General features: G+C 46.7%; 4 protein-coding genes, 2 long non-coding RNA genes and 1 other non-coding gene across 10 annotated transcripts; 5 read left to right on the top strand and 2 right to left on the bottom strand.

The window, feature by feature from the left end:
• Positions 1-39835: 39835 nt before the first annotated feature.
• Positions 39836-39985, bottom strand: LOC140905674 (U12 minor spliceosomal RNA). Its single transcript, XR_012156916.1, has one exon. It is a non-coding gene; the product is annotated as a U12 minor spliceosomal RNA (small nuclear RNA).
• Positions 39986-40258: 273 nt separating this feature from the next.
• On the top strand, positions 40259-59792 carry POLDIP3 (DNA polymerase delta interacting protein 3). 2 transcript variants are annotated; one of them, XM_073327281.2, is made up of 9 exons: positions 40259-40445; positions 43689-44082; positions 48723-48797; positions 52308-52403; positions 53605-53787; positions 54476-54553; positions 55657-55786; positions 57149-57215; positions 57694-59792. In XM_073327281.2, the coding sequence occupies exons 1-9, from the start codon at positions 40339-40341 to the stop codon at positions 57866-57868; spliced, it is 1305 nt and encodes a 434-aa protein (XP_073183382.1). In that variant the 5' UTR covers positions 40259-40338; the 3' UTR covers positions 57869-59792. The 2 variants fall into 2 exon arrangements, with proteins under 2 accessions (XP_073183382.1, XP_073183381.1); XM_073327280.2 differs by having other exon boundaries at positions 40260-40445; positions 48720-48797.
• Positions 59793-64815: 5023 nt separating this feature from the next.
• RRP7A (ribosomal RNA processing 7 homolog A) lies at positions 64816-72841 on the top strand. Its single transcript, XM_073327282.2, has 7 exons — positions 64816-64934; positions 66161-66303; positions 68855-68980; positions 69237-69360; positions 70409-70506; positions 71283-71481; positions 72298-72841. Exons 1-7 carry the CDS (start codon positions 64871-64873, stop codon positions 72381-72383), a joined length of 840 nt encoding a protein of 279 aa, XP_073183383.1. The 5' UTR covers positions 64816-64870; the 3' UTR covers positions 72384-72841.
• A 1580-nt stretch (positions 72842-74421) lies between these two features.
• Positions 74422-95720, bottom strand: SERHL2 (serine hydrolase like 2). Of its 3 annotated transcripts, XM_073327273.1 has the most exons (13): positions 95026-95717; positions 92411-92474; positions 91324-91473; positions 91128-91241; positions 87051-87092; positions 85597-85616; positions 85290-85364; positions 83395-83507; positions 82724-82803; positions 82290-82324; positions 81365-81441; positions 77499-77589; positions 74422-74707 (listed from the first exon to the last, which is right to left on the bottom strand). In XM_073327273.1, exons 1-13 carry the CDS (start codon positions 95608-95610, stop codon positions 74588-74590), a joined length of 1566 nt encoding a protein of 521 aa, XP_073183374.1. In that variant the 5' UTR covers positions 95611-95717; the 3' UTR covers positions 74422-74587. The 3 variants fall into 3 exon arrangements, with proteins under 3 accessions (XP_073183374.1, XP_078707226.1, XP_073183377.1); XM_078851100.1 differs by lacking the exon at positions 91324-91473 and having other exon boundaries at positions 95026-95720; XM_073327276.2 differs by lacking the exon at positions 85290-85364 and having other exon boundaries at positions 95026-95718.
• On the top strand, positions 94989-96234 carry LOC140904915 (uncharacterized). The gene is made up of 2 exons (XR_012156679.1): positions 94989-95644; positions 95807-96234. It is a non-coding gene; the product is annotated as an uncharacterized LOC140904915 (long non-coding RNA).
• Positions 96235-100037: 3803 nt separating this feature from the next.
• On the top strand, positions 100038-103667 carry LOC140906483 (uncharacterized). The gene is made up of 2 exons (XR_012157128.1): positions 100038-100127; positions 102256-103667. It is a non-coding gene; the product is annotated as an uncharacterized LOC140906483 (long non-coding RNA).
• A 7272-nt stretch (positions 103668-110939) lies between these two features.
• On the top strand, positions 110940-139907 carry LOC140904910 (suppressor of cytokine signaling 1). Its single transcript, XM_073327269.2, has 2 exons — positions 110940-111433; positions 135491-139907. The coding sequence occupies exon 2, from the start codon at positions 135557-135559 to the stop codon at positions 136067-136069; it is 513 nt and encodes a 170-aa protein (XP_073183370.1). The 5' UTR covers positions 110940-111433; positions 135491-135556; the 3' UTR covers positions 136070-139907.
• The last annotated feature ends 1846 nt before the right edge of the window (positions 139908-141753 follow it).

Below are 141753 nucleotides of genomic sequence, written 5' to 3'. Positions count from 1 at the left end.
AATGCAACCCTGGGGAGATTTGGTAAAATCAGAGCATTCACAGAGGAATCAGCACAAGCATTTATGTAACAGCCTATATGGCCCTACCTGGTAACCTTACCCCAAACCCATTGTAGACAAAGGAAAGACTCACATAGAATAAATGGCCATGCTGGGGTATTACCATTCCCCCAGAAAATAGAGTTGGGGGAAAATGGGAACATTTTAAGTGTAATTTAAACAATATTTGTGATGTGACAGCACATTTTTGTTTCTTGACAGCAGGGAAAGATCTCAGATGGTCATTCTCCAGCACTGCTCCTGCAGCCTGAAACTTCCAAAGCTGGTGTCTGTCTGTCTGTGGGGATAGTTATTTCCTGAATGTGCCTGGGACAGCAGCCCCCTCCCCCTCCTGAGCAGCCCTGTCCTGAGTAGCCATGTGTCTACTAGTGTCGCACAAGGGGCTTGCTCCTGCGATGGTAACATGTAACCATGTGAAGGTGAATAGCAGATCATGATGAAATCTTCAGCAAGCATCTTCTAGCCTAAGCCCAGGGCTTCCTTACCCCCATAAGTCCCCCTGAGCCTGTTTGTTTCAGGAAAATGAATTTGAAAAAAGTGCTGCAGAAGCTCCCAGACCTGCTATTGGCTCTGCCAGATACACCTTGTTAGGATATAGATATTCAGGCCTGTCTATGAAGGCCTATACTCTAAGAATTTTGGTGTATCCTTATCACTTGGCTAGTTACAGAGGTATAAAAGAGAGAAACAAAATCACTGTCTGCCGGTGTAAGGGCCTTCTCTTACTGTGACAGTCTGAGGCCCTGTTCTGAGGCTAAGGCCTTTGGCTAGGCAGCAGAGGCAGCCATAAACTGGGAAGCGACCGGTCACATCCTCACATTCCAACCTAGTCACATGGAAATAAGGTGCTATTGGGCTGTTAGGAATACAGTCCTGTCCTGATAATGCCTGTCATCTCCAGAGAAAGGGAAGTGCCTAGAAAATGTAAAAGGAAACTTAGTTTGATAGCATTCTGTCTGGCAAGAACTCACTTATCAATAGCTGGGATGTGAAATCCTCACTTCTGTATTGTTTTGTCATTATAGTTCCCACTTTGCTATTGTTTGTCTGTATAATCTCTGTCTGGTTCTGTGATTGTTCCTGTCTGCTGTATAATTAATTTTGCTGGGTGTAAACTAATTAAGGTGGTGGGATATAATTGGTTAAATAATCATGTTACAATATGTTAGGACTGGTTAGTTAACCAATCATTTTACTGAAATTTAAGGTATAGCTAAGCAGAACTCAAGTTTTACTATATAGTCTGCAGTCAGTGAGGAAGTGGGGGGAAATGGAAACAGGGAATGGGGGTGGGGAAATTGGAATCATGTTTTGCTAAGGGGTGGAACAGGAACAGGGACACAGGTAAGGCTCTGTGGTATCAGAGCTGGGAAGGGGGACACTAAGGAAGGAAACTGGAATCATGCTTGCTGGAAGTTCACCCCAATAAACATCGAATTGTTTGCACCTTTGGACTTCGGGTATTGTTGCTCTCTGTTCATGCGAGAAGGACCAGGGAAGTAAGTGGGTGAAGGAATAAGCCCCCTAACACACCTCTGCATTCCTATTGGCTGAGCAAGGAATAGCCAGTCCAGGGAGGGTAGCGGGGAGAAGAGTGAGCCACATTGCTCCTGGCTGGTGATGGAAGGGTGGGGGAGAGGAGTAAGTGACGCAAGCTGCTTGCGTCTCACTCCCGGCTGGGGGGGAGAGAAGTAAGCAGTGTTGCTCCCAGATAGGGTACGAAACGCGAGGGGGGGCTGAAGCCCCTCCTCTGCCCTCCCTAAATGGCGCCCTTGGCATTAACCCTCCAAGTCCTGTGTCTATTGTATTTGCTTGCACAGAAAGCTGGCATTCCTAGGGCTAGAGTACGTTGATGTATCTGAGCTATTTTATTACTTTTTTTATTACAGTGGGACGTGACTACGAACATCCCCTGGTGCCCTAGACATCAGTGTTATCCACTGGTTAAAACAGAAATTCTTTAGGTGTTCAGATACTACAGTGATAAGGGCAGTATACGGGCTTGTCTACACAGGGGTTTAGTTTGCATTGAATTGATGCACTGTATAAGCTGGCTAATAGTGTACCCATGGGACAGCTGTGTCCTTTTTCAGTTCGCATCATTGTGTACACATGGTGGGGGCTTGGTACTCATTAAGGATGTGGCATTTCAGGTGTGTATCCTGTGATGGGTTGGACCCCCTTTCCAGGGTGCCACCTGATGTACTGGGGTCCCACTGAGCCCGTCCGTTCAACCAGCGTTGGCTCCCTCACCCAGTCCTGCTGTGCCAGGCCCTCAAGCTTCCTCTAACGCGTGCACACAGGTAGGGACACACCAAGCTGCAAAGGCACACAGACACTGAGATCAACTCTGTGTGGGAAGACTCAGCTCGGGGATTGCCTAGCACTCAAGTACACACCTCCTTTGGAGTGCAAACCCAAAATTATATTGTCTTGCGCTGCCCAGAAAACTGTACAGTGTATGCTCATGAAATTCGCTCCCTCCCTCAATGTGGAGGAAGATTTGCACAGCTTTTCCCCCTCCCCGTTATGAATTGCACAAACTGAGTTTTAGAAAACAAAACAAGTTTATTAACTACGAAGGATAAATGTTAAGTGATTATAAGGGATAGCAAACAGATCAAAGCAGATTACTGAGTAAATAAAACAAAACACAAAAACTAAGCTTAATACACTAAAGTAACTGGTTAATAGTAGCAAATTCTCACCATAAGTGTTGTTTTAGGCAGATTGCAAAGTTTCTTGAAGGTAAACTGCACTGCTTGCAGCTTCGATCTCCAGGAATTCCTTTCACAGGCTAGATCTTTCTTGCCTGGACTCAGCCCCTGCCCCCCTCCCCCTTTGTTTGTTGAGGTGTTTTCAGAAGTCTTTCTTCTTGGGCGGGGAGAGAATAGAAAAAAACCAAGATTAACTCATTCCCCAGCCTTAAATACGATTTACATATGGTGGGAATCCTTTGTTTTGATTTCTCCCCACCTCCTCCCAGTGAAAAAATACCAGAAGTCCAAGATGGAATTCAGTACCAGGTGACATGATCACATGACCCTGCAGTGTCAAAGCAGCATCCCAGGAAGCTTCTCAGGAAGGAGGGAGATTAACATCTTCAAAGTCCTATTGTTCTCCCTAATGACCCATTCCAGGCTGATTGGATTCTGTCTGGTAGGCAATCCCCAGATGCAAACACAGTTGTAATGGTTATATAGTCAATATTCCTAACTTCAGATACAGAAATGATACAGGCATACAAATAGGATCATCGTATCCAGTAAATCGTAACTTTTCCAATGATACCTCACGTGACCCATCTTGCATAAAACACATCTTAGTTATGCCATGTTCATATCATAACAATATTTCTGTGAAGAGTATGGGGAGTAGTGTTACATATCCCATGGTCCTCACTTGGTTGCTGAGCTGTGCACGTGCTGGGATTTTTCTTGCAGTGCATTGTGGGATACATAGTGGAAGCGAGTGGTATTCTGGGACTGGAGTTAAATTCCACAAATCCCATAAATCTGCTCCCTCCTTCCCATGCTTCCTCTCTTTCTGGGCAAGTTAGTGCCATTTTCGAATTGCTGTCGGCCAGCATGGATGCAACAGTATGTTGTGCTGCTCTACCACCAATACGCAGAGGCTGAGTGGACTTTATATGAGCTCTTGGCAGTGAGTGGCTTTGGTTTTGGATTTCAGCTAAAGCAGCAGCTGCGGGAGGAGGAGGAGGAAGAGGACGACATTGAGCTGTGCCTGGAGCAGCTTCACAAAGTGCTGCACTGTTTCTGGGCTTCAGAAACCAGCATTGATTAGTGGGAGAGAATCATTCTCAGACCTGGCATGACGAGCAGTGGCAAAAGTACAACTCCCAGTTACAAGGCATATGTTCCTCAGCCAGGAGCAGTAGCCTTACTGCCTTTATGGGCATGCAGTGTCTGTGCCTACGTCTGCCACGTGTGAACTGTGAATATTAATCAAACTTTTTTTTCCTATAACAACTATCTCAAACTTTTGAATTCCACACAACTATATAGTATCATTATTTGATTCTGCTGCATTATGGGAGGAAAAGGATGCGGCTGTGCTTGTACCATATGGCTACCATTTTGAGCATGTGAATGGGGTTAGGGCAAGGATGGCACTCACCAGGCTGGAGAGATGTGGGAAGGGAGAAGGAAATTGGCAGATGGATATGTGCCCCCTGTGGGATGGGTTTGTAGAGAGCTGATGGCCAAGGATTCAGTATGAGATAGAAGTCCATTGCCCAGCTAGTCCAGCAGCCATTTTGAAAATATTTTCAGGGGTGAAAACTAATGGCATTGGTGAGGGAAGGTGGGACTAGAGTTGCCAGGCATCTGGTTTTTGACTGGAATGCCCAGTCAAAAAGGCACCCTGTCGGCTCCGGTCAGCACTACTGACTACTGCACCCCTTGGCCCTACTCCAGAGCCCACACCCCTAGCCGAAGCCCTCACCCCCTCCTACACCCAAACCCCCTGCCCCAGCCCAGTGAAAATGAGCAAGGATGGGGGAGAGTGAGTGACAGAAGGGGGGGGGGATGGAGTGAGCGTGGGCATGGCCTCTGTGAAGGGGCGTGGCAAGGGTTTCCATTTTCTGCAATCAGAAAGTTGGCATCCCTAAGTGGGGCCTGAAGAATGGAAACGCTTCTAGCTCACATCCACCAAAAATGGCAGCAGTGGAACCAGGCAGGTAAACAGAAAAGCTAGTCATCGATGTCCGCAAAACAGTGTGGTATAGCAGTTGGAGGACTACCAAAGTAATTCATAGCAACAACGTGTACATGAATAGACTGAACTAATGCAATTCACACCAAACTTAGTCCACTTTAAAAGAGGACACCAGAATTCACACCAAATAGAGAGTCGGTGTGCTTTATGGGGTTGCAATGTGTACACACAGGCATTTTTAATCCATACTAATGTGCATTAGCACAGAATAACACCTCCCACCCCCTATGTAGACAAGTCATAAGAATCTGAATAACACTGAGTGCCTTTAAAAGACTTAATCCCAGGCACACGCTTCCAGGGGTGTCAGTGACCTCCATAAGTGACCACTCTCCCTTAGACCTATTAAGGAATGGATTTCATGGGCTGGGACACCTAAAATGTGCGGGTGGGGGGAGGAATGGGGAAAGAGATGCAAAATAATAAGAGCCCTTCTGCCTTGCTGCTCCCACAGCACCAATCAAAATAGAATGAGCCTCAAGCAAAGGGCAGCAGGAATGTGACATTTCAGTGTTTAACAAACTGAATAAGCAGTTGCTTTGTTTCTTCCTAAATTAGAAGTTGACTGACTCTCTCGCCCCAAAACATGGGAGTTTCCAACCCTCTCCTCTGCCAAAGCCCATGTGATAAATGAAAGGCGGGGGGGGGCGGTCAGCCAGCCAGTTAGCTATAAAATCCCTCTTAGTAGCTGTTCATTACTTGCTTTACCTGTAAAGGGTTAAAAAGTCTCCCTGTGATGTATAGGTAAAAGGAAGGGAGTGGGCACCTGACCAAAAGAGCCAATGGGAAGGCTAGAACTTTTTAAAACTGGGGAAAAATCTTCCCGTTTGTCTGTGGTTGTTCTCAGGAGAGGCAGACAGAAAGTAACTATGCTTTAAGAAGCTTGGGGCCAGATATGAAAAATCATTGGTATCATACCTAGAAACTACTCATTTGAAACCCCAGATATGTAAGTAGATCAGGAAATATCTAGGAAGACGTGATTAGGTTTATCTCTTTTTTTATTTCTTTAGGGCTTGTGGACTCCTCTGTGCTAACCCCAAATGTTTTTGTTTTGCTTGTAACCTTTAAGCTGGACCTCAAGAAAGTTATTCTTGATGCTTAATCCTTATAAGTGGTTGTTTTTTTTAAAATCTTGCAATAGCCTGAGTTTCCAGATGTATTTTCTTTCTTTTTGTTTTTAATAAAATTTACCTTTTTTAAGAACGGGATTGGATTTTGTGTCCTAAGAGGTTTGTGCACATGTTGTTTAATTAGCTGGTGGCAACAGCTGATTTCCTTTGTTTTTCTTTCTCCGCTCTTCCCCGGAAGGGAGGGGAAAGGGCTTGAGGTACCCCACAAGTGCGCCTTCCTGGGTTCTCAAAGGGGTTTTGCACTTGGGTCCTGGCAGCACCTACCCATCCAAGGTCAGAGAAAAGCTGTAACCTTGGGAGTTTAATATAAGCCTGGAGTGGCCAATATTAATTTTTAGCATCCTTGCAGGCCCCCACCTTCTGCACTTGAAATGCCAGAGTGGGGAATCAGCCTTGACACCCCAACACTACTTTTGCTTTCCTTTCCCCTGACATTGTGTTTCTGAAGAGAAAGAGAGGAGGAAATGTTAATGTTTGCAGTTTACAGAATTTCCACTTCTGGGGAAATTCATAATTTGGGTTCAGATTAAGTGTAACTGATTAACCTTTTTATGGCTCGGAACTAAGACTCAGATGTTGGCTCCCTGCATTCAGTGATACCTTGGATGAATGCTGGGGGAAGGGGATGATGAAGCCACTTAAACAAGGTAGCAAATCCAGAAAAATGTCAACGCAGGGGCTTTGGCACCTTCCATACGTCTGTGCCCACTTCACTATTGCACTCTTCATCCTGCTTCCATTGGGGGACCTCTGGGAATTGTTGGGCCCCTGAGATCCCATGGTCCATAGGTAGTTTTGGAGGCCAATCCTGCACAAAGGCATAGCAACTGTGAGCGCCAATCTAAGGCCAGAGTGTCAGAAACAGGGCAGACACCCCAAACTGGTGGTATATTCTATAATCAGATTTCACCAATCCAGTAACAAACATGAACTCCTGGATCACTACATTAGTCTTACCATGGAGTCACAGCCAGTCCCCTTAGACTCTCTAGCCTATCTTGCCACAAAGATAAACCGGACTTTGTCATAATGGTCTCTATACTAAATATCACATCACATTAGGTTACTCCCAATCCCAAAGACCAGTTGCTTACCTCAGACCAGTTGCTACTCTAGATGTTACCAAAAACAATGCTGGCAGCCAATTCTCTAGTAAACTAACTAAAGATCTGTCAACTAAGAAAAAGAAATGAGAAGGTAAAGCAGGTAAAATACATTAATAAATGAGTCAAAGTTTGTAAGTCCAAAACGACAGCAGAGCTGTAGCAATCTGCTAGTTTTCCAAAAGTTCCTCAAGGTCGCTACCGGGTTTACAATGGCTCTGGTGGCACCATGGCACCAGGCCCACACTTGGAAGGGGCCCACAAAGGGTTAATCGAGCCCTGGCCACACCCCAGCAATGTGAAGGGTCAGCAACTTCCCAGCGATGGCTAAAACACTCAGCAGGCCGGCTCAGGGTTACCCAGAAAATCAAAAAACCAAACAGTATTAAACTCTAAACTCTATAAGTATCACTGCTGGCCAAGCCTGTAAGGTCACAATTCAGCTCACACTGATGGCAGTGTGAAGATTTCCAGTGACTTAAATGGGAGTTGGATCAGGTCCTAAATCAGTTATCCCTCTCATGGGTCTATAACTGTTGGTGGCTGAGGTCAGGGCAGATTCTGAGCCCAGATAAGGATTTATTTTGGATTTAATGCTTCTCCAGCCTCCCGCTGCTGGATCATCGGAACTCTTGGCTGCCCATTTCTCTAGCATTACAACTAGATTCTGTCTAGTCCACTACTTAGCTAGCCCCTGTTGCTGTAGTATCTGAGCTTCTCCTGAGTATTTTAAACTAGAAATAGCAATAAAAAACTCTCTCTCGTCCTTTCCTGGCTGTAGGAGAAAAAGCTCGATCAGGCTGTAGGCTTTGTGTTTGTTGGCTTGCTTCTGTTGGTGGGTGTGACTGAGAAGGGGTGTTGTATATAGAGCTGAGCAAATTTTCACAGGAAACTTTTTTGGGGCAATAAACACCAAAAAATTTGGCAACAGCCAAACATTTGCAAATTAATGTCAGTTTTGCCACATTTTTCATTTTGAGTTTTTTATGTCCAGCTGAAAAATGCCAAATGGACTGTTTCAATATTTTTCTGACCAAAGAATTTTGATAGTTTAGCTGGAAACAACTTTGTTTCAAATGTTCATTTAATTTTATTTTTAAATGTAACAGCTCAAATCAAAATAAAACATTTCAATTTTGTGGAAACAAAACATTTCAATCGAGCCAAAATGAGACTTACCTTTTGTTGATTTATTTTTGAATTTTCAATTTGCTGAAAATGTTCAAGATTTACATTTTCATTTTGAACTGTAACGTTTTTTTTTAATTGTGAAATTTCCAACAAGCCAAAAAATCAATTTTTCACTCAGTTCTACTGTGAAGACTTCCATTTACTTCAATAGAAATTGGATTGTGTCCGAAATCAAGCTCCCACTACCAAGGCAGCAAATCTCTTGGCCTTCTACTCTGGTTTTGCAAAGAGATTGTCTGTCCACTGCTCTGGATATCATCAACACATTTAAACACCTCCCACATATTTAAAACTATAAATAGCAATAATAGTCTCTTTTTCAGGCTGCAGAAGAGCTGCATTAAATTGCTTATAGGTCAGGGGAGTGTGAGTGGGCGAAGGGGGACAGCGTACAAATAGACTATCATAAGAAAGAGAAGTCAAAGAAATTAGTTTTGCATTCGGTGTGGAAAGTTTGGAAGAGACATTTTCTATTTTCATAGAAGCATGGAGCAAAGCACTTTGCCTAAGCCAGGCACAGCTCGGCCAGAGGTTTCACAGTGCAAGGAGTTGGATCGCAGAACAGGGGCTTCAGAAGAGACCACCAGGTATGCTGGGCAATGAGAACTCAGTGGGTAATCACAGCATGTGTAATACGAGCTCTGAGTTTCTGTTTAAAAATGGTTGTGAAACTCTCACGCAAAGTTCTTCCTGTTGTCAGTGTTTGCAGGCAGAGACAGCATCATTTATTTTTTTTTAATCTGAGCATTTGCAAATTTCAATCCAGGTTGAAGACCACAGATATTTTCAACCAAAAATGACAAAATTCTGCACGTCCCCTATCCTCCCCCTGAATGAAATCTTAAAGTGCCTTGATTTTCCCCCAGTTAGAAAATTGCCATTTTTGTTGAAAGTAGTTTCACTGCAAAATGATTGTTCCGGCACATACTGCAAGGGGAGAACAGGGTTTGCTTTTTCACTGACCACTGCTGAACTTGACCTTTTCTGCTCATTTGGGTTCACCCACAGGCACCACACACACACACATCCTGAATCATCCCATGGTCAGCTGCAAAAGCTTGGCCAGTATGTGTTTGTGCAGTAAGTCTTAACTATAGATGCAGTGGAGCTGCACAATTCAGCTCCAAAGCTGGACTTCCCCTAAAATTTGGGGTTATTTGAATCTGGAGTTTTGGGTCCGATCATTGTACAGATGGAGCAAGCTCAAGCTGCACAGTTTGGAACCTGTTTCAGTTTCAAAAGAGAGGTTTTCAACCGCAGTGACACCCAGTGAAGAACCAGAGAACTGCTCCTTCCGTTAATATTAGACAGCAGTTCATGAGCCAGCCTTAGAAGAGAATTATAGACTTGCAGTTACCAATGGTCCCTCATCCTTTATCTGACACTGGGGTTCAGTGGCAGGGGGTCAGATCCTTACTCAGTCATTAACTGAATTGCAGGAATATCTTGAACCTGCAAAACTGAGCTGGAAATCTCTCCAGAACAATATTGGCATTTCTGGTCCTTGGAAGAACCAGGAAACAGAGAAGCATCCATGAAACTGAAAAATATCTTTAGAATGCTACAACCTATTTCCATCTTTCTCTTTTTCTAACTGACGCTCTCTAAAATAAAGGTATCTTTAAAATACTGAAGACTGGGTTTAAGCAAAATAGCAAGCCAGATTTTTTTCCCAACCTCTGAAATGGTTTTAGATTCAGTTTAAGTTTTGTGTGGTGAGTTCTTATTTTATCTTGCCCAGTTCATCCTGCCCTAGTGATTTTTGCTAATCTGTCTATTTTAGGGTTTTATACGGTCTCCCATCCCTTCCACATAAAATCAGTAGTAATGGTGAAGTCTTGAGTGGATTTCACGGAGACCCTGGCACTTCACTCTTTTTGGGGTAAAACATCTGCTTGGGGTAGGGTTTTTTGTTTTGACATTTTTAGATTGTATTAGTTTCCTCTTTTTTCTGTGATGGTACGGGTTTACTGGATAGAAGTGTTGTTAGTGTTGTCACTCTTATGTTGGAAAGACTTCTAATGAGTTATCGGTCATCCTCAGTAGCTCTCTGCCTTCCAGAGGTGAAAGTGAGGCTCCACAGGATGAGCTCACAAATTTGGATGAAACCAAGATGGAACAACGGGTGAAATCTGTGGAAGACAAACTCAGGTAAGTTTGGTGATCTGAAATTATATTCCATTTTAGACGCCTACACCTGGGGCCAAACTAGTGTTCATGTTCCTAATGGATCCCTGAGGTTCACACTGTTCTTGTCATTTGTCCTCCTTGCCTTTTATTGAGACGCTGTTCCCTTCTTTGGCTAGAGAGATAATGTGTGGCCCTTCTTGTCTCCAGAGGCTCAGTGATCTGCCTTGGCACCATTGCTTGGCGCTGACTCCTAGAGAAAGAGGCAGAGAGAGGGTGGCTAAGATCATCACAGGTCTCCCACATGGCAGGTCAGAGCCATGGCCACCCAACTAGGCAGACATGTTTTTAGCCATATAAGTCTTGACTTTTTCAATTTTTTTGCTGACGGGCTAAGAATTTTGGGAGGGGCTTCAGCTTTTGCAGATGTTATTATTTTATGGATATTTTATTAACTCTGATCCCTTTGCATCATTATTTGCCTGACGGAAGGGAAATGAATGCTCGATTTGAAGGCGCAGAGAAACGACTAGAGGTTTTGCAAGAACGGCTCAGGTAAGTGGGGAGGGTCAGGCCTCAATGAGAGTGAAAAATATTGTGATTCTTTCTCAAGAATCTACCATATCAAAGAAGTCTTGTACGTTTCCATGTGGACTTTCTCCTTGCTTGTGGGTGTTGATACTAAAATATCAACATGCCTAGTGATTGGACCAGCTACATTTCTCTGACTTGGCATCGCTGTCCATGGTCAGGTCCTGAGGCTGCTACCAACTTCAGTTTGTCTTGCAATGCAAATCTGACAGTGTGATGTAACACCACGGCCTTATAATGCTGTGTGATTTCCATCTTGAAATCATGTCATGTCGTGAAACACTATCATGAATTTTAGCTCCATTCCAAATCATTTTCTGAATAGGTAATAACCCCTTGTGCATCAGCGGGACACAGGATAAAGCCACCCTTCCTGATATAGAAAGGGCAGGTGGTAAACTTATACTTGGCAGGACTGTGAGTGCAGCTGCCATGACATACTCTGCTCCTAGAGGAAAGGGAGAGTCCTGCATTACTTAGCAGTGACATCTTAACAGCTATTTAAGGGGTGGCTTTGACAAGCTCCTAAAGGAAGGGTGGCAGCTGGGATTCTGGTGAGGGTGGAAAGGGGTGAACTGTGGGGGAGAGAAGAGAGGCAGCACCCTAGAGATGCAATTCACAAGCATAAAATGCCAAAATGAATCCTCCAAAAAGATCAAGAATAGTGATGAGCAAATTTCAAACAGGTTGGTTCCAATTAACACACAAAAGTAAGGATTTTCTTTAGCCTTATCTGAGTCCCATATAACGGGGCTGGAAATTGGATAAGAACAGGCTTTAGTGTGAGATTTCCTGCAACTTCTGTGCCTGGTCAGGATGGCATTACAATGACAACAGCCTCTCTCCATGGCATTTTGGAGTTTCCAATCCCAGCTAGAAAAAGGAAATATAGAGGCAGCCAAGATAAGGGGAAGGGATAGCTCAGTGGTTTGAGCATTGGCATGCTAAACCCACGGTTGTGAGTTCAATCGTTGAGGGGGTCATTTAGGGATTTGGGGCAAAAATTGGGGATTGACCGTGCTTTGAGCGGGGGTTTGGACTAGATGACCTCCTGAGGTCCCTTCCAATCCTGATATTCTATGATAAGGGAAATAGCTAAGCAATCTTTTTCAAACCTGAAATGTTTTTCTTAGAATTTTGTCAAACTCAAGACTTGGTTGATGTAGGACAAAGGTTCAGGTTGTTAACAGAAAGTGATCCATGATACAGAGATTGGAGCTAGATCCAAATTTCCCCTCAGGGGCACCATCAATGGCAGATTAAGCTTTTGTGGGGCGCTGGCCAGAGCAAGTAGGGCCCCTCCACTCCTTCCTCCTACAGTCCCCCCACCCTCCTGCTGGGAAAATAGGGGCAGGAGCGCTGGGTGGGCAGAGCACGTCAGGGTGTGGGGGTGTCCCTTTTTCTGGGGCTCCCCAATTGGCTGGGGTCCCTGGGCACAGGCCCCCTTGCCTTAGTGGCTAATCTGCCAGTGGGCACCATTTAAGGGGAGCAGAGCGGGGGGGCTCTTGCCACACACACACACCCCTGCCCAAGTTTAATACAGGAGGTTTCTTGTTCCCTGGAGAAGCTCTTCACTGCAGCAGAGCATGTGTGTGGAATGTAGGTTCTTCAGAGGAGGGCGGCTGCTCCCAGCTTGTGCCCCTGGGGCAGGGAGTCAGTATTTTGTTTACAAACAGAGGCAGGGGATTAAGATAAGAAAGGGGAGGTGATTTAAATCAAGGATCTGGAAGTCATTAATGAGCCTGTAAAACAGGAATCCCTCTGCAGGGGGTGTTGAAGAGAGAATGCAGAAGAAACTCAGAAGAAAGACAGTGAAGCCCTCTGAGCCAAGGTTACATTCAGAAAAGAGGGAGATGTGAGGGATGTAGGTGAAAAGAAGGGGCCAAACCGCAGGGAAGGGATAGCAGTGTGGTATAGAGAAGTTCCCACTCTACCTGTGGTACTTATGTGGCCCCATCACCATAGTATCTGAGCACCTCACAATGTCTAACCTATTTCTCCTCACAGCCCTGGTGAGGTAGAGCAGTGCTGTTATCCCCATTGTACAGATGGGGGCACTGAGGCCTTGTCTACACTACAAAGTTTGGTCGGCAAAAGTTAAAACTGCTGTTGCATGTCCACACTAGCTCCTTGTATCGGCAGAGTGCATCCACACTAGTAGCTGTTGCATCAATACAGAGAGCAGTGCACTGTGGGTAGCTATCCCACTGTGCAACTGGCCTCAGGGTGCTTTGGGGAGGGTTTGCAATGCCTCATGGGACAGGTACAGTGTTTTTCTTAGAATTTTGTCAAACTCAAGACTTGGTTGATGTAGGACAAAAGTTCAAGTTGTTAACAGAAACTGATCCATGATACAACGATTGGGGCTAGATCCAAATTCCCCCTCAAATTCAGACCAAGTTGGATCCAGAGATTTTGTTCAACCAAGTGCAGTAGGCTAGTTGTAAAGGCCGGATCCGGATCTGGATCTGGATCTGAACTTCTCCAAAGTTCAGTTTTCTGGGTTTATTCCCATCTGCGTTTTTTTTTCTGGGTTTATTCCCATCGGCATTTTTTATTCAACATTGTTTGTCTCATCTGTAGTCAAGAAGCAGCAAGTGAGACTGATTGCTGTGAGTATTGTGTATTTTTGTTGCTATTCTGTGAATTGCCTCTTCACCTGGGGCCAGTGATCCTCCTCCCATCTGTCTAGTACATCTGTCACCTGTGAACTTGTTGGGACTCTACAAATACAACCTTGTGAACAAACTTCATGAAGGTGCATGAAGACATCAGCACACATGTCAGTGCTCAGGGAAAAGGGGATTTTTGGGAGTTAGGGACAAGCAACGTTGCTTGTCCATCAAAAGATGTTTATTACCCAAGGTTTTGACACACTGGACCTGAACCTGCTCTTATCAAAGTCAGTGGGAGTTTTGATATTGACTTCAGTGCGTGCTGGATCAGACCATAGTTTGTAATACACATTAACTTCCTCCTAAGTATAAATATCTGGGCTAGCAAATCCCTGCAGTATCTAAATGAATCCTATTAAGTGCCTTGGTGTATTCAACCTGTGAAACAAGAAATCATGTCATGACATTGTGTCACTGTATGACAACATTACATTCTGCCTCCACAGTGTAACAACACTGCATTTGGCAGTGGCAGCATCACAACATTGCAAGTCCATAAATACATCTGGGACAATAACTGTCCTGTGAGTTGGGCTTTCAGAATAGATGGGTGAGAAGCTGGGACTGTCTCATAACTTCTGGAATGGGTGGCTAACCCTCGTCTTCTCTTGTGCATCGTTGGTTGGTTGGTGATATTTATTTTGTCCATGAATCTGTTTCATGGAGCTTCCCAGAATGGTCAGGGCAGAAAAGTTTCATCAGAAGGAGGAAGAATGTGAAAAGCTGAAGAAAGAAAAAAGAGTCTTCGAGCAAATGTAGAGGATTTGTAAATATTTCCTCCAGAGCTTATCTTTCTACAAAGAGCCTGATCCTTTTCCCAACACTGTAAAGCAGAGGTGGGCAAACAATGGCCTGCGGGTCACATCCGGCCCACGGGACCCTTGTGCCCGGCCCCTGAGCTCCTGGCCTGGGAGGCTCGCTCCCGGCCCCTCTCCTGCTGTTCCCCCTCCCCCACAGCCTCAGCTCACTGCGCTGCCGGCGCAATGCTCTGGGCGGCAGGGCTGCGAGCTCCTGGGGCAGCGCAGCTGCAGAGCCCGGCCTGACCCGGTGCTCGGTGCTGCGCGGTGGCATGGCTGGCTCCAGCCAGGCGGCGCAGCTCTAGCTGCGCCAGTCACCGGTGCTCCAGGCAGCGCGGTAAGGGGGCACGGAGCAGGGGAGTTCGGGGGGGGCGGTGGATAGGGGGCAGGGTGGTCAGAGGGGAGTTGAATGGGAGCAGGGTTCCCGGGGGGGCAGTCAGGAAGGAGAGGGGGTTGGATGGGTCGGTGGGGGTTCCGGGGGCAGTCAGGGGACAGGGAGAAGGGGGTCTGGATGGGGCAGGGGTCCCGGGGGGGTAGTCAGGACAGAGAGGGGGGTTGGATGGGGGGCCAGGGGGCAGTCAGGGGTAGGGGTCCCGGAGGCAGTCAGGGGACAGGAAGAAGGGGGGTTGGATAGGGCAGAGGTCCTGGGGGGGCTGTCAGGAATGAGAGAAGGGGTTGGATGAGACAGCAGGGTCAGTCAGGGGCGGGGTTTCCGGGGGCAGTCAGGGGACAGTGAGTGGGGGGGTGGGTATGGATGGGGCAGAGGTCCTGGGAGGGCTGACAGGGAACACGGGGGGATGGATGGGGCAGGAGTCCCGGGGGGGCATCAGGGGGTGAGAAGCAGGGAGGGGATAGGGGGCGGAAGCCGGGCCACGTCTGGCTGTTTGAGGAGGCACAGCCTCCCCTAACCAGCCCTCCGTACAATTTCTGAAACCCGATGTGGCCCTCAGGCCAAAAAGTTTGCCCGCCCCTGCTGTAACGCCTCTATGCCATCTTGGCAGCTGAAGTGTCCCCTCCCCAGATGCTCAGCCTCCATGGAGCCTGTGTGCTACTGGCTACAGTGAGATGGGCAACTATGGCAGCTCTGCGTCTGCCCCAATACCCAAGTGCAGATGAAAGAGGCAAGCTCTCGAGACAAAACCCAAGTGCTGTTTAGATCATGGTAGCTGCCACGTGCGGAATATCGCTGTGAGAGTGATATTTTTCCAAGCAGAATCTGGCACACCCGGATGCTCCCTGGTAAGGCAGATATCAGTTTAGGTTTGGGAAGTGCAGAGTAGAGGCTGTGTCTTGTGAATTGTATGGCAATTCATAAAGTATTTCCAGATTATTATTAGTTATCCCATTATGAATATCCCTTTATTCTTGATGTTTCTCCTTTGTATCTAGCACTTTCATTTTAAAATGAACTTTTTAACCCGCCTTTTAGCCCTGGATTGGAGCCTGTCTTGGCCGATGCAATGGGAAGCCATAAGTTCTCTGAGAACCTGAATGACCCTTGTCAAGAATCAGATGTGCTGGAGATGTACCACAGGCTCAGGACACATGAATGGGAGAAAGCCAAATGTGCTGCAAATGGCTCTGCCTTCCCAATGACGTATGAAAAAGGTAGCACCATAATTAAGGTTTGTTTCTGTTCATATCCTAGAACTCAAATGTATAAAGTCTTGGAAAAAATAATAGCACTGTAGGAGCCAGTCTAATGACTGGCATTTAGGACTTGCACGCTCAAGCAGGAAACTAGATGTGACCTAAGCACCTCTTGATGCCAACTGGCCGAGGACATAGAGGTACGGGGATCCGCTGGTTTCATCAAAAGAATGTCAGGTGTGGTCTCTAATGAAAGCCTGTGTCACACATGACATCATAATCATTGTAAAAGGAATGTATGGAGAATACGTGAGGAGTTAAGTGTATCTGCTGAAAATTCGGCTCTGTGGGACTGGTAGTTGAAGGCAGGTCACTGAAATGTAGTGCATCATGAGACAAACTGTCCAGACAGGAGGAGGGCGATACTTATCTCTTTGGTGGGCCGTTATGTGTCTTACAATAGAATTCTATTCCCATACTGAGTCAAATGCTCATTAAGAGTTTGCGGAGACTTCAGAAGGAATTTAACTGAAAGAGATAAACAGGCAAGGGAGCCCTCTTTTCAGGTGAAGATCACAGGTCTGTCCTGGTATACCTGGGGGGTGCAGGGAGATGCTCTGGCATCCTTCAGTCTGTGAAGACAAGTTTCCAGCTGGCTTGATTTTATGAAAGGGGGATCTCAGCCATCTTGGTTGAAAATGCTGGGGAAAAGCCTGGGAGTAAACTCTCCTGTAAGAGACAGGGGAATACCTTGTGAGTTTAGCTTAGGCTGTAACAAGCATGTTATGGTTTATATGTAACCAGTATTGTTACTTACTATCATTTGAATCTCTGCATTTTGATTAAAAAAAAGCCTTATTCTTGTTTCACTATCCATGTATCTAAGTGCTGTATGTTAAGTGGAGTGGTGATCCTGAGTTGACTCTAGTAAGCTGGTGTGTCCTGGGTGCAGAAAATCTGAGAGTTCTAAGAGTGTTCAATGAATTAGAGGCTGGATGCTCCAGGGGGACACACAGAGGACTCAGGAGTTGTTGGGTTTCTCTTGCTAACCTGTACAGAGAAGTGAGGCCTGCAGAGGCCTGGAAAGCAGGGCTTGTGTTGCCAGAGTCTGGGGGAGTCGGGGAGCTGATGCACAGCAGGTAGAGACAAGACGTCCTCATGCTAAGGGCCAGTGGTAGCGAGATGCCTCACAACCCTGCATGCCCCTGGGAAGTGTCCCACTCGTGTCAGCTACTAAGTTGTTAGCTCTTATTTTCCAACCCAGCAGGGCCTATGGAATGCCATGGAGACCAACCTAATGGTGCTGCACAGTCCTGGCATTCAGACAAGCAGGTTCAATTTCTCGTTGCCATTTCTCAATCCAACTAGGCATCAGCTGAGAGTGTTGCAGCATCTTGTCTGGTTTCCTTGTGATTCTTTGTGCCGAGCCACATAGGAGATCTAATTTTGATTTTTAATTATTGCTTCAAGGCTGGGTGTATTGGGGAAAAAATTATCACTGTGCAATTAAGAGGACAGCACAGGTGCACAGAAATGGAGTGACTGCTGTCCGAAATGTCTGCACCCATTGTGCAGTGGGAGGTGCCCACACTGGCACTCACTTAATTGATTAACTTTTAGCTATTAGTGAGATAACTTCAATCCCTGACAGCTGCCTGAAGCATTTTTGCACATGGATTCAAGTTGCATTTTTACTGATTAAGGGATGTTGCAGTCGAATGACCTCTCTACTGCAGATGAGGCTTAAGTCTCATATGTACTGCACCATGACTCTTGAGCCTCATCAGAATTTACAGTGCTCTGTTGTTACCTTTGCACTGCAGACTGTGTTTTCCAAATGTGAAGAAGAGCTGTCACAAAGACTGGAGCGAATTTTTGAACTCCTTGAGATTCCAGTTTCAAAGAAAACTACAAGCTTCTTTGACAGCCGACAGGTATTTAACATTATAGGGCAGTAGGACTTGGGTAGCAGCGGGAAGCTGGGTAACCTGTTTAGATCTGCCACCTCTCTACCGCCTTATTCACAAGAGGGAAATATATCAAGTGTCCCACAGTTGCTCAACCTGGTTCAGTGCCACCAGTGTGAGAGATGCTGGAAGCCCTAACGTAGACAGGCAGCTACAATGGAAATAACCTGAGCTAAATTGTGAGATGTGCAGGACAGGCAGAGCAGAGGGGAGAATTGTGATTCCTTTATGTTTGTAATTGGTGTGATAGAAGAATGGCTGAGTCATATGTAGTGTGGTAGGTCACATGACTGAGAGACACTAATCCTGTCATTGATTGGCTGGAATGCACTTACAAGAGTTAGAAATGTCCTTTCAACCCCATGTCCCAGTCTGGACATTTGCCCAAACCCTTGGCGCTGGAAGTTTCCAAATCACAGTTGGGCCAATAACCAGGAAGTGGATTATTCCCATTTCATATCGGCTAACTCAGGCTGTTTTGTTCTTTGTTTGGTTTGTAGTTGCCTCCTGGGCTGGCAAGAGAGATAAAGAATCACCTTAAAAATCTCTATTTTAACTATGGAGAAGACTATTACCAAGACAAGATTGGGGTGAGTAAATGCCAAGCCTGGGAAGGGGGTTCCATTTCCAAACATGTCTGTGAAACTCACAGTATTAAAAGACACACCACTGAGTTCTGTGTTGTATTGTCCACTTCTACCATGGGGGTGGGATTCACCAAACCCCAAGAATTTTCCTGTCCAGGCCCCCCCTTTCCACCACCCCCCCCAAAGGGCAGGTCTACATGTAAAACACTGCAGCGGTGCAACTGTAGCGCTTCAGTGAAGATGCTACTACACCTACAGAAGAAATCCCTCTATGAGAGGAAGTAGCTATGTTGACAGGAGAAGCCCTTCTGTCGACCTAGCACTGACTACACGGGGGGCTAGGTTGGTATAAATGCATTTCTCGGGGAGTGGATTTTTCACACCCCCTCAGGGATGTAGTTAAAATGCCGAAGTACGTTTGTAGTGTAGCTGCATATCATGGTAACGCCTCTGGCTGAAGAGCTCTAGATGCTCCTCCCTTCACACCCTGTTGATGCCACACCTTCCATCAGCCAGGAGGGGCTGATAGAGAATGTGCGTCTGGCTTCTGTGCTTTTCCATGAGAGCTGGGCATACATTACGTTGTGCTATGTGGAACTGGGACAACAGTATGTGGGTGAAACCCTGATTTCAATACCTATATTTCAGTTCTATAAAACCAGATTCTGTCCGGTTTCTTGTGGTAAATGTCTATCAGGGCTGAAATGGAGCTGTGTGGTCAGCCTTTGCAATTTGGACATTTCAAAAATCTCTGGTTTCTCTGGTCTCCAGAAAGGCTTTGTTTGGATATGTGGGAGAAAAGACAGCCCATGAATTTTGTCAGGCCTCTGGCAGGCTGAGTCCCATAACCTAGAACTTCTCCTGATGGGGAGATCAGACTAAATAAAACCCTGGATGTGTCTCTCTCACTACTATCAGTTCTGGCTTATGAATTCCATTACTGGTGTTAGTTACTTCATATTTATAAGCTGCAAACTGAGTCAAAGGGTGGTGGTAGAATCTGCTTAACAATTAGCATAAGAACATTGCAAAACCCCTACGATACTCACTGTTCTCACTTTATTTTCAGCCTTCACTTTCTCCTGATCTACAGACATTTCAGCCACTTGTACATTTCACAGCAGAGTGCTACAAAATTTACTGTTTGTTGCTTCTTCAGAACCCGCCCATTAAAGCTGTGTGGCCCACAGAGGAAAGAATCCCAATCTCTTGCATACAGCATGTGGACAATAAAAACGTGGAGGATAGGATGCCATTAAACTTTCTGTGGCCCGTACTGGCATGTGGGAGACTAGTGTACAAGAAAGCTGTAATCTATGATTAAATGGAATGGTGTTTGGAATTCAATTATACCTCTGTGTTCTAAAACAATAAAAAAAAAATAGTGAAACAGCAGCCTTGCAGTTTGTCTTTTTTAGTCAGGAAATGCTCAGGTTTTAGCTCTTGTAGCATATGATCTGGAAGGGGATGACACACAGAGACCACTGGTACCTGCTGGCAAAGGGTTCACTGCCTTATAGCAGCAATCCTAACAGGCTTGACAAGCTCACTATACTTTGCACATAGCTTTCATAGTAGTTATCCATAAAGAATGCCATGAGAGGTCTCAAATTAAAACCAGGGTTGCACTGGTCATTAATAGGGTTGTGAAATGTATGTACAGATATTATGTGAGGAGTTATGTGCCTGTACTGGAAATATGTTTAGATTCGGTATCAAGGTATGAGTCACCAACCAAAGAGGAAGGCAGGTTTTCTTTCAGACAGGAGATAATGTGTCTTTCTCTGCCAAAATGTAAATTAAGATTGTAATCTAGCACAGTGGAATCCCCATCTACAAAGGAAGTCAACAGAGACATGTGAAGTCAATAGAGAAGAACACACTGGAAAAAAACAAGTGATACCGCCCCTGACTAGAGACAATGAACTTTGGGAGATACAGGGAAAAGACAAAAACACACCCTTTTATCCTGCACCTAGGAAGTAAATCAACAGTAGTTTACATTTGTGAAAACAGGATCTCAACCAAACTTCGCTGAAAAGCTGCAGAAAAGGCTTTGGGTAAAATAAACTTCTTTAGAAACGGGTTTGGCTTGTGAACTTAAGTTTAGTCTCTAGAAAGCATGTATTAATTTTCTTGTATATGTAACCATTCTGTTTCCATTAGCCTTACTCACTAATCATTTGAATCTTTGAATCTCTCTGTTCTTTGTTAATAGTTAATAGTTTAAGAGCTTAGTCTTGTTTTTACTATAAATATATCTAAGTGCTGTGGTGTTAAGCAAAGCAGTAATCCTCAGATAAATCATTCAAGTTAGTATGTGCACTGTCCTTTTGAGGACAGCAGGCCTGGTATTTCTGTGAGTGTTCAGTGGATAAAGTGCTGGACACTACAGGGGAATGCCTCAAAGGGGCTTGGGCATTTGGGTACACCTATTGCTAACCTGCAAGATTTGGGTGGTTAAAAGGCTACTGGTATTAAGGAGCTGACACCCAGCTAAGCACAAGCAAGTTTCCCTCTCACTGGAGGTGGGGGATGGGGGAATAACATGGTGACTCACAGTCCTAGGCTTTTGCAACAGATCAGCCCCTTCAGTTATACAAATGCTACACACAGTAGAAGGCCCGGTTCTTTTATTTTGTAGCATCATCTGCGTAGGAGACATTTGATTGCTTGTTCCTGGTTAAGACCACTGGGACTAAAATGTTGCATTCCTGCCCTTCCATCAATAACTATGAATGAATGGCCCTGATCCAGCAACCCTTTCTCAGACAAAACTTGTATTGACTTCAATAGGAGTTTTGCCCAGCTATGTACAGCAGGACTGGGCCCCAGATCATTTAAACACTGGACTTACAATGGATGGTAATGATAAAGGGCCTGAAAAAATCATGTATCTGCTCCAATCAGACAATTAGGGCAACAAAAATGATTAGGAGTCTAGAACACATGACTTATGAGGAGAGGCTGAGGGAGCTGGGATTGTTTAGTCTGCAGAAGAGAAGAATGAGGGGGGATTTGATAGCTGCTTTCAACTACCTGAAAGGGGGTTCCAAAGAGGATGGCTCTAGACTGTTCTCAATGGTAGCAGATGACAGAACAAGGAGTAATGGTCTCAAGTTGCAGTGGGGGAGGTTTAGATTGGATATTAGGAAAAACTTTTTCACTATGAGGGTGGTGAAATGCTGGAATGCGTTACCTAGGGAGGTGGTAGAATCTCCTTCCTTAGAGGTTTTTAAGGTCAGGCTTGACAAAGCCCTGGCTGGGATGATTTAACTGGGAATTGGTCCTGCTTCGAGCAGGGGGTTGGACTAGATGACCTTCTGGGGTCCCTTCCAACCCTGATATTCTATGATTCTATGATTAAGTCAGAGAGTCCTCTTCCCCCCAGAAATGCTCTCCCTCCTGTGCAGGTTTCTCAGCATGTGCTCATAAGCTTGGAGATCTGGCTTGGGAAGGCAGTTTATGAAATCCAATGCGAGGAACTAAATGAAAGTGACCAATCTCACTTGTTTGTCTTGTTACTGAAGGGCTGGTAAACGATCGGATTCCCTTTTAATATTCCTCAGCGGGTGCTTGGCTTCTCTGCATGCTCTCTGGGGGAAATTCTTCAACATCCACTTCCAGGAACTGAAATATGCCATCCAGCTCCTTGTCAAAATGCTTTCTAGTAGACATGCTGCTTACAGAAGATACAATCCAGATCTGAAAGAGAATTGAAACATTGGGATGGGAAAGGCCCGAGATTTAAATCTGGATGGGGATAGGCATGGACAAACTGACCTGCAAACCGCCATAACAAACACCATATCTACTGCAATGCCTAGAAGGTTGTGAGAACGCATGGCTATTATGGTTTGGTTTCTCATTTCTGTTCGCCCTGTCACACCTTTCTACTCCTGGAATGCAAAACATGGACACAGTATTATCCACTCAAATTGACCTATTAATTTCTGCATCTAACTTTGGACTCGCCAAGATTCCCATCTTCAAACAAATTATCTAGCATCTCATCTTAGAATTATAAGACAGGACAAGAGTACAATTTCCAAGCCAACACAATGTACTATTTATTATGGTGTAACATGCCTTGGTTAATAAAACATAAAATGAAAATAAAGAGGCTGAAGGTTAATCCAAGTTACATTGTTCTTTTCTATTCGATCAGTCAATATAATAACACAGTGACTATTTGTATTTATAAAGCACCTCTCCCCCAAAGTACTACACATTTTAGTATCATTTAAAAATAGTCAGGGAGGAGCTAAAACAAATCTCAAGGAGGAGTGACTTCCAGAAGATCACCCAAGTGAGAATAAAAATGCCCACCACCTGGTCTGTAGTGGAGGGATCCCTGAAAAGCTGGTGACTTCAGAATATAAATATAACCCAGAGAAAAAGGCTCCAGAATGAGATCTTGAATCTGGCCAGGGTCTGTACCATTAAGAACCCAGATCCCCAGCTGTTGTCAATTGTTGCAGCTCCACTGATGTAATGGAGCAACAATGATTTACACCAGCTGGGAAGCTGACCTAAAATCTTTTAAAAAACTATCTGGGCCAAATTAAACTCCAGCTCCTGCTTTGCAGCGAGTCAGTGTAAAGAGTGCAGGGTGTGCCTAACATGATCATAGCTGCCAACAGCCTTGACCAACAGAAAGTGAAATGGGTAATACCTCAGAAAGACAAGAGGTCCATAAGCCAGTTCAGTCCCCAACATAAGCTAGAGCAGCTCCAAAGTCTGGTCTAACTTATGTCCTGGCAGCAGCTGTCCCCGAGGAACCATTCAGATGCTCAACATAACATAAGAATTAGGGCTGTTAAGCGATTAAAAAACTTAATTGTGATTAATTGCACTGTTAAATAATAGAATACCATTTATTTAAATATTTTTGGATTTTTTTACATTTTCAGATATATTGATTTCAATTACAACACAGAATACTAAGTATACAGTGCTCACTTTATATTTATTTTTGATTACAAGTATTTGCACCGTAAACAAAATAAATGCTATTTTTCAATTCACCTCATACAAGTACTGTAGTGCAATCTTTTTATCAAAAAAGTTAAACTTGCAAATGTAGAAAAAAACTGCATTCAAAAATAAAACAATGTAAAATTTTAGAGCCTACAAGTCCACTCAGTCCTACTTCTTGTTCAGTCAGTCACTCAGACAAATAAGTTTGTTTACATTTGCAGGAGATAATGCTGTCTGCTTCTTGTTTACAATGTCACCTGAAAGTGCGAACAGGCGGTCACATGGCACTGTTGTAGCCGGCAAGATATTTACTTGCCAGTTGTGCTAAAGATTCACATGTCCCTTCATGCTTCAACCACCATTCCAGAGGACATGCCTCCATGCTGATGACGGGTTCTGCTCCATAACAATCCAAAGCAATGCAGACTGACGCATGTTCATTTTCATTATCTAAGTCAGATGCCACTAGCAGAAGGTTGATTTTCCTTTTTGGTGGTTCGGGTTCTGTAGTTTCTGCATTGGCGTGTTGCTCTTTTAAGACTTCTGAAAGCATGCTCCACACCTCATCCCTCTCAGATTTTGGAAGGCACTTCAGATTCTTAAACCTTGTGTTGAGTGATGTAGCTATCTTTAGAAATCTCACATTGGTACCTTTTTTGCATTTTGTCAAATCTGCAGGGAAAGTGTTCTTAAAATGAACAACATGTGCTGGGTCATCATCCGATACTGCTATAACATGAAATATATGGCAGAATGTGGGTAAAACAGAGCAGGGGACATACAATTCTCCCCCAGGGAGTTCAGTCACAAATTTAATTAACACACTGTTTTTTTAATGAGTGTCATCATCATGAAAGCATGTCCTCTGGAATGCTTGAAGGAGCATACGAATGTTTAGTATATCTGGCACATAAATACCTTGCAATGCCAGCTACAAACGTGCCATTGAAATGCCTGTTCTCACTTTCTGGTGACATTGTAAATAAGAAGCAGGCAGCATTATCTCCTATAAATGTAAACAAACTTGTTTGTCTTAGCGATTGGCTGAACAAGAAGTAGGACTGAGTGGACTTGCAGGCTCTGAAGTTTTACATTGTTTTGTTTTTGAGTGCAGTTATGTAATCAAAATAATCTATATTTGTAAGTTGCACTTTCACAATAAAGAGATTGCACTATAATACTTGAATGAGGTGAACTGAAAAATACTATTTCTTTATCATTTTTACAGTGCAAATATTTGTAATGAAAAATATACACTTTGATTTCAATTACAAGACAGAATACAACATATATGAAAATGTAGAAAAACATCCAAAATATTTAATACATTTTCAATTGGTATTCTATTAAGTGCGATTAATCGCGATTAATTTTTTTAATTGTGATTAATTTTGTTGAGTTAATTGCGTGAGTTAACTACGATTAATCAACAGCCCTAATAAGAATATAAGAACATCTATACTGGGTCAGACCAAAGGTTCATGTAGCCCAGTAGCCTGTCTTCCGACAGTGGCCAATGCCAGGTGCCCCAGAGGGAATGAACAGAACAGGTAATCATCAAGGGATCCATCCCCCATCACCCATTCCCAGCTTCTGGCAAACAGAGGCTAGGGACACCACCTCTGCCCATCCTGGCTAATAGCCATTGATGGATCTATCCTCCATGAACTTACTAGTTCTTTTTTGAACCCTGTTATATTCTTGGCCTTTACAACATCCTCTGGCAAAGAGTTCCACAGGTTGACTGTGCATTGTATGAAAAAATACTTCCTTTTGTTTGTTTTAAACCTGTTGCCTATTAATTTCATTTGGTGACCCCTAGTTCTTGTGTTATGAGAAGGAATAAATAAATAACACTTCCTTTTTACTTTCTACATACCAGTTATGAGTTCTGCAGCCATACCCACTCCCTCTCCCCACATGCCTCTTCCCTCCCCTGGCACAATACGAAACTTGGGGCTGCAAATGGGAAGCAGTATTCTGCAGGCCCTATGCCACTAGCGAATCCCTCTTACACTGGGTTGGTGGAAGCAGATTTCCCAGCGGGAAGATCTGTTTGGTTTTCATCCTCTTTGCTCTGCAGGAGCAGTGTAAAGGAGCCACACAGCAGCCCAGAATCACAGCCCAAGTGTGCCTTGCTACTGTGCAAAGGACTCATTACCTTTCCAGCAGATGCCACACCTTCAGAGATATATTTTGACAGACCAGGAAACAACATCTCTGTCATCTCATTTCTCTTTTGTAGGCCTTTGTTCATAACATTAATCTCCTTCCAGAATGTTTTCACTTTCGAAATCACCATCTGGATTCTGGTTAAATGCTTGGATACCTCTTTCAAGTGCTTTATTGTCCCCTAGAGTAGCTAGTGAACAATATGCAAACATAAGCCATTTCAGCAAACAATGATTTGCATAAACATCTCTCTCTTATGGAAAAATAATTATTGAATAGCTAGTTAAAGCTATCCTATCTATACATTTTTTTATAGGAGAGATCTCATTCTCTACTGCAATTTTTAGGTTTTCAAAGTAATTTTCTATGAAACTTTATGGTTACATTCTTATTAAATTCTGTAGGACTTTTCCATAAGGTACTAAAACAAAATCAGTTCTTACCTATTTGGTGACCCAGCATGCTTTGCAGGAAAGCAGAAAAGAGAGCATTTTGCACCTTTATGAAAAAGAAAAAGAAACAAACAAAGCTGCAAACTAGAGATGTTGTACTAAATGTTAGAGACATGATCAGTCCATTTAGGGCAGGTAAATCTCATTGCATCAAACTTATTTTAAACTGCATTACAAATAGATGTGTTACCATTACGTTAGATATCAAAGATGAAGCGTCTTCTTTAACTTTAACTCTTCTCCTGCAATGCTGGAAATGCTGGGCTAGAACTTGCCAGCCAGAAAGTGAGACTAACTAGGAAGAAATGTGAGACCGTGATAGATAGCTGGGCCTGAGCAAAAGGAACAAATGGGCAGGGGACATGTCTGACTGAAGCATGTGGTGTAGGTATGGCACTTGTATCAGACAAGACTTGTTTTTTGTGAGCTGCACTTGGTTATTCTAGGACAGGGGCGGGCAAACTTTTTGGCCTGAGGGCCGCATTGGGTTTTGGAAATTGTATGGAGGGCTGGTTAGGGGAGGGGGTCGTGGCCCGGCCCCCACCTCCTATCCGCCCCCCCCCCCAGGACTCCTGCCCCATCCAACCCCCCCCACCCCGTTCCCTGACAGCCCCCCTGGGACACCTGCCCTATCCGCACCACTCCGCTCCCTGTCCCCTGACTGCCCCAACTGCCCTCCACCACACCATTCAACCCCTCCTCTCATTCCTGACTGCCCCCCCAGGACCCCTGTCCCATCCAACCACCCCTTCTCCCTGACCGTCCCCGGACCCCTTGCCCCTAACTGGCCCCCCCACCCCATTCAACCCCCCCTCCATCCTGACTGCCCCCCCCCGCGACTCCTGCCCCATCCAACCACCCCTTCTCACTGTCCCCTGACTGTCCCCAGAACCCCTGCCCCTGACTGCCCCCTGCTGCCCCATCCAACCCCCCCTCCTTTCTCACTGCCCTCCCCCGGGACCCCTGCCCCCACTCAACCCCCTGTTTCCACCCCGACCCCTATCCACACCCCCGCCCTCTGACCACCACCCCAAACTCCCCTGCCCTCTATCCAACCCCCGCTCCCTGCCCCCTTACCGCGCTGCCTGGAGCACCGGTGGCTGGCAGCGCTACAGCCGGGCCATGCTGCCGCCGCCACCATGCAGCACAGAGCACCGGGTCAGGCTGGGCTCCGTAGCTGCGCTGCCCAGGAGCTCCCAGCACAGCCGCCCCGAGCGTTGCACCAGTGGCGGAGCCAGGTGAGGCTGTGGGGGAGGGGGAACAGCAGGGGAGGGGCCGGGGGACAGCCTCCAGGGGCAGGAGCTCAGGGGCCGGGCAGGAGGGTCCTGCGGGCCAGATGTGGCCCGCAGGCTGTAATTTGCCCACCTCTGTTATAGGACTTGGCAGCTGCAGCTGCCATTTTGAAAGCCTTGTATGGAAGTGTTCTTTCTGATAGAGACTTGACTTCACTCTGCTTTGCATTGCGCAATCCCCCCTAGCAGAGATGTGCTGTAAAAAGTGACTTACCCCAGTATAGATTACCCTGGTGGCAGTACCTGTAGCTACATCTGTGAAGCGACCACATTGCCAAACACATTTGTGTAGCCAAGTCCTGAGCATGGTGTTACTCCTTGGGGAATTCTGCACCAAAAAATTTAAAATTCTGCACACATTATTTGAAAATTCTGCAAAATTCTGTATATTTTATTTGTCACAATAACACATGCCAGTTTCAATTATTTTGGTAATTTATTTCAAAATATCTGTCAGCAAGTATGTCTGTAACAATACAGAGAAAAAAAAAAGATTCTGGTAATTTTTTTTTGGCAAATAGCTTCCTTACTAGGCATGTTAATGCAGAACTTTGAGTAATTCGTTTAAATTAAAATACAGAACTGTATTTCCTGCACCTGTCAGAGGCAGTGCAAAGGCTTGGGGGAGTCAGGGGTAATGGAGGCGCTGAAGGAGAGGAAAGGAGCCTAGGAGTGAATCTGGAGGGTGTTCGGTGGGAGAAGGTTTTTTGAGGGGGAGAGGGGATTGTTAGGAAGTTGGGAAGCCTCCCCCATGCAGACCCTGGCTGACCCCAAGCTTCTCTCATTCAACCAGGCACGTCTGCCCCTGTCCCCACACTCCGCATCCCCATCTGTGATGAACTTCTACTCCCCATCCCCAGGGGTCTCTGCAGCCCCCCTCTGCCATCCCCAGGGTCAGCGCTGTCATCCCACTAGCTCCTGAGCCCATGCCCCAGTCTGTCCCCCCATTAGCTGTTCTGAACCCCAGTCTGTGACCTCCCAGCAGCTCTGTGTGCCCCACTCTGTCCAACCCTGGCTCCATAAGCAGGGTGCTGTGATGAACTTCTACTCCTGGGGGAATGCTGCCGCACTGGGCACAGAATTCCCCCCCGCCGCAGACAATACATTCTCCCCCAGAAGTGCTGCAGTTCCTCCTTTCTCCCACCAGAGACCGCTGTGGCACCAGAAACAGCCAGCTGCATTCATGCGTCCTGCTGTTCTGGTGCCGTAGCGGCCTCTGGTGGGGAAAAGGTGGAACTGCAGCACTTCGTGGGCAAAATGTATTTTAGGCGGGAAAATACAAAATTATTCGGGACAGAAGAATTCTGCGCGTCCGCTGATGCGCAGAATTCCCCCAGGAGTAATGGTGTGCTTGGGACGTGCCCCTACTTCTACACCCTTTCAGGGGCTGCAGCAAACCCAGCTTGCATGGCCAGAGGGTGTAGAGGAGGGAATGGGGCCATGACACTGCTTCAGCCCTTCTTTCTGTGCATCCCTGAGGAATCTGGAGGGAACGCTCCCTCATTTGCAGGGACTACAGTTGTGCCAGACCCTTAAATAGGCTCCTTATGACCCCCTCACCCACACTTCCCACACACACACTCACGTAAGGGCCAGAAGCAATCTGACCCTAATGCATTTTAAAACTAGCCATGATGGTGGGGGAAGAGGAGATCATAAGAGCAAAGAGCGAAAGTAATGGGTGGAGATGAAATAAGGGGCTAGGCTCCTTGAGCCCCCTGTTCTTTTCTTGTCTGTCCTTTCTTCCTGCCCTTCTCCTGTACTTGCTTTCATGCTCAGTTTGGAGATGTCAGTCTGTTTCTCACATTCCTTCCTCAGGTCAGAGAAGCTGAAATACAAATGTGGCTTCTGGTGAAGCAAATATTGAGCAAGCACTAAAATAAGCAGCTAAAGAAGCAGTGGTGGGACTATTTAGGACAGGGCAAAGCAGTGATGAGCTGCCAAAATCTTAACAACCGGTTCCCTATAAAAAGTTCTGATTTAAGGGATGTACCCCAGTACGTATTTTTTGTACCAACAGGGTTATCATATGTCCTGGACGGCGATTTAAGAACCAAAAAGCCTGACCTGTCCGGGAAAATATTGATATATGTTAACCCTGCTTAAAGTTCTTTTTTTAAAAGATGGGCCTGAACTAGAAATGAGCTCCGTTTCACATGTGTGCTAGGGTGGTGTGCTAGGGTGACCAGGTGTCCCGATTTTATAGGGACAGTCCTGATTTTGGGGTCTTTTTCTTATATAGGCTCCTATTACCCCCCCACCCCCTGTCCTGATTTTTCACACTTGCTGTCTGGTCACCCTAGGGTGTGCACATGTGTGGGTCCCAGCTGCTCCCTGCCCCCCTCATTGAAGCAGGTGTGCAGGGTTACTGCCCTGGGAACTGCAGGACACCAGTGGATGTGGGGCCAGCTGCAGACAGGGGCATGGGGCAGGGCTAGCTGGAGGCAGGGGGTGCAGGGCTGGCTGTGGGCAGGGCAGGGGGTGTGGAGCTGGCTGGAGACAGGAAGGTGCAGGGTTGGCTGGAGGCAAGGGGGTGTGGGGCTGGCTGGAAACAGGGCAGGGGCTGACTGGAGGTAGGGGCTGGCTGCGGGCAGGACAGGGGGTGCGGCAGGGGCTGGAGGCAGGGTAGGGGGTGGCTGGAGACGGGGGCTGGCTGCAGGCAGGAGGTGTGGCAGGGGCTGGCTGGTGGCAGGGCAGGAGGTGCAGGGGTGGCTGGAGGCAGGGGCTGGCTGCGGGCAGGGCAGGGGGTGCGGGGGTGGCTGGAGACGGGGGCTGGCTGCGGGCAGGGGGTGCAGCAGGGGCTGGCTGCGGGCAGCGTGGTGGGTACTCATGGGGAGAGCAGCAGGAGGCAGCCCAGGCCCAGCAGAGCAGCCGGGGACCCACCAGGCAGCAGCGGGAGCCCCAGGGCCAGGGGAGCAGCAGCAGCAACAGGACCCGTGTTCAAGGCCAGGCGGCAGCCCACGTGCCTCCCACAGCGCAGCACCCCCGGCGGCCGGAGGAGGAATTACATCACTTCCCAGCCAGAGCCCATCAAAGCCTCTGTACCCCCTGCAGGGAAGCAGGTTAACAACCGGTTCTAAAACTGCTTCAAAATTTAACAATCGGTTTGCGTGAACCGGTGCGAACCGGCTCCAGTTCACCACTGGGGTGAAGTATTCAAAACTCTTCATGCACCTAACATGGCTGGTTCAGGGGTATTAAACCCAAGCCTGCTACAGTGTGAGGTGAGGGACAAAGGACCAGATTTTTAAAGGTGCTTAAAGATCCAGAGCGGCACCTAGGCCAGATCCTCACAGATATTTAGGCGCTGAACCTACATTGCTTTCAATTGGCGTTAGGCACCTAAATGCCTTGAGGATCTAGGCCATAGTGGGATTTCCAAAAGCACCTCCAAGGTGCCCTCTAAGCACCTATCTCCATCTTTAGGCGCCTTAATACCTTTAAATGTTTGGCCCTAAATGACTTACTAGACTTGTCTCTCATCCAGCTGATTCACTGCCAAAAGTTTCTAGAGAAAAAGAGCTTACTTTTTCCCCCATCTTCTCCACATCTTGCAGGAAATCTTGGCTCCAGCTGTCCAGCTTATCAAGAACTGATTTTGCCATCTCTATCTCATTGACTTTTATTGCTCTCCTGAGCACAGGAAACAGGGAAGAAATAATGTTCTGGGTAGTTATTGCATGCTATACCGGGGGCGGGTGGGAGGAGGGTTGAGCTCCCAGCAGCAGCATTAGAAGTCAGCTCCTTGTGTAAGCAATACTCATGGTTCAGGATGTAGAACAATCATCTCCAGGAAGGACAAAGAGTTCCTCTCACTGCATCATGATACTGCATGGTGATACTCATTATGATGTTTTTTTAAAATACCTTGACTTTTTAAATACCACATGGAAAGATCCATATAAAATACAACTCACGTACAAAAGAAGAAGAGACGAAACAGTTCAACTGCACATACAGGCAACAATGTAGCTACAACTCTCCTATCCCAACAGTACCAACTTTCTGAATAAAAACACATATATGTTTATTGCAGTTTCTGTATAGCTCAGAAGCTTGTCTCTTTCACCAACAAACGTTGGTCCAATAAAAGATATTTCCTCATCCACCTTGTCTCTCATATATGTTTATGAAATATGCTTCATTTATATGTGTCTGTCTGTCCTCCCAGAGTGTGGCAGCACTGTCTTCTACTGGCTAGAATCCCAGACGTGCTCAAATGGGTTTGAGCCTTTTCCCTAACATAGCTAAAAGTTACACTAACTACAGCGGTGACTTGTCCATAGTGTATTATCATGTTGCCCTCTAGTGATTGCAGCTAGAATTGCAGATAGGCTATAAACCCCATGTTGGATTAATAATATTTGAAATTATTAATATGGGAAACCACCAAAGACTATTTTAAACACAAATTCCTTTATAAAATCCAAAGACCACATGGTACTTACACAATTGCTCTAGACATGCCTAAAAAGCCTAGCTAATAAGCAATTTACTACAGTCAAACAGTAACAAAACATTTATAAGCACTTTTTCAAGATGGTTACAAATGGCCTAAGCCAAGGGGTGCTCAGACAGCGTCAATGTGGTCAGGCAGGGATTCACAATGAACCCTTTAAGACTTTACTTTTTATACCCTTTAACAAGCAAGTGATGGCATTTTCAATTATTGACTTCATCTAAAAACCAATTTGAGACAGCTCACCCTTATTTCCAGTTTTAATGCAACTAAAAACTACCACCTGCTGTCTTCCCCAGGCCTTTCCTCCCCTCCTTCTTACGTCCCTACAGTTTTCCCATTGCACCTGGGCTCACATAGGCTTTAACATAGGAAAGGTTGTGTTGCCTCATTTTAAGACTGATTCTTTTTGTTTTATTTAAAACCATGTGCACTCATCCCTACTGGTCAGAGACCTTCTTTTTAGAAACTTCCTCTTATCTCATCTGTTATTCTTTCAACCAGACAGCTGCCCTACTTCATTCCTTCTGGCCTTATCACTTATTATTTTCAAGGCTTTACTTCTACTTGGTAGTCAGAGCCATTTTTTACAAAACATATATATACTTAACCAAACTCTAATTCTTTAATTTCATATTTATCCTACCATGCTATTACTTATACCATTGTGATTATCTACTTTGACCACCTGGATATCACAGATCATAGGACTTCCCTGAATTAATTCTTGTTTGAACTAGAGCATATCTTTTAGAAAACATCCAATCTTGATTTAAAAATTTCCAGTGATCAGGGATGCTGGGACAATTTGTATAGTGGGGGGTGCTGAGAGTCATTGAACTAAACTGTAAACCCTGCGTATGATGAAAACCACTTCAAGCCAGAGGTGCGGCAGCACCCCTTCCACCCCAAGTTCCAGTAGTTATGCCAGTGATGAAGAATCCGCCATGACCCTTGGTAAGTTGTTCCAATGGTTAATTATCCTCACTGTTAAATATTTGCCCTTCATTTCTAGTCTGAATGTATCTAGCTTCAACTTCATAGAATCATAGAATATCAGGGTTGGAAGGGACCTCAGGAGGTCATCTAGTCCAACTCCCTGCTCAAAGCAGGACCAATCCCCAACTAAATCATCCCAGCCAGGGCTTTGTCAAGCCTGACCTTAAAAATATCTAAGGAAGGAGATTCCACCACCTCCCTAGGTAACGCATTCCAGTGTTTCACCACCCTCCTAGTGAAAAAGTTTTTCCTAATATCCAACCTAAACCTCCCCCACTGCAACTTGAGACCATTACTCCTTGTTCTGTCATCAGCTACCACTGAGAACAGTCTAGATCCATCCTCTTGGGAACCCCCTTTTCAGGTAGTTGAAAGCAGCTATCAAATCCCCCCTTATTCTTCTCTTCCACAGACTAAACAATCCCAGTTCCCTCAGCCTCGCCTCATAACTCATGTGTTCCAGTCTCCTAATCATTTTTGTTTCTCTCCGCTGGATTCTTTCCAATTTTTCCACATCCTTCTTGTAGTGTGGGGCCCAAAACTGGACACAGTACTCCAGATGAGGCCTCACCAATGTCGAATAGAGGGGAACGATCACGTCCCTCGATCTGCTGGCAATGCCCCTACTTATACATCCCAAAATGCCATTGGCCTTCTTGGCAACAAGGGCACACTGTTGACTCATATCCAGCTTCTCGTCCACTGTCACCCCTAGGTCCTTTTCTGGAGAACTGCTGCCGAGCCATTCGGTCCCTAGTCTGTAGCGGTGCATGGGATTCTTCCGTCCTAAGTGCAGGGCTCTGCACTTGTCCTTGTTGAACCTCATCAGCTTTCTTTTGGCCCAATCCTCTAATTTGTCTAGGGCCCTCTGTATCCTATCTCTACCCTCCAGCGTATCTACCTTTCCTCCCAGTTTAGTGTCATCTGCAAACTTGCTGAGGGTGCAATCCACACCATCCTCCAGATCATTTATGAAGATATTAAACAAAACCGGCCCCAGGACCGACCCTTGGGGCACTCCACTTGATACCGGCTGCCAACTAGACATGGAGCCATTGATCACTACCCGTTGAGCCCGATGATCTAGCCAACTTTCTATCCACCTTATAGTCCATTTATCCAGCCCATACTTCTTTAACTTGCTGGCAAGAATACTGTGGGAGACCGTGTCAAAAGCTTTGCTAAAGTCAAGGAACAACAAGTCCACCGCTTTCCCCTCATCCACAGAGCCAGTTATCTCGTCATAGAAGGCAATTAGATTAGTCAGGCATGACTTGCCCTTGGTGAATCCATGCTGACTGTTCCTGATCACTTTCCTCTCCTCTCCTCTAAGTGCTTCAGAATTGATTCCTTGAGGACTTGCTCCATGATTTTTCCAGGGACTGAGGTGAGGCTGACTGGCCTGTAGTTCGCAGGATCCTCCTTCTTCCCTTTTTTGAAGATGGGCACTACATTAGCCTTTTTCCAGACGTCCAGGACTTCCCCCGATCGCCATGAGTTTTCAAAGATAATGGCCAATGGCTCTGCAATCACATCTGCCAACTCCTTTAGCACCCTTTGATGCATCGCATCCGGCCCCATGGACTTGTGCACGTCCAGCTTTTCTAAATAGTCCCAAACCACTTCTTTCTCCACAGAGGGCTGGTCACCTCCTCCCCATGCTGTGTTGCCCAGTGCAGTAGTCTGGGAGCTGACCTTGTTCGTGAAGACAGAGGCAAAAAAAGCATTTAGTACATTAGCTTTTTCCACATTCTTTGTCACTTTTTCCACATTCTCTGTCCCTCATTCAGTAAGGGGCCCACACTTTTCTTGACTTTCTCCTTGTTGCTAACATACCTGAAGAAACCCTTCTTGTTACTCTTAACAGCTCTTGCTAGCTGCAACTCCAGGTGTGATTTGGCCTTCCTGATTTCACTCCTGCATGCCCGAGCAATATTTTTATACTCTTCCCTGGTCATTTGTCCAATCTTCCACTTCTTGTAAGCTTCTTTTTTGTGTTTAAGATCAGCAAGGATTTCACTGTTAAGCCAAGCTGGTCACCTGCCATATTTACTATTCTTTCTACACATCGGGATGGTTTGTCCCTGTAACCTCAATAAGGATTCTTTAAAATACAGCCAGCTCTCCTGGACTCCTTTCCCCCTCATGTTATTCTCCCAGGGGATCCTGCCCATCAGTTCCCAGAGGGAGTCAAAGTCTGCTTTTCTGAAGTCCAGGGTCCGTATTCTGCTGCTCTCCTTTCTTCCCAATATCAGGATCCTGAACTCGACCATCTCATGGTCACTGCCTCCCAGGTTCCCATCCACTTTAGCTTCCCCTACTAATTCTTCCCAGTTTGTGAGCAGCAGGTCAAGAAGAGCTCTGCCCCTAGTTGGTTCCTCCAGCACTTGCACCAGGAAACTTCCAGCCATTGGATCTTGTTACATCTTTGTCAGCCAGGCTGAAGAGCCCATTATCACATTTCTGTTCCTCATGGTCTGTGATCAAGTCAGCTCTTAACCTTCTCTTTGATAAATAAATAGATTGAGCTCCTCAAATCTTTTTCATATTTTCCAATCCTCTCATCATTCTCGTGGCTCTTCTCTGAACCTGCTTCAATTTTGCAACATTCTTCTTGAATTGTGGTCACCTAAACTTGACCCACTATTCCAGTAGTGGTTGCACCAGTATCAAATACAGAAGTAGAATAACCTCTGCACTACTCCAGATTCCCCTGTTTATACGTCCAAGGATTGCCTTAGCCTTTTTGGCCACAGTGTTGCACTGGGAGTTTATGTTCAGCTGATTATCCAACACAATCCCCAAGTCTTTTTCAGAATAGACTGAATAGACTGTTTTCCAGAATAGAGTTTCCCATCCCTTAAGTATGGCCTGTATTCTTTGTTCCTGGCTGCATGCCTTTACATTTGGCCTTATTGAAATACCTATTGTTTGCTTGCACCCAGTTTACTAAGGGCAGGTCCACACTAGAAACTTTCCACACCAATGCAGCTGTGCTACTGTAGCATTTCTGGTAAAGATGCTCTAAGCCAGTGGTCTCCAACCTTTTTATGCCCAAGATTACTTTTTGAATTTAAGGGCAACCCAGGATCTACCCCACCCCTTCCCCGAAGCCCTGTCCTGCTCACTCCCCGCCCCCCCACTGTCGCTTGCTCTCCCCACCCTCACTCACTTTCATGGGGTTGGGGCAGGAGGTTGGAGTTCGGGAGGGGGTGTGGGCTCTGGGCTGGGGCCGGGGGGGGCGGGGATTGTAGTGTCTGGGGCAGGAGTTTGGGGTGCAGGAGGGGGTGAGGGGTGTGGGCTCTGGGAGGGAGTCTGGGTGCAAGAGGGGGCTCTGGGCTAGGGCAGAGTGTTGAGGTGCAGGAGGAGGTATGCGGTGTGGGCTCTGGGAGGGAGCTCAGGGCTCGGGATTGGGGTGCTGCGGACTCCCACCAGGTGGCACTTACCTCGGGTGGCGGCGCAGTGGGGATAAGGCAGGCTCCCTGCCTGCCCCAGCCCGACACCACTCTTGGAAGGGGTCAACACACCCCTGCGGTCTCTGGTGGGGGCACGTGGCCGCGCACTCTCCCTCTCTGCAGGCACCACCTCTGCAGCTCCCATTGGCCACAGTTACGCATTCCTGGCCAATGGGAACTGCAGAGGCAGTGCTTGCAGGCAGGAGCAGTGCGCAGAGACCCCTGCTCCCCCTCCCCCGGGCCCGTGGGGGCATGCTGGCCACTTCTGGGAGTGGCGTGGGCCCAGGGCAGGCAGGGACCCTGCCTTAGAGGCAGCAGGCACCCCACTACACCATCAGAGATCACGATCAACTGGGAGAGTCTCCAGGATTGACCAGTCAAACATGATCGACCGGTTGGTGACCACTGCTCTAAGCGGATGGGACAAAGTTTTCCCATTGGCTTAATAACTCCACCTCTCTGAGAGGTGGTAGCCATGTTGGCAGGAGAAGCTCTCCCCCCGACATAGCACTGTCTGCACAGGGGGTTAAGGTTGGTATAACTACGTGACTCAGGGGTGTGGACTTTTCAACCCCTGAGCAATGTAGTTATACTGAAGTAAGCATGTAGTGTAGACCTGACCTAAGTGAGCCAGATTATTCTGCATTTAATGATCTGTCCTCTTCATTATTTACCACTCCTTCAATCTTTGTGTCATCTGCAAACTTTATGAGTAATGATTTTATGTTTTCTTCCAGTCATTAATAAAAATGTCAAATAACATAGGACCAAGAACCAATCCATGCAACACCCCACTAGAAACATATCCATCTGATGATGATTCTCCCTTTACAATTACATTTTAAGACTCATCAGTCAGCTAGTATTTAATCCATTTAATATGTACCATGTTGATTTTGTTTGTCTAGTTTTGTAATCAAAATGTCAAGCAGTACCAAGTCAAATGCATTACAGAAGTCTAATTATATTACAGCAACACTATTACCTTTATCAGCCAAACGTGTGGTCTTATCATAAAAAGATATTAAGTTAGTTTGACAAGATCTAGTTTTCAGAGACCCATACTGCTTGGCATTAATAATATTAACCTCTTTTAGTTCTTTATGAAGTCCTGTATCAGCCATTCCACTATTTTCTCCAGGAGTGATGTCAGATTGACAGCCTATAATTATCTGAATCATCCCATTTACCTTCTTAAAATATTGGCACAACATTAGCTTTCTTACTGTCTTTTGGAGCTTCACCATTGTGCCAAGACTTACTGAAAATCAACATTAATGGTCCAGAGATCTCATTGGCCAGTACTTTTAAAATTCTTGGATGCAAATTATCTGGACTGACTGATTTAAAAATATCTACCTTTAGTTGATGCTGTTTAATATCCTCTTGAGCTACTGTTGGAATGAAAAGTATTTCTGCACCATATAGGAATAATATAATTATTTATTACTTGTATTACCATAGCACCTAACAGAGACCGACCAGGACCCCATGTGCGAGGTGCTACACAAACACAGAACAAAAAGACGGTCCCTGCCCCCAAAGAGTCTATAAGTTAAGTAATACATCAGCTGGCTTCTTCCCAAACACAGAACAAAAATACGTATTGAACATTTTTGCCTTTTATACATTATTGTTGGCAATTCTATCATTTCCAGCTAGTAACTGACCAATACTATTGTTAGGATTATTTTGTTCCTAATATACTAAAAATCTTCTTATTGTCTCCATGTGTCCTTTTGTTTCCATTCCCAATTTTCTACAATTCCTAGCTTTTAAATTACATTAATAGCTATCAGAATCCCTCTATGTATTTATTTATTTATTTGAATAGCTGCTTTCACTTCCCGCTAAGGCAGGTTGGCTTTTTAACCAGTGTATTCTTCTTTCTTTATTGTGGGAGTGTGGGTTGGCTCTGCATATTTAAAGGACCAGCCTCAGAAAGGCACTATGGGAAGAAAAATGTTCCTGTAAGAGAGTGACTCTGCTCTGGAAAGAGTTAGCAGAAAGCAGAAAGTCACCAAGGAAGCTGTTCTAAGGAAGAGGCACCTTTGGTGCTGTGCCTGTCATCACTCTCTCCCATGGAGCATAGGGGGATGAAACTTCAGAAATGAGAGGAGTTGTGGAGGGGACATCTCCTACATGATTTCTGAGGACTGTGGGACTGATCCCACTGAAATGTAACAAAGCAGGGTAAACACCCAGAGCAGAAGCTGACCCGGGGGCTTTAGAGACCCCTGCAGCTTCTAATAAACACTGGGGAAGGAAACCTCAGCAAGGTCAGGCTCATAATTCTCCTGTAAGGGCTTGCTGACCAGGCTCCAGCAGAGCCCACTGGTGAAGCACACAGCCATCTCCGCACAGCTCACCTCATCAGCCCCTGAATCTGCAAATTCTAAGAGAACAGCTGGACACAAGTTTTTCTAAGACTCTTAGGAGTGAAAGATCATGTGTCATTGGAAATGCAATGTCTCCTAGACTTACCATAAAAGCTTGCAGAGTTTGGATTTACATTTATGCTTTGCACAGTTATCTCCTTTTTTGTCTGATTGTGAGTGGTTCCTCTCCCCCACAACTTCCCCAAAAATATTTAAAAGTTTATATTGCATCCATTAATGTTTTGCAGTATCTTTCTAGCTGCTGTAACTTATTGTAGCCTGGCTTGCCTAGACACATTGTACAACCAAAAAATCCACACAGCATAGGTGCTGGAACTAAGGGTGCTGGGGGTGCTGCCACCCCCCCGGCTAGATGTGGTTTCCATTATATAGAGGGTTTACAGTTTGGTTCAATAGCTATCAGCCACCCCCCCCCACACACACACACACTGTACAAATTGTTCCAGCACCTGTGCCCCACATAACTTATTTTTTCTCTCTCTTTCTTCCTTTCTGGGGGAGCCCTGAGTTTGTACCAATAGGGTCTGTAGGTTATTGATGTATAGACTGAAAATGCTAGGGCTGAATTTAGTATTTTGTTGGCATGTTGTTTATTGTATTTGACAGACTGGGACGTAGATTTCATTATATTAGGTTTCCCACTAATACCTCTTGGTTTGAAGTTCAGTCCGTGGAGAAGGCAAATGGAACTGAAACACTTTTAACTGGCAGGCAAAGATCTTCTCCTGCTTTGCTCATTGATCTGTTTCAGGAGACTCGCACAACACTGGCGTTCATATATAAAACGGGACAGGTCTGTTCATGTATTTTTTTCTTTTTTGTGCTGCAAAATTTTGCCCGCGCAGCCCCGGCGGGGGTCCGTGCCCGGATACGAGGGAGCCGAGATAACGAGTTCGCTTCGTTGGCCCCCTAGCCGGACCGGAGAACGAAACAGCTTTATGCAGCGCCGTGCCCAACCCTGCGCTCCGTCGCCGGCGCACTGAACCACGAGCGCTCCCTGCAGCGAGCAGCTTGGGCAGGCCGGACGCGCAGCTATTTTGTCTTTGCCACATCAGTAGGGGGGTGAGATCGGGCAGATCACGGCACCCGGGCATCTCGCTAAGTAGGCGAGTCACCCTGGGGGCGACCTGTGCCCGCGCAAAAATTCTTCTCACATTAGCAGTGAGGACCCGGGCGTCACCCCGGATCGTTATTTTCCTTACTCATAAGTTTAAGGCATACCGAAAAAGCGGCGCGGCCGGACGGGGGAGCCGAGAGGGGAGCTATAACAGTCAGGGTGAGCAAGGTGGCAGTTCCACCCCGGATCCAGGTCAAGCCAGGCCGCGGTCGTAGACCCTCCTGAGGCTTCCACTCGTGTCTCTTTTTAGCGGGAGCGTTGTTTTCCGGGTATAAATCCGCCATGGTAACCGGCCCCTTGTATGCAAATGACGAGGCTTCGGCCGCACAGGATCGTGGGAACCGCGGGCCTTTCCTTCTCTCCCTTTTTTGCGGCGCGCGCGCCCGGGAGGGGTCGCGCGACGCACCGCCGTGGCCGCGCGGAGCTGGGAGGGGAAGCGGAAGCAGTTTAGTCTCATGTCCGGGCCTCGCTCGCTGCGTCTGGTCTCTGGGCCCCGCGACAAGATGGCGGACCTGTCCCTGGACGAGCTCATCCGGAAGCGCGGCGTGACTGTGAAGGGGAGGTGAGCGCGGCCGGGGGCCCGGGCCGCAGCGCGCCGGGGCGGGGAGTCACCGGCGGGACCCCGAGCCCCACTATCGCCCCGGCCCCGGCCTGTTCCCTCAGCACCCGCCTCCTCCGACTTCTCATTGGCTGAGTCGCTCTCCCCTGGGACTCCTATCTTGATGCTCATTAGCTGGCCTTGCTGTCAGTCAGGGCCGGATGGGGGGGATGGAGAATCGGGGCGGAGGCAGCCTGGGGCCGTGCTGCGGGGGGGGAGGGCGGCAGCTTCTTCGCCGGCACCCCGGGGTACAGCACCCCACCCCCCCGCGCGCGGAGCCGGCCTCTCCCGTCTGGGGCCGGCAGCCTGGCTGTGGCTGTGCCGTGGGGGCCACTGAGCCCCTGGCGCGGGGGGCTGCGCCCTCGGGCGAGAGGCGGAGGCTGCCACGGGGTGCTTTGGGGTGCCCTGCCCTCTCCCAGTGCCCACCTAGGCTCTCCTCCAGCTTCCTGCCTCCGCCTGGGCAAGCCCCCTCCCCACCAGGGCAAAGGGCTTTGCTTGGGGCTTTTATCCCCCTGCTGACACTGCTGATCCGATGCTTTCCTCGTCTCTCAGCCTCCGCTACTTCGGCTTTGTCTACACCGGAGAACTGAACCAGGCTAAGCATAAAGGGTTCAGCAAGTCCACACTAGCTTTGCCTTGCAGCCACACCTGCATACACTGTTTTACGTGTAGGACTTGACATGTACAGTGTTCTTGGGTACCCTGCCTGTCGTTCCCAGCACAGCTCCCAGAAGCAGTGTGACAGTAATGGAAGGACTAGTTTAACCATTTGGGCTAGTCTGCACCCACACTGGCAGGAGTTCAGGCTGAAATGATTCAGACTAAACTGATATTTAGATCTGAAAAATCATAGTCTCCTTCGTATATTTGGTAGCACATATGCAAAACTATTCAGAGTACTTGTGGATGTGAAGTGTGTTATAAGGTAGTTAAGAGGTGAGAATGATTCTTAGCATAGAAAGTTTGAGTAGCAGCCGTGTTAATCTGTATCCACAAAAAGAAAAGGAGGACTTGTGGCACCTTAGAGACTAACAAATTTATTTGCTCAAATAAATTTGTTAGTCTCTAAGGTGCCACAAGTCCTCCTTTTCTTTTAGCATAGCAAGTATATCTAGTATAGACAAGACCTATGTGCCCTCTCGATTCTCCTGCCCTGTGTGCCCTCTCGATTCTCCTGCCCAGCTACCTTCTTCTCTGGCAGCTTTTGACCTTCCTCTTTGCCTCAGACACTTGATGCCCCTCAAGACCCTGTCCATGACTCTCTTCTGTCTCTCTGTGCTCTTCCTAGGCAATCCAATCCACTTCCATGGTTTTAGTTTGGGGAGAGGTTAGATTTGAACATGTGCTAAGGTGGATGAGTTAAAGTCTACTTTGTCTTGTCTAGCATCATCTTCTAAAACAGGTTAGCTTACACACATTGACTAGTGCAGAGTTTCTCAACCCGTGGGTTGGGTTGCAAGAAATTGGGCTCTCCTCCCTGCTCCAGGCATTACAACCTCTGGAGTCACAATGCCACTCAGGTTTGGTCCAGATGTCATGATGATGAGAGCCTCAATAGGCCAAATTTGAGTGAGTCGCACTGTAAACCCATGAGCCAGGTCAGAATTCTACTCACAAATTTGGTTCAGTCAGGGGAGTGGGAGCAAACCTGAGCAGCGCTGCAACCCCAGAGGTAGCAATGCCTGGGGCGGAGAGCCAAGCCCAGCCAGCCCAACAGCACAGGAGCTGCCACTGTGCTGTGAGTACTGGGCAGGACCCGACACCCCCGCTTCCCCCCCGCGCAGTCAGGATCTGACTGAAACCACCCCAGGACCTCAACGTCCAGAATATTTACTGGGGTGCGACAGGTCATAAACATTTACAGTTGGATCCTGAGCCCCAAAAGATTGAGAACTACTGGGATAGTATATTTTAACACACTTTTAAATCCTAATCTAGCTAAAGCCTTGGCTTTGTCCCTTCATTAATGCTTTCCTGCATGCTCGGAACAGTCTTATGCTGTTTATTACACCAAGCACTTCCTCTCTCTTTCAAAACCCTTCTTAACAGGAATCCTTACAACCTTCATTTGCTCAGCAGTAATCTGTCAACAGCATCCCTTACTTGAACATTTGTGCCTTATCTATTTCTTGTTCATGGTGTCTGACGTAGATGGTAAACTCTCTGATCCAGCTAATATGCCTTACTTGGTATTTGGCAAGCAGAAGAAATTTGTATTACTATATAATGCTGTTCAATAATACAGCCTTGCAAGATTGTCATGAAAATTAAAAAATCTAGGCATAAAATCTGCTTGCCCACTCAAACATTATGAAAGCGATAACTCTTATTTTATTTGTCACAATCAAGCTGTTAAGTAGAAGTTGTAATAACAGGAACAGAGTTATATGGAGTGATGTGGTTACTGGTTTCTCCTGTATTAGGGCATCATTCAATGACTACAGGAGTGATTCTCTACAGAAAAGTGACAGTCATTATACCACCTCCTTTTTTTTTTAATCATTGCTCTCTTGAAAACACTGATTTAACTTAATCCTCAGTACAGAGAATCCTGACTGATTTCAACAGCGTTAAGTAGATAGCAGTCTGTATAATTCTGCTCAGATGCTAACACTGGAATTGGGTGAATTGAAGTGAGAATGGCATAAGCCACTCACACATCCTAACATCTGAGGGTCATGCACTTCAAGAAAACGTAACTTGTGTCTGTCTGACAGGAATTCTTGAAAAGATGTCAATACAGGTTAATCTTGTTTTCTTCCTACCAGGGCATATTGTGTTACAAAGAACATATTGAAGAACAAGCTGAATCCAAAAGCATGGAAAGCTGTTTCTGTCCTTTTGGTCCTTGCATGGTTCCCCCAAAATAAACAACCCTTGAAGTCATAAGGGCTTCGATGGGAGCTGCTGTATGCTCAGCATTTATAGCTGCCTAAGTATGGACTTAGGAACCCGTTTTAAAAAATCTTGTTGTTTTGCCTTTTGCATTTCATATATATATTTATATATATAGTTTATAAATCATCTTATAAAACACCTAGGATCTTTAGATTAAATAGATTATTGGAATATCACTCTGCTGCTGTTCTGTATATGCACGTGCATATGCAAGGTTCTGTTTCGGAATACAGAGCTTTGTTTGCACCCACAGAAATGCTTCCATTAATGTTATAACCCACTTTATCAGTCCGAAATTTCTTTTTCCAGACTGAACACCAGGCCAGTATTTGGAGGCATTCGATCTCGAATTGGGATCCAGCAAACTCTTCTAAGTAGACCAACGCCAACCATCAGCTTCCAACGGACATTTGATGCCCGGCAAAAGATTGGCCTCACTGATGCCCGACACAAACTGGGAGTTAAAGATGCTCGGGAGAAACTGCTTCAGAAAGATGCTCGGTTCAAAATCAAAGGGAAAGTGCAGGATGCCCGGGAAATGCTGAATTCCCGCAAGCAGCAGAGCATGCCTGCTGAGAAGGTGACCAAAGTGATAGATGCCAGAGAGAAGATCAGCTTGAAAAGGAGTGCTCCTAGTGCTGCAATTGTAAGTCCAGCTGTGGGGACAGTGACCCCGGCCATGAAGATCACCAAAACAATTCAGGTAGGTAGTTACTGCTATCCTATCACTTGATCCCCACCATCTGTGCTATGACAGGCCAGTTACAATGATAACGGTTGGATAGATGAATCCAAATGATTAGAGAGGAGGAGTGTGGGAACCATAGTGATGAATTTTAACCCAGACACTGAAATAGGCATGCCTGGTTTTATGATGTCTGTGGATTTTTGGGATTCAGAGTGTTTTCTGCAAAATATGAGCTTTCATGTAAGCAAAAGTGATTCTAGTCCTTCTAGTTGCTAACAAAACCTTCTACATGTGACTAAGGCTGTGTTCTGAGTCTTCAGACAGACTGAAGTAGTAACACTGAGAGGTATGAAGCATCCCCATCTTGCCCAGAAAAAGTCTGAGGAAAATATAAGCATCGTCATTAACGTCTACACTGCTGATCATCATAGCAAAACACCCATCTGGACAGCGTGCTTGGATGTTCTGTTAATTGGATAGGACTGTCCGCAAGAATAAGATTACAAGTTAGAATATGCAGTTATTTGCATTTATAGCAGATATCTACATTTTTGGTCTTCATTTCCCCCATCTACTCTTCTATTCTAGCCCTTTTCCAGCACAAGCTGATGGTGACCTGTTTTAGCAGGAAAGTTCTCGTTTTCAGGAAGTGGCCTAGTTACTTGACAAATGATGAAACTACGGTTTTGTCCCAGTTTCAATATAACCAACTGATTGGCTTGCCATCTTTCCTCTGCACACTGAACTCTGACTTTACCCCCTTGCCATGGGAACAACCTTTCCCATCCACCCTCAGGCAGAGATGGATTAAGATTTATTGGGGCCCTGGGCACAAAGAACATTTGGGCCCCCCATGCTGCTCCCTGCTAAGGGGCTCTGCCTCATGGTCCTCCCTTTCCCCCCAAGGCCCTGTAGCCTGGCTGGAAGCCAGGCTGCTGTGGGGAGTCCTGGCCCCCCTGCCCAGGGTAAGTGAAGAGTCCAGGACACCCCACAGCTGCCCAGGCTCCCTGGGTGGCTCTTCGTACAGCCTAGGGTGATCATACATCCCATTTTGGCTGGGGCAGTCCCATTTTTAAGACCTGCCCTGGATGTCCTGAGGTGTGGTGGTGTTGTTGTTGTTGTTTGTTTGTTTTTTTTGTTTTTTTGTGGGTTTTTTTTGGCAAAACTGGGCATTTGTCCCATTTTTTCTTGCCAACTGATGATCAGTTGGCAAGAATAAATGGGATAAATGGCCAGTTTTGACAAAAAGGGACGGAGTGGTGGAGTGGCAGTATTTGGGGGTGAGCAGCAGGGCCCGGGCCAGCCTCGCCCAGAGAGGCAGTGGGGAATTTGCTCATTGGGCTTTGGCTGCCAGCCTGGCCAGCTGGCGGGGCCTTGGGAAAGAGGAGGAGCAGGGTGGCAGGACCCTGGAGGGAGAGGAGAAGCAGGGGGCAGGGCCAGAGTTCCGGTGCTCCTCCGGAGGCCCCCAAATTGGCCGGGGCTTCTGGGCACAGGCCCTCTGGGCCTGTGTGGTAATTGACCACTGCCCTAAGGTAACTTGAATCTCAGCTAACTCTGCTGGACCCCAGTGCCACCTCTCACCTACCAGGCTCCCCAGTGAACTACATGTGTACTGAGTGCAGTGAGTAGACCCAGATGTCACTGTAAAGGAAGTGAGGATGTTGGACAGCTAAAAGGAAAGGAGCTGGAGGAGAGCAGCAAACCACCCCACATGTACATAATAACTGGCACTTACAACCTGATCCTGACCCCTTCTGTCTGCTAAACTGTCATCCTCCCTAGGATGAGCACCACAGCTACCAAAACCTTTTGCTGAATCTCTTACCTGACCACTCTTCTCAACTGCTTCCCATGACTGCTAGGAAAAGCCATTTTCCCCTTGAATTTGGAGGACTGAATAGGACTTTTTTTGGAGCCCATTGATCTGGCTCTTTTCTCAGCTACAGGTTTTGCTTCAGAGCATCCTAACATGCTGCTTCCTTAGAAAGACCAGCGAAATTGCATATTACCTCTGCAGAGTTCCTAGTCCTTGCCAGCCTGGGGAGTGAGAGACTGGACCAAAGAATAGAAGCTGGCTCTCTCACATGATAGTGTGATGCATTAATTACAGTACAGTAAAACTTCCCATAGTCTTTGATTATTCAGATAGTTGACACTTACAGCAATCCTTAACAGTTAAGGTAAAGGAATGTGTACAGAGCTCTCAGCTGTGAGGCATTAGACTCTTGCAGCTGTAAGATTTAAGTGGCTTCTGAAAACTTGGTCTACTTTAATGACTTTACTGATATTTTTGACTGACTCCTCTTGCCCTACAGAGCTATCTGGTATTCAGACTAAGTAGTAGTGCAGCGGTTCTCAAACTTCATTGCACTGTGATCCCCTTATGACAACAAAATTACTACATGACCTCGGGGGTGGGAGGGGTGGAGCCTGAGCCCTGCTGCCCCATGTGTGTGGGGGGAGAGCGGGGGGGAGGAGCTTAGACTTCAGCTTCAGCCCTAGGTCCCAGCAAGTCTAATGTTGGCCCTGGTGACCCCATTAAAATGGGGTTGCAACCCACTTTGGGGTCCCGACCCACAATTTGAGAACCACTGGAATTTTGCATAGTAGAGTTAAAAACTGAACATAAAATCATCATAACTAAAACCACAGAGGAAATCCTACATGTGGTCTAAGATTCTTCACAGGTTTTGCCAAAATTCCCGGCTGTTTGCAAACGCCCCTGCTCACAACCACAAACTAAACTGTCCTGTTCCCATCAGACAGACAGCCATGTTGCCTTGGGATGCAGTCTTGTCAGATCTCCGAAATGAATGGAAGATTGATCATTACCTGAATGAGAGGCCTCCAAGGAAACCTCAAGGTGCTGCAGGAAGTGGTGGTGGTGGTTTAGTAGGAAAGACATTCTCTCTGAATCTGAATCAGTGGTAGAGTATGGAGCTAGAGGGAGCTGTGCTGTTGGAGATGCTCCCTTCTAGAAATGCAAAACTGAGGCTCTGACTGGTTGTGAGTATTAAAAGTTCCCATGCTAATTTTGCAAGAGGAGTATTAGCCGCACTGTCCTGGACAAGTTACATACTGCTCTCAAGATGGCTGCTAAACTGTTAAGAGACCCAGTATTCCGGAAAAGGAACCTTCAGTTGTTATAGCAATAAAATAAAAAACAGTAGGATCTTATTAGAGGGGAAAAGGCAAAATGCCACATTTATTGTGAATACAGAAAGAATCATAGTAAGCAGTTAGTTATAGCTATAACATTCCATTCAATTTCATATTTATTCACACATTCATTCATATTTACACACACACACACACAGGTTCTGCAAGGTTATTATCATAGTTACCAGCCTTAGAGTTGCTAGTGCCAAGCCACTGGCCAGGTGGCCTGGACATGAGGCGGGAGCAGGGCCTTGTCAGATGCTCATCTGTTGCTCCTGGAAGTTGGTTTGCAGAATCAGACCCCAAAGTTCTCACTTTCTAGAGTCCATTTTTATAGGAATTGATTCCTGTGCCAGTCTATGGGAATTGCTTCATCATGCTGCTGCTGAATCAATCAGCAGATGTCACATTCCTGACTGCTCCGTGCTGCCAGATGTTATCTTGTTCTTCAGTTCTCCCATCCTTGAGGCTGTTGGGTGGATTCCAGTCTGCCCTCTGGGGGTCCTCTGGTTGTTTCCACTTGACGCCTTCTTCCGCAGATCGACACTGGATTCTTAGGCTGGCACCTCCCTGATCATTCAGTTATTATCCGCACCAAGCATCCATCCACATACATCCTCTATCTCTATTTTAATCACAATTGTTAACAAAGAGAGATAAATACAACAAAAGGGCGGGGAGTCTCTGTGTGCTGTTTCTGTTGTTACAAAGTATTGCTTTGAGAACAGACACTATCTTAGGATGTACTAACACAATTAGCAGCCAAAAACCAAGAGACCTTCCTCTCAATTAGTAATACCCTGGAATTTAAACTATGGGGAATCAAACTCATTTGTGATTTTATTTCAGAACTTCTTTAATATGATCCAACACAGTTATGGAACGGTGAAGTTGTAGACCCTGGGTTTATTCCAGTCTCACAGCACCAAGAAGGGCAGTCAGCAGATCCTGTCACTTAACTGTGTTTAATATTTATATATGCACAAGTCTGATCTTAGCCCTGCAGGTTTTAAATTAATCTCCCACTAATCTTGAGCCAAAGCACACATAATTGGAAGTTATAAATCCTCTACCTAGGCCTCAGCTCTTAATTCCTTTGTTGTTTTGGCTTGGTATGTCATGCTGAACACCTACTGCAGAAAAAAAAAATTGATTCTGCATTATTCTGTTTCTTCCATGCTTCTAACTGAGGCTTTGTCTCTATGTCCTACCATGTCATGCCATGGTGTATATGAGAGCAGGGGTGTGAGTCTTCTTTAAGTATTCTTGGAATGAACGAATGGCTGCCCTGTTTTGAGACTGGGAATGGCAGATTCTGGTGTTAATACTTTGGTTTCAGAGTAACAGCCGTGTTAGTCTGTATTTGCAAAAAGAAAAGGCGTACTTGTGGCACCTTAGAGACTAACCAATTTATTTGAGCGTAAGCTTTCATGAACTACAACTCACTTCATCGGATGCATACTTTGAACTGTTTCTTTCCTCTGATACCACAGCAGAAGGCTGCAGCCCCAGGACACTCTCATTCTGCAGGAATGAGGATCAATGTAGTGAACAACCACACACAGAGACAGGTGAGTTCCATTCACTGGCAGTACTGGTACTATCCACTTGTTGTTGTGTGTTTTCCCCAAGGATTAGTAAATGTGACGGGGGCACCTTTCATTTTCCTCTGGGTTCCAGTATCTTGGAAAGAGAGGAATTTGAAAGTTGTTTCACAGCTTGACTCTTGTGTGTGTTCTTGTGAGAAAGGTAGAAGGAGGAGAGGCCTAATAGAGGGGGCCTTTTATATTTTAGCTATCTTACATGACAGTTCTGAGAACACAGTGTGGTATTTCCAACCTTTGCCTTTCTGAGTTTTAAAGTTTCTTTGCAGAATCCTCTCCTGTGTTCCTTCCCTCCAGACTCTTGTCATAAAATCATTGGTAATATTGCACCAGATCATGCAGTCCATTTGTCCAACATCCAGCCTGCTAGGCTGAATCTGATTGTGATCTGTTTATAAGTGACCAGGTGCGTTATGTGGGGGGTTCACCTGTCTCAGAAGTTCTGAATACTGGTTCCTGATGAGGCAGGATGCTGGATTAGGTTGACCAGAGTTGTGATTTAGCCGGGTAGTTCCTGTGTTCATTAACTGAGCACACCTCCTCTGGAGGTCTGAGGGAGACATCTGACACTCTGCGCTGTCCCTTTCTTTACCATATTTGCATTTGAAAGCTTTAGCGCCAGCCAGCCTTGTAACTCTTTCTTCTTCTGTACCCAGGCTCTTGTTTCTTTTGGGGTTTTCCTCTACAATAGCTCTCAAATCTGTTTTTTCCTCTTCATAGCTATGGTAAAACCTTTTCCATGTCTTGGTCATCTCTTGCCTTGATTAGTGTAATTACCTTCTCTCTGGCCTCCTTTGGTCTTACCTCTTAATTTACTCCCCAGACTCATCTGCCCAGAATGCCATTGCTTAGAACATTTCTTTCTTCCTTTCTTCTGGCAATGTTGCTGCACTCCATGAATCCCTTCACCAGCTTTCTCTTTCCATCCATGTCAGATACAAGCCCCTTGTCCTCATCCTCAGTGTTCCTCACAACTCCATCCCTACCAACACTTCTGCTCTCATTTCATCCAACCATCCCTCTTTTTACATTGCTGCTGCATCTCTTGCCTTCATGTTTTCTTCATTACTGCATCTTATGCTTGGAACAGCCTCCCATTTCCTGTGTCCCAACCAGAACCCGGGTCCTCTTTAAATCCCTTCTTTTGCAGATCCTTTCTTCACTGATCTCCACACTTTGTGAACTGTTTCCCTGAGTATAGAATCATAGAACTGCAAGGGACCTCAAAAGGTTATCTAGTCCAGTCCCCTGCACTCGTGGCAGGATGAGGTATTATCTAGAACATTTCTGACAGGTGTTTGTCTAACCTGCTCTTAAAAATCTCCAATGATGGAGATTCCAAAACCTCCCTAGGCAATTTATTCCAGTGCTTAACCACCCTGACAGGATGTTTTTCCTAATGTCCAACCTAAACCTCCCTTGCTGCAATTTAAGCCCATTGCTGCTTCTCCTATCCTCAGAGGTTAAGAAGAACAATTTTTCTTCCTCTTCCTTGTAACAACCTTTTACGTACTTGAAAACTGTTATCATGTCTCCTCTCAGTCTTCTCTTTTCCAGACTAAACAAACCCAGTTTTTTCAATCTTCCCTCATAGGTCATGTTTTCTAGACCTTTAATCATTTTTGTCACTCTTTGGAGTCTCTCCAATTTGTCCACATCCTTCCTAAAATGTAGCGCCCAGAACTGGACGCAATACTCCAGTTGAGGCCTAATCAGCACGGAGTAGAGTAGAAGAATTACTTCTCGTGTCTTGCTTACAACACTCCTGCTAATACATCCAAGAATGATGTTTGCTTTTTTTTTGCAACAGTGTTACACTGTTGACTCATAATTAGCTTGTGATCCACTGTGACCCCCAGATCCCTTTCCACAGTACTCCTTCCTAGGCAGTCATTTCCCATTTTGTATGTGTGCAACTTACTGTTCCTTTCTAAATGGAGTACTTTGCATTTGTCCTTATTGAATTTCATCCTATGTACTTCAGACCATTTCTCCAGTTTGTCCATATCATTTTGAATTTTAACCCTATCCTCCAAAGCACTTGCAACCCCTCCCAGCTTGGTATCGTCTGTAAACTTTATAAGTGTACTCTGTATGTCATTATCTAAAACCTTGAAGAAGATATTGAACAGAACCGGACCCAGAACTGATCCCTGTGGGACCCTACTTGTTATGCCCTTCCAGCATGACTGTGAACCACTGATAACTACTCTCTGGGAATGGTTTTCCAACCAGTTTTGCACGAACCTTATAATAGCTCCATCTAGGTTGCATTTTCCTAGTTGGTTTATGAGAAGGTCATGCGAGACAGTATCAAAAGCTTTACTAAAGTCAAGATATACACCTCTACCCCGATATAACACGATCCTCAGGAGCCAAAAAATCTTACCGTCTTATAGATGAGACTGAATTAAACCGGGGTAAGTAGAGGAACCTCTCCCCACCCCAGCTCATCTCCGCTCCGCCTCCTCCCCTGAACGCGCCACCGCCGCTCCGCTTCTCCCCCCCTTCCTCCCTTCCAGGCTTGCCACGCCAATCAGCTGTGGGTGGGGGTGGCGGCACAGAAGAACCGCTTGCAGTAACACAAATTCGGATATAACGAGGTAAAGCAGCACCACTCCCCGGAGTACTACTGTACCGCGTTCTATCCGAATTCGCATTCTATTGGACCACATTATATCGGGGTAGAGGTGTACCATATAGCTAACATATATCTTTGTGTTTGAGTTGAATTATAGGCTCTTTAGGCAGGTATCTTGGCTTTGTGTTTTGGAAACAGCCATATGCATTTATGCTTCCCCTTAAAAACAATATTGGCTACAATGAAATGCAAGTATTTGTTTTGGAGTTCTCCGCAGTGTTGAGGGTAGGGATTCAAAGCATCTAACAAATCTTGGAAATTAATTGATCATTCAGCAACAAAGTATGTCCACCTCCTCAGCACAGTGTTTTCTGGGAGTGGACAGGCATCTAGTGTGTTGAAGAACACAGTTTATTCAAAAGGAATTTTGGACTCTCATGCATTTGTCAGCCATCTGCTTACCAAAAAGTCATGTACATATGCTTTAGGCTGATAGCTGGCAGGATGCTAAGGAACAGCAGGCACTAAATTTTCACTCTGTTAATGTTGTCCATGAGTCCACATAACGTCTAGAGATTCAGAAATACGTATGTAGCTGCAGTATTTCTGGAGAACTCTCTGTGCCGTGGCATCCCTGAGAAAAAGGTCACAGCGTGAGGGCGTTCTTGTGTACACTTGCTTTTTTAATCAGATTTGTCCAACCTCAGCTCTTTGTCACTGAGTTGTGAGGGCAGGAGCAAGGCACAGAGAGGGGCTGTTGCTACCATCCCTCTGACAGTGAGCAGGTCTGTTCCTGAGGAGGCTGGAGTTGGGGAGAGGAAGGTGACGGGACTGGTGTCATCTAAAGTAAAACCACGCCATTGTGAGACTTCTCTTTGCTTGCTGTTTGTCTTTAGGGCCTGTATGATATGGAAGATGATGATGAAAGCGTATCTCCCCTTCCTAGCAAACAGATGAAAATCACGACCACAAACAGCTTCCTACACAACGCGGTAAGGGAGTGCCTCAACAGTCCCCAGCACACCATGCTCACCTTGGGTGGACATGCAGGCTGCAGCTTTACAGGGTTTATGTTCTTTTGAAGTATGTAAAAGATCCCCTTGGAAAGTGTTTGCCCTCAGCCCCTCCCCTCCCGTCATGCCTGTGCTTCCAGCTTTATCTTGCAGGTCAAAGGAATCCCCTTTGGGCTCCATACAGTTTTACAAGCCTTTTGCAGCCAGAATGACTGCTTACCGTCACTGGCAGGAGATTCCTGCATGTTGGCTTTTGGCTGTCTTCCCCTTGTGGGGAATAGTTCCTTGAACCTGGCTCATCATTGCCTGAGCATGCGAGTAGTGGAAACTTGCTGGTCCCACTGATCCAAGACTGGACAACTAGAGAAAGAGATCCTCTTGCATTGCAAAATAGCAGATTGCTGCCTATCAGCAGGCACCAACCATCTGGGGGAGGGTGGAAAAGAAGGCAAATAGATGTGGCTGTTCTGGCGAGCACAACCTGGTTTGGTCCATCTAAGTCAGTGCTGAATCAATGCCACTGAACTCCTGGAGTTGCCAGCATCTGACTAAGATTTAAAACTGAGCTCCTGACCACTTGTGGTCATTAAAAATTCCTGGATTTTTTTTTTGCAAGAGTAGAGATGTTAGTTCCAATACACTGATCACATTCCAACCATGATCATTATATTCTGCTGACCTAAAACTCCCCAAGCAGCCCCCAAATGGAGATGTTATTCTTCACATCTCTTCCTGTGATACTAGGTTAGTGTTTCTGAAGAAGATTGGCCACTGCATTCTATCCCATAGATAGTTAAATCTTAATGGATGAGTGATCTCTGCAGGCAGTTTGCAAAGTGCTTTGGGATCTTCAGGATGGATAATGGAAAATGAAAATCCTTCTTAACCGAGCTTTACTACTGCAATGTGCAAACAAGTACCTTTTAACAATGCTTGTCTGCAAGGAGCGGTGACGACTGTCTTTAGGGCTAAATGCATCCCTGAGTGCTTTAGCTGATTTCCCCAGCCAGGGGTGGAGCTGCTGAGAGCCTCCAATAGCTCATAAAGTCATCAGACTGGGAGGGTGTGACAGCACCTCAGTGTGTGTTGGTAACTCTCCTTGGCCATTGCAGCTTGAAAAGGGGTTTCTGCTTGAAAAGGTTACATCTTTCAAGTATGCTGTTATTCACCCTTTGTTTAGGCTGGGCTGAGTGGCAATAAGTTCTCTCTTTCCAAGACCGTCCCCCTCACCAAAGTGGTCCAGAATGACTCCTATACAGCCCCCCCAGCACCTCTCTCTCCCATTCGGACAAAGGCCCTGACAAACATGTCCCGGACCTTGGTGACCAAGGAGGAACCACCAAAAGAACCAGCACCTGTTGAGGTGAGTACAAGAAAAGGGGTCTGCCTTCTAGTGGAGACCTTCCAAACCTCTAAAATCTGTCTAGATGAACTGGATGGAGAGTTTGCCTCCACATATCCCTCCCACACCCTCAACGTGGGATTTGTTACTTAGAGGGTCAAGCCAATCTGGAATCTAGAACCCACTTCCAGGCATTTTAAAGCTGAATCTGTCTATGAATCCTCATTTACTGCTAAACAGTAAGAAGAGGGAACGTGTGGGCTTCCCATCTCGATGCTTTTGTTGAATTTTCTGTCCCCCAAAAGTCCTAGCAGAATCCTTGTTACTAGGATAAAAGTTAAGAAATGGGTGGTTACTTGGACACCAATGATGACTTGAGAGACCAGTGGGATTTAAGGTTTAACTGACTGATTGTTTACATGTGCAGGGCTAAACTAATTGTCACACTTTGGGTTGGGATGGAAAAATTACTTCAGAGACCTATCAGCAGGAAAGATGGGCTTTATCTGTAAAGATCAGTTGGGCTGAGTTTGAGGGAGCTTAGTACCCTCTTAGCTTCTCAGCATTGTTTTCCCTCTCCCTTCTCCCATTTGCCTTCCCTAGGGCCCTATTTGCTTCAGTTTATTCATGCTTTCTCTGCCATGATGTCTTCTCTGATAGGTTTTGCTCTGTCCTTCTGCATATGATATACTCTTCTTTGTGTTGGCAGCCGGTGTTCAGCCCTTTGGAAGGTACAAAGATGACTGTGAACAATCTGCACCCCCGAGTCACAGAGGAAGACATTGTTGTGAGTGCCATTTATTGCTGGGCTCTGTGTGGCTAGAATTTCCCCCATGCCCCTCTCCATAGGTTTGATTGCACTAGCCACATTTTGTGTTGGGGTAGGGGTTGGCATTTGTTTTTTTGGAAGAGTTCTGAGGGTTCCCTACCTTCCACTTCTTAACCTTTATGCTGAAGAAAAATCCCTTTTAGGGTGCATTGAGACCATCTCTGATTGGCTAGAGAAGTTGATATCAAGGGATACATGGCATTGTTCTTACCCTTCTACTGCCTACCCTCCACACCCTAAACCTCCACAGCATTTGTACATAGTAAGTCTCCCTTGTGCTCCCAGCCCCTGAGCACTAAACATAGGCCCCCTCCTGGCACCCCAGCTGGTTAGAATTTTAATTCATGTTCTTTTCAGAAAAGGAAAATAAGGAAATCCATTTAATCCCACTTTGGAAAAACCTTCCTCTCTCCTTCAGTTAGACAGAGAGGGGTTACCGGGTTTAACTCCAGGTATTTCCTGTGCTATTAATTCTTGTGCTATGACTGAAGTAGCCTTGAACTCTTCATCCTTCAGTAGTGTTATTACAGGTTGCAAAATAGGTTGATTACTATCAGACACCAAGTACTTATACCAGTGGTGAGCAACCTGCAGCCCATCAGGATAATCTGATTATGGGCCGTGAGACATTTTGCTGATATTGACCGTCCGCAGGCATGGCCCCCAGTGGCCGGGTTTCCCGTTCCCGAACAATGGGAGCTGCGGGAAGCAATGGCCAGCATGTTCCGGTGGCCCCCGCGCCGCTTCCTGCAGCTCCCATTGGCTAGGAACGGTGAACTTGCGGAGGGCCATGCCTGTGGACAGTCAACATCAGCAAAATGTCTCGCTGCCCGCAATCAGATTACCCTGATAGGCTGCAGGTTGCCCACTACTGACTTATACCAGGTAGGTACCTCTAGACTGCTAGCTATTTCACTCCCAGAATCTTGAACTACTTAACTGTGGATGTGGGGGCCCTCTTTCCGAGTTTAGCCCACCCATGATAAGACTGTCAGATCAAAGCAGTAATTCTAATGTGTCACTGACAGCAACCATAGCCATGACTTGCTGTCTGTCCTCAGGAGCTGTTCTGTGTGTGTGGCGCTCTAAAGCGAGCCCGTCTTGTGCACCCTGGAGTGGCTGAGGTGGTCTTTGTGAAGAAGGAAGATGCCATCACAGCATATAAGAAATACAACAACAGATGCTTAGATGGTAAGTTTGAGGCTGGAGTTCAAGGTGGGGTGCATGAATCAATCAAAGGCTTTCCAGCTCAGTGCAGATTTCAGAAGGTAATTCAGAGTCGTCTTGTGCTGCTCAAGGAGAGTGTGTGTCAGGGAATGCTACTGATAGCTGGACAAAGGGGATTGGGGTTCAGTGCTATAGGTTTTATGTAGGTAGTTGAGTATCTCCACTGTCCATCAGTGTTGTTTTCAAAATCGATTTCTCTAGGGGAGAGGTCTAGCTCAAAGGTAGTACAAGGAAGGGACCGAGAGACTTTTTTTTTCTTTTGGACCATATGAACTGGAACCATAAACTCACTGAACCTTAAATCTCACCAAATGAGGGTCAATCCATCCTCAGCATCATATCCACTCGTTATACTCCACACCTGAACGTAGCCATTGTATGAAGAACATACCCTCATATCTCAGTGTCTGTACTTTGACCCATTAATCTTTTGCCTCCAATCAGGGATATTGCAGATTATGTATTCCTTACCCCATCCTATCTTAAACCGAACTTCACACCCCTTGATAATCCCCCTTGATAATCTGTACGTAATTCCCTGATAACCAGAAACTTCTACGCTTAAACTCTGTACCATTCACCTTTTTTTTTAAAACATCTTAATAAAAGTTTTAAATCTGGCGTCCACTGAAGTTAAGAACACAAAATTATCCCCACCAGATAAAACTACTGGTGCATCTAAGCCAGTATGCTGTCTCCAACCCCAGCCAATGCTGGACACTTCACAGGAAGGCATGGTGTCCCTACTTGTGCAGTATAACGAACCTGTTTTTTGCAAAGGCCTCAAGGCACATCAAACCATTTCTGAAATCAGGGATTTGCAAAAATGAATATCAGTCTCTGTATGGATTTTGAATAGTATAGTGATTCAGCTAATACAATTTACCTATATATAATTGTAGATGGAAATTTGTTGCTGACTCTAGATGGCTTTTAACTTGCTCTTTGCCCTTGAGCTTGAGGATTGATGGCTCTTGTAACTTTATCCTAGCGAGCAAAGTCATGTAAGATGCAAGCAGCTCAGAACCAGAGATTCTCCTGCATCTTTGCTAAACCATTGCAGCCTACTCTGCAACTACTCTGTAATTGCTCAGCCAGCTGTTATCTTGGTGCTAAAGTGTTGTAATTGCATTAACCTCTTATGGTAGCTCTGCTGCTGCTTGCAAGTGCTCTGACTTTGCCATGACTCGAGTGAAGCGACGGTCTCTAATGGTTCCCCACAATTCCCCAATGTGTGGGGCTGCGTCTGCTCACCTCTGTCTGCACGCTAGTCTAATGCTTCTGGGGTCTATGGGGATATGAAATTTGGCTTTGGATTTTTTTTAGGGCAGCCAATGAAGTGCAACCTTCACATGAATGGGAATGTCATCACATCAGATCAGCCAATCTTGCTGTAAGTGCTCAGGGTGGAAGAGCCAAAAGAATTTGCAGGTTCTGTTTTGGGGAGGACTTTTGAGGTGAGGTGCAGAAGAAAAATTTTTCCATGGTAAATTTTTCTCACAAGAAAATCCTCTGTATCCCTCTCTCACCTACACCCCTTCAGCTGCATCTAGCCCTGGGTTGCAGATGCTACCTTTCCACTCAAGGAAAACAAGATGAGACTCCTTCCAGAGCCCATCAGTGCTAGCCTGACTGACTGCAGGATTGCTCCTGAGCAATGCAGTGCGTTTCCTTCGCATGCACCTGAGTTGAGTGTGCTGTAGTCTGTTTCCATAGGATCCCTAGCTCCTGCTGGGACAAGGAATCCCTGCATGGCCAAAAGCATATCTTAAGCCACGTACCCAATGTCATGGAGGGGGAACTGTAGCCTCTGAGCCTGCCCTAGACTTATGGTGTGATGTTAACTGTTGTGTCTGTTTTTCATCATGCAGTCGATTAAGCGACACCCCCTCTGTGAAAAAGGAAGTAGAACCACGGCGGTCGAGTGCAGGTGCCTCCTCAAATCCGCCAGCTGAGGTGGACCCTGACACCATTTTGAAGGCGCTCTTCAAATCCTCGGCGGCCTCTGTCTCTGTGCAGCCCACAGAATTCAAAATCAAACTCTGAGAAGAGTGGAGGCGAGCAGTGGACTGGAAAACTTGCTGAAGGCGTGAAATGGGGAGAATCGCGTGGGAGCGCAGGTGTTACTGTGGTTGCCCACCTTGTGCTTTTTTGTTTTCTATGATCGCTGCCTTCCTGTACAGTAGTGTTCCCTCTCATGTGTGTATTTTCTGTTTTCATAGTTGGAGTTTTCTTCCACATTTTTCCAAGAAAATAACCTCCCCCTTCTGCCAGTGAGATATATTACCAAGCATAGACCCATGTAACTCCCTCGTTTGCTCCACGCCCCCTTGTGGCCAGCTATTAAAAGTGCAACCAGAGATTTTGAGGGAAGGGGAATGATAAACAGCACCTCTTGTCCTCAAGCTAACAACCTCTGACTGAACGGTGAAGTCCCTCTGTTATTGTCCCTTGATACCAGATTTAATTTTTAAAGCTGCTGCATTTGGGGTGGAGCCAGGTGTGATGCTCGGAAGCAAGTGGCGTTTTGACAGTTTTATATCATGTGCACCTGGTAGGATACAACTTCTGCCTGGCTGTTAGATGCTTTGCTGATCAGCAGCTGTGACACTTGGAAGCACTGAGAAGAATCTGGCTCCCCTGCTTATCAGCCGATGGAAGAGTTTTGGCTGGGGGGAGGATATATGCACAGGTGCAGACATACAGCATCTTATCTGCTGTCACAGATAAGCCTCTGCTATTATCCTGGTGAAGTTCAGTTTTCAGTAACGCACAGAGGGGGAGAAAATAGCTCAGGCTTCTGTGTAATGTGAATATATCAGCTCCTTAGGGTACCCCAAGGTGATCTGCCCTTTCTTCCCTCTTTCTGGACTGACTTCATATGAGAGCAGGGACTTTGACCAGAAATACAAGAAATCGAGTGTTTCCCTTCCCCTTAGGTTGAATCATATCATGTTCTCCCAACCCCTGCTGTCAATATAGGGACATGAGTTTTTTATTGCGTGAGGTGGGGACTGGGAAGTTCCTCTATCATCCCCATTCCAATTTTATGGAGAGGAGTGGGCTGGGGAGTAAGTTATGTACTAATATGTAGGAAGTAATCCTCTTGTCCACCTGCTCTCAAGGAGTATCAATTGTAAAAGGGCTCCATGTGAGCTATGCTTGGCTGCTTTGCAGAACAGCTGCTCATGTACATGGGCTGGAAGGATGGTGGAGGCACTTCATGGCCTCAGAGGGATGGCTGTTGGGAAACCAGTGTAAGGGATACAGCAGAGAGGGGAGCATGGAAACCAAGCAAGCCCCAGGTCGAGCCACAAGAATGTACCTTCCAAGCAGGGACTGTTTGTCTGTGATGAGCCATTGGCCACTAGGTGGCACTTGCTATGTTCCCTTTGTTAGCATAGCATTAACCCAGTGAAAACTGGGAAGTCCAGGTAGCTCTAATTGTATTAGTTTCAATTGTATTATGAGAAAAGAGGGAAGTGAAAACCACCCCAAAATCTGGCTGAAGTTTGAACTTAATCCTTCCAGCTATGAAACTAACCAATTCTGTTCAGCCCTGCCGACATTCCTTAGTGAACTCTGTCCAGTACCATTGTAGATTGAGACTCCATTTCTTGGTGGACCCTGTGTTTCTTTTGCACTCTTGTTTTGTGCAAACTTTGTTCTGTCTGGCGGGTACAAACCATTCCTCTCTCATTTTATATTGCTCGTAGCCATGGAAAGAACTGAGGACTCACAGAACTTGCTTTTCTGTAGCAATTGTATCTGAAGAATAACTGCAGTTATCGGGGATTCTTCTTGTGAACTGCAGGTGTGTGGGGGAAGGGTTTAAGACTGCAATTGTTCCTCTTTTAGATCACCCATCAGACATCTGTGTTTTAATAAAAGGGGGTGGGAAAAGGGAGTGTTAGGGATTGGAGAAGACTATGTATTATCTGTTTCAGAATAAATGTTTGTTATACAGAGATTGGATTCTAAACTTCTTAAGACACTGGGAAGTTGACAGAGACCAGGTCAGTTGAACTTTGAATCAAGCCTGCTGCTTCAGTGGTAGAAAGAACTTGGGAAGTCTCAAATTAGTAGTGTTGGTTCAGTGATGAATGCCATACATAGTTAAGCACAAGGTGGGGCTCAGCTGAGGCAATTGGTACTAATATGACAAAGCCTTACAGCTTTGGTGCTGAAGTTCAGCCCAGCTCACTATGTCATCAACATTATTACCAGCTGATAGCTGGCTGCTGTCCTATGATGTGAAATGAGATCGGTAGTCTTGGTGTAGTTTTTAGTAGATAGGTATCACACTACCAAAATGACAGGTTTCAGAGTAGCAGCCGTGTTAGTCTGTATCCGTAAAAAGAAAAGGAGTACTTGTGGCATGTTAGAGACTAACAAATTTATTAGAGCATAAGCTTTTGTGAGCTACAGCTCACTTCATTGGATGCATACAGTGGAAAATATAGTGGGGAGATTTTATATACACAGAGAACATGAAACAATGGGTGTTACCATACAGACTGGAACAAGAGTGATCAAGAAAGGTGAGCTATTACCAGCGGAGGGGGCAATGGGCTTTGTTGCAAGGATAGGTGTAGTAGGTAACTTCTGGGTACTCTTCTGGGTCTGTCAGTCTGTTTCTTCACTTCAGCAGGTGGGTATTGTAGTTGTAAGAAAGCTTGATAGAGAACTTGTAGGTGTTTGTCTCTGTCTGAGGGGTTGGAGCTTTCATCCAGACCACACCACACGATCCATTGTCTACAGCCAAGCTCTGCGATACAACCGCATTTGCTCCAACCCCTCAGACAAACAACTACACGATCTCTATCAAGCATTCTTACAACTACAGTACCCACCTGCTGAAATGAAGAAACAGATTGACAGAGCCAGAAGAGTACCCAGAAGTCACCTACTACAGGACAGGCCCAACAAAGAAAATAACAGAATGCCACTAGCCGTCACCTTCAGCCCTGAACTAAAACCTCTCCAACATATCATCAAGGACCTACAACCTATCCTGAAGGATGACCCATCACTCTCACAGATCTTGGGAGACAGGCCAGTCCTTGCTTACAGACAACCCCCCAACCTGAAGCAAATACTCACCAGCAACCACACACCACACAACAGAACCACTAACCCAGGAACCTATCCTTGCAACAAAGCCCGTTGCTAACTGTGTCCACATATCTATTCAGGGGACACCATCATAGGGCCTAATCACATCAGCCACACTATCAGAGGCTCGTTCACCTGCGCATCTACCAATGTGATATATGCCATCATGTGCCAGCAATGCCCCTCTGCCATGTACATTGGCCAAACTGGACAGTCTCTACGTAAAAGAATAAATGGACACAAATCAGAGGTCAAGAATTATAACATTCAAAAACTAGCTGGAGAACACTTCTATCTCTTTGGTCACTCACTTACAGACCTAAAAGTGGCAATTCTTCAACAAAAAACTTCAAAAACAGACTCCAAGGAGAGACTGCTGAATTGGAATTAATTTGCAAACTGGATACAATTAACTTAGGCTTGAATAAAGACTGGGAGTGGATGTGTCATTACACAAAGTAAAACTATTTCCCCTTGTTTATTTCCCCACCTACTGTTCTTGTAAAGTGCTGGAAATGGCCCACCTTGATTATCACTACAAAAGGTTCTGTCTCTTCTCTTTTCCTCCTCCTCTTCCCCCCTCCCTCCCCGCTGGTAATAGCTCACCTTTCTTGATCACTCTTGTTCCAGTCTGTATGGTAACACCCATTGTTTCATGTTCTCTGTGTATATAAAATCTCCCCACTATATTTTCCACTGTATGCATCCAATGAAGTGAGCTGTAGCTCACGAAAGCTTATGCTCTAATAAATTTGTTAGTCTCTAAGGTGCCATAAGTACTCCTTTTCTTACTACCAAAATGGACACGGTCAGTCCACATTATTGGCAACTTAGAGGCAAATGAATGAATGGAGCTTTGAGACTGAACAACCCCCAGGGTTGAAATATACTAGTGAGACGATGTGGAGAAGCTTGTGTTGCTGCTGTCTCCTCCGTACCTGTTGTGAGAGAGGCCTTCAGTTTACAGGTCTTTTAGGCATCTCTCAAGAGCTCTAAGCTCACAACAAACATTTAATTAAAAGAGTAGATCCTAACTATGCACTGTCAGGCCGTTTTGGCAATTCTCACTTCATGAAGGTCTACAACAGTTGTAACAGTGGAGGGGAAAATATGTTCCAGTGTTCATTTACACGGTAATCTTTTTGGAGCAGGGTCAGCACGGAGCCCAATGGGCGCAGAACCTGAGTAAGGTCTTTCAGTGCTACTGCAATATAAATAAGGCTACAAGAGTTTTTGGGAACCTTAAACAGTAGCACAACTCTCCTGCCTGGCTCGGTAAACTTTTGTCTGTCCTTTTCCCCCAATAATAATCATTTTTTTTCAGGACAGATGAAATGTCTGTAAGGCCACTGATCTTCCAAGTGGTGGAGTGTGTGTGTTTGATGATAACCACAAGAATTCCTGTGCTGCATCCTTACTTTTAAACATCCATATGCTCTGTGGTGGTATATTTACCCAGCCCATCATGGCCTCTTTAGGACAGGAGACTTCAGTTGTCTGCATTGCCACTGCATTGCAAAGCCTCTTTACGTGGATGCTTACCTTCCTTTTCCCATTTGACAAGAAACATTGTGGTCTTTAGCCTGGCTAAGGCTATCAGGACTGTGTGGAGCAACAAGCCCTAGAACTGTCACTGACCACTTCACAAGCATGTAAACAGAACCTACATGGTGACAGGCTTTAAAGGTCTATCTTCCTGATAAAAATGCAGCCTCATGGCTCCAAAAGGGTTTGTCATGACCGTGAGTACTGCTTCATGGACACAAACCTGCAGTAACACTAATCCTTTTAGAGGACTGTTGCCCTGTTGATCTAGTTAGTTCCAAAGGCAGCAAGGCATGGTATGTTCTGGTCTGTCTCTGTCTAAAAATGTTCCCCATAGTGAATTATTATGCAGTTAACCAGGAGCTTTCTGGTTTTATACACTAAGCCTCAGCCATAGCTAGAGAAAGGTTACAGGACTAGGTGGATCACTAATCTCCATATTTTTGGCATAGGAAGTTCCTTTACTGTTATGCTGTGAATGTAGACACATGCTTTACTAGTACTTGTTGAAGGAAGAGGTTTATATTAAGAATGGTCACATTATTGACATTGTGATCATAGGTCAAACCTGGATAATTTAACTGACATGGAAATTTATTTAGAAGGCCCTGGCACACTTCTATTTCCCTACAGCCCAGGAGCTCAAGGCTGACCATTCAGAATGTTCGGGTTATACATATACTGTAATGGAAAGCCTGGGTCAAAGGTGAGTTCTGCTAACAGACCTTATTTGTAGAACTCTAATATAATTAGAAAGTTACCAAAAAATAAAAAGCATTTATCATGTGTTACCTGTAAAGGCATAGCAGTGGGGGATCTTGACCTTGGTCATTTCTCAGACTATACTCTAAGTCTAATGAAGGTCACCTTTCCCATGATGTCTACAAGGTGTTCAATCATTTATCCGTATCCAATTTTTATTCATAATTTAAATAAACCACATCTTGCCATCCTTACTGGATCAGCCTGTTCTGTTCATCTTGGTGATTTAGAGAATCTACCCAACTGCTTTAGGCTTCCTATCACAGCTCATCCCTACCTCTCTAAATGGCTCTCATATCTGTGGCAAGCAGAAGTTAAAATGGCTGAGAGAGCGCTTTGACTCGGTCAGTTGAAAAAAATCTCTCTTTTTAAAGATAACAATTTGTCCCATGGGAGCTGGGATTCTCGTGTTAAAGAGAGTGAGGGAATGGGGCAGAGCCTTAGATTCAGCTGCTCATTTCATAGGATTCCATCTTTTTTATTGATTGTCTTTAAGCATTCTGCCACCTCAGTGATTTAGTATCTTCCAATGACAGGTTAGATTGGGTTGTTAGAGACTTTTAAAGCAATGGTTTGTGTGAAATGAGGTGGTGGTTCAAGTCCAGTTTCCAGTGGCCCAAATCTTCACATCACAACTGTCTGCAAAGATAGGTAACAGAAAATTCCTCTCATCCCTAGGGTTGCACTCCACTGGGAATTGAGATGTGGACAATAGTGGGGAAGACAGAGGAAGAGTGATTTGGAAAGAAGTTGTGTTCCCTGGGGCTGTGCTGCACCTCTTAGGGGGACAGAGAGGTGCTTTTAGACTCCAGGGCTTTACATTTACCTTCTTTCACCAATCAGAATTTTTTTTTTAAGTAAAATTAACATGTTGGAAACAGAAGGGAGGGAGCATGCTGTGCTGCCTACACCTAGAGCTCTAGTGTCTTCCAAATTGTCACAGCTTTTCTGTGCAACTTTGGCCACAGTACTTAATCTTCTGTCTTAATTTCCCCATCTGTAAAGCAGTGATCATACTTGGCTACGGCAGGATTGTTGTGGGGCTCAGCGGAGTCCTCTGAAGCAGCAAAATCCCCTGATGAAATTGCCCTAGCATGGAAATTGCTGTAATTATGGAAAGGGCCATGCCAATGCATTCGCTGAACAGGGTGGATGAGGCCTTGTGGGGCAGGAGCCGGTCTGCAGCTGTGTTCCTTCTTTCGCACCTCGGGGCGCAGTCAGAAGCGCTGTAGCCAGTCTTTAGGAAGTGTGGGGGGTGAGGGCCCTGTATTTACCCGACCCCCCCGTGCACGCTCTGACTGCACCCAGCCCCGCGCTGGCAGAAGCCATCACGGCGAGAGGGCCGCGCCTGCCTTAGCAGCACCCTGGCCGCGCGCGCTCCCGCGCACACACCCTCGCGCCCAGGCGGGGGAGCGCACGGACCGGCTCGCTGCGCTCCGAACGGCGCCGTTCTTCTGAAGCCCCGCCCCCTACCCAATCACTGTTTGTCGCCGGCTCCCCCCCTCCCCGCCCAGCGCGAGGGGGATGACGCAAACGCTGGCCCGCGAAGGGACTACAGCTCCCGGCGGCCCCTGCGCGCCCCGGTGTCCTGCCCGCTGAGCTGACGTCACCAACCGGGAGAATAAGATGGCGGCCGGCAAGGGGAAGCCTGTGACTGCCGCAGCGGCCGGGGCCCCGGCAGGCTACACGGGTAACGGGCTGGGGCTGGGGCTGTCTGTGGGAGGGGTGTAAAGGGGGGAACGTCTAGCCCGAAACCCCGGGGTCCCCCCGCCCCAGCGTAGCCACAGGGGCTGGTCAGGCCCAGCTTTCCCCTCACGCGCCGCCGGACGCGCAGGAGCCCGCTGGGCCCCGCTTCTTACACCCTCCGGCCCCGCGCCGCCGCCGCCGCCGCCCCCTGGCTTGGGCGCGGGTTGCTCCGCACGCTGCCGTCCCCGCGCCTGCCTGCCTGCCTGCCCCGCAGGGCACCGGTCCCGTGGCCCCCTCCCTGGCCTGGTGCCACAGCACAGCCAGACGCCCCAATGTCATGAGCAGGGATCCCTGTTTTCTGTGATCCCCCCGGTCCCCCGCCACAAAAAAATTCTTGGATTAAAAAACCATAAGTCTGTGTGTCCCCCCCCCCCCCCCGCCATGATTAAAATGAAACGCTGAGCTTAAGTTTCCCTAGCCACGTTATGTACAGGTATCAACTGAACACAATGTTTTACTGATTTATTTACAATTTTTAAACAAGCTGCCATCAGTTATTACAATAAAATTAACAGACTTGCTCTCTGGCCGCCCAGCTCTGAAGGCAATACCATACCAAACCAACTTTATTTCTGTGCTGCTGGCGGCCATGCTGCCTTCAGAGCGGGGTGCCAGGCCAGCAGCTGCTGCTCTCCGCTCTGCCTTCGGAGCTGGGTGGCTGGAGGGTGGCAGCTGCTGGCCAAGCACCCAGCTCTGAAGGTGGCACTGCTGCCAGCAGCTTTTCATGCTCTCCTCCCCTCCAGAATACATTCCAGGCACCCCACACACACACACCCCCACCACCCCGCAGTTTGAGAACCTATGGAATATGTGATACTGGTACTTCCAGTAAAATGTAGTTAATATATGTTTTTTTATTTTTTCACAAAATGTAAAATTTAAAGAGTCTGTAAAAATGCAAATTCTGTGTTTTTTCCATGGCAAATGGATTTCTAGGATCGCTGGTTATGAGTAAAGCACTTTGCACCTTGACACACTTTCCTGACTGGTCAGGACTGGTGGGTGTTGAGGGAGATCCAAAGATTTATTTGTGGGAGCCAGGTAGAACCTAGTTAGGCAATGAAGTCAGCAACTGATGGTGTTGCTTCCTAAAATGCTTTCTGGAACTTGATGCTCTGCTGAAGTCAGTTGCTGTAAATTGCTACATCTCTTTAAAATTGTCCCTTTTAGCCGTTCCAGTTAAGCTTTCTGAGAAGCAACAGTCACCTCACTACCTGTATGTGAAGGAGCACAAAGTCAGAGAAGGCACCGATAATACCTACCCTCCACACCGTACTCTCTTTGTCCTAAATATCCCCCCGTATTGCACAAAGGTAAGTTGTTGGTAGGGTTGCCAACTTTGGTTGGACAAATTCCTGGAGATTTCATCACATGATATAATCTTTAATTCCTGGAGACTCCAGGACAATCCTGGAAGACAATCCTAGTTGTTGGGCTGGAAGAGTTATGAAAGGAATATGTGAATGTGGTCTTTTTACTGGGGGCTGAAGCATAACCAGAAGAGCAGAGAGGGATGCTGTAACAAGTACCCGAACTCCTCACTTAATGTCATCCTGGTTAAGGTTGTTTTGTTGTTATGTTGCTGATCAATTAGAGAACATGCTCATTTAAAGTTGCGCAATGCTCCCTTAGAACGTTTAGCAGCTGTCTGCTTTGTCCACTGCTTGCAGAAAGAGTAGCCCATTGCAGCTAGCTGGTGGGGGCTTGGAACCAGGGTGGACTGGCAGCCCCCCTATCAGCACCCCACTCCCCTAAATGCCCCGTGCGGCAGCTGCCCAGCAGGCTATTAATTGCCAGGCAGTTCAGCTGTCCCTCCCCCCCACTGCCATGTGCTGCTTCTGCCTTGGAGCTTCTCCTGGGAGCCTCCTGCTTGCTTGCAAGAGGGGAGGGGAGGGGAAGAGCGGTGCTAATGCCAGGGTGTCCCCCTCCCTCCAGTCCTTTATCCCGTCCCCACAGAGCACGGGGACACACGATAGGGCTCAAGATGGAGGGAACTTGCTGATCTACTTAAAAAGGCAGTGTACTCAGAGTGGGGTCAGCATATTTAAAGGGGCAATGCGTCTCTCACACACGTGCATGCACACACACGGTGTGTCTCTCTGTCTCTCTCACACACGTGCACGCACACCATAGCACTTTGGAAAGTGGAGGGAGTGGTGCACTCCAGTGGTATAGTGTGGGTTCGTTAGCATGGGTTCAGTTTCCGCAGGGAATGTTTGCAGCCACTGCCATGCATCTATTGTGTTTCCTCCCTCCGTTTGTGCTGCCTTGTAGAGTGTGAGGCTACATTAACAGCAGTGTGTTAACCCTTGAGGGCTCAGCCACGTGCTAGTTCATCATTTAGCAGTAAGGCATTCCCTGGGCAATATCCCACCCTCTGACTCCACTACCTCAACCAAGCTTCACAATAATCATTGCTATGTACAGTATTAAATTGTTTGTTTAAAACTTATACTGTGTGTGTGTGTATATATTTATTTATTTCTCTGGAACCTAACCCCTCCCCCCCCTTTACATTAATTCTTATGGGGAAATTAGATTCACTTAACATTGTTTCACTTAAAGTACCATTTTTCAGGAACATAACTACAACATGAAGTGAGGAGTTACTGTATGTTAGTACTTGTATGGGAGAGCTGCACGGTCCAAACGGTGGTGCAGGGAGAGGGTGACGATGACATAGTAAAGGTCGTGCTTCCCTCTGAGGCTTTGTCTAGAATAAGGAAAAATGTGTTTTGTTTGTTAGCTATAACCCCATTTGAAATGCCACTTGGGATCTAGTATAGATGCAGTTTAATACCTTTTAAACCCAGGTTAGCTAGTCAAAGACAACGATAGTGTGGAGCCAAAAGTTCACCTTGACTAGCTAACGAGTTTTTGTAAAATCACCCTTTGTCCTCGTTACTAGTTACAGGGGGATCACTGAAGCCCATGTCTGTCTTTCTTGCCTGTAAGAAAGATAAATTTGCCTGGTGCTCCTCCCATTTTGTGACAAATCCAGTAACCATGGGAAGTTGCCACAGATTTGCCCATGCAACCATCTCAAGGGAGCTGCAGTGCTTCTGGAGCTTATTGATTCTACTAGGGACTCTGTTACACCAGTTCCACAAGGAAACTGGTGTAAGCTTGTTCAATCAGCACAGAGGTGTAGGATATCATTGCATTTAAAGGTCCAACTGATAGGCCATCTCACTGACCAAAGGATTAGCGGGGCTTCACAGGAGCTGGGTTTGATCTTCATTCCAATCTCACTCCTAAAATGTGTCTGTGCTTCAAAAGTTTGTGCATGTTTTTTGGCCACGATGCAGCTACACAGAAGGATAAGCTGATACAGACACAGCTCAGGAGTTCTTGGCACTGTGTTCTGAAAATCTGCTGTGAGCAAATCTTTTCTAACAGTGATGAAAACATGTGAGTCCTGTGCTCACTATAATTTATCCCAGAGCAGTTGTATCACTATTTGAAAACAGGTACAAAACATGAGTGTGTGCACTCCCTTGTGGGCTGGGGGTGCTGCAGAGGCTAGGTCTGGCTCCCTAGTGGTAGGTGCGCTACCAGATGGGAGACCCAGGCGAGGGGGGCTTGCTCCTTGATCCACCAGTTGCAGGAAACATTGTGAGGCATCAAACTCTGCCTGTGAGGGGAATATCAGAGGGCTTCCTTGTCACTCAGCATTGACAGCTGCAGATGAGTACAGGGAGAGAGTTATAAACCATCCTCAGCTGGGAGGATGGTGATGGCTGCAGTGTGGAATCTTTGCAAGTAGGAGGGAAATGGGTACAGTGGAGTGGGTAGCCTCCATCTCCCCACAGGAGGGCACACAGGTGAGCCCTGGTCACTTTTCTCTCTCTCCCTTGTATTAAGGCATGTCTGTCCAGGCTGTTTTCTTGCTGCTCATCTGTCCAATCTGTGAACGTGTGTGAGAAACCGGGGCCACGAGAGAAACCAGAGGCGTCCAAGACCAAATTCTTCAATCTCAAGACAGTTCCGGTAAAGCTCAAGGGAGACTCTGAGAGGAGCAGAGGGAAAGGGGGCATGCTGTAGGAGCTAGGATGGGAAGAAACCTGAGGTGGTGGTGGTGAAAGAGGCCTCCTGAGGGATTCTTCAATTTTTTTTAACTATCTCCTGGCAACCCCAGTGCTGGCTGGAGCCTTATTTCTCTAATAAAGCTGCTCGTTCTGTGGAACTGCTCGCTCTGAGGGTGCTGATTGTCACTGACTGTACCAATGTGCTGCCTTTTCCCTAGGGATTCCGAGTGGCTTACGTGGTGTTTAAGAATCCAGCTGGGATACAGGCAGCCAAGTCCCTATCACTGCAGGGCCCTCTGATGATATCTTCAGAGAGTCACCCTGTGAAAACCGGTATCTGCAGTAAGTCATCTGGTGCTCTCCAGACTTGTCGGGGGGAGGGTATATTGGAGGGGTGTCTCATCTTGGCTATACCCCGTGCCATAAAAGTGCCATCCAGGTTGTGTGTCAGTCACCCCTCAACAGTGATTCTCACGTGCCGCAGGTTGAGCTGGGAGTTGTCTAGCATTTCCCATCCCTTCTCCTTTTGTTCTGCATTCCCTGTATTCCTCACTCATCCCACATGGAGCGTCTCATGCTAGTGGGAGGACTTAGTTCCTGATCACAGGCTCCATAACCAGCTACTCTGGAAGGGGTGGGGAGGTCTACAAGGGAGTTGCAGTTGTCACCCTTGTATGGTGCCTTGGTCACTCAAATGGTTGTGCGGCCCTTATCCATAGTCTTTCAGTATCTTCTCTGGTTTGGGGGAGTTGGCCTTGACTTGCTTACAACTGAGAATGAGACTAGTCCCCATTCCTATGGCACCATGCATTGAAAGATCCCAGTGTGCTTTACTGACATGAATGAACTATCCAGCTGGGAGCACAGTCTATGGCAGAGCCAGGATTTCCTGTGCTTTGGTGGCTCCTCTTGCTGATGCTGACATCCTCACTTTATTTAGAATGATGTGATGCACTGTAAGGAGATGTTAGGTCCTCACAGCAGAGGATGTTAAATTTGACCTTTGAATGTTTAGGGCCCTGGCTGGCTTGTGTAGTGGGGCATGAAGCCACTCTGCTCTGACATGGGATTTGCCCTGGCCCTAGATGTGAATGGCTCTCCACTATTCTCCTCTCACAGCTGTTTGTTGGCCTGCATGAAAAGAGCTGGCAGGCATCAGCCCAGATCACGGTGAGAAAGGTGCCTAGGTCCCACAAACCACTGTGGCCATGTTTGTCACTCATTGGCTCCCTTGCTGGCTATCTCAGCAGGCAGGCCCTGGAGTAATGACGTGGAGACTGACCCCCTCTCTGGTCCCTAGAGTTGTTCTGTCCAGGGCTGCATTGAGGTATCTTGTTGGGGGTAGGCTCACTGCAGAGGCAGCCGCTGACCTCTTCCCTCCTTGTCTCAGAGTGGATCGCCAGTTATGCAGCTGGAGTGGTGGATCCGGCGGAGCTGAAGGCTGAAGTGGACACCTTCATGCAAGCCTATGATCAGAAAATAGCAGAGGTAGGAAGGGCTGATGAGATAAACCAGGCATGTGCTTTCTTAAAGGATTCTCTGTGCCTTGCAACTCCTTGGGGATTGTCATTGCTGACTGGCCTGTTCCTGTTCGACAAAGCAGCTCTTTGTGCAGCAGCAGGAATGCCTCAGTCTTCCAGTATGTCACATGCTGTCGTAGAATCAAAGAATATCAGGGCTGGAGGGGATCTCAGGAGGTCATCTAGTCAAACTCCCTGCTCAAAGCAGGGCCAATCCCCAATTTTTGCCCCAGATCCCTAAATGGCCCCCTCAAGGATTGAACTCACAACCCTGTGTTTAGCAGGCCAATGCTCAAACCACTGAGCTATCCCTCCCCTGTCAGTTTGTCCGTGCTCTTTATTGGGGTAGCTGGCTGGGCAAGGCCTCCTGTTCGGGCCCAGGGTTGCTGTCTCCCAGTTGCTGGCAGGCAGCGCCCAGGCACTAGGTCTGACCAGGTTCCATTACCCTCCCCACAAGCTGTGGTATAGTTACCACAAACAGACCAGCTCTTGGATGACCCACTGGCTGGGATTGTAGTGCTCACATCCTCAGCCACTTTGCATCACAATTCTATAGCTCCCCAGAACACCACCCTGGGCCTTCTTGCATGGCAGAGCAGCAGGTGCTGGGATTCTCCACGCCCTTGGGGTGTGAGGGAGGTGTTTGCTGGGTGACAGCCTCAGGAAGCTGTTGTGGAATGGGACCAGTTGGCTCATGACAGGTTTGGACTAAGCTGCATTTTCTCCCTCATTCTCCTCACGTAGGAAGAAGCCAAAGCAGAGAAGGAGGAGGGTGTTCCAGATGAGGAGGGTTGGGTGAAGGTGACACGGAAAGGCCGAAGGCCTGGACTCCCCCGGACAGAGGCTGCCAGCTTGAGGGTGCTGGAGAGGGAGAAGCGAAAAAGAGCGCGCAAGGAGCTACTCAACTTCTATGCCTGGCAGCATCGTGAGACCAAGAGAGAAAGTGAGTTGTGTAGGCAGGGGGTGACTATCTCCTTGTTCCCAAGCGTCACAGTCTGAACACCCTCCAGTCTGGGTTGTTTTGTCACCAACACTGTGATGGGTGAGAGTGGCCACCACTGCTCTCCCGAATTCCAGGCACAGCTGCAGGACAGCCAGCAGCACCACTTCAGGCTGCGATCCTGTCAGATCTTGGAAGCTAAACGGGGTTGGTTCTCTGGTCAGTATTTGGATGGGAGACCTATGAGGAAAACCCAGAGAAGTGGTGTTGATTCAGATGGTCACATTTTCCCCTTCCTAGTTAGTGCAGAAGTAATACCAAGCAGAGTGTTGTGGGGTGCTTAGGTTGCTGTCTGAATGGGACATGATCATGAGATCCTTGCTGTCTTGTTCTTCTTGATTTGATTCCATGCTAGTCTTTGTAAGAACATGTTTGCTATAGCCTCTGTCTCCTTTCCAAATTCCTGTTTAGGTGGCTGTGTTCTCAGTTCCCCCTTGAATTGCCAATGAATATAATTTTCACTGGCTGCGTACAGGCAACTGTATAAAAGTAAACAGTGTCATGGTCCACCCCAGATGGAACTGCAGCGCAGCGGTAGACAAGTGAGTCCCTGTATATGCAGCACCAAATTCAGCACTGATGCAACAGGAATTGCATCCACTTAACTTGAGTGGCTGAGCCTGCTTGTGCTGGGACTAAACTTGCTTCCCAGTCAGTAAAGAGCTTTTGAGAGCTGCCAGGGTACAAAGCTCTTGAGAAAGGTAAATTTGTTGCTCTTGGTAATGTGGTCATACCCAACCCCCCTCTTCATCCTTTCAGACATAGCCCAGCTGAGGAAGAAGTTTGAGGAGGACAAGCAGAGGATTGCACTGATGCGGGCCCAGCGCAAGTTCCGGCCATACTGAGCCACTCTGGGCGCTGCCACGTCCTTGGATGTTTCCGCGGAAGGGCGCGTTGAGAAGTTTACAGACGGAGCACGTTGAGGGGCCTCTAGGAAGTGCAGTGACACCGATTTGTTCCCTCTGCTGTAACCTGGGCCCTAAATGGGAAATCCCTGGTGGTTACAAGTGGTGGGTCGGGTGGAGGTCTTCATCTGCTGAACATGCCTCTAGTGGCAGCAAGCCCAGCACAGAGACTCCAATTAGCATGACTCATGTGCAGTTCACAGGCTGCCGCCCCTCCTGTAACCAGCCTTCATGTTTTCTCTTAGTGCACTGTCTCCTCTGGACACCCGTTATACCAGATCCCCCAGTAAGGGACGAGACCCACCCCCACTCCTGGATGACTGCAGGGGGACTGCTGCTGAATCAAAGGCAGCAGAAGTCCACTGTACATGAATTGTAAATAAACTGCCCTTTTCCTATGTGCCGCCCTATTGCCTTTGTCAACCCTCAGCTCGCAGCTCTCCACATGCCTGCTTGAGTGGATGACAGGGCGGGAGGCCAAGCTAGTGTATTGCCTGCCATGGTGAGGCTCCTCCCCCTCTCTCACTGAGATGGGCACTTGTGACTCAGGGTTTGGGCAGAGTTGCTCTTTCACAGAAACTGCTCTTGTTTGGAAAGTCGGGGGAGGGGACGTGAGGGCTGGTGGTTGCAGGGGGAAATGCTCCTGTCCCCCTTAGGCCTTGCCCTGTGGCAGTTTTTCAGAAACAGCTGGGTGTGAGCACTGTGCTGGTGCTTACAGGCTCACAGGGCAGGTGCTCCTGCTTCCCTCCCTGCTGTCAGGGATGTGGAGCACTAGAGTCCCCCATGGGCCTCCTGCTTGTTGCCTTTAGGGTACTGAGCTACTCTGGCTTTTCCTCTGTTTCAGTAAATTCACAAGAAAACAGTGTCAAAGCATCTCGTGTTTCTGACCAAAGGGCTGGTGCTTGAGGAGGCCTCGCTGTAGAGCTTTGTCTGGGGGAGGGAACCCCTGCAGGCCCATGATTCTCCCCCTACAAGCCCCTCATACCCTTTCTTTCAAATAAGAGTGAATCTGTTTTAACAGTCCAGGTCTCTTTTGGAGAAGTGGCCCCCTTTATTACAATTAGGCTATTGCTTGGTTAGTGCATGGGAAGAGTGTGACCTCTTTTGATCACCTCTGGGGTCATTTACAAGCTAATGGATAGCTCAGCTTTGAGTAGATGCTAGAAAATGCATCACAATGGCTGCTGCTCATAGCTTAACTCTGTGTATTCCTACAGGGTTGTCTGTCTCCCTCAAACAATGCCACCCTTTACTCCCATCGTAATACCAGATCGTGGCTTTTTGCTCAAATGCTGTACTCTCCTCAGATGCCCCTGACACCTGCCTTCTGGGAAAGGGCAAGCTGCAGCAGCCTTTCCCAGTGCAAGAAGTGCTCTGGTGTCTTGGCTCTGCATGAACATTGATTCATGGAACTCAATTAGTCTTGGTATTCTTTCCTCCAACCCCCCCCCCCGTATCTCTTGTAACTTGCTAAGGAGCAGAACCTGCATTGTGCACCCAGCAGCTGAGACTGCAGCTGGTGCCAGAATAAATTCATGTCAGTCCTGGCTAAAATGCTCAATGAAATAAGAGCGATGCAGAATTGTTGTAGGAGGCAGTTACAGGGTGAAGAGAGGTGGAATGTCATACAATATCAAAGAACTCACTTGTGTATAGATATAGTGTTTATGTATATCATAAGCTGTCAGTAGTGGTGCCTGAAGTGCCTGGTTTACCCCTCCCAGTCCTTTCCAAGGCAGCACATCATCAGAACAAAGCAAGGGGGTTTGCTTCCTGCTGATCAGACTGCACCAGGTTTAACAGGAAAGCGGACCTTAAATCCAGAAGCTGCTGCTGTAACCTGTGAAGTGGAGGCATGAGGAGGGACTCCTCCCCATCTCCTTTTGAACACAAAACAATTTGCGCCACTCTTCTTTGAGAAGAGTCCTCAGCGCCTGTTTGCTTAGACAGGTTCTTTTGCCATTCCAAGCCACTGGGCTCAAAAGGATGAAAACCATATAATGAGGAAAGCTTTAGGGTCCAGCCAGGTAACGGTGTGGTGTTGTCTCATCTTGCATGCAAGACTATTAAGCTCCTTGTCCTCTTGTCACTGCTGCTGTCTGCCCTAGGAAGCTGGGAGCCAAGCCCTGATGCAGGAATCCAGGCTACAGCCTGGCTTTGGAGTTCTGTTCCCTCTTTAGGAAGATGTTGATGAGCCCAGCCACTACTTCAGGGTCATTCAGGTGGACAAAATGATTACCAGTCACCTTGGCTAACTGAAAGTGCTAGAGAGAGGCAGAGAGAGAACACGGAGACGTGAACTGGAGGAAATACTTTTCCTGTTGCAGTGAGTTCTACAGACTGCGTGGAGATCATCAAGCTAAATGCTGAGGCTAAATGCTTTTCTTGAAGAAAGGGATAACTTCATTAGCAGATGCTGTGGACATGCAAATTAAAATAAGCATAATCATCTCATTCTGCAAGGTTGTCAAATGATCAACTGAGTTGGACAGGGAGATGGCTTCTGCAATGAGCGGTACTAAACATGGGGACAGAGGCTGCAGTAGGGGCAGGCAACTGAGGCAGCTGCTTAGGGCAGCAGATTCACCGCATGCTGGGGTGTAATCTGCCCCACACTAACTGCTGCGGTGTGGGCTGTCTGTGGATCCTGCATCCATTACTGGTTCCTTAAAGCACTTTGATCTTGTCTGGTTTCAAAGCAAAGATCAAAGCACATTAACAAACTGTTAATGCATGTCAGCAGCACCCTGGGCACATTAGCACATGAGCCACGGACCATGTAGCTGGAGGGCTCATCTTAGCCCCTGGTGGCCTGTCCCTGGATGAGCCAAAGAATGAGGGGGCCCCCAGTGACAGGTATGTGGCACCCCCTGCCTGCCCCTCCTGTCCTAGTATCCTGTTCCTCTCTATCCTTGGTGTCTACTCCAACCCCAGATACCCCTGCCCGCCTGGGATCCTGCCCCCATTTTCCCATATCCTAACCCCCCCACCATCCTAGCCTTCCTGTCCCTGATCTCCGTCCTATGTAGCTAGCCCATCTTCCACCTGGCATTCTGCCCCCTATCTATCCCAGCTCATCTGCCTCCATAAGCACTGGAGACAGAGGCCGAAGAGCTTGCCCTGAGACACTTTTAAAACCTGGCTGGGCTGGAGCAAGCTGCAGCCTGGCCTGGCTGACCCCTGGGTCCCACTCTGCTTCATGCCAGCAGCTGAACTCTCACCTGCTGGCTGCTGAAAGGGCACGGTGGCTCATCTGGGAAGCAGGTTGGATCCATCACTCAAGGGCCTCAGGATTGCCAGCTGGGAGGGTGAAGTAGGGGCTTCAGACTGGGGGGCTCCCTCAAAGGGTCCAGGATGGTCAGGGCTTCGCTCCCCGAACTTCCTTCCAATTTCCAAGCCCTTGATCCCCTGGGGTCTGTCCCTTTCCCCAGTCCTCCTTACCCGCTGAGGTTTGCCCCACCTCACCATGTCCTCCTACTCTCCCCACCTGCCCCAGGAGCTGCTCCCTGACCCTGTTTTCCTACCCCACCCTCCATACCCCATTTGTCTCCTCTCTATCCTGGTCTTCATAGAATCATAGAAGGTTAGGGTTGGAAGGGACATCAGGAGGTCATCTAGTCCAACCCCCTGCTCAAAGCAGGACCAATCCCCAATTTTTGGCCCAGATCCCTAAATGGCCCCCGCAAGGATTGAACTCACAACCCTGGGAATCTGGGAACCCTGGGAATCTGTCTTCACAGATGCCCAGGTCCTGGCCTCCCAGTCCCACTCATCCAGACTCCAGTCTCCCTTTATTATCCCCCACCATTGTTTGGTCTATGCAGCTCTCCCATACAAATACTAACCTACAGTAACTTCTCACTTAACGTTATAGTTATGTTCCTGAAAAATGCTACTTTAAGCGAAATGATAAGTGAATCCAATTTCCCCATAAGAATTAATGTAAGGGGGGGGGGGCTAGGTTCCAGGGAAATATATATATCTATACACACACAGTATAAGTTTTAAACAAACAATACAGTACACAGCAATGATACATTGTTCCACCCATGTACTGCATACCCCCATGCCCCGTGCCTTCATGTTGGGAGTCCCCACTGGCCTGGTGCAACTCCCCCTGAAACGTAGGGTTCCCTTTGGATTGACACCCAGAAGGGTTTGCTTGGGGGAGGGCGGATGGATGGACCCCTATGCCACGAGTCCCAGCACACGGTGCTCTCAGCTAGATCCCTAACGCAGGGCTGCTGGTTCCTCAGGATGGGGGAATCCCAGTGCTGGATCCTTCCAGGGCAGCCTATTTATGGAGGAGCACACTGCTTTACGTGTTGCACCGTGGCCCTGAAAGGGGGGGGGGGGTCAGTCAGGAAGTTGCAGGGAGTCACTCCTGTCTCTGCATGGGGTGTCCCCTTTGAAATGTGGGTGCTGTTCCAAAAGAGTCCTTTAGGTCCTACACATCTTTATATCAGACCCTGGGCTGGGGTCACTTACTCATCCACCCACCCAGGCCAGGGCTATAGGCAGGCTTAGCCCCAGAGGTTGATCCAATGCATGTAGACGAGACTTTACCTTGTGCCCTTATTTTCAATTTTTGTGCCTAAATGGGGGCTTCCCCCTTGCCCCCCTCACAAGTTCCCTGCTGTGGGCTTAGCCTCATCAAAAATGGTACAAACCTGGCTCTGCCTATGTTAAGGAACTGTAACCATGGGGTAGGTGGAGCACTGATGTAGTGCCTAGGGTGGCAGATTGTCCGACGCACCCTCTGAGGGGGCAGGGGATCTCCTTCATTTGAGGCATCAGGCTGCTGGTGAGGGTGGGAATAACTGGAAGTGGAGAAGGACTTGGCCTCGCAGTTGCTAAGTGGGGCAGCCTAATGCTTCAAATAAAGGAGACAACCAGAACGATGAAGGGTGTGAGCTTAAGGCACTAAAGCTAGTCCAGTAGAACTCCCAAGGTGGATGCTTATTTTGGAATAAGAGTGTCCGACTCCAGAATGCTATTTCCCTGTGTGCACAAACCCACAGTGACTGGGCATGTCTGGCTGGTGCTTGCTCTCACCTTCAGGTTTGACTGGAATGCTTCCTGCAGGGGCTTCACAAAGTACCGGCTCATGTTTTCAGCTTCAGGATTAAATATTCCATCCTGTGCTCTAGAAAACAATCACAAAGTTCCATGTAACACACAGTGTGTCTTGGGCCACATCTCCACAGATCTTAGCTGCTCTCCTTCCCTGAGATGCGAATCACAGAGACCAGACACAGTCAGAGAAACTGAACCAGCTCATCTTGCTTTCCAGAGTCACATATGTGTAGGCTGGGACTGGACTATATGACTGTGTTGTGGACACCAAGGGTTAGACTCACTTAGTTGAGTGAGAAGAGGAAGGACCAAACTCAGGGGTCCATTATCTATCAAAGCCCCTGCTGAAAGAGTGGATTGATCATGGTGCATAAGCTCAGGAAATTACCCTTCCCAGGGCTCAGTTATGTGAAGGTCAAGTTCTTAGGAGAGCCAAGGCCAGGACAGCTTTGCTTAGGGTCTGAAACCCAGCTTAATTGGTGCTTTCACCCAAGCAGCCCTTCCATCTCTCCCTGGTGGCTTCCCCTCCTCCCCCTTTGTGCATGTGCATGTTTGGTTTTATCCATTAAACAATCCCCGGCATTAGCCTCCTCTGGCCAGTAGGGCACAAGGGGCTACAAGAGCAGCCAGTCAGGAAATGCAAACACAGACAAATTAGAGAGAACAAAACAAACCCCACAAACAAGTCCAGTTTTTCACAGTTTCCCAGTTTTAACGATTATGGGAGGCTGTAACACTGCATTTCTTCCACAAGGTGGTGCAATGTGAGATTACAAGTCCTCTCCCGCCCCACATTTTCAAGATGTCTCCAGAATGTTCTTGGTTTCTACTGGATCCAGAAGAAACAGCTAGACACTTAAGAACATGTTCTCCTGAGGTAAAAGTGCCCAGGGTTCTATTTCTGTAACAGAAGGAGGCTAAGCCAGCTCTGCAGTTAGTTTCTCCTCCTCCATTTCCCCCCTCAACTTCTAGTGGGGTTTTATTTTATAGAGGTGCTCTGAGGTCCCAATCGGATGAGAGACAGGTTAAGTGGACATGACATCAGCCCTGCAGATCTTGTCCTTTAAGAAGAGGAGCAACATACAGAAGTGAGCAGGGGAATATAATGTTTATAATTTACTTGTTTTGCCTTGTTTAAATTATCATCAATTTATGCCCAGCTGCCTCTTCTTAGAGGAGCTGTGATAAAAGCGGGCAATTGAGAGCTTTGAGGGAGGCAGTGGTAATAGTTTTAGATTAGTTTTGGGGATGGGTTTTCCAACCCTGGGAGGAGTGGAGATACGGGTAAGCCAGGCTAGCCTCACTGGTGGAGAGAGAATTAGGCAATGAGAAGTAGCTAAAGGCAGAGTTTTAAAGACCTTCTCAGGTTTCTTGATATTATGATATTAAGTTCCTTTGTAAAGCATTTAAGATCTACTGATGATGAGTGCTTTATAAAAGAGGTAGGTATTATTATAAGGAGATCCACTTCCGAGCTAACTCCTTAGTGTCTCCTTCTTGGGTTGCCTCATCCTCCCTCACTATTAGTTGGTACAGTATAATCTATATACTTAGGGCCCAGTTGGGCTCCCAGTGACATGAATATCTCTGTCATACACTTCAAGGGGAGCAGTGCTAGGTCTTCAGTGTGCTGTCTGCCACCTGTTCTGAGTTTAACACCAGCTCCTCTCCGAAAGCTTCCCTTGTGAGACATTGCCATTGATCACAGCAATAAGGCATCACGGGGGGCACCCTAGCAGGTTATTGCACCAGCCTCAGATGTCTGTGTGTGTCACCTAAACCTGAGAAATGTACTGACACCCTTCTTTCATACACACCTGAGGGTGGCTTATTGCTATTAGCGTAGGGCCCAATAGTGTTATTTAACTTTATTACCCGCACTTTGTGTCTGCATTGCCGTGTTTAGTGCCTCCTCCCCTTATGAAAGAGATCCCCGTAGAAGGATAAGAAAAGAGAGAAACAAACTTTCCCCTACTATTTTGAAAATATTATTTGTATTACGGTAGTGCCTAGAGTAAAGTTGATAGTTCATTGCCACAATGCTCTAGGATGCATGCAATCCAGACTGGATGAGAGCTGTGTGCTTATTTTTCTTGTTAAAGGCAGACTCCAGAAAGCAGCTCTCCTACTCAGCCATTTTAGAATCTTTGGTCATTTCACACACACACACACACACACACACACACCTGCTCTTTTATAAATCAGGCTTCTCCCACTGTTATTCCAGCCCACTCATGCGGTGCCAGGGTGAACTGGGAGTTGGGTTGGGTTGGATTGAGAGGAGGAGCAAGCTGGCAGCAGAGAGCAGCAGGTGGGAGTGAAACATACACACCACAGGAATTGAGCAATGTTATACAATGGGTCTTTCCACTACAAGTATTTCTCTCTCTCGCTCCCATTTCTGAGCAGGGTAACAAAGGTTACAGCATAGGGCCCACATTAGTGACCCCTTGGGAGCCTGTGCACACAAGTGCACAATACAAGCTTTGAAAGACCCAGTGAGCAGGAGTCTCCAAGAAAGTGGGGAGAATCCTGCAGAAGGGGAAGAAAGCCTGAGCCTTGGGACAAAGGATAAGAAAATCCACCTTTAACAGGAGTGATGGTGGCAGCCCCTTGCATGGGTTGGGAAGTGCAGGCTTCCCGTGGGGTAGATGATCAGAAGAAGCATGAATACTACACTGGGGGTTCTCTCTGACAGTCTAGAAACTCTCCCTCCCTGAGTGTCCAGCAGTGCTAGCCAGTTGTGAAGGGCTCCTTGACTCAGCTTCTTCCTGTTAGTAATGAGTAAGGCTGTAAGTCTGTCATGGAGGTCACGGACTCCATCACTTTCGTGATTTCTGCAGCAGCTGGTGCTGGTTCAGGGGCTGCCTGAGCCAGGCAGCCTCTGGGCCAGCAGCAGTTTGGGTGTGTGGGAGGGGGCTCCAGACTAGGGGCAGGGGGTTGGGAAGTGGGGGGTGCTTACCTCAGGGTCGGAGGCTCCCCAGCTCCCGCTGGCATGGCCCTGCAGCTCCTAGCCAGAGGGGCCAGGGGGCTCTGCCCGTGCCCGCAGACCCTGCCCCCGCAACTCCCATTGGCTGCTGTTCCCAGCCAATGGGAGCTGCGTAGCCGGCACTTGTGGTGGGAGCAGTGCACAGAGCCCCCTGGCCCCTCCACCGCCTAGAAACTGCAGGGACATGGGGAGCCAGGTAGGGAGCCTGTGAGCCCAGCCAACCCGCCCCCAGTAGGGGCCCTGGACTGTGTGCCACTGCCTGCCGTGCCCCCCCACCCCCACCCCACCCAGTGGGGGTCCTGGGCCACCACCCCCAGCAGTGCCCCGGACCCCCCTTCCCCCAGAGCCCCCACGGGCCCCTGGCCCAAGTTTTAGTTAGCGGTATATAGTAAAAGTTATGGACAGGTCACGGCCTGTGAATTTTTGTTTACTCCCTGTGACTGTCCATGACTTTTACTAAAAATACCCATGACTAAAACGTAGCCTTAATTATGAGGGATCAGCAAGCAAGAGAGAACTGGTGTCCATGCACTTTTCTGTAGGTGAACACACACCTGCCGTGGAGTAGGTGAAGGAACCCATGGAAGGGGAATGAGGCTTGCTCCAGGAAGTGAGACTACCGCCCTGTCAAAAGCAGCTGAGCAGGGGGCTAGCTTTGTTTGTGTTTGGCAGGGTGTCATGGAGCTGTTATACACCAAGCTTATTTAATTCCTATCAGTATTAAATCCTTAACTCTACTATCCACACATGGAAAGGGTTTTTATTCACACCTTCCCTGAAGTGCACACGCACCCTGGGCGTCGGCAAATGGAAAGGGGCCGATGGTAGGTATTGATTATGCTTGTGCTTCACTCACATGATCATTAGGACACTGGCCTGGATTTTTCTCAAGAAGCTCACAAATTGCTCCAGAGTCAGGGGGTCTAGATTGTGCTGCAGATGCAAAGACAAATGGAGACACAGCCATCAGTAAATTCCAGGGGGGCGGGGTTGGGGGGCAATGCACTCCCCGGTTGGCAGGGAATCTGACATTTGACACTACACCCTATTGGCTATGCTGGGGCCTGGGTGGGGCTTACCATCAGTGCAACAGGGTTTTGCAGTGTGGGTCTAGATTGCAGGGCACATACTGACATGCACACTAACTTTAATCTAGCTAGTGTGACTAAAAATGCAGGGAAGATGTGGCTGGATCTAGACTATTCTCAAGTTGCAGTGGGGGAGATTTAGGATGGATATTAGGAAAAACTTTTTCACTAGGAGGGTGGTGAAACACTGGAATGCGTTACCTAGGGAGGTGGTGGAATCTCCTTCCTTAGAAGTTTTTAAGGTCAGGCTTGACAAAGCCCTGGCTGGGATGATTTAATTGGGAATCGGTCCTGCTTTGAGCAGGGGGTTGGACTAGATGACCTCCTGAGGTCCCTTCCAACCCTGATATTCTATGATTCTATGACACAGACAGTGGCGCAGGCTGTACAAGCCAGTCTCTCCAAGGAAACTTTGCCACTTATATAACTTAAAACTGGGGGGAAAGCACTGAACAAGCCTGGGGCAGGGGTGCTGGAACAATTTGTATAGTGGGGGTGCTGAGAGCCATTGAATCAAACTGTAAACCCTGGATATAATAGAAACCATACCCCTAGTTCCAGCACCTATGGCTTGGGGTTTAGGGTGGTGGTAAATGGAACCCAGATGCAATGTGACCTAAAACGGGAAGGTCTTTTCCCTCTCAGCAAAGGGCCCCGTCAGAGTAAGGGGCAAGAGAGAACGTCAGCACTCACCTTAAGGACTCTCATGTCTCTGTTATACACCAGGCCTGGGAAGAAAGGAGAGAGTGTTATTTACACCCCATAGGGTAGGAATTCACACGGGGTTCCAGCTCCCCCTCTGCTTTTTAGCTACCCAGGATCATATCTAGGGGGAAGGGGAGGAACGATGGATTGGAGGTTTCTTCTTTTTTCTCAAGTGTTAAATGAATCAAGCTCCATGGCCTGAAGGGAAAGGTGGGCTTGGACCTCAGTTGTCAGGTACAGGAAGCTCCACCCTCCAAATGTAGTCACTCTTTCAAACCTCAGGGGCTCTTCACACCCAGGCTACCCCAGGCCTTGGGCGTAGGCCAGGGAGCAGATGGCACTCCCCATGCCTTTAAGCCCAAAGGCAGCATGGCTCTGTAGCCAGCTGGCCATCACTTCCCTGAGCAGCTGAGGCATCTCACCTCCCAGCACCTCAGTCGCTCCTCGCTGCAGTAAGATCCTCCCACTCTCCTCTGTCAGGTGACTGTTGGCTTGTAATAGCCTGGGGAAGACACAGCATGTGCTGTTGGAGAAGTAGGGGGTGGAAGGCATCAACAGAGAGGATGATAGAGAGAGACGAGGTGGGAGGCAAACAACCTAACTAGGAAGAAGAAAAGGAGTACTTGTGGCACCTTAAAGACTAACCAGTTTATTTGAGCATAAGCTTTCGTGAGCATCCGATGAAGTGAGCTGTAGCTCACGAAAGCTTATGCTCAAATAAACTGGTTAGTCTCTAAGGTGCCACAAGTCCCCCTTTTCTTTTTGCGAATACAGACTAACACGGCTGCTACTCTGAAACCTAACTAGGACAAGTGACAGTAGTTCAGCTCTTGCACATTAGCCAACATATTCCAGTCCCACAGGAAGCAGGAGGCTGGCAGTGGGGTACAAGCCCCTGCTCAGATTCTGGAAGAAAATGAATTATGGATTTTGAAGGGAGGGGAAAGTACAAAGGGGTCAGCTGCATCTCATGGTTCTGGCCCCCAAGAATTCTGTCCAGGAGAACACCCACCTACTGCAAGAGCTCTGTGAGAGCAGAGGTGGCACCATCTCCAACAGAGACCAAAGATGGGGCGGGGGGGGGGACACCCACCTCTGCAGCGCTTCTTGGGGACTGCGTACTTTAGGGGGCTGGGGCTTGTTCTCCTCCAGACTCAGGAGACTTTCAATCACCTTCCTCTTAGAGTCCAACCATGTACCACTTTCCTAGAAATCAGAGATGGGGGCAACAGAAGTGATTTTATGTTTCTATAGCACCTTTCACCCTGAAAGATCTCAAAGCACTTTACCAACTACATACAGCTCATCTGAACAACCATGGATGCTGGGGTGGAGTGAATGGCAGCACTATACAGCAGTGGAAGTGGTGATCAGGGAAGGACAAATTATTGCCAAGGACACTACTCCTCTTACGAACAAAATACTATGAATTCTTTAGTATCTCACCTCTGACTTGGATGGCTCATCTCTAGAGGGAAGAGGAGAGTTCAACGTCCTTTCCCTCCCTAATCCTGGGCCTTTGTCCTAACCCTGCCAGCAAGAGAGCCAATTAGTGGTGATGGTCATTGGTGTGAGGTGAATGCCTGTCCCACTAGGAACTGGAATGAGATCCACCAAATCCTTTCCAATGACTATTTTGGTGACCTATGTGAAAGGAATGGCCCTAAGGTGACATTGTCAAAGGGCCTCAGAATGGTCCCCATCTGTACAACTTCGTGCATGTATAGACAAGTGGAGAATTTACACCTTCAGAGCCCATTTGCGATTAACCTGCACTTCACTGTTGTGTCCAGATGGGTTTGGAACAAGTAAATTCTGCCCTGGCACAACTGACTGTGAAATTTGAGCATGCAAGGGATTGTGTGCGCAGAGGCTTGGTCTTCACTTAAAAGTGATGTTGGCAAAGCTACATCAGTTAGAGTGTGAAAAAAATGATACCCCTGATTAGCATAGCTATGCCAACAAACCTCCCAGTGTGGACATAACTATGTCGATAGAAGAGGGCTTCTGTCAACATGGCTAATGTTGTCAGGGAGCTGGTGTTCCTACTCTGAAAGACAAACTCCCATTGGCGTATGCTACGCCTACACTAAGTGGCTGTGCTGACATAGGCTCTGTACTATAGACATACCCGGAGAGAGGCTATGTTTCAAAAGTGTTGCCAACTCTCACGGTTTTGTCAAGAGTCTTGTGATAATTCTTGTTTTCCTTAAAGCCCCAGCTCCTGGAGCCAAGTGGCTATGTGAAGATTTCAGTCTTTGTTCTTAAAGAAAAGTTTCTAGCCCTTGTGGTTGTGGAGAAAGCTTCAAAATGTGACACACACACACACACACACACACACACACACACACACACCCAGTGCAGCCTAAAAACTCAGAAAGCAAAAGGCAAATAAAAAACACCAAATCTATTATTTTACATCATCCCATGATTCTAAAGCCAACCTCATGGTTTTTGGTGACTTGTGATTTTTGAACATTTGGGGTTGGCAATACTGAATCTGATCAGATTGGAACCACTGAACTAGAAATGAAAGTCTTCATGCCCCATCATCAGTTCCCTGAGCCATCCAGCCCTGGGACAGTCTGCTACTGTGTTTGTCCAGGGCCTAGCACAATGGGGCCCCATTTCTGGTTAGCCCTTAGGTACTACTCTAAGGAACATGATTACGAATAACAAACAAGAGCATTGTTTTTTCACTATGAACTCCTGAAGCCCCAGGCGGCTCCAGACATTTATTGTTCATTTAGATCTGTTCTGACCAGCACTGTGCCTGGGGAAAAGATGGGAACTCTTCTAGTTGTCTTACATCTCTCAACCTCTTGTTCCTTTACCCGCTGCAATCGGAAATGGGCCCATGACCTCCTGAAGGGAAGACCACTGAGAAACATGCTCCCCCAGTGGCAGTACAAGGAATGAGCCTTCTGAGGGGGTTTGCTTTACCGTGTCGTTTCTCTCTTCTGTGTCTGCCAAAGGGAAAAATCTAACCTGAGGAGCTGGGAAGAAGCCATAAGATTCCACCAGGATCAGCTTATCTACCATCTCAGGGAAAATGCAGGAGAACTGGAAAGAGTCAGAAATATTGTGAGAAGGAGGAAGAGAGAAGGGTCACGTTCTTAGCTGGCCCAGAATGTACACAATTCTCTTAAGTGTCCTGTATCGGGAGGGGCTTCCTCTCATCTTTGACACAAATTTGTTTCTGTCCCATGCAGGCTGCCCCTTAATTCCCCCAGCCTATAGGAGTCATCACCCTTCCAGCTGAGTCAACCCCATGAATAAAGGCTGCTGTACTCACCATTCCTGCGACACTTCCACCTGTGAGAGAGAGGACCACACTTGGCTTATATACAGTAAAGACAATACAGGGCAACACCCTTCCCCAGAGTGACAGCTACCAGGAGGGTGCCTGGGAGATTTGGTGGGGTGGCCTAGAAGCGCTCACTTGACAAGGAGGCAACAATCTCACCTGAGGTTTGAATCCCAAGCCACAGGTCAGTGAGTCTCCCAGCAGGGGGCACTGTAGGAAGTAGGGCAGGGATACTGGCTGTGGGGGAGTTCCCTTCAGACACCACACCCAGTCTGCCTCAGCGGGAAGCCCGGGCTAGTGGGGAGCTGCCAGCAAAAATGGTACAGTGCTTTGGGACCAGGGAGATGTGGTCACAGAAGGGATAGATCAGATCTGGGGTGTCAAACCCACTGGGGAGAGGAACATTTTTAATTATGGTCCGTGGCCTGAGGGATAAGTTATGGGATACTTGATCCCCTCAATTCACAGCATTTCTCCCACCGATGGCAATCAAGGATAGAATATGGACTGTATGTCATAACAGTGAGGATATCAGGAAGTCCTGTTAGTTACGTTCAGCATCACTCAGGGGGAGAATACTGTCACCTTTATGCCTCCATGCTTCCTTCGTGTTCCTTCCCTTTCCTGTTCTCCTTCCCTTTGTATCTCCCCTTCTTTCTCCAGAGGAAAAATGAGAAGGAGGGAGAAGAAGGAGCCGTTCCTTTCCTGCAGCATGTCTCAGTTCCCCCATGAACTTCATACCCACCCCATTTCCCATCCCATCTGACAAAGGGCTAGTCTACACTGGCAACGCAGCAGCACTTTAATGTGCCTTGTATGGTCGCAGCAGAGCGCCGGGAGAGAGCTCGAAAAAAAAAAACCAACCTCCATGGAAGGCGCAGCTCCCAGCGCTGGGGCACTGTCTACACCGGCGCTGTACAGCGCTGAAACTTGCTGCGCTCAGGGTGGTGTTTTTTCACAGCCCTGAGCGAGAAAGTTGCAGCACAGTCAAGTGTCAGTGTAGACAAGCCCAAAGTGATGAGCAACTAAAGAGTTAGTGATATGTAAAGTGTCATCCTTAGGATTTAAAGTTAACATCCTGATGAGATCAATAAGAGGGTTCCAGGAGGTTACACCTCACAGAGCCGTTGTTTCAGGCTCTCTGCCAACTCAGGAAGACAGCACTGTGTTGATCAAAACCCACTTTGCATTTTGACTGTTTTTCTTGTACTCAAGAGGCCTAGAGTTCTTTTTAGTCATTTAGTTCTTTTTAAAGGAGTGCTTAGATGATCGTGTGTAATTCGAATGGGGTGTTTGCCACATAATTGCATCAAGTGGGGGGGGTGCTCGGCATTTTAAGAGAAAATACTGCAGTCTATTCTCTCCCAAAAGAAAGTGATGCAAGTTAATCATTCACCAATGTTTGCTGGTGTCAAACTGCCATTGGCACAAGAGTCACTTACCCAAACTGTGGCCCATCAGAGTAAATCGACTCCACTTCAAGGCTAAAAAGATAAAACATTGGTTTCAGAGTAGCAGCCCTGTTAGTCTGTATTCGCAAAAAGAAAAGGAGTACTTTTGGCACCTTAGAGACTAACAAATTTATTTGAGTATAAGCTTTCATGAGCTACAGCTCACTTCATCGGCTGCATTCAGTGGAAAATACAGTGGGGAGATTTATATACATAGAGAACATGAAACAATGGGTGTTACATACACACTGTAACCAGAGTGATCACTTAAGGTGAGCTATTACCAGCAGGAGAGTGGGGGGAGGGGAATCCTTTTGTAGTGATAATCAAGGTGGGCCTTTCCAGCAGTTGACAAGAACCTCTGAGGAACAGTGCGGGGTGGGGGTGGATAAACATGGGGAAATAGTTTTACTTTATGTAATGACCCATCCACTCCCAGTCTCTATTCAAGCCTAAGTTAATTGTATCCAGTTTGCAAATGAATTCCAATTCAGCAGTCTCTCGTTGGAGTCTGTTTTTGAAGTTTTTTTGTTGAAGTATTGCCACTTTTAGGTCTGTAATCGAGTGACCAGAGAGATTGAAGTGTTCTCCAACTGGTTTTTGAATGTTATAATTCTTGACGTCTGATTTGTGTCCATTTATTCTTTTACGTAGAGACTGTCCAGTTCGACCAATGTACATGGCAGAGGGGCGAACAAACAAACATTTTCTTTGTTGCGACTTCTGGGTACTCTTCTGGCTCTAGACTATCCCCGATAATGTCACGGCTAACCTGGTGGCTAAACTTTATGATTTTGTCCTCACCCGTAACTATTTCACATTTGGAGACAATGTATACCTTCAAATCAGCGGCACTGCTATGGGTACCCGCATGGCCCCACAGTATACCAACATTTTTATGGCTGACTTAGAACAATGCTTCCTCAGCTCTCGTCCCCTAATGCCCCTACTCTACTTGCGCTACACTGATGACATCTTCATCATCTGGACCCATGGAAAAGAAGCCCTTGAGGAATTCCACCATGATTTCAACAATTTCCATCCAACCATCAACCTCAGCCTGGACCAGTCCACACAAGAGATCCATTTCCTGGACACTAAGGTGCTAATAGGCAATGGTCACATAAACACCACCCTATGCCGGAAACCTACTGACCGCTATTCCTACCTACATGCCTCCAGCTTTCATCCAGACCACACCACACGATCCATTGTCTACAGCCAAGCTCTGCGATACAACCGCATTTGCTCCAACCCCTCAGACAGAGACAGATACCTACAGGATCTCTATCAAGCATTCTTACAACTACAATACCCACCTGCTGAAGTGAAGAAACAGATTGACAGAGCCAGAAGAAAAGGAGTACTTGTGGCACCTTAGACTAACCAATTTATTTGAGCATAAGCTTTCATGAGCTACAGCTCACTTCATCGGATGCATACTGTGGAAAGTTTAGAAGATCTTATTATACACACAAAGCATGAAAAAATACCTCCCCCCACCCCACTCTCCTGCTGGTAATAGCTTATCTAAAGTGATCACTCTCCTTACAATGTGTATGATAATCAAGGTGGGCCATTTCCAGCACAAATCCAGGGTTTAACAAGAACGTCGGGCGGGGGGAGGAAAAAACAAGGGGAAATAGGTTACCTTGCATAATGACTTAGCCACTCTCAGTCTCTATTCAAGCCTAAGTTAATTGTATCCAATTTGCAAATGAATTCCAATTCAGCAGTCTCTCGCTGGAGTTTGGATTTGAAGTTTTTTTTGTTGTAATATCGCAACTTTCATGTCTGTAATCGCGTGACCAGAGAGATTGAAGTGTTCTCCGACTGGTTTATGAATGTTATAATTCTTGACATCAGATTTGTGTCCATTTATTCTTTTACGTAGAGACTGTCCTTTTATCTGTTGGAGAATGTAATGCGCGGGGGGAGAGAAAGAATAAAGGGGAAGGTGGAAAGCTGACAGGCAGAAGCCTGTTAGCAGACGAGCCGTTTGCTTGCTAAAAGCTGTGTTCTGTCTTGTCGTTGAACCGCCACAGTTCTTGACGGCTTGTAGTCCATCTTTGTGTGGAATGTTGGTGTAGAGGGCTTCTACATCCATAGTGGCCAGGATGTTGTTATCAGGAAGATCACCGATGGATTGTAGTTTCCTCAGGAAGTCAGTGGTGTCTCAAAGATAGCTGGGAGTGCTGGTAGTGTAGGGCCTGAGGAGGAAGTCTACATAGCCAGACAATCCTGCTGTCAGGGTGCCAATGCCTGAGATGATGGGGCGTCCAGGATTTCCAGGTTTATGGATTTTGGGTAGCAGATACAATACCCCGGGTCGGGTTTCCAGGGGTGTCTGTGTGGGTTTGTTCTTGTGCTTTTTCAGGGAGTTTCTTGAGCACATGCTGTAGTTTCTTTTGGTAACCCTCAGTGGGATCAGAGGGTAATGGCTTGTAGAAAGTGGTCTTGGAGAGCTGCCTAACAGCCTCTTGTTCATATTCCGACCTATTCACGATGACGACAGCACCTCCTTTGTCAGCCTTTTTGATTATGATGTCAGAGTTGTTTCTGAGGCTGTGGATGGCATTGTGTTCTGCACGGCTGAGGTTATGGGGCAAGTGATGCTGGATTAAATACAGCAGCAGTGATGTTTTGCAACTCACCACTTCTCTACACACAGGGACCTAAAGAGAGCCTTTCTGATGTTTTGCTTCCTCGTCAGGAAATAGGATGGATTAATAGGCCAGGTTTAGAGGGACCAACCTCCTCCTGCCTCAGCTTCTCACTGCCTGTGAGCTGGTACCAGGCAGTTCCCTTTGGCTCACAGATCTCAGCTGCCACAGCTGTTCCCATTCGGGGCAAGTCCTTGGGACCATCAATCAGACAAAGGAGCCTGGCTGTGTTCTGCACTGTAGGAAAAACGAGCCTCTGAATGCTCTCCTGTGGAGTATTCATAGGGAACAGGGCAGATGGGGCCGTGGTACAGGGGAAGGACTATTACTCTTAGTGAAATTCCATGGCATAATTCAGCATGCCAGGATCCTAAATCACATGATGCATTTTCATAACAGCCCTTTAGGTTTGTGGAAATCAGCCTGGAAGTTACAGCCCCATCCATCCTGCTCCTAGAAATGTGCCCTGGCATGTTCAAGACAGGGTTTGCATTGCAGCACTTCAAAGGAAAGTGGTGTGTGCTCCTTCGTCTCTGGGGAGATGGATGGTGGCACTGAGCAGCAGACAGCTGCTTTTCCAGTTCCACTACCAGGCAGGAAATTGGACCAGGTGGCGCGGAGGATTTGCAGAGTCCTGGTCACGCCTGCTTTTGTTTATGGCTGACCCTGTTGTAACACACAAAAACGGACTCCATGCACCCACTGATGAGCCACAGAGAAAGGTATGGTAGGAAGAATTTAGAGACTCTTCTAACACTGGTCTGAGCCGGGGAGCAGAGCACAAACTGTTGAAGCCTGGGGGCGGGTTGGTAAGAGGGAGTGAGCCTGGCAGTAAGTACACAGATCCATCGGACACATCAGCAGGTCAGTAACTGCTGCTCTTACGGGGTTTTATTTCTATCACATGGTTTCATGTTTCTCACTCTGGAGAAAGTGTCAGAAACTGGGCTCTTCATCCAGGCTGCGGGTGCAGAGCGCCACTCTTGGGTGCTGGTGGACCTCCAGCTCTTGAGAAGGGACCCTCTTGTGCCTGCACCTTGGTTGCTGAGGGGTCTGGCTCCTGCTGCAGTCAAAACTCAGCTCCTGACTGGGGTCCCATGGTACCTGGAGCCCAGATAAGCAGCATTATCCCCCCTCTGCACCTAGTGCACTTTCTGGATGAAGTGCTCTTTGAGGGAGCCTGGGGCTCAGTCTGGCTAAAGCCAAAGTCAAGAAGGAGTCTGGCCTAGGGGACTATCCAGAGGATGGATCATGGTGAGGCCAGGAGGAAGCAGAGGATAACTGGTCACTGCTAGGGTGCCTGGGGAGGAGGGGACAGGAAGGGGGAGGGGAAGGGGAGTCCTTTTTGGATATGGAGCCAGGAACACGAAGCTCCCTGCCCTGCGAGTCCTCCCAGCCTGCTCACCTGCTGTCACCCTGCGGACCTCGCTCACATAGTCCAGGAAGTGGTAAGGAAAGCCTGCGGGCCGATGGGATGACAGGCCATGGCCCCCAAAATCCATGGCCATGTAACAGTAATCTGAAAGAGAGGCAGGCGAGACAGTAAGTCACAGAGTAGCCTCCCTCCCCACAACAGCGAACCAGAGGCTGATCTGCCCCACCTTTAGGGAGCAATGGGATGAGTCTGTTGAAGGTGTTGGCATTGTCCAGCCAGCCATGCAAGCAGAGCATGGGATGGCCTTGCGGGGATCCCCAGGCCTTGGCTGCAATGTGGCCCCAAGGAACTGGGAACTTCATCTCCGAGACCATGCCTGAAATACAACATACAACAGCAAATTACATCACCCGAACGCTGCAGCCTCATTGCTCAGTTTGGGTGCTGTGAGAGTCATCACTCAGCACTCAGAACAGGTAAAGAGTTACACAGGTGCCAGCTGTTAGTCACCTAGCAAACTCCAGCCTTTGCTTATACTCCACACCTGAACATAGCCATTATATGAACAACATACCCTCATATCTTAATGTCTGTACTTTGACCCGTTAACCTTTTACCCTAAATCAGGGATACTGCAGATTATGTATTCCTTACCCCATCCGATCTTAAACGGAACTTTGCACCCCTTGATAATCTGTACGTTATTCCTTGATAACCAGAAACTTCTATGCTTAAACTCTGTACTGTTCACTTTTTAAAATCATCATCTTAATACAATTTTTAAAACTGTTTGCCACCCCCACCCCATGAGCTCTTGGCCTCTCACTAGTCCTTGCCCCACCCAGTGCATGTACCGCCTTGCACTCATGTCCCTCCTCTTCCTCCCACATCCCAGCTCCCCCAGTTCCACCAGCTGTCCAGTGAGTGATGAGCTGGACCCAGGATCTTACTCCTTTTAATCACAGAGGTTATTTCCTGAGCTATTTTGGAGTTTCTTTCTGGTAAGTTCTGACCCCCAGAGGCCTTTCCTTTGGGATTCCCCCTCCTCTAGGTCAGTAGCAGCTGCCCTGTCTGATAGCTAGCACCATCAGCACAACTGCACCTTCCAGGGCAACATGCCAGTGATGCTCCTTAACTGCCAGGAAGGGGAGGGGTTCACGATAAAGCAACAGAAGGAATTCCCCTCTCCCAGTCCTCTCCTGGCTCTGCAGCACCTGCTAACCCAGCTGGCCACAGACACAGAAGATCTGGAGTGGGAATCAAACCTGGATCTCAGCAGTAGATTCCCCTTGGTTAGCAACACAGAGACCTACCTGCCACTGGCAGAGAAGACCATTTCAGCACTGAGGGCATCTCGTCTTCTCTGTCTCCTGGAGCCTTAGAAGAAAAGGGGAACACAGCCTACTAGAAACAGTGAGCAAGGGGAGGCAGACCCAGACCTTTCTCCTTCAGCACTATAGTTGCTCCAGAACCTGATGCCAGATTGCTGGAGTCTGTTCCACCTCCCTCATGGACCTTGTCACAGAAGACACTCCTGTCACACAGTGCTTATTAGCATCTCCAAGGAAACAGCTCCCTATTCATCATCCACCGTGGGCTCCTCTACCATAGACCCTATCCGCCATGGCAAAATCATCACACTTCTGGACACAATGTAGGATACTTGAATAGCTTGCCATGCCAATGAAGTCTCATTTAATTGAATTCAATCAGCTGCTTCTGCGAAATGGCTGGAGATGCTGAAGATCATGAGAAATGTCAGAGCTGCTGCATGAAGAAATCCCACAACTAGAATAGCAGGAAGTAGTGCCTGTAAGGATTGAGGGGTATTGACAGAGCCAAGGCTGGTATTGGCCAGTCAGAGAGAGGCTATGGGACCAGACTATCTGACTCGGCATGGTAATCTCCATTAATTTCAGAGGCTCTATTACCTCTGCTCTCAGGATCCCCTGATCATTGTTGCTCCCCCATTGCTGCCACCTCATCTGGGCTCTATGCGTGGGCTGGGAAGAGGCTTTCTGCTCTCTCCACCCATTCAAGAGCATATCGGAGCAGAGGCTGCACTTGCGTGAGGAGCCCAGGCCTTTTAGGCTTAGCCCAGGCCCCACGCAGAAAAGTGATATTGGCATAGCTACACTGGTCAGGGGGTCTGGAAAAACCACACCCTGACCAACATAGCTATACCGACAACACCCCCAGTATAGATGCAGCTATGTTGACAGAAGAGGGCCTCTGTCAATGGAGCTAATGTCATTCAGGGCGGCGGTGTTCCTACAGGTTTCAGAGTAACAGCCATGTTAGTCTGTATTCGCAAAAAGAAAAGGAGGACTTGTGGCACCTTAGAGACTAACCAATTTATTAGAGCATAAGCTTTCGTGAGCTACAGCTCACTTCTTCAGATGCATATCGTGGAAACTGCAGCAGGCTTTATATATACACAGAGAATATGAAACAATACCTATTCCCACCCCACTGTCCTGCTGGTAATAGCTTATCTAAAGTGATTTCCAGCACAAATCCAGGTTTTCTCACCCTCCACCCCCCCACACAAATTCACTCTCCTGCTGGTGATAGCCCATCCAAAGTGATAACTCTTTACACAATGTGCATGACAATTAAGCTGGGCTATTTCCTACACTGATGGAAAAACTCCTTCTGTCGGTGTAGGCTGCATCTGCGCTAGTGGACTATGCTGACATCATTACATTGGCATAGTCTCCACAGTGTAGACATATCTTCAGTCTGAGAAGTCAGAGAGTGGTTCAGCCCCACTTACCAGCAAACAAAATATTCTATAATATTCTTGCGAGGAGAAGGAAAGCTTACTGGTATAGAGATACCGGCACACCGTACCAGCAAAGCGCTCCTAGTGTGGCAGTAGCTCTACTGGCAAAGCTGTTACCGGCATAATAAAATCGCCCCATGAGCGAAACAAGCTATACTGGGCAAGGCACATCTTTGCTGGCATAGCTGCCCCTAGCCTAGGGACTTCTCCCAACCCAGCTATGTCAGATCACAGCTCTTCACACTCCAGACTAACAGCTGTGCTGGCAGAAGTCCCTAGTGTAGAACTGCCCCTAGAGTAAGACACTTAAGGCCAGAACATTTGCTGGTATAAAGCAAACATGCAAGTTTACCCTCACTGCAGACATGGCCCTTAAGCTTCAAGAAGCCAGACCGCTTGAGACAAGGGACACACAGCCTCTCAGCACTAGGGTGTTGGTCCAGTTCCAGCCCCTGGTTGGATGCGTCCTTGACCAGGGCTGTACTAGAAACTTTTGTCAGTACAGCAATGTCAGTTAGGGGTGGGAATTTTTTTTGCAACATTTCTATTCCACCAAAAGCCCTAGTGTAGAATCAGTTATATTGGCAAAAAGTGACTTTACCAGGATAGCTGATTTCATTAGTGCCAGCGGCATACACTCGCCTGGCAAAAAACGCTCCGGGCCAATATAAGCTAGGTCTGTGCGAGGAGGGTTTGCTGGCGTAACTCTAGTAGTGGCAAACCTTTTCTAATGCAGATTAGGCCAAAGTCATTCCCAACTTGTTTCACAAAAGCTCTCTGGTAGGATCTGGTCTGATTCCCAGCAGGACGAGTCCAAATAACAAACCCCAGCATCCTGCCCATCCGTCCCCTGCCTTTGCAGTCTCCGCAAACAGGCCAAGGACTGAGAGCGCCAGGGAGAATGAACTGACCCCTTAGCCGTGGTCCCCCTGGGCTGAGGCACAGTGGGAAACTCCGTTGCTACCCACCCAGCCCGTATTTATCCTGGAAACCAGAAGCCAGGCTTCCCCTCTGGCATCCTCCCCAGCACTAGCCTCACTCAGTCAGTACAAAGAGGAGATTTCTAAAAGGAGGAAGCTAGGTAAGAACCACACCAAGGGGGAAGGAGATCAGAAGGCACCTGTGCAGCGGCTGCTCACATACCTCCAGGAGTCCGCACAGCTGCGTCAAAGCCACAAGCAGCTGCACAGGCCGAGGCCTGAGTCGGCTCGGTGCAGAGAGGGGAGGACTGAGACAGCCGCTTCCTAGTAGTTGCAGCCGGAACCACACAGACGGTGCCCTCCCCCTGTGGATGCAACGCTTAAAGGGACCTAACCCTGCCCCTTCTCCAGCGCTCCTCCAGGATGTAAAAGTGATGTACAGCAGGCGCGGTGATAACCGGGCCTTACATTGCTGTGGCCCCGTCCTTGCAGAAGGGAGCCTGCTTCTCTGTGCCCCGCGTCGTCGAACGGGGGCGTTTCTCCCGCTGCTGAAACGCGGCCACCGCGGCTCCGGGCTGCGGCCGCTGCTCTTGAGGAGCGCGCCGCGAGCGCCGGGCAGGGCGCGAGGGAAGCCTGCCGCAGCCCGCGCCCGCTTCAGGGGAGGCGGCCCCCGCCCGAACAAGAACCGAGCCCGGGCAGCAGTAAGGCCCCCGGGCTCAGTAACACGATCCCTCTTATGCAGCGTTGTTGGCGCTGGGCCAGCCCCAGGACATGCGCGAGACCGGGCGGGTGAGGGGATATCTTTCATGCGACCAGCTGCTGCTGCGGGTGAAGAGCTCCGGGTAAGCGTGGACGCCTTTCCCGCTCACCAGCAGCAGTTAGCCCGGGAAGTAAAGGAGATTACCTCACCCCCCCCTGTGCTCCGTAATTAGCCCGCTCGTGACTGCAAGGGAGCAGCCGCGCGGCGTGTGTATCGCTGTGTTCTGATTTTAAACTCTTCCCAGGAGCGCGCCCCATCGCCCAGGAACAGCCACCCCTGGTGACTAGAAGCACAATGGCAGCCAAAGGACAGCCTGGCCTGCAGCACCCCCTCTAGGACACACCTGAGACCTGCAGCTTCACGGCTCAGACATGGTTGAGTCATTCTACTAAGTAAAACTATTTCCCCTTGTTTATTCCTCCCTCCTCAGACGTTCTTGTTAACTCCTGGAAATGGCCCACCTTGATTATCGCTTCAAAAGGTTTTCTCTCCCCCCACCCCACTCTCCTGCTGGTAATAGCGCATCTTAAGTGATCACTCTCCTTACAATGTGTATTTTTTCATGGTCTGTGTGTATATAAATCTCCTCACTGTATTTTCCACTTTATGCATCCCATGAAGTGAGCTGTAGCTCACAAAAGCTTATGCTCAAATAAATTGGTTAGTCTCCAAGGTGCCACAAGTCCTCCTTTTCTTTTTTCAGAAATGTCTGCACTTTGACAGCAGGAGACTGTGGCCTGGTCTACGCTACATGGTTAGGTTGACATAAGCTGCCTTAGGGTGACCAGGTGTCCGGTTTTCGACCAGAACACCCGGTCAAAAAGGGACCCTGGCGGCTCCGGTCAGCACTGCCAACTGGGCCATTAAAAGTCCAGTCAGTGGTGCTAAGGCAGGCAAGTCCCTACCTGTCCTGGCTCCGTGCTGCACCCTGGAAGCAGCCAGCAGCTCTGGCTCCTAGGAGGAGGGGGCATGGGACTCCGCACACTGTCCCTGCCCCGAGCACCGGCTCTGCACTCCCAGTGGCTGGGAACCATGGCCAATGGGAACTGCAGGGGTGGTGCCTCTGGGTGAGAGCAGCATGCACACCCACCTGCCGCGCCTCCACCTAGGAGCCAGACCTGCTGGCTGCTTTTGGGGTGCAGCATGGAGCCAAGACAAGCAGGGGGCCTGCCTTAGCCCTGCTGTGCTGCTGACTGGGAGCCACCCAAGGTAAGCCCCTGACCCAACCCTCTGCCCCAGCCCTGAGCCCCCCCCAAACCTGGAGCACCCTCCTGCACCCCAAATCCCTCCTCCCTGGCCCCACCCCAGAGCCTGCACCCCCAGATGGAGCCCTCACCGCCCCCGGCACTCCAACCTCCTGCCCCAGCCCACAGCCCCCTCCCACACCGTGAACCCCTCTGCTCCACCCCACAGCCTAGAACCCCCTCATACGCCTCAAACCCCTTATCCCTGGCCCCACCCCAGAGCCTGCACCCCCAGACAGAGCCCTCACCCCTCTGCCCCCCAACCCCCTGCCCAGCCTGGAGCCCTCTCCTGCACCCTCAACCCCTCATTTCTGGCCCCACCCTGGAGCCCGCACCCTCTCCCGCACCTCAACCCCCTGCCCCAGCCCAGTGTAAATGAGTGAGGGTTGGGGAGAGCAAGCCACCGAGGGAGGGGGAATGTTGTGAGCAGAGGGCAGGGCTTTGGGGAAGGGGTGGGGCTAGAGTATTCGGTTTGGTGCAATTAGAAAGTTGGAAACCCTACCAGAGCCTCTTGGGAAGGATGGCCCTGAAGCCTGGGGCCAGGTATTGAATTAAGATGGCATTCTGCTTGTTTGCTAACCTTTGTGATAAAGGAATAATAAACCCCCGTGAGACTGGGCCTGGCAGTGCATGCTTGGAGTTGGGCAGTGGTGGCTGCCTCTGACCCCTGGTACCAAAAGTGGGATCTCAGCCCACCCCTAGACTAAGGGGAGAGATGGAGGAGGTGATGTGCCTGTTAGTGGCAGGGCAACTGCAGCAGCTGACCCAGGCCCTGCTGATGCAGTTGAAGGAGAATCAACAGAAACAGCAGGAGGCCCATTGGCAAGAAGTTCACTCCAAACAGTAGGTGTGGATACAGAAGCGGTTGGGCCGTGCCATGCCTGGTAATGCAGTTGGTGATGGGACTGGGGGCCAGTTGGCTCTGGGCCTGGCGAAGCTCAGACCAGAGGATGATCCCCAGGGTTTTCTCTGGACACTTGAGTGGGTGGTAAAGGCAGCGGACTGGGAGGATTTGACTTGGGCAGCCTGCATAGCACCGCTCCTGACAGGTGAGGCACAGGCGGCTAACCAGGCAGTGAGCGATGAACAGGCAGACTCCTATCCAGTGGTGAGGGCAGCCATCCTAGACCGGTTAGGGCCGACTCCGGGGGCTTATGGGCGCAGGGTCCAGGTAGAACTGTTCCTGCAAGGGGCACGACCGCGGGTAGTGGCCCAGAAACCACGGGACCTCGTGACGTGGGCGCTCTGCCCAGAGACCAGTTCAGTGGAGAAAGTTCTGGATCAGGTGTCCTGGAACAGTTCCTGAAGGTTCTACCTGGGGGTGCAGAGCTGGGTGGGGCACTTCCAGCTGGCCTCATGGGGGGAAGCCATGGAGCAAGCTGAAGCCTTCTTTGAGGCTGAAGGAGACAAGCGGCCAGGGAAGTATGGTAAACCGAGTGGAGTTCACCAGGGGTGACCCATGGAAGTCCTCAAGGGGAAAGACCCCAAGCGTCCTAAACATTGTGTGTGGGGGGGAGGGGCGCACAGCACCTACAAAGGACCCGGGGAGCCCTGCGGTCTACTGGAAATACTGGTGGAAGTGGACCACGGGGCCCTGTGGTTTGCTTCAGTTGCGGTCAATCTGGGCATATTAAAAAAAAAATTGCCTGATTATGGAATGTGATACCGCAATTGTTACTACAATGGGCCCAAGCGGTGGGGGTCAGCTCCAAAAATCAGAGGGCTCTGCTGTGGGTAGTAGCAGTTAGGGTGAGAGGAACTGTAGTTAAGGGACTCATAGACTCAGGTTGCGAGTGTACTCTGGTTCAGGAAGACCTGGGGAGGTTGAATAGTCTGGATTGACACCTACCTCCCAGTTCTTGTCTCCTGTATTCATGTCGAGACCCGCATCTATCCCACTGCAGAAGTTGATGTGGAGGCATGTGGTTGGAGAGCTCAACTGCATGTCAGGGTAGCCAAGGGCTTGCCTTGGCCCATAGTTCTGGGGAGAGACTGAGTGGGTTTCTCAGACCTCCTGCAAGAGGGGCTAGGACACCAGCCCAAGACCAGCGGGGGAGGGGTCTGGGGCAGACTAGGAATGGAGTAATAGGGCTGGGAGCCAGAGTAAGGATGACCAAGAGGGACTGAGAGGGAGAACATGATTTTCCCTGACCAGCCTAGGAAGTGCCATCAGGAGTTGGACAATGTAAGCAATAAATTGACTGATGGTCAAAATCCCTTTCATAGAATCATAGAATATCAGGGTTGGAAGGGACCCCAGAAGGTCATCTAGTCCAACCCCCTGCTCAAAGCAGGACCAATTCCCAGTTAAATCATCCCAGCCAGGGCTTTGTCAAGCCTGACCTTAAAAACCTCTAAGGAAGGAGATTCTACCACCTCCCTAGGTAACGCATTCCAGTGTTTCACCACCCTCTTAGTGAAAAAGTTTTTCCTAATATCCAATCTAAACCTCCCCCACTGCAACTTGAGACCATTACTCCTCGTTCTGTCATCTGCTACCATTGAGAACAGTCTAGAGCCATCCTCTTTGGAACCCCCTTTCAGGTAGTTGAAAGCAGCTATCAAATCCCCCCTCATTCTTCTCTTCTGCAGGCTAAACAATCCCAGCTCCCTCAGCCTCTCCTCATAACTCATGTGTTCCAGTCCCCTAATCATTTGTGTTGCCCTTCGCTGGACTCTCTCCAATTTATCCACATCCTTCTTGAAGTGTGGGGCCCAAAACTGGACACAGTACTCCAGATGAGGCCTCACCAATGTCGAATAGAGGGGAACGATCACGTCCCTCGATCTGCTCGCTATGCCCCTACTTATACATCCCAAAATGCCATTGGCCTTCTTGGCAACAAGGGCACACTGCTGACTCATATCCAGCTTCTCGTCCACTGTCACCCCTAGGTCCTTTTCCGCAGAACTGCTGCCTAGCCATTCGGTCCCTAGTCTGTAGCTGTGCATTGGGTTCTTCCATCCTAAGTGCAGGACCCTGCACTTATCCTTATTGAACCTCATCAGATTTCTTTTGGCCCAATCCTCCAATTTGTCTAGGTCCTTCTGTATTCTATCCCTCCTAATCCTATCTGGCCAAATTATGGGGTTTCCTGTTATACAGAGTTTCAAATTACCCCTAGATAGAGGCCTTGATATGTAGAAGGGGATGGTTGTTAAATTTAATAATCATTGTACTCCAAATATTTTTGGCTGCCACAATAACTGGAAATTGTTCTTTAGGGAATCTGTATTAATCTGAGTGCATTGCAATGGAGAGGGGTTAAGGAGCAACCAATTCTGCTTCCCGCTGGATTCAATCCAAGGCTCCAGCATGAGGTAACAAGCCATTGTGCTGTTTGGTTAAAAATTATTGCCTAATGGTAAAGTTTGAAGTTGGGAAATTTTAACCCACCTGTATTGACGGGGCTGTAATCTTTGTAAGGATGTTCTGGGCTTGTTACCAGCAGCCCCCAAGAAAGACCTGAACATGTCGATTTCAGCAAAATAAAAGGAAGGAACATGGATGGGAAGTGAATTTAGAATACAAAGGATCCTGGGAAGGGCATTCATTTTGTTTTTCCCCAAAGGGAGGGGGGTAGTGCCTTCCATTTGTTTAAATCATTTTCTGACTGCATGATTAATGGGGCTAAGTTAACCTTGACCAGGGGTGGCCAACCTGAGCCAGAGAAGTAGCCAGAATTTACCAATGTACATTGCCAAAGAGCCACAGTAATATGTCAGCAGGCCCCCATCAGCTCCCCGCCACTCCCAGTGCCTCCCACCCACCGGCAGCCCTGCCAATCAGCACCTCCCCCTCCCTCCCCACACCTCCCAATCATGTTTCATGGTGTGCAGGAGGCTCTGGGGAGGAGGGGGAAGAGCAAGGGCATAGCAGGCTCAGGGGAGGGGGCAGGAAGGGGTGGAGTGGGGGCAGGGCCTGTGGCAGTTGAGCAGTGAGCACCCCCCGCACACTGGAACGATGGCGCCTGTAGCTCCAGCTCCAGAGTCAGTGCGTGTACAAGGAGCTGCATGTTAACTTCTGAAGAGCCCCATGTGGCTCCGGAGCCACAGGTTGGCCACCCCTGACCTTGACTATGTTCTTAATTTCCTTAAGGAACAGAGATGCCAAGATATCTGAGGTTTGTCTGTTGCCATCTAAATATCCCTATAGGAGAGCCACTTCCAACTAGATCCATTGAGATCTTCATTGCTTCTGACATATCACAATTTATCTTGTAGCCAGAGAATTTACCAAAGTTATCTACTGTTGGTAGGATATTCAGAATAGATTGATCTAGATTTTTAATATATAGGAGGATGTCATCTGCATATAGAAGGATTTTTGTTTCCTGAGTGCCTGATTTGATCCCTTGAATACCTTGGTGTTCCCTAATTAGGGTATGTCTACACTACAAAATTAGGTTGAATTTATAGAAGTCGGTTTTGTAGAAAGCGGTTTTATACAGTCGATTGTGTGCGTCCCCACACAAATGCTCTAAGTGCCTGTAGTCGGCGGAGAGTGTCCACAGTACCAAGGCCACCGTCGACTTCTGGAGCATTGCACCATGGGTGGCTATCCCACAGTTCCTGCAGTCTCCGCCGTCCATTTGAATTCTGGGTAGAAATCCCAGTGCCTGATGGGGCTAAAACATTGTCGCGGGTGGTTCTGGGTACATATCGTCAGGCCCCCGTTCCCTCCCTCCCTCCGTGAAAGCAAGGGCAGACGATCGTTTTGCGCCTTTTTTCCTGAGTTACCTGTGCAGACGCCACACCACGGCAAGCATGGAGCCTGCTCAGCTAACCGTCACCGTATGTCTCCTAGGTGCTGGCAGATGTGGTACTGCATTGCTACATAGCAGCAGCAACCCATTGCCTTGTGGCAGCAGACAGTACAATAGGCCTGAAAACCATCCTTATCATGTCTGAGATGCTCCTGGCTGCCTCGGTGAGGTCGGTCAGGAGCGCCTGAGCAGATATGGGTGCAGGGACTAAATTAGGAGTGACTCAACCAGGTCATTCTCTTTAGTCCTGCAGGCAGTCCTATTGTACCATCTTCTGCCGAGCAGCCAGGAGATGTGGATGGCTTGCAGTCCTTCTGCACCGTCTGCTGCCAGCCAAAGATGTAAAAGATAGATGGAGTGGATCAAAACAAGAAATAGACCAGATTTGTTTTGTATTCATTTGCTCCCCCCTCCCTCCCTCCCTCCATGAAGTCCTGCCTGAAATACTAGAGGGAGGGATAGCTTAGTGGGTTGAGCATTGGCCTGCTAAACACAGGGGTTTGAATTTAATCCTTGAGGGGGCCATTCTGTGTGACAGTTGTTTTTGTTTCTCCTTGATATAAAGCCTCCCCCTTTGTTGATTTTAATTCCCTGTAAGCCAACCCTGTAAACCATGTCGTCAGTCGCCCCTCCCTCCGTCAGAGCAACGGCAGACAATCGTTCCGCGCCTTTTTTCTGTGCAGACGCCATACCACGGCAAGCATGGAGCCCGCTCAGATCGCTTTGGCAATTAGGAACACATTAAACACCACGCGCATTATCCAGCAGTATATGCAGCACCAGAACCTGGCAAAGCGAAACCGGGCGAGGAGGCGACGTCAGCGCAGTGACAAAAGTGATGAGGACATGGACACAGACTTCTCTCAAAGTATGGGCCCTGGCAATGCAGGCATCATGGTGCTAATGGGGCAGGTTCATGCCATGGAACGCTGATTCTGGACCCAGGAAACAAGCACAGACTGGTGGGACCGCATAGTGTTGCAGGTCTGGGACGATTCCCAGTGGCTGTGAAACTTTTGCATGCGTAAGGGCACTTTCATGGAACTTTGTGACTTGCTTTCCCCTGCCCTGAAGCGCATGAATGCCAAGATGAGAGCAGCCCTCACAGTTGAGAAGCGAGTGGCAATAGCCCTGTGGAAGCTTGCAATGCCAGACAGCTACCGGTCAGTTGGGAATCAATTTGGAGTGGGCAAATCTACTGTGGGGGCTGCTGTGATGCAAGTAGCCAATGCAATCAAAGATCTACTGATATCAAGGGTAGTGACCCTGGGAAATGTGCAGGTCATAGTGGATGGCTTTGCTGCAATGGGATTCCCTAACTCTGGTGGGGCCATAGATGGAACCCATATCCCTATCTTGGCACTGGAGCACCAAGCCAGCGAGTACATAAACCGCAATAGTTTTCAATAGTGCTGCCAGCACTGGTGGATCACAAGGGACGTTTCACCAACATCAACGTCGGATGGCCGGGAAAGGTATATGAAGCTCGCATCTTCAGAAACTCTGGTCTGTTTCAAAAGCTGCAGGAATGGAGCACTCTGGGATAGCTCCCGAAGGCCAATACCGTCTAATTGCGTCCACAGTACCCCAAATTTGACCCAGCAAGGCCGATTTCAGCGCTAATCCCCTTGTCGGGGGTGGAGTAAGGAAATCGATTTTAAGAGTCCTTTAAGTTGAAAAAAAGGGCTTTGTCGTGTGGACGGGTGCAGGGTTAAATCGATTTAACACTGCTAAATTCAACCTCAACTCCTAGTGTAGACCAGGGCTTAGTAGTGCAAGTAGTTCTAATGCTAGATTGAACAGAAGTGGGCAGAGGGCATTCCAGTCTAGTTCTGCAAAACAGATCAAAGGTGGGAGATATTGTGCTATCCTTTAGGATAGGGGAGGTGGGGTTGGATATTAACAGATGAATCCATGATTTCCCCAACCCAAATTTATCCAGGGTAAGGAACAAATATTGCTAGATAAGGCTTTCTTTGCATGAGTGAAATGATTGCATGGGAATTTCTAGAATGTTGGTGGAATGCCATAACATTAATAAACTGACGTGTTATCTGAACCATGCCTTTCTTTTAATAAATGACACTTGACTGGGGTGAACCGTATCACTTGTTACTTTTTCAAGCCTCTGTGCCAGTATTTTTTAAAATGTTTTTATATCCATATTGACAAAAGAGGTGAGTCTGTAGCTAGTAGACTTTTTTGTGCATCCTTACCCAGTTTAAGTAGCATAGTAATTTAGGGCTTCCCTCATAACTGGAGGTAAGATACATTTCTTTAAGGCATCTTTGTAAATGTAGAACAGCTTAGGGACCAGAATTCCTTTGAGACTTTGATCAACTTCTATCAGTAGTCATCAGGGCTCAGGGTCTTGCCTGGACTAATTTTCTCCATGGCCTTGTTTATTCCCTCTGATTGCAATGGAGAGGCCAGCCTGGCTGCTGCTCTTCTGAGATTTGTGGGAGGTTAAGAGTTTTAACAAAATTATTCAGTTCTTCTGCGTCAGGTGGTAAATCATTATTGTAAAGAGCCCAGTAGAATTTCAAAAATTTATCATTGATCTCTTTGTGATTAGCAGTAACCTGCCCTTGTTCTGATTTGATTGATACTATTTGGACCTTTGACCTCTCACTTTTAATGTGTGTGCAAGAATTTTCCCTGCTCCCTCCCCCGATTCCCAGTATGTTTGAGTCTAAAAAGAGCAAATTTGGCTTGTGCTGAAGTCAATCTATTTGCTTCATGCCGAAGATTGACTGTGATGGTAGTTTTATTGCTACATACTCACGGTAGTGTAACAGAATTGATGATAACCTGTACAAATGTGAGTGTCAATAAAATCCCACAAGTGCAGGGGGGATTATTTAATATTAATATAAAAGTACAGTGCCTATGCAGCTCACATGGAAAACTGATCTGTTCTGTATTCCACTTAAAACTTGTGAATATTTTTTTGAAGTCTGCATACAATTCCTTTGTCTGCCACTTAAGAAAGTCTAGTGCCTGTCCCCGTATTTTGTTTCCCTCTATCAACAAGCTATTTTAGTGTAAACCAAAGTGCAGAGACAGTTTTCAGAAATGTTGCTTTAGAACAGAAGCAGTTAGGGAAGAGTGGAATTACCTGGTTTTATATTGTTTTTAACATGTAAGAACGTTCTGGTGACACCATTTTCCTTTAGTATATTTTGTTAATTAATTTGGGTTTAGACATATTAGTAAATATAAAATGCACCTTGTGAGTTTTTTGGTGGGTTTTCTTCTGTGGTTCTTCTGGGAGAATTCTTAGGGCTGTATGATTCTCTTTGTGTAAAGCACTTTGGGTCTATATTAGTCTGAAATATAACGCAAAAAAAGGCCCCAATTTTCCATTCTAACCAAGCTCCACTCAGCACAAGAATGGAGGTGGAGGCAAAGGTGGCTTTATGCCAGCTTTGTGCCTCCTTTGTTTTGTGGTTGTCTGGGAGCCTGCCTGGCCCCAAGATAAATAATAATAATTTAAAAAAAAGACCTCAGGGTGTCACACTGTGCCCTCCCCAAATATCTGTCGCTATATCCAGGAATAACAACTAAGCATATTAGCCTGACATTTCTGCTGAAATGATCAGCAGTGAAATAGTTAACAATATTGACATTTAAATAGTCATCACTAGGTTTTAGAATCAACAGCTTGTTTACATGGATTGGAGCAGTTAACATTTCTGAGCTAGTGTTTCAGGCTGTCTGCACACTCAGACATATATCACTAGATCATTTTACCTTCAGTTTTTTGCAACTGACAGGACAAGAGACTTAATTGTGTTCCAGAATCTAAACTTTCATTTTAAAAAAATATCATGTGGCTATATTTTAAAAATGAGGAAATGTCACATTTTATAAAAGGCCCTAATTAGATTTGCTTAGCACTCCTCTGAATGACTGTGTCTGTATGTCATGTAAAAGTTCCTAAATGGAAGACCACATAGATTCCCAGGCCAGAAGGGACCAGATCATTGAGTCTGATCTGTATAACAGAGGACTGAGAACCTCCCCACAGATTTTAATCCCTTCTTGTTTAAAACTATATCTCTAAAAGGGGCATCCTGGGTGACTGCCTGATAAGGGGTGTGAGGCTTAGATTATCCAGTTCGCGCAATAAAATCTATTAATTGAAATTCATGTGAACTGCAATCCATAAGATGTACACAGCTCCAGTCAGTACCCACTTTGGTAACTCTCTCAGGCTATGTCTTCACTGCAGAGTCATCTTGAGTTACCCACACTCAAGTTAGCCTATCTTGAGAATGGCCATGGTGAAAAATAACATCCAGCAGCACAGAGCAATTGGATTAGGAGCACAGATTGGCTGAGTCCTACTGCATCACTAGTTTGGATGTAAGGAACACTTGAGCTTCAAAATATATCCCCTGGCAAGCCAGCTAGTTTGAGTTTAAAGCACCATTTAACTTGACCTAGAGAATGTGTGTGTGGATAGGAGTCAGGTTGGGGCAACATATGAGTTCTACTTCAAGCTCACCCTTCGCTGAAGACAAGTCTTCACTCTCTGCCATTCCATATGAAAGCGGGTGCTGCAGATCAGGATTGAAGTCCATTAAAGGAGCCCCATATGCATGCATGGGGTCCAGACTGGAAAAGCAGGGGGTGCTCTAGGAAAGGGATGAGATGCCTTGGCAGAGCTGTATGCTGGGACTAGGGGGAAGAGTGGGCTAGCAGGGGTTATTGCAGGATAGAAACGAGATGAATTGGTAGTGCTTGCCATGTAGGAGACTTTAGAAGAGCAGCCTCCCCCATTACCTGTTGTACAGCCCCTTAATGTTTCTCCTTCTTCCTAACCCAGCTTGTAAGTGATCCTGGATGCTCTATGATGCTGTTCAGCACTGCCTTACATTCATAGACAGAATTACCTCTTGCCCAGTGCTTGCAGCGTGAGAATGGAAGTGCACAGCATGTGCTGGCATCCTTTCCTGGGTCACTGCACTGTGGGTGGTGTGCAAGCAGCCTTCACTTTCCTGGAAAGCATGTCTCTTTTTGTTACTGAGAAGTGACCTACTCGGGGAGTGGGAGGGGTGGGGCCGGGCTGCAGCTTCACTGAAAGGGGCCAATGAAATGTGCCAGCGTTTCCTGCAAGAGTAGAACTAATTCAGCCTCAGTTTGATTCCAGCCACAAAGTTTTGTCCTTTTGTTTTCCCGAGGCTTCATTCCTTGAACTGTGAGCATCCCTCAAAGGAGGTTTTGCAAGGCAGCATCAGAGAGGGGACCCTGTAGGGGAGGGTATCTTACTGGAAAAAGGACCTAAGCTGTCTTCTTCACACTGGGGCTTGTGGGGGGCAGTCACACATTTCCTAGTTTGGATAGGACGAGCTCACTGCATTCACCAGGGGCTCCTTGTATCCCTCCATTTCACCTCCTGCAAGCTGCCTGTGTCACTCTCCCATTCCTGTCTATTTCAGTGACTCCCTGCAACTCCTCATTCCCCTCCCCCAGGGCAGCAGTTCTCTGTGCCCCCCTATTCCTCCATACCCCTTCTGCCACATGTCAGAGGCTCAGTGTATTCCCCACACCGCCCTGCACCCATTCCATTGTCCCACATTTCCCCTTCTCCATGGCTGGGGCTCTGTGTGCCTCCCATTTCCCCAATTGCTTCCCCATTCCTTCTCCCATGACCCCCAGGTTCCCTTTATTCACCTCTGTGTGCCTCCCCATTCCCCACTTCCATCCCATTTCTCCCTTTCCCACATGTCAGGGGCTCTGTGTGACCCCCATTCCACCCTTCCCCCACATTCCCAGGTCTCTGTGCAACTTGAATGTAGGGCCTCACTTTGCTCAGCCAAAAACACAGTGTATTTAGAACTATTGCAATCAGCAATCTGATTTCAGATAAAACCCTTTGGACCTAAGACCTAAGGATTCTCCTGGGGAGGATATATTTTCCTTGTATTGTATTTTAGAATGTTTCAGGGATAGTGGGAATTAATCCCCCAAACCTGCAGCCTGCAGTGGAATGGTATGTTCTTGGTCTGGTGTCTTGGAGAAGCTATTTTATTATGAAAATAAATGATGATGCAGGCCCAGTTTTTGTTGAACTAACCCTTTTGCATTAGCAGCTTTTCATCGCTACCCTGAATATCCCAGAATACCTTATTCTCAGGATGCATGCACTTTCTCCAGAGGTGCAGTGTTGGGCTGGAGTTAAAAGGGGTCACACATGGCGGTGACAAGGGCCTGTCTGCTTATCTATTTTATTTCGAAGGTGCCTTTCACCTCGGTACCTAAGCACTGAAAAGAAGTTCTGTAAAAAGCACAAGTCTCCCACACGAGTCTCCTGGTTTCAGGGAGTGTTGTTTGGTTAGTGTCCCTCTTTCTTTCTTTTTTTTTTTTTAAGAAAATTATTACTTGGGGAATACTTTAAAAGTTAATCTTACATTTCAGTCTGAAAGTTCAGGCTTTGTCTCAGTCAACTCTCCTGTGACAAGAAAGGGATTCCATAACCATGGGTCCAGTGCTAAGAATGCTCTGTCTCCTACATCTGAGAGTCTTATTTTGGGTCCCTCCAGCTGTAGCATCCCACTGGAGAGCATATAATGAGGTCATCTCTGAGGTACCTAGGCCCCAACATATTACGGTCCTTGTACATTATGACCAGGTTTTTTAAATGTGTGGAGCAAATGGAGTCAGAACACAGATGTAATATGTCTGATGGGCCTTTATTGCTTAAGAGGTAGGCTGCTGCAGGGTGTCCCAGATTCAGCTTTTATGTGGTGGTGAGCTTAGCACTAGAATAAGTGAGCTGCAGTAGTGGTAAGAAAGTGAGATCCACTGCTAGAGGTTGCCAGGGAAGATATAGAGGAAAATTTAATCTGAGAAATCACCCAGTAATGGCTACAACTATCCACAGAGAAAAATCTCTCCTCTTGACCACTCTTCAATTTTGCATTTGAAAAGCAGGAATACTGTGCCCAGCTTTCTGAAGATGCCATCCACGAATGCCCAGACAAATAAAATTCACATGAAAAAGATGAGAACTTCTTAAGGTGCAGTCATCTTAAACTTCTGATAGCTGGTGTTCAGCACACTATTTCAACCTTGCGGAGACAGAAATAACATGTGCCTTTTTATTTTTGAGGAAGAAACGTTTATGAAATGAATCACATGGTGAGCTGTTTGTTTAATGTTATAAAATATGTGGGTTTTTCCCCACTCTTTTTAGTGTTTGTTTCTCCCCAGAGAAAAAAAAACACACTTTTTTGGGGGCTTGCTCTGTCAGTGCCCTGTAACTGTTACCTGCAGCACCCACTCTTATAATGGTCTTAGATTCTACACAGCTCTGCCAATGACCTCACTTCAGACCAAGAGCAAATTGTTAGTGCAGTGCAATCATAGGACACCATAGTGACTGGCCAAAGGAATAGCTGAATTTGGAGAAACCCAGAGAAGAAAGAGTGAAATTACAGGAGCTATACAAGGTCTGCTTGTGAATCTTTGGGTGACAGAAGAGCAAATCAGCAATCACCATTAAACTGGCAGCTGCAAATTTGAGCAGTTGCTGTCTATTCCTGTTCTTCTGCCCAATATCAAACTTCCTGAGTGTCCATGCCCAGGTATCATTATCCTTTCCTACCCATGCATTAAAGTCACCCAGGATGATCCTCTCAGAGTTTCGATAAGGACTAACTGCAGTTGCTAGTAAAAATTATCTGCAGCTGCATCATTGACCATTGCCCTTGGTGTTGGTGGTACCATGCACTGCGATCATGGTAAGATGGCCATGGCTGGTACAGAATTGGGCATTGATAAGTTGCTCATTAATCACCCACAAACCTTAGAATGCCCATGGGGCACTGGGTGAAAGTACAATGGCCATCCCTTGCTGGAACAATCCATTGGGGGAGCCCAAGAACAGGAATGCACAGGCCTCAATTGTCTTTTCACTGCTTCCTGGTCAGTGCTCTTCAGATAAAGCAAAGGTCTCAATGGTTAGGCTTTTCAATCCGTTGATGAGAACAGCTTTAGCTGTTTTGGACAACACTCAGATGTTCCAGGTTGCAATCCTACATTTGCCACCAACATGTAGGAGACTGATTCATGTGGACACCAGATGTTCAGTGGTGCAACAAGATTGCCGGTGATGGACATAAAATGAATAGCCATCCAGACCACCTTAAGGACATAGCTAGGGACCAATGGGGGGAGGGGGATGGCACAGGGCACAAAAGGAGGTCACATCCCTCTGGGATTTGCCAGGATGGTGATGATGAAAGAGAAATGAAGAGACAGCCTCTCCCTAAACCCACCATTTTGCATGCTATAGTTTGCCCTCATTTTCTTTCTGGAAAGGTGACAAGTATGTAGAGCTGATATCACAGCAGCTCTGTGTGTAGGGGGCCACCAATATTTAACTGAAATAACTATGCAAAATCAAGGGCAAAGTTTATTGACACTACCCCCCAGTGTTATATTCAAAATCATACATCTGTATCACACCACAGGATCCTTTGCATGGACACCGTTGAGATAGAGGACAGAGAGTGTCCTTTGTGGAGTTGGGGTATGTCTACACTAAAAGCAATATAGTGACACAGCTGTAGCGCTGCAGTGTAGATGCTTACTACAGCGACAGATGCGTTTGTTTCATCGCTATATTAAATCCACCCCCTCGACAGGCCGTAGCAGGGCTGACGGAATAATTCTTCCATCTACTTGGCTGCATCTACAAGGGGGGTTGGGTTGACCGAACTAAGGTGCAGAGGGTGTGACATTTTCCACAGCCCTGAGCAATGTCGTAGGTCAGCCCAAGTTTTGGGTGTCGTAGAGCAGGCCTGGGATCAGGATGCCGGGCTACCGAGCATGAGATGGTCAGGGGTCACCATTCCCCTCTGTCTGTGTGCTCCCAAGCCCCCACTGCCTGCAGCCACAAGGGACCCCCTGAACGCTGTAGTATAGCTGTGGGAAGGAGGACGGCTGGATGGTGCTGGGCCCCTGGCCACCGCAGGTGGCATTATTTTTGGCCCCCTCTTAGGGGTCTCTGGAGGGGGAATTACTGCCCGCGATCCGAGCAGCGGGGCCAGCGTCTGTCCAGGGCTTGGCCTGTGCAGCAAGCCCTGGGTCACCCCACTGAGCAGGAGGGGCCGGAGTCAGTCACCCCGCAGCCTCCCCCTCGCTCCCGCCTTTCCCCGGCTGCGGCCGAGCTGCGCGGCGCGGGCGGGCAGCAGAGCGGGAAGGGGCTCCCTCTCCCCCGCGCAGGGGGGGCTTTTTCGTTTGTGCGCCGGGCTGGCACTTGCCGGCGGTCCCTTAGTGCGCGCGGCCTCCTTGGAACCAACGAAAGCGAAGGGCTGCGAGCGGTGCGCAGCCAGGCGCGCGACCCCGCCGTCGGTACCCGAGGCAGGCGCGCGTGCGGGGGAGGCTGGCGCGCGCCAGCCGGCAGCCCAGGGACGCTGCTGCAGCTGTTGGGACTGGCGTCTGGCTCTGCCCCCCCAGCGCACACCCCTCCGCAGGCGGGACGCGCCAAGCAGCTGCCGCCGCCTTCCCGTGACTCAGCCCCGCGTTCCTCGCTCTCTCTCCTCTGCGCTCAGAGCAACTTTGCTAGGGGACTCGGCTCCTAAATGCTCCTTGGCGGGTTTCCAGCCGCACTTTTGCACCTGGGCAACTCTCTGGGACCGACTTAGGAAACGGGGGCGGGAGAGAGGGCCGGACGCACCCACCCGTCCCCCCCCTCCGCCTCTTGTCCCGGAGAGAGCATCTTCTTCCCTTGCTTGCAAACCCGAAGTGCCCTAGCTCCCATCCCTCCTCCCGGCCCCCGGCACGGGCGAGCCCGCAGGAGGATTTGGCGTGCATCCCTGGCCCAAGTGCACGGGCTGGCCCCCGCCTCCAGTAAGTAACGCAAAGCCTCCTTTGTTACTTTCAAGTGGCTCGAAGGGGGTTTCTCTTCGAGAGGGGGAGGAGTGGGAGGGGAGTGGGAGATTGTGGATGAAACCCGGCAACTTGGGGTGGAGAGACAAACTCTTGGCTGAACTCCAGGGTCTAGTGCTGCTTCTCCGCCTGGAAAGTTGCACCGATTGTCCTAAAGTTAAACCGAGTTAGCAGCTGCTTCCTGCCCTGATACCCCCCCCCCCCAAAGAAAACTCCTTCTCCAGCCTGCAAATCCATCTGGGAGCAGAGCCCCACGTTGCAGCGGACGGTGTCCGAAGCAGCTAGCCACAAAGGGCGTAGATCGCTGGCAGGTCCTAGCCTGCGCGGCAGGATCAGCATCCGGGGCTAGTCATCAGAGGTTCGCTCCTACGAGTCCATCTGGACTGTGGCAACCTGGAAAGTGGAAGGGTTCCCCCGGCCACCCCCTCCCGCCCTCTCCAGGGAAAGATGTGCTCTCTGTTGTTACCCTTCCCGACTCAAACAGGCTTGAGTCATTGAGGTCGCCAACCTGGCAAAAGATGGATGCCACGCAGTGGGCTTCCCCCCAGCTTCTCTGCTGAAACGGAATTTAGCGCTAGTTGCTAAATGGACAGTCCTGGAGAGCAAGTTAGCACAGGCACGGCCAATGCCAGCTACAGCCAGTCAACAGCCATCCTGATGCTGCAGCCTTGGTCTGAAGGTACCAGCTCTGGTGGAGACGCAAAAAATCAACGTAATCTTTAACCAACACTGAATTTTCTTTTAAAAAATGAAGAAAGGGGAAGATAAAGGCAGCCTCTTAAAAGCTGTGTTATCATCTTATGTCACCACTTGCTCTGTCCCGAATTCTAGCTGTCAGTTTTTCTACTTTGCTTAGAGAGTCCTCTTGTTTGTTGCCACATGGCTAGAACACAGGTGGTAGGTGCTAGGAGCTGCTACCGTTGCTGCTGCTGTAGGGGGCTACTGATTTTGGTTTGGTTTATTTTTGTTTTTCAGAAAAGTAGTGGTTGATTTTATTCTAAACTAAAGATATTTAAAATTGGTGTGAATCTGTGGATTGGAACCAGATTTGAAAATTAGAAAATGCTTCAATTAATATGTGTTCTTCGGTGTGGGTTTGGTAGAGGACCTGAACAATTGTTATAACAGCATTGCCAACACCAAGCATTCAAAAAATCATGAGTCAGACCTCTAAAAATACTGAGATAATTGTAAATCTTGGGTTCTTCTTTTTTGCTTTGTGCTTTTTGAGTCTTTTGGGCTCGCTCAGGTCACATTTTCGAGCTTTCCTCCAGAACCACAAGGGCTAGAAATTTAATTAAGAAAAAAGAAAACTGAGGTAATCACTCAAATGCAGGAGCTGTGACTGTAAGAAAAATATCAAATATCAGAAGACTCAGAAATAAAATATTGAGAATTGGCTTCTTTCACCCAAAGAATATAAAATATTTTACCCACTTTACAGACTTCAAATAGCAGGGTCATTTTCGTTGGCACGGAGGTGCATTCACCTCTGGAATTGTAAGTGTAATATAACAGTACACAATGTTGTAGCACTTGAATAATTTGCCAACTGGAAATTCTTCCTATATAAAGGCAGATTGTAATTTTAAATTGGAATTTGCTTAGAACACCAGGGCTGCTGATATCCCTACTCTTGCAAAAAGGTGTCATGACCAACATCTTGTTTCTATTGTTTATATGAAAAATGGCACTTGTAAGCAATACCAGGTTCCTTACTCTGTTGTCACCCTCCGTGCACTTTTATTGTGAATTTCACTATATTTATTTTTTACTTAATCAAATGCTTCCAAGAACTCAAACTTGAGAATCTCAGTTTTCATCTAAAAATAAATAAATAAGCCCCGGTTCAAAGAAAAGCTTGAAAACAGGACCTGGATGCACCCTGAAGGCAAATGAAAAGAATCCAACATTTTATCATTTTAAATAAATAAAAATTCATGATTTAAAAGCCAGTCTCATGATTTTTGGAGGGTGTTTGACTTGTGATTTTTGAATTTTTTATGGTTGCCAATTCAGCCCACTACCATTCTGGGATTATTAGTTCATTACCAATTTAAAGGGTACAGCGTAATTTATTCCATTGCCAGCTTCACTCCTTGCAGCACTCTGGAGAATTTAAAGTGAAATCCAATCACATATTGACCATGTCCAACCCTGTTTAGCTCCTGAGATGAGGTGAGATCAAATATAACTACAGTTTTCTGACATTTCCCCTCTAATGCCAGTCCGTCAGAAGAGAGGACGCAGTCCTGTCTACATTACCAAAACAATCATGGCTATAGCCTGGATCCTGCAAACACTTAGCATGCATGCTTTAAGCATGTTCAATCTTTTTGAGGTCAAAGTGACTATACGTATGTTTAAACTTAAGCATGTGTGTTAAATGTTTTGTGGGGCAAACATTAAAGTATAAACTTGGTCTGGGTTGAACTAAGTTCTAATAAGATTTGGCTAGCCATTGTGGATGAAGCCAAACTGTGTTTATAAGCATTTCTGTTTTTGTTGTCTTCATCAATTGGATATTTGGCTTCAGGAATGATTTTTAAGTATGGTTTTGGTCTTCTCCAGATCAATAGGTGCTGATTCATTTTTATGCTGCTCATCACTGTGCTAATATGATTAAATAACCTGGCTCATCCATAACTGACCTTAAATATTGTTGATTATGTATGCAAGTCTTTCATTTAATACTCCTGAGGGCATTCTGCACCAAAATATTAAAAATTCTGTGCCTAAAAATTCTGCACACAATATTTTAAAATTTGCAAGTTTTATTTGTCCATAAATAAATGCAGAGCCTCCAGCATGGGAGTGGGGAGCATAGGCCACTGGCTGCACAAAGGTGGGAGATCACCCTGAGTCGTCCCCCCCCAGCCCCGGACACGGACTCAGGAGTGAGGCTGCACCTGACCCTGACACAGCACAAGGCCTGGACCTGCCCCAGAAACACCCTGGGGCCCTGCCCCTCAGAGGCAGGTGCACCAGGTGTGGGGCAGGCAGGCTCAACCAGGCAGGATCCAAGTGTGGGGGGTGAGAGAATTTTGTGTGGGAGAATCTCAGTGCAGGCAGCTCGGTGTGGGGTGTAGGTGTGGGTGGATCTGGATGCACAGGGGCTCATTGGGGGGGTTCCAGGTGCAGGGCAATGGGACTCTGCAGAGGCTTCCAGGTGAAGGTGGTTGGGGCTCAGCTGAGGGGTCTGGGTATGGGGGTGTCAGTGGGGGGGGGTTGGGTGCTGGGGGAGTGGGACTTGATGGGGTTGGGGTCTGGATGCAGCTAATTGGGGGTCAGCGGTGTGGGGGTCTGGATGTGGGGATTCAGGGGGGTGGGGCATCAGAGTGGGGTTTGAGTGCAGGGAGCTCAGTGGGGGGTGGTCTGGGTGCAGGGGTAGGGGTCTGAGTGCAGGGGGGCTCCAGATACAGGGGTTGAAGTTCAGTGGGGTGGGGTTTGGGTGTGGAGGGTTACGCGGTTTCTGGGTGTACGGGATGAGGCTTGGCGGGGGTGTCTGGGTATGGGAGGTCTGGATGCACGGGGGTTGGGTGGATGAGGGAGCAGCTCCCTGTACAGTGACCCCTCACCCCACAGCTGAGGAGCGATGGGGGCAGGAAGCACAGGAGGATGCTGAACTTCCTGGTGGAGGTTTCTGGGGGTGGTTCTGACAAAGCCCCAGCCATTCCTTGCAGGGGAAGAGGAAGTCCCATCCTCTCCTGCCTCCAGCCCAGCTGGGACTAGCAGCTGAGACCAGCTCAGGGTAGTAGCCACTGGCTGGGTTGTCTCCAGCCCCATGGTGATTTACCTCTCCACCGGCTGCTCCAGATGCCTGAAATGATGTATCTATGCTTCTAGGGAGTAGATTGTGAGTGCTCTTGCAGCTTCCCTGTCAGAAAGTCATTTTTCTACTGGGAAGCAATGAAATCTGCGGGGGACATAAATTCTGTGCACATGCAGTAGTGCAGAATTCCCCCGGGAGTAATTTAAGGCTGTACTAAAAGCAATATATAAACTGCAGCCTTCTCCCAAGGCACAGGAGCCTATGTCACAACTATTGAACCTTTGTGTCTTGAAAAGCAGACATGAAAGAACAACTGCGCCTCTCTCCCCACCAAAAAAAAAAAGTTGATCTTATGAAAGCCTCCAAATGTACATATCTCTGCTTCTTTAACAGAGTTGTCAAACCCATTTTTGGAGAGGGCCAAATTCTATTTCTAAATTATGGATTGGAGCCTACATGTAGGAGTATGTACCATCCTTTATCCACTGTGAATTTCTTGCAGGTGTCAATGGGATATTTGCACAAAGATCTAAGGTAGAATATAGCTTGTAACTGAAATGTTAGTTATCTCATTGATACTGAATGTGGCTGCAATATTACTCACAGAAAATATTCGCACCTTTATGCCACTATTTCTACCCTATGTTTCTCTCCATTTCCATTTTTCTTTCTGTGTGTGTGTCTGCCTTTCTTCTATCTGCATTTCTTTCCCACCAGTAACTCCCAGTTCCCCCCACTACCAGACACTCCCTATCCTAACTTTTCTCTCACCCATTCCCATCTCATCTTGGTAAGCAATAAAATAGATATTGCAGATATTAAATGTACTCATTAGACTTCAAGATCATCACCTCAGTTGGATTAATTAAGGAGGTCACATTTTATCAACCATTATTTCCGGAGCTTTGCAGACTTAACAAACAGCATTGCATAAGTTACACTTGGTTAGTGTTTGTAAACCATGAGGGCTGGAAATGTATTTTTTTAAATGAAAGCTTAGATTGTGTGGAATCTGAATATGCCATGCGGACCACCTAAATATCAGATGTTCGACACTTCTGGTGTAGAAGAAGTTTTTTTATAAATGAATATTTACTTACGAGACCATGCTGAAATTATATATTAATTTGATATATGAATGCATGTGACTAAAGACATAAGCTAAAGCTAGATTATTGGTTCCTACTACCACTCTGCACATGTACATCACTGCTGACCTGCAGTATCCCTACTATTGCTACTACTACTAAGGAGTAAAGGAGAATTGGCAGTGTCTCAAGGAGGCAATATTAAAGGCACTACAGCAAATTATCGCAATGAAAAGGAAAGGCAGGAAGAATAGTGAGAAGCCAATATGGCTCCATCAGGAACTTTTTAATTGCCTGGAAATCAAAAATGTATCCTACAAAAAGTAGAAACACGGACAGATTGCTACGGATGAGTACAAAAGAATAGCAAAAACATGTTGAGACAAAATCGGAAAGACTAAGGCTGTGTCTACACTACTAAATTATGTCAACCTAACTTACATCAGCATACACCCACCACAGTTATTTAATCGCATGTGTGTGTGCATGCTTGGCTTCTTGTGTCAGTGGTCTTTGTCCTCACCAGGCATGCTTGTGTCGATTGTATTGTCAGTGTGGGGTATTGTGGGATGGCTCCTGAAAGCCAGTGAGAGTCAATGTAAGCAACGCAGTGTCTACACTGACACTGCATCGACCTAATTACATCTACTATGACTCTACGCCACATGGGAAGATGGTGTTACTAAATCAGTGTAGATAAGTGATTATGTCAAAATTTATGTGAAAGCATATCCACAGCTAGGTTGATGCAAGGCAACCTATGTCTACCTAACTCTGTAGTGTAGACCAGACCTAAGGAACAAAACAAGTTTTACCTAGCAAGGTACATAAAGGACATTCAGAAGAGGTTCTACAAATACATTAGGAGTGAAAGAAAGACAAAGGAAAGGGTAAGGCCAGGTCTACACTATACACTTCAGTATAACTATGTCGCTCAGGGTTATGAAAAATACACATCCCTGAGTAATAGTTATACCGACCTTAACCCAGCCCCCGCCATGTAGACAGCACTGTGTCAGTGTGGGAAGCTACCGCCTTTCACGGAGGTGGATTTATTAATCCAATGGGAGAGCTCTCTCCCGTTGGCTTAAAGTGTCTTCACCAGGAGTGCTACAGCAGCTGCATCGATGCAAGTTTGTAGTATAGACCTGCCCTAAGTCGACTAGTTAGCAGGGAGGAAGAGCTAATAACTCATGACATCAAGAAGACTGAGGTTTTTAATGCTTATTTTGCTTCAGTTTTCACTAAAAAGGTTAATTGTGACCAGATGCTTAGCACAATTAATATTAGCAAGGGGGAAGGAACAAAAGTCAGAATAGGAAAAGAACAGGTTAAAGAATATTTAGATAAGTTAGATGTATTCAAGTCAGCAGGGCCTGATGAAATTCATGCTAGGGTATGACCTCGCTGAAGCAATCTCGGAACCATTAGCAATTATCTTTGAGAATTCATGGAGGACCAGGGAGGTCCCAGAGGAGGGAGAAGGGAAAACAGGGAACTAAGAGGACCCAGGGAATTATAGACCAGTCAGCCTAACTTGGATACCTGGAAATATACTGGAACAAATTATTAACCAATCAACTTGTAAACACCTAGGCCCAGATTTTTAAAGGTATTTAGGCATTGTTGTGCTCAGCATTGCATTGCAATGCCTAACTGATTTAGGAACCTAAATCTCATTTTCAAAAAGGATTTCAAAGGTCAATGAGATTTAAGCCCCCTAAGTGCCTAAGTCCCTTTGAAATGATATTTAGGCTCCTAAATCAGATAGGCGTTGCAGTGCCTAAATGTCTTAAAAAATCTGAGCCTTAGAAGAGAGTAGGGCGATAAATAATAGCCAATAGTCAAGAACAAATCACGCCAAACCAACCTCATTTTCTCCTTTGATGGGGTTACTGGCCTAGTGGATAGGGAGGAAACCGTAGACATGATGTATCTTGATTTTAGTAAGGCTTTTGACACAGTCCCACATGATATTGCCCTAGTTTGCTTATGAGAGTTTGGTCTAGATGAAGTACTATGAGGTGGGTACACAAATGGTTGAAAGACCATACTCAAATAGTATTTATCAGTGGTTCACTGTTGAACTGGGAGGGCATATCTAGTGTGGTCCCACGGGGGTCAATCTTGGGTCTGGTACTTTTCAATGTTTTCATTAATTACTTGGTTAATGGAATGGAAAGTATGCTTATAAAATTTGCAGAGGACACCAAGCACTTTGGAGGACAGATTAGAATTCAAAATGCCTTGACAAATTAGAGCAGCGGTTCTCAGACTTCATTGCACAGCGAGCCCCTTCTGACAACAAAAATTACTACATGACTCCAGGAGGGAGGGCTGAAGCCTGAGCACACCCATGCCCCTCTGCCGCAGGCAGGTGGGGCCAAAGCCAAATCCCAAGGGCTTCAGCCCCGGGTGGGAGGCCTGTATCCTGAGCCTTGCTGCGCAGGGCTGAAGCCCTTGGGCTTCAGCTTTGGCCTCACGCGGTGGAGCTCAGGCTTCAGTCCCAGACCCCAGCAAGACTAAGCCAGCCTTGGTGACCCCATTAAAACAGGGTCCCGACCCATAGTTTGAGAACCGCTGAATTAGAGAATTGGTCTGAAATTAACAAGATGAAATTCAGTAACTATAAGTGGAAGGTACCACACTTAGAAAAAATAAAATACACAACTACAAAATGGGGAATAACTGGATAGGTGATACTACTGCTGCAAAGGCCTGGGGGGTGACAGTGGATCACAAATTGAACACGATCCAACAATGTGATGGAGGTGCAAAAAAGGCTAATATGATTCTGGGGTGTATTAACAGGCGTGTCATATGTAAGATACGGGTCGTAATTGTTCTGCTCTATTCAGCACCAAAGAGGTCACAGGTGGGGTGTGTGTCCAGTTTCGGTCACGACCCTTTAAGAAACTGGGAAGAGTCTAGAGGAGAGCAACAAAAATGATAAAAGGTTGAGAAAGGTTTCCTCCTGACCTGTGAGGAAAGATTAAAAAAATTCAGCATGTTTGGCCTTGAGAAAAGGAGACCCCAGGGGAACCTGATAATAGCCCTTAACGTGGTTGCAGTGTGTTGTCGAGGATGGTGGTCAATTGTTCTTCATGTCCATGAAAGGTAGAATAAGAAGTAATCTGCTTCATTTGCAACAAAAGAGATTTAGGTTCGATATTAGGAAAAACTTGCTTAACTATCCTTATTGTTAGAACTGGAACCAAGGGAGGATGCAGAATCCCTGTCATTGGAGGTATTTAAGCACTGATTAGACAAACAGCTGTCAGGGATGGTCTCGGATGGTTTACTTGCCCCTACCTTGGTGTGGTGGCTGGACTAGATTATCTCTCAAGCTCCCTTGCAGCCCTACATTTCTATGATTCTGCCTTATTTTTGATCAGATCCATCTATTAATTCAGTTTGGGGCCTTTCTTAAACCAAAGATGTCTGGCACAACTGGTCCTTGTTTATTATGTATTGTGAATAAGTGTCCAAAAATGACCAAGATGAGACCTTTCAAACTCATTTACAGCCATGACCAAACACAGGATTTGAACCCAAGTCTCCAGAAGAGAAAGTTTTAAGAAGGTATAATCAATAACTACTTTGAATCCTAGGTTATATCCAGTTGTTCTGTATCAGAATCATAATAGTTCAGTTCTTGTAAACTAGCTTAAATGAGCAAAAGGTGTTGATTTTTGTGTGTGTTATTTAATGGCAAAATTTGCTTGCATTTCATTTAATGGCAACATTTGCTGTGTTGTCTTTGGAGAGTGCACAGCTGCCCCTTTAAAGCGTGTTCATTTTCCTTTCCTTTGGTGGAGAGATGAAAAAGTCAGTATGCACTTCACAGGAAATGAAGTATGATACAAATTTGCAGACTGCACATTTCCAAGAACTACTCTCAAGGTATTTCGGTAACGCTCATTTTCTGTGTTCCCCCTTCCTGCCCTCCCCTCAACAGTTCTCTTATGCTCTCTCATACTCATAAACATATGTAACATACTATATAGAGGATCAACTTTCCATGGTTAAAGTTGCAACCAGGTTCCGTTCGCTTTGTATTACCTCCCTGAGAATTTTTGTTAGCAAAATTGGGTTAGATCAAAAATTACCAGGTTTACTCTGAAGGCTTTTCTGCAAACCTGATCTCAAATTTTGATTTGTCCAACACTTTGTGATTCTCTAGCTCAAAAACAGCTTGTTACTACTCTGTCGTACTTTCCACATAATTAAATCATTTTGAAAACTTATGTCCCACCTATAGTTGAAGAAAATAGATTATAATTAAGCAAATTTACTCAAATTATATTTAATTGTAATTGTTGTAGGCCCCTGTTCTTGCAGTTTGAACTGCATAGGGTGGGACGCTTCCATGAGCATGCAGTCTTACTGAAGTCAGTGGGGTTCTACACAGGGGCATGGATCTGCCCTTGAGGAGCCAGTTGCAGGACTGGGGCCATAGTGTATATGTGTGCTCTTACACTTTTGGAGAGAGCAGTAATGGTTCTCCTATTCATCAGTGTAACAGAGATTTTCCCTTATTCTCAAATGGTAGAGGTCTCTGCTTTTGGCCCTAAAGGAACAGTGTTCTAGCTCCAGTTTTAGACTTAGTCACTAATTTAGTAATTGTGTGCATATTTCTCAGCCTTCCAAGGCCCACATACAGGAGACAATGTGTGACCAGGAACCAAAGTGAGGAGGACGCAAATATATGAACGCAAGAAACTGAAAGTACTGCGGGATTTATCCCTTTAATGTAAATGACTTTCAATAACATCAGCTTCATGATTATTTTTGTTGTAAGCAACTTTTGAAAGTAAGTGATGGGACACCAGATTTGTGTGGAATGTAATGTACAACAGGACTGAAGTAAGTGCTGCCCCTCAAAATGTTGGAGAGGCCTGATTGTGTTTTTGTTTGTAACAACTGATTCACTGGAGAATGGTACATAACTTTCTTTTTACGATAGTATGAAGAAAAGTTGTCTAAGTTATTGATATAGAGCTATTCAGTAGCAACTCCGTAATTGAGATTGAAATAGGGAGCCTTTATAAGCCCTGTATTCACTTCCTTAACTTTGCAAAGGAAAAGTATGTTTGTGATCATTATCACAGTACACTGGAATTCTTACGGGAAGTTTGAATGTTTAAGTGATGGTTGCTTAAAAGTGACACTTAAAAATCACTCACTGTGGAGCCTCTGGTCTGCTCTACTTTAAAATCACTTGATTTTAAAACTTCCAAATAGCTAAATACTATTAAACCAGGGCATAAACTGACCAATAAAATTTTTGTTACCAAAAAAAAGGCACAAAAATTGGCCCTATGGATTGGAATGGTGAGGTGTGCTTTATGAAATCTTCCCAGACTGATGGGTATTTAATAGGGTTTGTGCAGGACAAGCAATGAAGAAATGAGAATGTTGGGGACTGCGCCAAAAAAAAAAGGATGCATGGGGAGAGCAGTTCTTCTGTCAGTTTTAAAAAAAAGAACAGGAGTACTTGTGGCACCTTAGAGACTAACCAATTTATTTGAGCATAAGCTTTCGTGAGCTACAGCTCACTTCATCGGATGCTCACGAAAGCTTATGCTCAAATAAATTGGTTAGTCTCTAAGGTGCCACAAGTCCTCCTTTTCTTTTTGCGGATACAGACTAACACGGCTGTTACTCTGAAACCTGTCAGTTTTAAGTTTACCTTTCAGCTTCATTGACTGTCCTCTTCTTGTTGCATTATGAGAGCGTATATAAAGAACTGCCTCATTGATTTTATACCTTCATTGTCTTGATATTTCCTTCATGCCCCTTCTCACCTGTCTCTTCTAAACAGTGCTAGTCTTTTCTGTCCCTCTTCTTCTGGAAGTTTTTCTGTGCCTTTTCATCCCCGGTCTCTGAACTCCCCTCTATCTCTTCTGTATCCTTTTTGATCAGAATTGAACACAGTATTCCAGGTGAGCGGTGAGGGCACATTATTGACTTTCTTAATGTCATTACATCCTCATTTTTATTTTCCATTCCATTTATTATGCATCCTAGCACTTTGGTTTGCTTTTCTGACTGCCTCTGCACATCAAGCAGATGCTTTTTTCATTGAGCTGCCTACAGTGGGGGTGGGCAAACTACGGCCCAGGGGCCACATCTGGCCCGTCAGACATTTTAATCCGGTCCTCAAGCTCCCGCCTGGGAGCAGAGTCAGGGGCTTGCCCCACTCCACAAATGCTGGGGCTCCCGAAAGCAGTGGCATGTCCCCACTCTGGCTCCTATGCGCAGGGGCAGCCAGGGGGCTCCACATGCTGCTCCTGCCCCAAGCGCCACCCCTGCAGCTCCCATTGGCCGGGAACCACAGTTAATGGGAGCTGCAGGGGAGGTGCCTGCAGACAGGGCAGCACACAGAGCCACCCGGCCAGAGCCTGCACCTCTGACCCCCTCCCACACCCTGACCCCCTGCCCCAGCCCTGATCCCCCTCCCGCCCTCCAAACCCCTCGGTCCAAGCCCAGAGCACTCTCCTGCACCCCCAGCCCCATCCCAGAACCTGCATCCCCAGGGGGAGCCCTTCCACTCCCACCCCCGCAGCCCCGCCCCAGCCCAGAGCCTCCTCCCACACCCTGAACTCCTCATTTCTGGCCCCACCTCAGAACCTGGACCCCCAGCTGGAGCCGTCACCCCCTCCCGCACCCCAACCCACAATTTCATGAGCATTCATGGCCCGCCATACAATTTCCATACCCACATGTGGCCCTCGGGCCAAAAAGTTTGCCCACCCCTGGTCTACAGTGTTGTCCAGATCTTTCCTGAGTTAGTACAATTAATTTAGAATCCTGTAAGTTGTATGAGTAGTTCAGATTTTTCCTACAAACATGCATTACCTTGCATTTATCAACACTGAATTTAATCTGACCTTGTGTCGCCAATTTACCTAGCTTTGATTGTTCCTTCTGAAGTTCCTCTCTTCTGTGGTTTTAACTAACCTAAATAATGTTGTCATCTGTACTGTTTGCCACCCCACTGTTCACCTGCTTTTCCAGATAATTAATAAATATATTAAACGGTATGAAACCTTGTGGCATGAGGCTAACTGCTGTTAACCTTTTCCCATATTGCAAACTGACCACTTATTCCTACTCTTTGTTTTCTGTCTTTGCCTGTCTGTAATCGGTGATGATATACTTTAACGCTCACCCCATGACTGCTTTATTTTCAGAAGTAGCCTCTGGTGAGCGACTTTAACCAAAACTTTTTAAAAGTTAAAATAAATTATGTCAACTGGTTCTCCTTTATCCACTATCTTGTTGACATAGAATTGCAATAGATTTCTCAATAAATTTATCTGCTACTGAAATGAGGCTTACTCTTCTGTAGTAGTGCCTTTTAAAAAAGATAATATTTGCTATCTTCCGATCCTTTGATAGAGTAGCTGATTTTACTGAGATTGCCTGTTTTTGTTTGCAGCTGGTTCCTCCGCTAGTTCCTTCAGCATCCTTGGGTGTAGACCATCTGGTCCTCATGACTTGTTTTAATTTTAATCAGTTTGTCTCAGCATCTCCTCCCTTGATACCTTAATGTCTGATAGTGCCTAACCGTAATAACTGGAAAAGAATAGATCTGGGGGAGGGATCTCTTTTACATCCTTGATAGTGAAGACTGATGCATTTAGCTTTTCAGCAATGTCCTTATTCTCTTTAATTGTGCCTTTTACTTACTAGGAGTCTAGTAGACCTGATTATTTTCTCACAAGTTTCCTGCTTCTGATCTACGGAAAACACTTTTGTTTTTATATATCTCTTTGCTATTTGCTGACCCAATCTCATCGTAGCTACCCTAATCTCAGTGTACATATTGCCTTCTGTAGTTTATTGGCTTCACTAGGGTTAGATGCCATCTTCTTAACGATTACTTAGATTGTGAGCACACTGGGGTAGGAGCCATCTTTTTGTTGCATGTTTAGTACATTGCCTAGCATTGTGGGGTCCTGATCAGTGACGGGGGCTTTTTGGTGCTACCACAATACAAATAATACCTGTTTGGCTTGAGTGGCCTCTTGAACCTTGCTTTTTAGCCATTTTGGTTCCCTTCTTGCTTCCTTGTTTGTTTAGGGGGTTGTATACTTTTGTGACTGTATTAGGGTTGCTTACAGGGTGGATAAAAATCCATTTTTTTTATTTAAATCAGATTTTTTTGACAAAATGCTTTTTGAGGAAAAAACCCATCTAAAGATAGTTTTAATTAAGATACGTTATAGCTCAAAAGATATCTCATCATGGAATAGGGATTATAAATTCTAATTCTATTGTATGAGACAATATAGTCATGTAATGTTTGAGAAAAGTTTTGTAAATGAGTTCCAATAGTTCATGAATTAGGGACCCAGTTTTATGGGGTTCCAGGGGCTTCTGTATAGGTTATTTAGGTTAATCTTTCTATCTACCCAATGGGACTCAGTGTTCAGTCTAGAAGGATACCATCAGAGATGCTTAGTTTTGCAGTACTCAAACTGTGGATTTGTGTCTCCAGAGGTAACATGCTTGTTAACAGCAAAAAATATTTTAAATAAATAAATAATATATAGAGGTGAGAAATAACAGACCTCAACTCTATTGTCCCTCTGCAAATTTGTGTACACAGAGTCAATCCTTTACCTCTCTCGAAAAGTGCAAATTTCAAAAAGTTCAATGAATAGAAGATTGTTGGGGGCAGAATAGCTCTGGATAAGGAGAAGAAGTCTGGAGATAAATGTGAGAAGCGAGGGACATATGCTTGTTTTGTTAAAATATTATATGTTTGCTGTTGAAGAAAAAAAATCCAGAATACTTATCTTTGTTGTTTTAGTTAAATAAAACAATTTAAATGTCTGTCTGGTGGTAATCTCTTCCTAATACAGCAAGGCAAGAAACCCCTCCAAATATTAATGAATGACCTGTTGAATTGGAGATAGTTTACCTCCCAATGACTTCGTAACTATCTGCTTCAATTACCTTTGGTAAATGAAATAACCAAACAATCATTCATTTTCTGATATAGCTATAAAACTAATCTGAAAAGTTTTCAAAATAAATCACTGTTTAAAAACGTATAGTGTGTACCTTCTAAAAATGAAACCTACATCTATCTCTGAGTTGCGAAGAATATGTATTAAGGTTATAACAACCAACAAGAATGGTTTTATGTAGAAAACCATGATTAAATTGAGTCTTCCTGACTAGTGATTTAAATCATGATTTATATCAATTTGATTTAAATCAAATCCACCCTGGTTGCTTAAGTAACCTCTATGGTGACTTTGACTTTCAGGGCTTTTTTTTCAGCTTCCTTTTCATGGAGAGGGCAGGTGGACAGGAATTCCCCTTTCTAACGCTTAGTGTGTCAATGCAATTTTTTTATATGCTCCCTCCTTTGAGGATATTGAACTTAATTATATTGTGATCCCTAATACTTAGGGGCCTAACTATTGTTTCTTCTTCAATCCACTCCTGTGGGTTACTTAGGACTAAGTTAAGGATATCCTCTCTTCCTGTGTGCTTGTAGGACTAACTGTTCCAAGAAGCGACTATTTAAATGTCAAGAAATTTTCTCTTAACCTTTCCCATTGTAACACTTGACCAGTTTTGCACCTGGGTAGTTGAAACTGTGTGTTATGACTAGTTACCTCTTAGATCTCCCTCAGCACCATTCACTCAATATCCTTTTTCTGATCAGTGGGCCAGTCGTCTCACCACGCTGAAACCACTAACAGCCTGTTACTTCTCCAGAAGTTATTTCTGTGGTCTCAAGCTGGCACAGCAGCAACTGAGCCCCCAGTGAGATGGGGACGGTGCCTGCATGGGGTTGGAGTAAAGAGGATTGAGCTGCGTCAGGGAAAAGAGAAGGAGAAGGGGGTTGAGGAGAGTCTGGCAGTCAGAGGGCAGGTGAATGGACGTAAGTGATGTTATTCATAAAAGTACTGCACTGGGGATAGGGGTGAGACCAAGGGAAAATGCACTGCTGCACATGCCTTGGTCTGAGTGTGTTGTCTGTTAGTGTTCTATTCGGATCTGTGGTGGTTACATTATGACAGACAGACAGACAGACACACACAATTGGCAACCCTTCCAGATTTATAAAGTGGTTTGGGGCCCTGCTATGAGAGGTCTACTGGAAACTCTGTACCAGGAGGGAGCCAACTTCTCCCCAAAATGTTAGTTAATTCTGTGCCGTCCCACCCCACATCTATCCATCCTCCACCCCGTCCCACATCTGCCCCTTACCCCTCAATGCACCTCTGCTTCTCCTGCATCTCCAGTGGCTCTTCACCCCCTCTACCAGGCCTCGGGGGGAGCTACAATGGAGTCCCCTCTCACCTTCCCCAGGACTGGGGCACGGGGCAGCTCCAGAGCTTATTCTTCCCCCCTCCACCTTCCCAGGCCTGATGTTGCAGAGAGAGATGGGAAGAGGAGGAAGAAGCTGACGTTTTTCAGTGGAGAGAGGGGGAGCTAAGCCACCCTGAGCTTCTAGGTTGTTTCTGCTTCCTCCTCCTCCCTCCACTCCTGCAGGAACGGGTGTCAGCTGCTCCTCCCCCCACCCTCCATCCTCCACCAAAAACTTCCCTGTGCTCCCAAGTGAAGGGGGAAGAGCTATTTTCTTCCTGCTGCAGCTCTGTCAGCTGCTCTTCCCCAGGGGGTGGGAAAGACAGCCAGTCAGAGCAGTTTTCGTCCAGGCAGCGCTGAAATTTGTGTGAAGGTTGGAGCTTCTTGCATCACAAGATAAAATCGCGATTTTGGCAACACTGCAGCTGGCCAACTACCAGAAAAGGCAGGCTTGTTAGCCAGAAAGGCAAGCAACAATTCAGTTTTTTAGTCAGACTCGAGTAGGCTAAGTAGCAGCTGTTAAAGTCTCCTAAACTTAGCATCAGCCAATATGGCTGCTGCAAAACAGTTTTGATTTTTTAAGAGGGAGAAAAATAATTCCAAGCTGTAGGCCAGAGTTAAGTAGTCCAAAGGAAATTATTTTTGCCAGAAAGGCAAGTGATAATTAAATTAGACAACTAAACCAGAGCAGGTTTGTAGTAACTAAACTGGAACTGGTTACTTACAGCTCTTGCAAAACATGTTTTGGCTTTTAGGAGAGCGATGGCCTCTCTGGTATTTTGCAGTTGCAGGGTTGTAATGAACCCGGCTGTAGCTGCTAGAGCAAAGCAGCTTAATGAAAAGCTTTCTGATAAGAGTAATCCTTTTGCAAGGTCTGTAGAATTGATTCCTTCCCTGTACATGATCGTTCTGCTGCTGATATATAATGCATGGAAGCAGGAAATGTCACTCTCTCTACATGTGGCTTCTGTTACTAGATTGCAATATAAGGAGAGCTATACATTTGCTTCCTTGCTAAACACTAGTTGTACAGTTAGTAGATGCAATTTCAGTTTTGAGTTTTTCAAATGCCCCGTAACTTGCCAATCATAATGGCCTTAACCAACAAACAATAAATAAATGGCCTCATTCTTGAATCAACCTATGTTTATAACCACAGAGTGAACAACAGAGAAAGGGCAGGCCTAAGACTTTGCAACTGTCTTAAAGAAATGAATGGCAGTTAACATTGTTAGCATAACAGTAACACCACCTTTAGCTACGTGCAAACCTCTCTGTGTACTATGCAGCCTAGGTTTGTTTGTGTCCATCCGCTCTCCATCAACCTTGGTTGGGTCTCAGTTGTGTTAGTGCTGGTGTGGACAAAGGAGATACTACAGTATTGTGGTAACAGCTTAAATAAGGTTAGCATTATGTATAAGTATAAGTAGGGGCATAGCGAGCAGATCGAGGGACGTGATCTTTCCCCTCTATTCGACATTGGTGAGGCCTCATCTGGAGTACTGTGTCCAGTTTTGGGCCCCACACTACAAGAAGGATGTGGATAAATTGGAGAGAGTCCAGCGAAGGGCAACAAAAATGATTAGGGGTCTGGAACATATGACTTATGAGGAGAGGCTGAGGGGACTGGGATTGTTTAGTCTGCAGAAGAGAAGAATGAGGGGGGATTTGATAGCTGCTTTCAACTACCTGAGAGGTGGTTCCAGAGAGGATGGTTCTAGACTATTCTCAGTGGTAGAAGAGGACAGGACAAGGAGTAATGGTCTCAAGTTGCAGTGGGGGAGGTTTAGGTTGGATATTAGGAAAAACTTTTTCACTAGGAGGGTGGTGAAACACTGGAATGCGTTACCTAGGGAGGTGGTAGAATTTCCTTCCTTTGACGTTTTTAAGGTCAGGCTTGACAAAGCCCTGGCTGGGATGATTTAATTGGGGATTGGTCCTGCTTTGAGCAGGGGGTTGGACTAGATGACCTCCTGAGGTCCCTTCCAACCCTGATATTCTATGATTCTATGATTAATGTGGATGGAGCGTGTGGTAACCATTAAAGTATACAGCCCTTCACTTGGCTCATTCCAGATTGGACTCCCTTCCAGCTTCACTCTTGGGCTCTCTATTGGAACGCTCCTCACCCTCTCTCTGCCACCATCTTGCATGACTCATGATACACTTTTATGGGATCCAATTATAACCCTTGCTGCTGATACAAAAATGCAAGCTCAGCATTCTGACTGGACTTCAGATTGCATGAAATACTTTGTAATGGATTGCCATGCTCCAGGGGACTTCTGGGATACCTCCTGGGCAGCAGAGAATTTCCCCAGTGGGTTGTGGGAGTGTGATCCCCTCCTCCCATAAATATATTGAGGCCTTTCAGAATTGCCCAGAGTTCAGCCTGGAGCTGCTCTGGGAACTCCAGAATAGATACCCAGAAAGCACTGCAGCTACACTGATTGTGTAGCACTAGTGCGGACATGAAGCAGAACTACAAATCAGCTAAATACACCTCTTTTGTATGGGTGCACTTCATGGCGTGGACTATAAACATTGCAAAGCAGTCCAGTTAAATAGAAACAATGAAACTCCATAGTGTAGACAAGGTCTTAGGGAAGTGCCTCAGAAATATGTATAGAAAGCTAGGTTTATTTTTCTGCCTGTTGATGAATCCACTAACGGGTCTGTAGCTGAGCAAGTCATTGTACATTGTATTTTTGGGACGTGTGCTCTCTTTGCTGACATAGCAGCCTTGGTAACCGGGCCAGCAGAAGGAATAAAAGACAGCTCTAGAGGTTGTGGGAATCAAGGCAGAAGAGCTCAAATCAAAATCGATTTGAGCTGCATTCAGATGGTTCAGTAGTGAATAAGGGCTGTTCAAATGGCATACAGAACAAATTTAGACAAGATGCTTCTCATGTTAGGCACTGTATCAGTCACCACTTCGAGCTTGTTGTGGGAAGCATAATCTTTGAGATCCTGAACAATTTTTAAAATTAGTTTGAAGACACTTTCGGTTTTCACTATTTAAATTCCAAAAGACAATGACCATCTCAAAGCTCTTCCTGATGCCTCTGAGGCAACTGAGAGCTATTTTGGAGGTATTCACCATGTACACTGGGTTGCTAGTCAGGCCAGAGCATTGTAGGCACTGATAATCAAGATATCATTTGACTGTCGCCAAGTGACATACCCTGGGTACAATCCAGACTAATGAGTAGTTGTGTCACCCCTGCCCTCTAACCTGGGGTGCCCTTTACAATGCTTTGCTGCTGTAGCCTCCAGTTTGGACTGCTCACAAACACTCTCCAGAATGCAAGTCACTCCCAGCTATGTCTGTGTGTGCTGCAACCAGCCAACCACATCTGGGCTCTTGCCAGCCTTGGTTATGCAGGGTGACCCCAACCCACCACAGGTTCTAGAGTTTCTCCCAGAAATGTATGTCCTGTACTGTCTAAAAAAGCTAATGTCGTCTTGGGATGCATCAGGAGAGGTATTTCCAGTAGGGATAAGGAGGTTTTAGTACCGTTATATAAGGCACTGGTGAGACCTCACCTGGAATACTGTGTGCAGTTCTGGTCTCCCATGTTTAAGAAGGATGGATTCAAACTGGAACAGGTACAGAGAAGGGCTACTAGGATGATCCGAGGAATGGAAAACTTGTCTTATGAAAGGAGACTCAGGGAGCTTGGCTTGTTTAGCCTAACTAAAAGAAGGTTGAGGGGAGATATGATTGCTCTCTATAAATATATCAGAGGGATAAATACCAGAGAGGGAGAGGAATTATTTAAACTCAGTACCAATGTGGACACAAGAACAAATGGATATAAACTGGCCTCTAGGAAATTTAGATTAGAAATTAGACGAAGGTTTCTAACCATCAGAGGAGTGAAGTTTTGGAATAGCCTTCCGAGGGAAGTAGTGGGGGCAAAAGATCTATCTTGCTTTAAGATTAAACTCGATAAGTTTATGGAGGAGATGGTATGATGGGATAACATGGTTTTGGTAATTAAATATTCATGGTAAATAGGCCCAATGGCCTGTGATGGGTTTTTAGATGGGGTAAGATCCAAGTTACCGGGAAAGAATTTTCTGTAGTATCTGGCTGATGAATCTTGCCCATATGCTCAGGGTTTAGCTGATCGCCATATTTGGGGTCGGGAAGGAATTTTCCTCCAGGGCAGATTGGAAGGCCCTGGAGGTTTTTCGCCTTCCTCTGTAGCATGGGGCACGGGTCACTTGCTGGAGGATTCTCTGCTCCTTGAGGTCTTCAAACTACAATTTGAGGACTTCAATAGCACAGATATAGGTGTGAGGTCTTTGTTAGGAGTGGTGGGTGAAATTCTGTGGCCTGCATTGTGCAGGAGGTCAGACTAGATGATCATAATGGTCCCTTCTGGCCTAAATATCTATGAATCTATGAATAAAAATTATATAAAGTCAAGTATCAGCGGGGTAGCCATGTTAGTCTGGATCTGTAAAAGCGGCAAAGAGTCTAGAAGGTGCCACAGGACTAACAGACATATTGGAGCATAAGCTTTCATGGGTGAATACCCACTTCGTCGGATTTCCGACCAAGTGCATATTCGCCCACGAAGGCTTATCTGACCAAGTGCGTATTCACCCATGAAGGCTTATCCGATGAAGTGGGTATTCACCCACGAAGGCTTATGCTCCAATACGTCTGTTAGTCTATAAGGTGCCACAGGACTCTTTGCCGGTATATAAAGTCAGTTATTCCTTTAATAGAAATAATATGCACACAGCTTGCCACCTCAAATGGAGTTTCCCAGACACTTCAGTTCAAACACACTGAATTAGATAAAACAATATAACAAGTTAATTAACTACAGAGAGATTTTAAGTGAGTACAAGAAATGGGGCATAAAAGTCAGAAATGGTTGCAAGAAAAATAAAGATAAAATGTCACCGGTGCCTAACGTAACAAACTCTGTCAAATTCAAAGCAAGGATTTCTCACCACATGCTTTCAGTAGTCTTAGTGACCAAACTTAAGTATGGACCCCTTCTCCAGTTGAATTGCTGCTTCCTTTGTCCCTTCTGGTACAGTGAATCGATTGGGCAGAGAGAGGAGGTGGGTCCATTGGGGTATCTGCCCCTTCTTTTTACATCCTGTCCCCCCTTTGAGAAGCATTTCCAGCTGGGAGCAAGGTGACAGGCAGTCTGTGTGGAAGGGAACTCCATGCTGTTTCTTTGCCAAGATGTAGATATTTTTGCCTCTGCACCCCTTTTCCCTGCCAAAGAATGGCCACTTCCCAGGTAATGGTCCATCAGCCTTGTTCACACCTGGCTGAGGCATCAGCTTGTCCTTCACCTCTGAGGAACTGGTTTGGCCATTCCCAAGACTTCTCTGGAAAACATACTTTTAGGCTATGTCTACACCAGAGACCTTACAGCAGCACAGCTGTACCAAGGCAGCCGCAACGCTGTAAGATCTCCTGTCAAGCCGCTCTATGCCGACGGGAGAGAGCTCTCCTGTTGTCAACATAATTAAATCACCCCCATCAAGCGGCGGTAGCTATGTCGTCAGGAGAGCGTCTCCCACCAACATAGCGCTGTCTGCAGCGGCGCTTCTGTCAGTGCAGCTTGTGTCGCTGCGGGGGCTGGGGGGGGAGGTTTCACACCCCTGAGTGACATAAGTTATACTGACAAAAGTACTAGTGTAGTCATAGTCTTAGTAATGATCTCAGCTTACGTCTGTAACTTCACATGTAACGCTGCTACGTGCATTTTGCCACGATGTTATTTATCAGCAGATTGGGTTTTTAAGTGATCTCTCACAAGGTATACTTTGTACAAAGATGATTACAGTCATGTGTAAGGTGTGGACATGGGTACATTCCGTCACACATCATTTGAAATGTACTGCAGAGCATGAGTCTGGACTGATATAGATCAAGATGGGCAAACTTGGGACCCGCTGTATTTCGCTGATGGACTTGCTCACCAGTTTGACTGATGTCTCTTACTTTTCAAGGTGAGAAGCTATTCTTACTTGAGGCTTTGCAAAAGTTAGGAAGTGCTGTGCTGGAACTCTTGGAAATGGATAGTCCTGGGCCTTATGTCCAAAAGCTTATCCTGATGGATGGCAAATTGAAAGAGGTAAGCATTTTGGGGAGTTTGGATGTAAAGGTGCAGAAAAATCAGATCTATATGCGTGAAGCTGCAATTTTCTTTGCTTTACAACCTGTACCCTTGAGGTCACATGTCGTAGCTGAGCTGACTTTGCTAAACTGCTATTTGGAGGTCTTGATTTGGCCAAAGGGAACGCAATTGAAAGAAGTGAGGTTCTGGCCTTGCCTCCTCAACTCAATGCTGTAGCTACATCCTGGGAAGCAAACAGTGGTAGTAATACATTTCTATAGTACCTTTGATTTCAAAGCACTTTACAGACTGGGTATATCCATTTAAGTGTGTGTGTGTGTGTTTACTTTGTCTCCTCTGTGGTGGTGAGTTCTTATAATGCAATTTTGACTATATTATTTGCTTTTTGCCCATTGATCAATCTCCTCTGGGATTTATTCTGACATTCCAAATCTCCGAAGCAGCTTCCAACAGCTGACTTTATTTAATAAATAAATAAAAATCAACCTGCCAGTGGCTGACTTCTTATCCTCCCTCTCCCCCACCAATAAAAGTGGAATTTCGTTCCCAAAATGACACACAGCTGAGGTGCAGGATAGATAATCAGTCCTGTACCAGTGATGGGTTAAAGATTCTGGATTTCACACGCTTTCAGGACTAAAAAGTGAATCTTTCTCCCACTGTAAAAGTTTCCCAATGAGAGATCAGATGGTAAAGTCACAGTTCTATATCTAGAAAAGTTCCCTTTGTTACTGCCACGGGTGGTGGTGCTGTGTCATTGTTAACCACAGTGAGAAACATTAGTGGGAAAAAGGCTAGCGAAGATGGGGCCTTAGTGGGCCAGTGTCCACATCCCCAAAACCACCACGACAACTGGCCGTAGTCCTTTGTTGGTAGATTCAGCAGAAGGACAATGGACGATGGAGACTGAACTCCTGTACCCTCCTCCAAAGCCCACTCTTAGGTAAGGAGTAAGACCTGTTAGCAGGGCCATGTGAAACAAGCTTGGCTCCTGCTGCCTGTGTTATACCTTTTCCCCCTGCTGGAGGACTTCAGGCTACATAGCAGTCAATCTGGTACAAGTACCAAACTAAATAAATTAAAGGAGGGTTCAAAATAATCAGCAAATTGAGTGATGTGATTAGCTGAGCTTTAGAACAGTGACTACTGTAGCAGGCTTCACGGGGGTTATGTTGGGGTTTGGCTTGCCTGACCAGTCTGAGGGAATGGAAAATCCCTGTCTTTTGACTGAAGGAACATGGACGTTGGTTTTTGTTGCTGTAGTACTGTGGTATGCCTGAGATAAGCTATGAAGTTTCCCAAGGTGAAGTAAGAGGAAACTGAAGCATGTCTCTTCCCCAGTGCATAGGCTGCTTGGGGGCAATTCAGTCTGCTCGCATGCTTGCCTTCTCCCTCTCATTTTCTGTCAGAAAAAGAGAGAGTGACTGGGTTAATGGAGCACGTCAGAGGATTGAGGGCAAGGTTTTGGCGGTGAGTTACTGACTCGTATGCCTGGGGAAGTGGTATGTAACAGCTCAGACTTCTCATACAGAACAAGCCTCTGGCTCAGGCTGTGGTTTTTATGTTTATATATGTGTATGTGTGTGTATATATATATATACAAACACACACACACACAGTATATATATATATATTTTATAATTGTAATAACTTAGATGGATTGATGTCTGCAGCAGCGGGCGGGTGCAGGAATCAACACTGCTAAATATAGGGAACCTGATAGGAACACAGAAACAGAAAGAGACCATGACAGTGAGAAAGAGAAGTATTCTTATTCCAGTGGCAGAAGGAGTAACAAGCAGACAATTAAAAATAGATTATCAGGATATAACTTGTTAGGGCAGAAGCATATGATCTGGAATTATTCAACAGGATTCATGGAGCACAGGGGAGAAACACCCCAGAGGCTGTGATACAGGAGACTCTCAATGGTAAGGGGCTGGGGTTGGGGAGAGGATCACTACTTGGACTCCAACCGTACCTAGCCGTATAAATGGGATTAAAATCTAACTCATGGTGATTCTGACCCACATGCTCAGGGTTAAAAAGATCATCAAATATGGGAGGTAGGTTAAATTCCTGCCTACACAGGGCATATTTTTGGGGACTGGGGCAGAGAGCTTCACCTTCTTCTGTTGTATTGAGCAGGGCTATTCTATAATTCAGTCACTGATTACAGGGGCTTGTGGGTATTGGTGGGAATCAGTCCTTCCCGGCTCCTGTTTCTTCATAGCCATATTGGTCCTCGAAGAAGAAAGTGGAGGCAGATATGAAAAATCCTTTGATCAGCCATTAAATGATAATGAACAAGATTATTTCCTGGCAAGGAAAGATCCCATCTTCAGACCTACGGTTATTCTCTAACTTGTGGGAATGTGTTGGGAAATTCCCAGCAGTGTGCTTTATTAGATTAAGATAGTCTGCCAAGGGATGTGGTGAAAGCCCCTTTGCTGGAGTCATTTAAGACTAGAGTAAGCAGATTGTTATAAGGAATAATCCTGCATTGGCTGAGGTGAGAGCCAGGGTGGAGAGAGTATGAGTTACTGAACAATTTTTTTATCACTGATTTCTGCAGCTGTATAAATTCTGTGTACCTTTTCCTCCCATTAATGTCCTTGCTCCCCAGTTTTCTTTGTATGAAACTTTATCCAATTAGAAAGACACTAAAACTCCTATCTGCCTGCCTCACTTTCATTCTCTTCTCCAGGCTGGATGCAAAGAAGAAAGTGTATTAAAGATAACATCTTTCTGGGATCCATGGGCCCTTTGAGAGATGATCAGAGGGAGGCCGGATGATCTACTGAAGGCACACAAGAACCTTTCTGTTCCACAAAGTCAGCATCGGAGCACTCCCCACCCTCCAGCTCCATCCAGGTTACCCACTCATTACCGGGCCTTCCGCAGCTGTGAGTGGGAGGTAGTGGAGCGATCGCTCAATATCCTGCAGGCCAGTGGCTTCTACTGGGGTCCCTTACCTGTGAGTGAAGCACACGCCAAGCTACAGCAGGAGCCGGTAGGGACCTATCTGGTGCGGGACAGCTCACAGGGGAACTGCCTCTTCAGTGTGAGTGTTCGGATGCCAGAAGGCCCAGTCAGCCTCCGGATCTCCTTCCGGGAGGGCTACTTCTGGCTGAAGGACTGGTTCTCGGACTGTGTAGTTAAGCTGCTGGAGATGGTGGTGGCAGGAACCCAGGCCAACCCCCTCTACTGTGATGAAATGGGGGAAACCCCCTTGGTGTTCTCCAAACCCCTCTGCAGGAACCACAGGGTTGTGCCCAAGTTGTAGGAACTTTGCTGTCAAAGCCTGGGAGCTTACAATGAGAAAAGGGAGGAAGGTCAGAGATTGGAAGAGGTACATGGGAGGGGCAGTTACTTTTCAGTGTGGAAAGGAACAAGGCATAATATCACCTGGAATGCACTGCCTATGCAGAGAGGGAGACAGCTGCATACATGTGGCAGGCAAAACTGAGCGTGTGTGACACACTAACTGAATGTGCCACTGCTGTTGGATTATACTGGGGTACGGGTGTGGGGGGGTAGCTTAAACCTGCTGACTATGGGAGCCATGTCCTCCTGAGGTAAAGGTGTGTAGCTTTTCCCTGTGGCAGAGTAGAACTGCCACAATCCAGCACTTTTTATTCCAGTTGTGATGCATAAGCTTCAGAAACACAGGCATTGCCTGTCCTCCCAGCACACCCGTCTTCTCCCTGTATTCCAAAGTGCCTAAGCTATTTCTTGCGGAAAAATCTCTCCTCGTGGAAAGGTCCAGTTGAATTTCAAAGACTTTGACAAGCTCCGATTCAATGTCATCAGGAATTGTACACTGATCTCTGATACCAAAGCAACTTGTGTGTGTGTGTGTGTTGAGAGAGAGAGAGAGAAAGATTTCACAACCAGCAGCCTTCACTTCCCTGCACCATGGAAATACATAACATGCTACTGCAGAAATACAAGAAATGACTGTCTAATATTTGCACTGGAGGAAACAGTTGTAGGCATGTGTAATAATACAGTCCCACCAGCTTCTGCATCACTTGTATTGGAAGCTGGACTGCATAGCAGCTGGGCTATACTCTAGTGGGATGATAATATATTTCAGCCAACTAAGTCTTGGTTTGGAGAGTCCATTCTGCTATTGATTGTATGAGCAGATGTGTCTAAAGCACCATAACGTGCGGTCATCTGGCAGTATGCTGCTGCCCCCTGCAGATCATCATTAAAGGAATACTCTAAAAAGTTAGGCTTTTGTCTAAAAGGGATGGAGGAATGGTTTATAAAACTTACTACTAATAAAAATGTTTTCAAAATGTCTTTGAAAGGAGCTTTCAAAAATGTAATAATTCTCCTGCAGTGCTGGAAAACCAAACAAACTAGCATTGGGCCAGTACATAAAAATCAAAGGTTCACTGGCCATGCTGAGTGAAGTGAAAAACAAAACAAGGATTAGTTAGGAACAGTACATTTCATTTCTGGTTTTTTTTAGTGTGTTAATCTAAAATATAGGTACCACAAAGAGGACAGTGTCTCAATATATAAGGTCTAGATTTCAAATATTGTATTTGTATTGCATTGAATAGTACGCTAGGTGCCTCAAAGAACAGCTAGTTATACAAGGCCCGGACGCAAAGAATACACATTATAAATGTCACAGCTGGTGAGGGTGAGAATGGGCATGGGGATTAGACAGAATTATGAAAATAAGGTCTGATAAAGATTGGGTTCATCTGAGTGACATCAGCATTTAAGCGGTGTCCCTAAAAATGTACCTATGAAAACAGATGTTTCTGTGCACAGATGGCATTGTGAGTGTGTAACTTCAACATGTGGATTTCTGTGTAACTTCAGAGCAAATGTTTGAAAATTTGGTCCATAACTTGTATTGGAACAGTTTCCTTTTAAAAGAGAAACCAACTTAAATTGCCTCAGTAGCAGATACAAAGTTAAATAACCAAGTCTGTGTTGACAAGTAGACTGTATGTTCTTGGTACCTTTTGAGGTACATCTCTTCTCTTTTTAATGTCTCAGAGGCAAGGTGTTCCTCTGATTAATAGCTTACTTTTTTTTTTTCAGCACTAGCTCGAAATGGCAAGAGTCCTAGGCTGCTGCCCACTTCAAAGTGAAAAGAGGAACTAGGCCCTGCCCCAGGCCCTACAAGGATTTTTTAAAAAGAAACTTATTCAGTGAAATTGGCATGACAAGCTCCTCAACAGCACAACCAAAGTACTCTGTCATACCGCAGGTGGGACTGATGGCAAAGTAGATGGAGAGGCAGGTGGGTCAACAGGAGGCAGTCAATGACCGCAGTATTTTGTGCCATTTTAAACTTCTTCATCAGTGTTCCCAGTCTGTAGGCGAAGCCTCAGACACTCTATTTCTGTGCATTGCTGCAGAACCACTGCCTCTGAGCTCCCTCCTCAACCATGAATGCCACCTGCCTGCCCAGTGCTGTGCGTTCCCTTACTCACCTCATCTCTGGAAGACAGGTGGGATGTAGTCCTCTCTACCTACGTGGTATTTCACTCCCCTCCTTTGCCCCACTGCAAATGCAACACCTGAAGTGTGCTGGCTGCCTTCCTCTATTTACTCCATGCACTAGGAAAAGGAACTGACTTATTTCTTCAGAGTTCACAGCTGTGCTCAGGAATGGCTCTGTTTTACAATGGTTGTGTAACACACTGAGGGAAGAGCTATCTCATGCCATTGCTTTGACCCAGCTGTGAACTGTTCTTATCCGATTGTTTGGCCTAAAAATGAGCACCTTGGGTTGTGTAGCTAACAGCTCTTGAATCATTCCATTGTTAATGGCCACGATTGCTCTATTTGAAAATTACATTAAGGATAAATAAAATACTCTAGCTCCTAATAGAAGGATCTTTTAGTTAGTTTTAATGTTCGTGCTTTATACCTAAACCACACAGCACATGCTTAACACTCTATTATAAATAGCTTAATCGGTGCACACCCCATAGGAAATTGGTTTGAGCTCTATGAATGACAACTAATATATAAGTGCTAAGTATTTTTTATTATTAATGTCTAAAACAAGGATGATACGCATGTCTGTCCCAATTAATACAAAGACAAAGGTCTCTCAGAACACAGCGTGGGACAAAGAAACCAATTTTGGGAGAACTATGGTGTGGAAACGTATTGTGGCAATTTGGGTGTAAAGGGTTTTGGAGATGGTGCTTTCCCTCCCCAGGATTATAGAAAAACTTTTTAAAACTTCTGGAAAAACATGGACTAAGTAAGTAAAACCATAACTGTTTGCTTGTGGGAGCGTTTAAATGTCTGTCTGTCTCTCTCTCTCTCTCTCTCTGTAAAGTGTGTTCTGTTAAGAAGGATTTTGCTGCTGACACTCAGTGGGAGATATTTCTGTAAGACGCATTGAATGTAGATTTGTCTATCCCCACCCCAAGAAGGAGAAAACATCTCCTGACATGTACCCTAGTGCCTCTTTGGATGTCTGCAGGTCTGTAATTTCTTTATAGTAGTCTCGTTATCTACTACCCTCAAAACCCTGTTCAGGGAGTAGGAAAGCAAGGTTGGTTCAGGTTTCTGACTGGCACACCTCAGTTTGCTGAGGCAATTATACAAACGCACATATGGATTTTTAATGTGTTCTTGCTAATGGTAAAAGTTTAAAGTTGATTGAACTCATAAGAGGTTCTGTGTATCAAGCCTTAAAGTGCTCAAGTTTTAATCCCAAACAAAGCATAAGAAACTGGAAGTTCCTAACGGATGGGATTACTAACCTGGCTCTCACCAGCTCTCTTAATAATGCTCTTGAGTCTTAACCAGTCACGTTGTAATTTTCCCAGAGTCCTTGGCTGAAATTTGTTAGTTGTCTCCCAGTGTGCACATGTGCAGCAGAGGACCCCCCCCCCCCCAGCTGATGGCTTTTATGTTATTACTACCTCTGAGAAAAGAGTCTGTGTTCATTATGAACCCCCCTCACCAGATCAAACTCCACCTAGAAACACTGAGTGTACACAAACCCCCACATCTTATATATTGCATAGCATTAGGCATGATGAATGTTCAGATTCCTGAATGGCCCCCCTATGTTATCAGAATTCCAAATATAATTTTCCCTACACATGCAATAATGTCTCAGATTTGACCTCTCACGATGTTACCAAAACTGTATGTTTGCATTGGTATTCCTTGTAATTTGCTAGAATTGATAATTTACAAGGATAAACTCAGGTACTAGACTGTATTGACTTCTTCAGTTTAGTTTAGTTTACACCAAATATACCAGTTCCTTGGATGTATAACCCCATTAGTGTTGTATACTTGTATACTTGTATACGTAGACTGATGGAATCTTCTGTTTGTGTCATGTAATTGCCTTACAGGAAGAGGGGACACATTAGGGAGGATGTGGAAAGGAGAGAATAGGTGTCATAAAGAAAGACAAAAAAGGGAGCTGAGACAGCCATTCTGACTCACGATTCCCTTCTGGAGAGTTGTCTGAGCTTTCAGGCCACTACACCTAGTAGCACTATTGTCAGAAAAATCTAATTTTGATTCAAGCTAAATAGTTGAGTTCCAAATGTGACTTCTCTTGAATTTGTTCAGACGGGAAGGAACTGGATAGCACAAAAGAATTGCAGATGTGACTCCCAGCCCTTTACCTCTGTCACTGATTTGAGTCCAGGTCCAGGTCTGTAGTGACCTAAAGTTGTTACCATCTGCTTTTCTGAACTGAGATGTGGGGGTTTCAGTCTAGTTCCTAGTAGACAAGCATGGAAATAGGCTGGGGGAAAATCATATTGCCTGGGATGGACAGACAGTCAAGCTTCCTATCTGTTAGACCAGGACAACAAGGGATGCTGGTGGCAGGCTGAGTAATTTCAGGAGCAGCAGCTTTGATCTGTGCCAGTCAGAGGGGAGAAGAACGGGCCTAATTAATGTCAGCCACAGTAAAGCTAGACAGCTTTACAAACGTGTGGAGGAAAAAGGAGAATGCCTTGTCAATGGTTTGCTCTCAAAATGCACTAATGCATCAGATCCAGAATAAAATGACAGCACATGCATGTTTTAACAAAGCTTTTAGCCGCCTGCTTTTCAGGATATTGTTCTTGGTGGTGATATCTTAGATTTTGGCTTGATCCAGATCTCATTGAATCACTGGAAGGACTATCACTGATTTCAATGATCTTTGGATCAGGTGCACTTTGCAATAAGACAGTCCTGGTAGAAAGTGGGTTTTCCATCATACATTTAATCAAAACAAGCCCACACTGCCACTGTTATAAATAACAAATTGTGCTTGTGGAATTGATGGAGTTATACATGAATAGCTCTCATGTAGATGTTTTTCAATCCCCTCAGGCTATTCTCTTCTGGCTTTAAGGGTGGGAGAGGACCTGGAGCAAAACATGGACATGGTAACATTTTCAGAAATGTCCAAGTGACTTAGGCTCCAAAGTCCATTAGGATATGTCTTTCCCAAGGAAAATGTAGGCCCTAAAAACTAGAGAACAGAAGTGGGAAGCCTGGGCATAATATTCCAAGACAGAACAAGTGCAATTCAGAGAAAAGTCTTCAGCCAATCACATCAGGACCAGTATTTCAGTGTAACTTACTCAAGAGAATGAGTCCACAATCTGGAAACTGGACAACCACATTTTCTAGTCAGGCAACCAGCTTTTGAAATCTTATCTGCCTGTGGCCAACTGAACAGAATTTTTTCCCCAGCCTGTGTACACATCAGGCAACTCATAATCACAGATGGCAGTTAACGACCCCACTCTTGATAGTCCAGTAGAGAGGCCAAGGATTGAATGGGCCACTGAAACCCAGCTTCCCTAGAGGTGGCCCTTTACATCAATGCTGAGGCATAGTGGTGCGGGGATACAGGGTGCGGGAGGGGGGTGGGGCTTAGAACAGCTACTGTACAGGTTGAGCTATACCTGGTTGGGCATAGAGAAGATTCCTGCACCAATTCACTTAAAAGATAAG

Source organism: Lepidochelys kempii, chromosome 1, assembly GCF_965140285.1.
Source record: "Lepidochelys kempii isolate rLepKem1 chromosome 1, rLepKem1.hap1, whole genome shotgun sequence".
NCBI classification, from domain to species: Eukaryota; Metazoa; Chordata; order Testudines; family Cheloniidae; genus Lepidochelys; species Lepidochelys kempii.
The sequence above is the reverse complement of the archived record's forward strand: the minus strand, read 5'-3'. Positions and strand labels throughout refer to the sequence as shown.

What these genes read in the sequence shown, in the direction of transcription:
- LOC140904910 (XM_073327269.2), top strand. Translation starts at nt 135,557, where the DNA reads ATGATCAGAGGGAGGCCGGATGATCTACTGAAGGCACACAAGAACCTT.
- SERHL2 (XM_073327273.1), bottom strand. Translation starts at nt 95,610, where the DNA reads ATGAAAGATATCCCCTCACCCGCCCGGTCTCGCGCATGTCCTGGGGCT. An exon ending in GTCTTCTCTGCCAGTGGCAG is followed by an intron (nt 91,474 to 92,410) that starts GTAGGTCTCTGT and finishes GTTGTATTTCAG; the next exon opens with GCATGGTCTCGGAGATGAAG. An exon ending in GGTCCGCAGGGTGACAGCAG is followed by an intron (nt 87,093 to 91,127) that starts GTGAGCAGGCTG and finishes TTATCTTTTTAG; the next exon opens with CCTTGAAGTGGAGTCGATTT.
- RRP7A (XM_073327282.2), top strand. Translation starts at nt 64,871, where the DNA reads ATGGCGGCCGGCAAGGGGAAGCCTGTGACTGCCGCAGCGGCCGGGGCC. An exon ending in GGCCCCGGCAGGCTACACGG is followed by an intron (nt 64,935 to 66,160) that starts GTAACGGGCTGG and finishes TGTCCCTTTTAG; the next exon opens with CCGTTCCAGTTAAGCTTTCT. An exon ending in TCCCCCCGTATTGCACAAAG is followed by an intron (nt 66,304 to 68,854) that starts GTAAGTTGTTGG and finishes CCTTGTATTAAG; the next exon opens with GCATGTCTGTCCAGGCTGTT.
- POLDIP3 (XM_073327280.2), top strand. Translation starts at nt 40,339, where the DNA reads ATGTCCGGGCCTCGCTCGCTGCGTCTGGTCTCTGGGCCCCGCGACAAG. An exon ending in GGCGTGACTGTGAAGGGGAG is followed by an intron (nt 40,446 to 43,688) that starts GTGAGCGCGGCC and finishes TTCTTTTTCCAG; the next exon opens with ACTGAACACCAGGCCAGTAT. An exon ending in AGATCACCAAAACAATTCAG is followed by an intron (nt 44,083 to 48,719) that starts GTAGGTAGTTAC and finishes CTGATACCACAG; the next exon opens with CAGAAGGCTGCAGCCCCAGG.